The sequence below is a fragment of the Tenrec ecaudatus genome, chromosome 10, assembly GCF_050624435.1.
Source record: "Tenrec ecaudatus isolate mTenEca1 chromosome 10, mTenEca1.hap1, whole genome shotgun sequence".
Taxonomy (NCBI): domain Eukaryota; kingdom Metazoa; phylum Chordata; class Mammalia; order Afrosoricida; family Tenrecidae; genus Tenrec; species Tenrec ecaudatus.
The window spans coordinates 46,683,632-46,826,252 of record NC_134539.1 but is presented as its reverse complement, the minus strand read 5'-3'; the positions used below and the strand labels follow the sequence as shown (position 1 = coordinate 46,826,252).

Below are 142,621 nucleotides of genomic sequence, written 5' to 3'. Positions count from 1 at the left end.
TTAGCTTAAACATCTTCCGGCAGATAGCGATTGACTTTGGTTGAATTCTCGCGTTAGGATGAGTGCCCACAAATGGCATTAGATGAGCCAATGGATTTTTTTCTTCTTCAGCTTGACGATCATCGCTGCATACTCTTGCAGTGCCTTCCAAACAGGCTGCCCGTCTGCTGTGGCAGGAGAGGAGGGCACCTCTTGCACCAGAACCTCAGACTCTTTTTGAAATAGACATCAGGGTTGTAAGCAGTGATCTATTTTTATTATTATTATGTAGTCACTACCCTCTTGAGCTGTTCGGCATGAGGCGGTGTGCTACTCAGAGGTCTCCCTTAGTCAAGGCCCCGCTTCTCCTCAACTGAGCTCAGGAGAGGCTGAGCCAGGTTAGACTCGGGAATTCCCAGCTAACTGGAATTTGGGGAGTTGAGGGACTCTCCATCAATAGCACTCACTGAACGCCACAAAACATTTCAATTATGTTTGTGCATCCGCTTTGCCAAGCAGCTTCCTTGCGTGGATCAGAGTGACCTGCAAGCCTGCCTAGCTGCGCTCCTTGCCACCAAAACCAGTGCTTCGCAGACTTGGGTGGGACTGCAAAAAATACAGAGCACCGGGGAGTCATTTTCCAATGGAGATTCTGATTCGGTGGGGCTGGTGCCGAGGCTGGGCGTCTAACTGGTTCTCAGATGACGCTAAAGCTGCTGGTCCCCACTTTGGAAACCTAAAAACACCTTTAAAAAAATCCTTGTATTTGGGGCTCTTATAACAATCCATACATCAATTGTATCAAGCACATTGATACATATGTTGCCATCATCAATTTCAAAATATTTTCTTTCTGTTTAAGCTCTTGATATCAGCTCCTCTTTGTTTCCCTCCCTCTCCTACCTTCCCACTCCCATAGATAAATTATAAATTACTTATTATTTTCACATCTTACACTGCTTGCTGTCTCCCTTTGTCAATGTTACTGGTTTTCGCTATACATCATTGTAGTCGGGTCCACCTTTCCCTACCCTCATGGTATTGCTACTCCCATTGCTTGTCCTGGGGGGCTGGGCGGTATCTGTCCTGGATTCTGTATGTCAAGAGCTCTTATCTGTACCAGTGTATATGCTCTGGTCTAGCCAGATTTGTAAGGCAGAACTGGGGTCATGACAGTGGGGCGGAGAAGCATTAAAAACTAGAGGGATGCTATATATCCCGTCGGTGCTGCGCTGCACCCTGGCTATTTCATCTTCTGTGAAGGAATATCCAACTGTCTATAGATGGGCTTTGGGTCTCCCCTCCTAACCCCATCATTTGCATTGATATATTTATTTGTGTGGAGTCTTCTGATACCTTATCCCATCAACACCTCATGATCACACAGGCTAGTGTGCTTCTTCCATGTGGGGTTTGTTGCTTCCCTGGTAGATGGCCACTTGTTTACCTGCAAGCCTTTAAGACCTCAGATACTATATCTTTTAATAGCTGGGTACCATCAGCTTACTTTACTACATTTGCTTATGCACCCATTTTGACTTCAGTGATGGTGTCAGGAAGGTGAGCATCACAGAATGCCAGGCTATTAGAATAAAGTGTTCTTCCATTGAGGGAGTACTTGAGTTGAGACCCAATGCCCAACTGCTACCTTACTGTTTAAAATTTAAATATATGTACAAAGACATATCCCTATCATTTTATGTTAATGTATTTACATATATGCATGCCTAAGTTTATGCCTCATAAGTGTCTTTTGCCTCTTAATTCTTTCCTGTTTCTCTTTACTTTCCTCCTGTCCCACGATCATGTTTAACCTTCATTCAACTCTCAGTACTTTCTCTCAGCTACATTGCACTTGAACAACGCCCCACCCCTCCCAGGCATTCTACGGCCTCCTTGCCATCAACTTTAGGTCTCTTATTGTTCCCTTGTCCCTGTGTTTGTTGGCTCTCCCCTCCCTTTCTCCCACCTCCTGTTCTTTCAAGTCTCCCCAGAGCCAAAGACCCCGTTGTTTATTCCTCATGTTCCGTTATCCTACCTAGCCTGTATGGATAGACATGAGAAAAAGAAATAAGAAAAGGGAAAAAGAGAAATAAAACAACACACACAAAAACAACCCTATAAATAGTTCCGGGTCTTAATAAGAGATCATAAAAGTCTGCTGACCCTTCTGAATGTTTCCAGACTGGTCTGATGCAGTGCCACGCCCTGCCCACTGATTCCAAGGTCTATTTTCAGGATTCCTCGGCTGCATCATTGTTTTGCTCCCCTTGTCCTGCTGTGCTCCCTTGTGTTTGCTCTGGTGGGATGGGGACGGGAATGGGGAGGGGGACAGACAGGGCACCATTTCCATTCTGTGTCTTCAGTGCTGTGGGTCAGGGGGCGGGGCGGGCACGTAGTATCTTACGGTGGTACCAGCCCTGTGGTCCTCTCTGTACATTGGCTGCTCTGAGCAGGAATGATACCCTCCAGGCTTGTTGGACCAGGTTCCGGTTCTCTTTCTTCTCCTCGCTTCTCCTCTCCTCTCCTCTCCTCTCCTCTCCTCTCCTCTCCTCTCTTGTCCTCTTCTCTCCTCTCCTCTCCTCTCCTCTCCTGTCCTCTTTTCTCTTCTCCTCATAGTTTGCTCCGTCGTGGTCTGGGCAGACCCGCCCCTCTCCCTGGACTGTCTCTTCAATGCTGTCCTCTGCAGTGCAATCTCCTGGGGATGGAGTTGACCTAGCTGGGACTGGGGTCAACCCGTTAGTTCACTGCTTCATGCCGCTGGTATGTTGCCCTTGAGGCTGGCTGCCCCAGGTTGAGGTCTGGTCCCTTTCTCACTTTTAAAAACACCTTTATTCCTTAGACAAGGCAGATAGTTCATTAAGTCCAGACAATCCCTGTTAGGACTCTTTAATTCTAGCTCTATTTGGAGATAGGCTCCAGATGCTTGGTTTCATCAAGCTCCATCTGAGCCTTGGTTTCCCCATCTGTATAATCAGAATAGATGCTCTCTGAGTCCTTTCTGTGATTTCCACCCCCATCTTTAACTCTTCTGGCTCATTCATATTATGGCTACATAATACTCACCCCCAAATGCTTTCTGAGCTTAGCATATAAACATAAGCTCCTGTCTAGGTGTCGGGAATATAAGGAGGGATAAAATAGAGACTGTCCCTATGTTTGGGGAACCTCAAGTCTAATGGGAAATTAAAGCAGGTAAGAAAAGCTCAGGATGTTATGAGAACTGAGAGAAACGCCACTCCCCCAAACCAGTGGAGGCAGAGCCTTCCCAAAGGGAATCATTGTGAAGCTGATAGCTAAAGGATGAGCGGAGTTATCCAGGCGAACTTGGGCAGGAGTGGGGCTCTGTTCCAGGCACAGACCTGACAGACGCCAACAACAAGAATACGCATGGGGTTTTTCCAAGGAAACATTGTAGTTAGATGTAGCAGAACAAGGGGTGGGAGCTATTGAAAAGATGTATGAGGAGGGAGCCATCTAAGCAAGAGATGGTAAAAATTTGAAATAGGTCAACAGGCAATGTGATACTTGGTTGGAGCAAGACAGAGAGGGCGTAAGACTGGAAGTGCTGTGTAAGGAGAGAAGAAGATGGAAAAACACTCACAGAGAAGATGCAGTAGTTTACAATAACACTTATTTCCTGCTCATGGGTCTGTGGGTCCCCTGGGCTCAGACTAGCTCAGCTGGACTTGACTCCACACTAGGCTGTACATAGGTCACCTTCAGGTTTATCCCACCTTGTCTCCCTTTCAGGGATAAAAGGTAAAGGAGTGACAACAACCTGAGTCACGCTGGGAGCTAAGCCAAGGAGGAACAGAAACACAGATCCCGTCTCTCACGTGAACTTCAGAGCCTCCCTCCGGAACTGCAGCTAGATCATTTCCTCATCAACACAGGTCCCGTGGGCAAGCGCAGAAGCACATTCTACCCCAAGAGGGAAAGAGAGAGAGAGTCAATATTTGTTGAATGATAACACAGTCTGCCCCAGGAATTATGCCAACTCCCAGGTGCCGGTGAGGCCAGTCCCTGAAACAGGAACTGGGAAGGAGGAGTAAATGGAGTCCTTTCTGGGCTATGTTCAAGTAGAGATGGTGAAGAGGAGGCTGGAGAAATGGCCACAGCTCGGGAGAGAGGGGCGAGCTGGAGATACGCATGTACTTATGAGTCACCGGCACAGGGTTGGCCACTGGGGCCATAAGAGGGTGATATCATCCAAGGAGACATTGCAGTTAGAAATGGGGTAGGCCTAGCATGGAACACTCAGGAACTTGAAGGAATTGTTCTTGGAAGAGCCTTCAAAGAAGAATGGGTTGTAATCAAAGAACTAGAAACCAACAGAGCCAAGGGGTGGGCATTTCAGAAAGAGGGAGGGGCCAACATCATCCAACTCTGGCACAGCTCGTTGGACCTGGCCCCCAGGAGATGGAGTTTGGTAGAGCGGGAGACATCAAATATTCAATGATGAGACAGGAAATGGAGACTACTCTTTTAAAGGAAACATCACAGCCTGTCCTCTGCCTCCAACTCTGGAACCGATGCCCAGCTGCCGTGGGATTGATTCTGGCTCATGGCAAACCCATGTGTTTCCCACCAGGTTTGCCAGGGCTGATTTTTCAGAAGGAGCTCACCAGGCCTTTCTTCTGAGGCACTGCTGGGTAGGCTTGAACCTCCCACCTTTCTGTTAGGGGCTGAGGCCTGTTTGTACCATCCAGGGACTCCAGAGCACAAGAAGACTCCTAATAGCATCACCCCTCCCAAACTAGATTGGTTACGTAAACTTTATTGAAGTCCAACATGCATCCAGAAAGGCACACAGAGCATAAATGCACAACATGTACAGCCCATTGAATTTCATGACATGAAAGCCAGGCGTAACCCGTGCCCTGGGCATTGCTCCCAAGCCCTCCTTGTTTGTGCCCGCTCCCAACCCCTCGCCCCTCTCCCCCCAGATCCCAGTGTACCGTGAGCTCAGCAGGGAACGCTGCCGAGCCTTACATGCCATCATGCGAAAAGCTTCCTTTCCCCACTGGCTGCGCCTCCGCCCCCAACCTCTCTGCTTGTTCTCTCCTTTTGTCTCTCTCCACACACTCATCTACCCATTCACCCGCCATTCACTAAACTCCAGTTGAAGACTGCGTGTCATGCTTGCCGCCAGGGGGGACGGGAACTAGAAAAGTGCGTGAAGCCAGGCTCTGCGATTCCAAAGACAAGAGGAGCCAACAGGCAATTACCATACAATGGGATGACTAAAATGATGGAGAGGAGACTGTGCGCGGGCGCGAGTGTGGCCGCTGGAAGAAGCACTTAGGAGGAGAATAATGGAAACCGTGTGGGCAGGACCAACACACGCCGGTCTTTAGTGGGTGGGCACAGGGCTGCCTTGTGCTTGATGTCACTGTGCACCTCCCACGTGGCCGCGCTGAGCTGCTTAGCGCGTGTTGCAGGCACGGGCGGCCCGCATCGTTCTTGGCACGTGTTCTACCCTACGGGCAATACTGCCGCTGAGCAGTAGAGGGCGCGAGTAGGCTGTGTCTTCATCCCAAGGGCTGGCTTTTAGCAATCCCAGAAGGAATCCTGGGGCGGCGGGCTGGGTGGGGGAGGCGTGGGGACTTGCTAGGGTGTGCTGTGTGCTGTGTTGGTTGCTTTTCTTAAATAAGAGCTCTAGAAGAAAGGAAGCGCCCTGGTGCCGCAGGAGCTAAGGACCCGGCTGCCACCCCGAAAGGTCAGCGGTTTGAACGCATCGTGTGGAGGTTTGCTCCTGGGAGAAAGCTAGGCCAGTGGGCTTATGTGAAGATTTACAGCCTGGAGATCCTCTTGCAGTTCCTCCAGGCCCTAGAGGGTGCCGATGAGTCAGGGTCAACGCTAGGGTAGTGGGTTGGGGTTGAGGGTCTTGGAAGGCAAAGGTGAGGACACAGTTCAAACACAGAGAGCGCAGCCATTGCTAGAGGCCCATCATAGTGCCCCGGGAACCAGGAGTCCGTCTGCTCCTGTAAAGATTCCAAGACCGGGAAACGTCCTCCTCTGTCCTTGAGGGTAGCTTTGAGTCAGAACCCACTCAAAGGCAGTGAGGACAGTGCTGCATGCTGTCCAAAAGTCGCCATTTGTACAGTATAAGGTCCTTCTAGAACGTTTCGTGTTACTCTGATGTCGAGATGTACGTATTTGTGTCTGTACACCGCTGACAAACACAATCTTGGGTGACGCGTTCTCTTTCCTCCTCCATCTGAAATGGGTAGGGTGCTCCCTAGGGAGAGGGCACTAGGTTGGAAGCTGGGTTCTGGAACAAATCCCCTCTTCTTGCTGTGACTGTGGACATACTTCAGAATTGCTTCAAGCCCCTGGATCCTAATCTGTGAAGTTGGGTGGGTCAGACCCCAACTCACAGGCCCGCAGCAGAAGTCAGTGAGGGGGTGCTCGGGGTCCAGTGATAGGAATGGCTCCTGGCGAGGAGTTGCCTGCTCCCTCTCCTGGCTGCAGAGCATGGGTGAGCCCCTGGCTGTGCCAGAGGTGCCCCCCCTGCACTTGGAATCGCGGGGTGTATTTGGTCTTGAGTCTTCAGCAGCGCTATGCCCGCCAATGCCCGGGGCCGTGGTGTGGTTCCTCGTTCCTCACATAGGGCTAACACCGCCTGCTGTTATTATTTACATCCCATGGTCGTGAGGATTCCTTTTGCTTCCGTTCAAGAAATATGTTGTGGGGCTCTCCTGTGCACTGGGCCCAGTGCTGCGTTCTGAGGTGAGAAAGACCAGTCGGTCCTTATCCTACTTGGGAGAACCTAGCAGGGAAGTGGGCCAGGTAGGCCGGTGTCGTACAAACGATCGCAAACCAGGAGAAATACAAGAGCAGAAGACTCGGTGAGACCTCCTGAAGAAGGAGAAACATCCGCTGGCTTTTAAAAGACGCATGGGAGTTGGCCAGACTCATCTTCCTGTAAAGTCCATGGAGATAGCTTACTACACAAGGGCCAAACACTAAACTGGCTGCCAGCAAGTTGATGCTGGTGCATAGAGACCCTATATGACAGGGTAGGACTGGTCCCTTGGGAGTCGCTGAGACTGTAGCTCTTGATGGGAATAGAAAGCCCCGTCTTTCTCCTGAGAAGCCACTAGTACAGTGGTTCTCAACCTTCCTCATGCCGCGACCCTTTCATAGAGTTCCTCATGTGGTGATGACCCCCCAACCATAACATTATTTTTGTCGCTACTTCATCACTGTCATTTTGCTATGGTTATGAATCAGGCGATCCCTGTGAAAGGGACATTCGATCCCCAAAGGGGTCACAACCCACAGGCTGAGAACTGCTCCTCTAAGGCTTTAAACTGCAGGCTCAGCAGTTTGCAGCCCAACGTGCAGCCGTCGGGCCACGAGAGAGCATCGCTCTAAACTCTGCCCACGGGAAGATTCCACAGCTCCAGCTGGTGCACCCCTCCACCTCCAAGCAGAGGCCACGTGACGCTTCCAGCCTCTCGTCCACTTCGAAGCCAACCCCCCCCCCTCCCTGACATTGTTGTTCACAACCTAATTTTAACTCTGCCTGCATTGCTCCCATTTTGTTCTTGGCCCACCTGGATTCTATTTGTCACTTCTTAAGGGAAGCCTAGATTGCCTGCGACTCCAGACAGAGCTAGGGTACTCTGGTACTTCTAGTGGCCTCCCCAGTGTCACCCTGTATGATGGGGAACACGCCTCCCACGAGGCTGTACATTTTCTCCTGGCAAGCCTGTGTCCTCGTCACCTTCAGTTTGCCCAGACCTGGCAGAGCCGGGCACAAAGGCTCTTTGGCTCAGTAAATGTTTGCTGAATGGAATTAAACTGAACCCAGGAGTTTTCACTCTTTCTGGTCAATGTTAGGTTTGAGGTTTTGGGGGGGGGGGGTTGGTTTTGTTTTCCTTCTTCCCCTGTCCTGGCAGGAAGCTGACAGATTCAAAAGGGATAAACAGGACAGGTAATGAAGGAACAATTTAGAGAGTGTGAGCAGGGCTCCCAGGGGGCTAACCGCAGTGGAGAGCCCACCCTACACCAGAAGGGATGAAGGAAGGGAGCTGCTAGAGCTGCCAAGCTGTAGGAGAGGACCGCCTGGCAGAGCCCTGAGACTGCATGGCAGGGAGGAGCCCAGACAGTCAGGATCACTATCCCCACCTCTCATCTGCTCTGCCCTCGCGTTTAGGGAGAGCAAGTGGAAGCCAGAGGCCAAGGAAGTCCTGAGTGTGTGGGCCATGGAAGGCCGCCTGGCCCCGTGAGGCCAAGTAGCGAGCCAAGCTGCAAGGGTCAGTAGAGGACATCCTGCCCAAGTGGCTTTTCCCAGAATATGATCCACAGCCTATTCGCTTTGGTACCACTTCTATTATTATTAATAATAATAATCCATCCTCTTCGGAAGCATGTTCTTTCTTTTCTACACCTTCGGGAGCTTTTCCCAAAGCAACCCAGCCCTACTAAGCCAGACCATTATTGGGACTGAATAGCTGCATCATCAGGACGCTCCCTGAGATGATTCTACTGCGACAATGTTTCCAGAATCACTAACTTGAATGGGTGCTCTGGGTGGTGCGGTAGGGAAGTCTCTAGGTCTTGGACTTGGGGGCATTCTCATTTCAGGTGTTTGCATATGCAGAATTGCCCTCAAGGAAAGGAGCCTGAAGGAGTCCTGGTGGCACAGCAGGCTGAGGTTGGGCGACTAAGTTCAAGGTTGCTGGTTCAAACCCCTCAGCTTCTCTGAGGGAAAAAGATGAGCCCGTCTGCTCTCAGAAACCTTAGGGAGACATTTTACTCTGCCCCAGACATCAATTCAGAATGATTGGATGGCAGTGAGTTTAATGGGAAATGACCATTCCCATTAAGCCTCTTAGATTGCCAGGTTCCGCATCTTAGATTGCCAGGGGACCAAGGGACCCGGTTCATTCATTCAGTTATCCAGTATTGCAGCATGTGCATTAATCTGGATCCTGTGGAGGGCTCTAGGAACACATGGTGAATAAGAATGGTCCCGTTTTAGGAATTTCTAAGAGAACCCCGTAGCTGGCCTCTGGTTCTTCTGTGATTCTGATGCATTGTGTCAACTGCTGTCTACAAAGTCATGACAGCCAAATACATAGCCCTCCCAAGTTCCGGGGCTACAGCTGCTTAGGAGACTTAGCCTGGGGACAATGACGCCTTAGTCCCTGCTCATCTGCTGGATCCTAATTGAATTCTCCTTCCTATCTCCCAAGTTTCCCAATATCAAGTCAATCACATCGCCATCCATTCTGTAGCTTAAGTCGAAGCCTAGGGCTTGTCACTACCCTGGCCTACCCTCAATTGCCAGATCTATCAGTTCTGCCTCCTGACTCTCCATTTCCTAATTTTCCACCTGCATTCCAGGGACTCCGACTGTTCCTCCTTACTACTACAGTGACACGACAAGCTTCCTAGTTCTCCATCAAGTCAATGTTGCCGGAGAAGTATCCTAAGTATGCCCAATCTGAGCATACCACTTCCCTGATTAAAATTTTCAATGTTTCCCCATTGCCCTTGGGAGGGCATAAGGAGTCTGGCCAAATCTAGACTCCTTACACACAAAATGGCCTTTTTTTAAAAAAAAAAATCATTTTATTGGGGGCTCATACAACTCATCACAATCCATACATACATCCATTATGTCAAGCACATTTGTACATTTGTTGCTATCACCATTCTCAAATCATTTGCTTCCTACTTGAGCCCTTGGTATCAGCTCCTCAGTTTTTCCCTTCCCTCCCCACTACCCCTCCCTCGTGAACTCTTGATGATTTATAAATTATTATTATTTTGTCATATCTTACACTGTCTGACATCTCCCTTCACCCACTTTTCTGTTGTCCATCCCCCAGGGTGGAGGTTATATGTAGATCCTTGTAATGGTTTCCCCTTTCTACCCCACCTTCCCTCCACCCTCATGGTATCACCACTCTCACCACTGGTCCTGAAGCAATCATGGATTCCCTGTGTTGCCAGTTCCTATCTGTACCAGTGTACATCCTCAGGTCTAGCCAGATTTGTAAGGTAGAATTGGGATCATGATCATGGGGGAGGGGGGAGGAAGCATTAAAGAACTAGAGGAAACCTTTATGTTTCATCGTTGCTACACTGCACCCTGACTGACTCGTGTCCTCCCTGTGACCCTTCTGTAAGGGGATGTCCAGTCGCCTACAGATGGGCTTTGGGTCCCCACTCTGCACTCCCCCTCATTCACAATATGATTTGTTTGTTCTTTGATGCCTAATGCCTGATCCCTTCAGCACCTTGTGATCACACAGGCTGGTGTGCTTCTCCCATGTGGACTTTGTTGCATCTGAGCTAGATGGCTGCTTGTTTACCTTCAAGTCTTTAAGACCCCAGACTCTATATCTTTTGATAGCCGGGCACCATCAGCTTTCTTCACCACCTTTGCTTATACACACATTTGTCTTCAGAAATCGTGTCAGGAAGGTGAACATCAGGGAATGCCATTTTAATAGAACAAACTGTTCTTGAATTGAGGGAGTACCTGAGTGGAGGCCCAATGTCCATCTGCTACCTTAATATTAAACCTATAAATATATGCACATAGATCTATTTCCCCATCATCATATAAAATATATTTACATGTATACATTCCTATATTTAGGCCTCTATAAATAGCCTTTGCCTCCTAGATCTTTCCTCTATTTCCTTTTACTTTCCTCTCGTCCCACTATCATGCTCAGCCTTCATTTGGGCTTCAGTAATCCTTCTCAGTTACATTGCACTTGAACAATCCCTACCAGGTCTTTTACACCCTCCTTGCCACTGATTTTGGATCGCTTGTCCCTGGGTTGGTTAATACCACTTAATATCTGGCTCTGCCTGCATTTTTCATTCACTTCCTGCCACTTGTTGTGATCTCCCTTATCCCTTTTTCAAACCAAACCACTGCCATCTAGTTGATTTGACTCATAGCAACCCCATAGGACACGGAGAACTGCTGTTTGCCAGCCACGGTGTAAGTCTCTACAGAAGCAGACTGCCATGGCTACCTTCTGTAGAGTGGCTGGTGGATTTGAACTGCTAACCATTCCATAGTGTCCAATTGCTTAGTCACAGCGCCACCAGGGCACCGTAGGGCTTAAATTCACGTCCCTGGCTTCACCATCTCTCTGGAATACCTCATCAACTTCCCCTTGCCTAAATGCATTCCAAGTGTCAAAGTACCATGAGCGAAGTCTCACTCACTAACCCATCACACTGGATTTGTCTGGGCTCTCTCAGTATCTTACTGCTAATTCTCTGACAGATCGTATCTCACCATCCTGTATTAGTCACCTAACCTGTCTCTTCTACTGCTCTGTGTTCTATCGAAGGGCATGACCAGTCATGTCTTCTTTGGCTTTATGTATCAGTGGCTCTCAGAGTGCCTTCTAGTCACCCTGAGTGCATGGTGGGTAGAAGTGCTAGTGACCCAGTGATTAAGGCTTAGTGCCTCACCCAAAAGTCAGTGGTTCAAACTCACCAGCCACTCTATGGGATAAAGCTGTGGCAGTCTGCTTCTGTAAAGATTTACTTCCTGAGAAATTCTGTGGGACAGTTCTATAGATTATGAGTCTTGGAGGTAGATGGATGGATGAACTGAATTAATAATATTCTCTTTCCTGGAAAGGGATCTTTGAGAGAGGTGCTAGGACAGATTGCTACTTAAATTAGCTAATTTTGACAGAAGCTTCATTTGGGATTCAGAACAGGTGGAGTGCACCGGGTCCAGGGACAGTATAATAATCAAGACTAACCCTTGGAAGGACTTGGTGACAGACAAGGGAACATCCTCTTAGACACATTCAGGTTGCAAGGAAAAGACATATTCAAGGTTCTTAGGTGCTGGGGTTTAGCATTAGAAAGTAAGGGCTTTTGAGACCCCCTTCCGAACAGCAACCCAGCCCCTCTAGAACAGCGTCTCCATTCGAGGCATCACCAGTGGATCTCACAGAGGATGGAATTTAAAGCTCCTTGTACCAGCCCTCGCCCCAGTCATGATGCACAATAGGAACAAACCGCACCTGAACTGGACGTCTTCAAGCCACCACCAGCTAGTTTGGTTTTGCTTCACATCTTTCTAGAACCCAAAGTCTCCCTGGGGCTTGTGGCAGACTCAAAAGTCCAAGAGGGGCAAGTCTAACCCCACACGCATATTTCAACCTCTGAGCATAACACATGGGTTCCCATTGCACTGGCCCAAACAAGTCACAAGGCCAAGTCCAAAGTCAAGTGGGGGAAGTATATTTCTATTTCTAGATGAGAGGAACTGCCGGGTCACATGACCAAGAGCAGCTCTATAGGGAGGCGGGAAGGGTGTGGGCTGAAAACACAGGCTATGGTTCTCATTATTCGGGACAGAGAAGTAGTGATCTGCTCACCTTAGAAGCAGCTTTCGGTGGCTTTCCGCTTCTCACACTCATGTTCCTCAGAGATATGGCATCCTTGTTTCCCCAGCACCTAGAATCGTGCATCATAGAGAAGTAGAGTTGGGATTAGTCAGTATTTGCTGAATGAACCAAGGCCCTTCACTGCCGCCTCCTCCCCTTCTGGCTGGCTACGAAACTGCCTCTCACTGGGTAAATGTGGTCATTGAAAGGAGGCGCAGATCAAGCCTGTGGCTGTATCCAGCAGGTGGGTCATGGGAGCCATTGCAAGCTGTCATGCAGAGTACCTTTTTCAGATCTGTGCAAGATTACCATGATACAGATATTCCAATTTTTTTTTAATGTGACAAGCTGGGAGGCACTTTTCAAGTGCCCTGGGAAGTCAGAGCAAGGTCCAGCAGGGGAGGAGCGAGCCTGGGTAGGAGGTGAGGGATGTTGTGGAGGCAGAATGGAGAGAACTTGTCCATTTTGATGACTACTAAGAAAGGGGGCCACCTGGGGGCTGGAGGAAGGGGCTTAGAGCCAGGGCAAGTGGATGAGGAGGTTTGTAGGATGAAACTCATCTGTTCGTATGAGACTGGTTGAGTTTAACTTCCTTGTGGAACATCCAGGTGGGCAGGGACCAGGAATTCAGAACTGGCCCTCCCTCAGTAGAATCTAGCTATTTACACAATCACTGCATTTCTACCACATGTGCACTGGTAGGGCTCAGATAAAGCCCCTGTGCTCAGCGAGAGCGGGCTCCATGGGAAAGAGGAGGGAACTGCAGTACTTAAGTAAGGGCACACAAGTGACACAGCGGCCTGGATAAACACCTAGTCTGGGGCAAAACAGGCGTGGTTAATTATTGATGACCTGTAGGTGGGAGACACCAAGCTCCTTAAAGGTCAGGTCGAGGAAGGATCCAGGTGGCTAGAATGGGCAAAACTAATGAACATTTCCAAAGAGCATGTGCCGCTCAAGCAAGAACTAGCGACCCACGGAGAGGAACCAGCACGCTGCACCAGCTCTAGAGCTGGAAGTGATTGGGCAGCGCTCACACTGCAGGGGGAGAGGAGAGTGCGGAGGAGAGGCCTGGGTCCAGGAGCGCAGGACCTGCTCATGCAGGCTTCTTTGCCAGGCAGAGCAGCAGGGGAAGATGCTGGCTTGCATCCCTGAGGCAGTTTGCATAGAGAACCTCAAATACCTAAACCACCCTCCCTCAGAGAGCAAGAAAACGCTAAATAAATCCTGATTACCTAAAAATACAGAAAATATCTTCATCCCCGGCATGACTTAGGTATGAATCATCTGAATCCTCAAGAAGCCTGGGCACGGTGCTTTCCAAGTGCTCTCACCCACTTTGCCTCCTAGAGTTCTGGCAACATTAGGAAGGCAGGTGTCAGCAGCGACTCTGACAAGCGAGAAAATACCAACTTAAAAGCAGTCCCTAACGAATACAACTTGCCGTAATCATGAAAACCATTCTTCTAAAAGCCGGGCGGATTAGCATCCTCATGTTGAACGAAGGGGATGTGTGTGCTCTCTGTTCTGGGGAGTGAGAAGGTGTGTTTGCCTGTGAAATGACTTTCGGAGAATTGTGTTCATTGGGCCAGTGGTTTTCAAAGGCCCTCCAGTCTGTGGATCAGCCATGAGCTCATTTATAATACAGATTGCAAGGCTCCACACTTGGAGATTTTCAGATTCAGTTGAATAAGGGTGAGGATCAGGACTGCTAGGGTTAACAAGTTTCCCCAGGTGATTCTAATGCACAGCCCGCTAGAAAAATATTCCACCAAACTGCATTGAAAGGGTAATTTAAGACCCACTGGTGAAAATGTATCACAGAGATGGCTTAACACCCATGTCGTTTCCCGGACCCCACCCAGACTTATAAAAACAGCATCCCCAGTGATGGGGACCTGGCATCTGTATTTTAAATATGCCCCCAGGCGGTTTGCTCATTTATTCAGCTAATATTTATTAAAGTCATGCTGTGTGCCTTGGCATTATTCCAGATATAGGGGATGGGACCGTGAAAATGACCCATGATGTCCTCACCAAAGACAGTTGTGTTGTGCTTGCTCTCTGTCTGTCTGTCTGTTGTTCTTTGGCTGATGGCACAATTCTTTCAATCCTGGGGTTTGAAAACCATTGCCTTGAAATAATGTGAGGTCACTATCGGTCAATATAGAATTCCACAACACATACTCAGCTGGGCTCATGAGCTAGGAATAAAGAACTCAAGACAGGGACCTCAGCACCATGACTACCTGTTGTGACTACCTCAGTTGTATCTTGCTAGTCAAAAGTCGTGCCCAAAACATAATGCGCACAGACAATGACTTTTTTCTTTCCTCATGACTCAATGAGTGGATTAGGTTGTTCTTCTACGGGTCTTCTCTGGGTTCAGCCGAGACAAACCTGGCATGGTTTGACCCCTCTCCATGGAGTTGTTCATGCTAGGCTCCTTAGCAGGAGGGTGATCTCAGACTTCCACCAGGTGGGATTCAGCTGGTTTGCACCAGTTCAGCAGACCCAATATCTAATTTTTTTTTGTTGAGTTTGGTGAACCAGTTGTTAAAATGACACTAGTAACCAGGGTTCTCTCAAAGGTGGTGTGGCAGTTACATAATCTCCTGTCAACTTGAGCAAAGGGGTGGAGTCTAACCTATCAATCAGGTCACAGCTTGATGACCTCATTTGGAGGCATGATGGAGATAAATAACTCACTAGGGGACAGACCCAGTCTAACTTCCTTTTCCTGCTGTTGAGACACTGAGAGAGCTGGAGGATACATGTGGAGACACACACCAGTTCTGAGATGTTTCCACCGCCACTGGATCCCCAAGACCTTCTACCCACTGGCCTGTGATCTTCCTGCATTCAGTGTCATTGTATGTGCTGCTTAAGTCTGAAAGAGGAATTTATCGACTAGTATCGGACATATGGACTAATACTGGACTTATGGACTTGACCTGGACTGGTCTGGGATGCTTTCTCAATATACAATTGCTCTTTTATATAAAGCTTTCTTATACACATGAGTGTCCATGAATTTGTTTCTCTAGTCAACCTGAACCAACAACAGGTGGGAATATGGGAAATCACAAATTTACATTCCTTACTCTTAATTTTCATCTGGGCAACAGTGGTGTTCTGCTATCATGTTGAAATTATAAAGTACTCTCTGGTATCTATGTGTGTATTGATTGATTGATACATACTTAAAACAGTTGTTAAGGGCAGCAAACCAGTTGTTAAATTATTTGAATCCCACCACTGGCCAGCCCCAGTGTGTACATAGCGATCAATCCTCTGCCTGGAACGTTCACTGAGGTTCCACTGGTCAAATCAAGTCCCACGGTCAAGCTCAGTGTCAGTGTCGAAGAGGAATTCCCAAAAGGGGCAGATACCAGTACAGTACGGGCGATTCCTTGAAGGCTGTTACGGTTAACATTCTGCCGTAGTGACACTCGTTGACGCTTGATCTTGCTATCTCTTTGTATACATCTTCTCAATGATTCTCTCCCTGTCTCCCCCAGCTTACATTTCTGCATGAAAAACTCAATTGCTCTTACTAATCACCTCCACAGCTCGTGAGCCTCATGGCTCAGGAAGATGCTAGAACTACTTCATTCAGCTGGACCATGAGCAGGGGAGTCTTGCTGAGCGGTGACTGTGGCTAGCGTACACATCATGGTTGAAGGTCCCAGAGAAGAGTTACGGCCCCCGTGGTTAGTGGTGTCCTCACTCTGATGCACAGATATGCTCCAGTGCCCAAAGGGAAGATTTAATGTTGCTGCTGGTTACGTCGGTTTCTTTTTCTAGGTTCCTTTCTGGTTTTCAAAGTACTACATGGTTGTTATAGGAGTTTGGAATATTGTAAAGGAGAACATCCAAATCACCAGTCATAACAGGATGTAGAAATGGGAGAAGGCTTCCGTCATTTCAGGGAAAATTTCTATTATCATTTCATTCCTCCCCTCCGCCACAAAATTTTTGCGGTCCCCTCGTATCTGCTCTTCGTGTTGCATGCATCTGCCTCAGACTTGTGATGTGCAGAGGACACCGTGTTGTTCTTCACAGAGTTGTGCTGTGGCCGCAGCACTAGGTCTGACAGCCGTCTTCTCCGCTCTGTCATCAGCATTCTCCCAGGCCACCACAAGCGCTTTGTAGGATGAGTGGCAGGACTTACCATCCACCAGCTTGGGTCTTCACCAGCGCCTTCCTTCACATTTGTCATGGTCAACAGTCATAGGTGACCCATTTCCATTCAAAACTCAACTGCCTTGTGGGATTTTCTGTTGAATACCTTTGTTCCAAACACATATAGAGCTCTGCTTACACAGCGCAGTTTTGTTTCTATGTTTTACTTACTTTTAGATTGCACAGTTGCGGTCATTACTGTAGTGTGTCCTAATACACACTGAAAGGACCCGACACGTTGCTCTGCTCCATAGGCCAGGGGCCGCCTTGCAGAATGGGTCTCTTTGCTCCATTCCCTCTGGCCTGCCGACTCTGCCTACCCAGCTTTCCGTGTGGGCGCACAGGAAAGCCAGCCTGGGTTGGCTTTTCCATCAGCAAGTTCACCAGCGCTGGAGAGAGACCTGCACATGTTCCCACGGTCACTTCTGTCCTAATCATTTCCCCCCAGAACTGGCACGAGCTCTGTTTGGGTCAGGATCCCAACATACTACAAAGCTGACCTCCTGGTCTCTAACAGCCCAGAGCACTGGAGAAGAATCGAGATAACATGGGTGGGGAATCATTTCCTCATGTCAGTTGACATTTTGAAATATTTATTAGTATTATGTACATTGTATGTGTGTGTGTGTTTTTAATACCACTGAACCAAGTGTCATGGAAAATACACTGGCCTTACTTAGGTCAGAGAATTTAGCTTGGCATACAGAACGATAAGGCCATCTTATTTCACCGGAATCGCTCACTCATCACACCCTGGTTGCTGTTTTTAAACCAACACCAAACTCACTGCCCTCAAGTTGATGCCGACTCACAGAGACCCTGTAGGATAGGGCTAAACGGCCCTCGTGGGCTTCTGGGATTGAAACTTTGTGTGGGAGTAGAATGCATGGGCGTTGACACATAGCCATTCCATGGGATGCAGCTGAATTCCCCATAGCATTTTCTAGACAGTCATCCCTCAAAGAGCACAGCATCGGGCCTGCTTTCCTGGGTCTGAACCACCAACCTTCCAGTTAGTAACCAATGGAACACATAACTGTTGAACTACCCAGGTTCCTATCCCCCTCTCAAGAGATGCCAATTCACAGTTGGTGGGGGAGGGAGGAAGCCAACTTATTCAATTGCCTGTACCGTAAAAGCCAGAAACCATATAAGGCAGAAATCTGTCAGAGGAGGAAACCTAAAATGGTTTTCCCTAAAATGAGTCATAGGAAAGTGGCAAGATTGCAACCTGTCAAAGGTGGAAAATCCGTGCCACCCAGAAAAAACAAGGCGATTTCATGGCGTCCGGCTTCCGAAGGTGTCATGGCACTATGTTCAATGGGACTCTAGTGGCTCTCAATGGGAGGGCAGGAGCCCTGAGTCTGTGAGGATCAAGCAGTCATAGGGCTTGACAAAACGGGGCCATCTCCCCCTGGCTGAAACTGCTTATGACTCGAGATTACAATGAAACTGCAGCCATGAGACCCAAAGTGTGGGAGGTTGGTTGGAGGTGACAGCCTCCCTTTAGCCCACAGCAGTCACACCCTGTGTGCCCTTCCATGGCTGAAACGGGGCTCATTCCCGTTTGTTCCCCTGCTGAAATTCTGCATTCCCACCCCCAAGATTCTGAACCAGAACCTGCATTTTAACCAGGTGGTTCTGGGGACCTGATTGAAATGCAGAGCCTGATCAGGCATGTCTGGGGTGGAAATGCAAATTCTCAGCATGGGGGTGAACTGGAATGACCTGGTTCAAAGCCTTGTTCCTTATTCCATTTCTAGGATTGATTTTACTCACCCAAAGGTTCCCTGAATGTGGTGGTCACCTAATCCGGTGTCAGTTTAAGGATTAAGAGTGTAGGGGTGTAGTCTAGGCTGTCAATCTGGAGATAGCCAATGAGACTTCTGTGTGGACATGGCTTTCTCCTGAGAATTCTGGGAAATCTGGTACTACCTCCTCGGAGGCAGAAGACACTGCTCACTCTCTGCCACTTCCTGGGAAACATTGCAGAAGACAAACCACATGGATGCAGGCAGACCTCCGAAGCCGGAGAAGTCACAGAGAGACCCTGCCAGTGCTGAGATGCTTATAATGCCACTGGATCCAAAGACTTTCTATCCACTGGCTTGTGATCGTCCTGCATTTGGCTTCATTGCATGTGTTTTGTGAGTCTGAAGAGGACTTTATAGATTGGTGTTGGACATATGGGCTTATGTTGGACATATGGTGTTGGACTTATGGACTTGATCTGGACTGGGCTGGGCTGTTTTCTCAATGTTCAATTGCTCTTGTATATAAAACTCTTCCTTATACACATATGTGTGTCCATGGATTTGTTTCTCTAGTCTACCCAGACTAACCCACTGAAGAAAAAAACTGATGAGCTCTAGAGCTGGTTTGGAATCAGCTCCCTCAGCAAGGTGTGTAGACAACACAGAGGTGTGACCTATTAGAGGGCTTCTGCCAGCACTACGAGATGGATCTCAGGTGTGCAGAGTGATGAAGGAATGCCCTAACTCCTCTAATTGTTTCACCCAGGTGAGAATCGAGATTGCATAGTGACAGCCAATCATAGATGAATGACTGCCTTATTGGGGACACTGTTGGCCATGGTTATCCCTTCTCCACCTGTCGACATCTGTGTCTCTTTGTCTAGCTAGCATAAGTCCAGTAGGCCTGTTGACCAACCTCTGAATAGAACAGACTCTTCTTGCTCACAGCAGAGTGGCAAGGAATCTTGTGGAAGAGACTCATGGGTCTCTGTGTAGTTTGCTTCGAAATAATAGGCAGAGCTCATGCGGCATGAAGAGGACTTCAGGTCCCGCTCGGGCGACTTCCAAGAGCCTTCCAAAAGGAGCACATACATTAGTTATGTGAGTCACAAGGCAATGGTGCCATGAAAGGCCAGATTCAATACCGGAGGGGCAAGTATCAAAGACCTCATAACCATTGGGCTAATCAGAAAGGAGGCAAGCTTCTACGATGGACCTCAAAGGAGGAGCAAACAGCTAACTAGCTCAGCTGCTAAATGAAAAGTCAGAAGTTGGAGTTCACCCAGAAGCGCCTCAGAAGCAAAGCCTGGTGATCGGCTACTGACGATGAGCTACTGCAAACTCTACGGGGACACAGGGTGGCCAAGGCAGCATAGATGGGATGGATGGCAACTGGCAGGGTTTCAACAGGTAGAGATCACAGAGCGATTTGTTTCAGGGGCTCATCTGATTGGCTTCCATTCTGTAAGGGGAGCCAAGGAAGAGGCTTGGGCTTGGGCTTGGCCTTGGACTGGGCTGACCAAGGCTGAAGAAGGTGGTGCCATCAGGCCAAGAGAAGCCCAAGAAGGTTTCGTGTTTCCCATGAGCGAAGCAGTAACCCTGCTTTTACAACAACTGGAGAGTGGACCTGCAAGGGGAATGGCGCGGAAAGGAAGCGCAGTGTCGCTGGAGGATGAGTGATTGCTACACACGGTCAGGCATCTGAGCCAGAGACCATCTAGGTGTCAGCAGCCCACACCCACTGTGTGACTGTGTGAAGATGCTCTGCCTTAGGAACTCTGCAATCCCTGAGAAAACCTGGATCCCTTGAACTGCCCAAGTGCCTGTGTTCACAGAGGTGTCCCTGCACAGTCAGTTGGGCTGTGATGGAGTGGCTGTGTGTGCTGTGGAAAAAATGAGAGATCCCAGCAGGACGCCAAGGTCCAGCTGAGGAAATCCTGTGGTGTGTCATCCATGTGACACCAGAAGGTCACCAGAGCACTGGGCAGGCAGGACTGCATCCCCCACCTCCCATTCTTGAAATGTCCCCCGAGGTGGGGAGCAGTCTTCTCCTGGGTGCAGATCAGGTTCCCAGCTCCTCAGGGATGGAATGGTCAGCAGAACCAGAGCAAGCTTCCAGATGCGCATCGTTTCACGGATGTGAGGAAGCCCGGCAGAGGCGTGGCTCGCTGAAACCCTCATTCCCACTCCATCTCCGCGCATTGGCCGTGTCCACTGCTGATCCCGGGGTCACTGGAATTCTTTTGCCTTCTCTCTTATGCTCATCTAAAAGTTCTTTGTTTTGCCCTGCTCCCTTCTTCAGCCACATGAATTTCCAGCCCAGCATGAGTTTTTCATATGTGGCTGTTTCTTTTGAGCATATGAATATTGGGTGTCCTGGTCACAGCACTGTGATTGGACTCAAACAACCCGGGCTTTGATCGACAAACATTTAATGTAAAATAAGAGGCAGGTAAACAATAAGAAGCAAAATGTTTTCTTTTTCAATCAATAGTTTACCTACTTATTTTTTATTTCCGGAGAGACAAAAGTAGCAAAGGACTTATGGCCCAAGCACACTTCTGTCCCTCCCCTGTGTCCACCTGTCCAGTTCCTCTTCAGGAGGCCATGGCTGTTCCAGTTTCAGGTTCCTGGGTTTCCTACGTATGTTGCTGCGTGCCTTTTAACATCCACTGCCATTAGCAAACATCACGGCCACTACTATTCCACCTGGACCGTCTCTCTGCTAGCTCTTCTGGCTAGCTTGCTCTGAACCTAGGGTAGCAGGGAGAGGGGAGGGAGCCAAGGACCTGAAATCAATGGCAAGCCCAAGATCAACGGCAAGGTCTAGCCTGAGTAGGGGTGTCTCTTGTTTCCTGTAGAAAATAATCTCTTCTCTTTCCCCTCTCCCACTCACCCACTCATATATGCACCTTCTTTAAGAAGTTGATGCTCTAGTCCTCAGGCCCATTTATTCGAGAAGCCTACAGGATGGTAAGACTTGGTCTTCTTGGTTTATGACTCAGACTACATTCTTGGAGGCTTCAGTACAGAAGTTCCAAAACTTCCATGTGCAGAAGATCCTTAATTGTGAGTTATTAAACGTAGGTGCCTGAGCACTGTGCCCAGAAAGTCAGATGGTCTGGGTGGAGCCAAGGAGTACATTTTGTTTTGTTTTGTTTTGAAACAAAAACTCCATCCTCCAAGACAATCAGAATAGACATGACTTCGTCATACTTACAGAAAGACTGCCTCCGGTACGCGGCTTGCTCCTGCCCGAGGTCTCCTCTCCAGAGTCTTCTATTAGAAATTACTGCGTGCTCGCTTCAATGTTACTGACTCAGAAGTCACCGCCACCGTCTGATGAGTGTGTATTGCCATGCTATTTTTCTCTCTCCCGTTCTGTTTTCAGTATGTGAACGCTGTAGACATGGTTGGGAGACCCCTGACAGGCCCACTCTCCCCTGCTTTTATCAGACTACACCACTCCTTTCAGGAAACCCACTGTTTACCTGCAGTCAGTCCCAGTCCGGGACACCAATGGCCATTTTTTAAATTATTTTTTAAACAATTTATTGGGGTTCATACAATTCTTATCACAGTTCATACATATACATACATCAATTGTATAAAGCACATCCATACATTCCCTGCCCCAATCATTCTCAAGGCATTTGCTCTCCACTTAAGCCCCTTGCATCAGGTCCTCTTTTTTTTTCCCCTCCCTCCCCATTTCCCCCTCCCTCATGTGCTCTTGGTAATTTATACATCGTTATTTTGTCATATCTTGCCCTATCCGGAGTCTCCCTTCCCCCCTTCTCTGCTGTCCCTCTCCCAGGGAAGAGGTCACATGTGGATCCTTGTAATCAGTTCCCCCTTTCCAACCCACTCACCCTCCACTCTCCCAGCATCGTCCCTCACACCCTTGGTCCTGAAGGTATCATCCACCCTGGATTCCCTGTACCTCCAGCCCTCATATGTACCAGTGTACAGCCTCTGTCCTATCCAGGCCTGCAAGGTAGAATTCGGATCATGGTAGTTGGGGGGAGGAAGCATCCAGGATATGGGGGAAAGCTGTGTTCTTCCCAATGGCCATTCTTGTCAGTGTCCAGTTCATCATTTCTGCTTACACGGCCTTCAGTTGATAGAAGCGTCCCCGTTGTTTTGAGTTTCTGGAGCAGGATCTCACACTCTCCAGACTTACATTTCCCTCTTCTCCGGCAGCAGCAAAGGATGCAGTGGGCCACAGGCTTCTTGGCTCTGTTAGCTTTACAGTGGGCACGCATCAGAAGAGGATTGAGAGCCACATGTTCCCTCTCTAAGATAGTATTTCTAAGATAATATTTTAAAATATATGTAGACTCTGGATCATCTGGCTGACCCTCTTATAACAGGACGGCGACGAGATTTCAATTCTGTTATTTGTATCTGTGTTTATCGTCAGGTAGATCATCTGCAGGGGCAGTATTTACCTTTTGTCAGTCTTTTAGGTGGCATGGCTTTCTGTCCCACATGGTGTGAGGGGCTGAGTCCATGTAGGAGCCTATGAGGATGCTCAGGTTCTGGTCCCTTGACCTCCCTGGCTTCATCTCCTCTCTCCTTCCAGCTTGCTCCACCAGCCTTCTTCCCTCTTCCCTGAGGGCCACTGTCCTGGCTTGTCCCTCTGCCCGGAAGATTCTCCCTTTAGGAATAACTCCATCGTCTCCTTCTGGTCTTTGTTTAAAGTGTCACCTTCTCAATCCTATTACTCTCCCCAACAGCTGTACACTGATTGCTTAACATACAAGCACTGTCTGATTCACTTATTTAAATTGTTCATTGCTCACTATCTGGGTCTGCCCCGTTAGACTGCAGCTTCCCCCAAGGCATTGATTTTGTCTGTGTTTTGTTCATGGACACTTGTCAATCACCTGGAACAGTGCTTGCTTTGCTGAACCTCAGATCAAACCCATTGCCGTGACGATGGCAGTGCTGCCCAGTAGTTTCCAAGGCCGTCGATCTTTGCCGATGCAGACCGTTGTATCTTTCCCTAGTGGGGCAGTTGGTAGGTTCCAACCACAAAGATGTTGGTGAGCAGTTGAGCACTTAGTCACAACACCACAAGAGCTCCTTGCCTGGCACACAATAGGTACTTAAATGCTTGATGAATGAATTCCCTAATGCCTAACTGGAGGCTGTCACCTCATATCCACTCTTATATTCCTGCTGAATGAGTTTATTCACTTTAAAGGCAAAGCTCCTCTTGTTCAAAGATGACTTGCACTTTGGAAGAGTTTTGTCAGGACACAGAACTTTAGTCCTAGAAGTGTGTGTTTCTCAGAGAGCCATGAATCGCAGTCGTTCTGAGGACATAAGGCATGTGAGAGTCTGTAATTGGGTGAGCTTTTCCAGCAGGCTTCGGACTGGCCACTGGCCACTGAGCACTTCTTCCTCTCTGACCCTGCTCGCCAGCAACTGACCTTGCTCTGCCCTGGGAGTCATTGACTAAAGGTGAATTGAGCTGCATCTAACCATGTTTGTGTAATTCTAGAGCTGACTTCACCCCTGCTCACTTTATACCAGTGGTTCTCAACCTTCCTAATGCCGTGGCCCTTTAATATATTTTCTCATGTTGTGGTGACCTCCGAACCATAAAATTAGTTTTGTTGCTACTTCATAACTGTCAATTTGCTACTGTTATCGGGCGAACCCTGTGAAAGGGTCGTTTGACCCCCAAATGGGTCACGTCCCGCAGGTTGAGACCCACGGCTTTATAGCTTTTTCCTTGACTTGCCAGGTCTGATGTGGATTATGTTTATCCTCGTTACAAAAGAAACACATGCTGATTGTACAGGAAAACATAAAGAACCAGAAACACAAAAGAGTAGCTGTTCAAAGGCTTGACATCCTCCTGATCTGTACAAAATGCCTTCTGTCTTGCTCGTGTGTCCACAGAGCCAGTCATCAGATACAGCCTCCAGGAGCATTTTCTTCCTTGCGCTGTTCTTTCTTGCCTTTTCTCACGAGCGCACATTAAGTTGAAATCTAGGGAGCTGCTGAGAGCGAACCATTTTCATCTCCCACAATGGCGAGGTGATAGGTTGGCTTTAGTAAACTGCACAGATGAAGCCAATTTTTTTTTCATTTTTTTTCCTTCTTTTCTTCTTTTACATTTTATTAGGGACTCATACAACTCTTACCACAATCCATACATATACATACATCTATTGTATAAAGCACATCCATACATTCCCTGCCCCAATCATTCTCAAGGCATTTGCTCTCCACTTAAGCCCCTTGCATCAGGTCCTCTTTTTTTTCCCCCCTCCCTCCCCATTCCCCCCTCCCTCATATGCCCTTGGTAATTTATACATCGTTGTTTTGTCATATCTTGCCCTATCCGGAGTCTCCCTTCCCCCCTTCTCTGCTGTCCCTCTCCCAGGGAAGAGGTCACATGTGGATCCTTGTAATCAGTTCCCCCTTTCCAACCCACTCACCCTCCACTCTCCCAGCATCGTCCCTCACACCCTTGGTCCTGAAGGTATCATCCACCCTGGATTCTCTGTACCTCCAGCCCTCATATGTACCAGTGTACAGCCTCTGTCCTATCCAGGCCTGCAAGGTAGAATTCGGATCATGGTAGTTGGGGGGAGGAAGCATCCAGGATCCGGGGGAAAGCTGTGTTCTTCATCGATACTACCTCACACCCTAATTAACCCATCTCCTCTCCTACACCCCCAGATGAAGCCAAATTTTGCATATCCTCTCACTTGGCCTTCGTTTCACTTCCCATTCTCACAGCACTTCTTGCCCATGATGTTTTGGGGCCTAAGGCCCTTTGTCAAGCTTGCACTAACAGTACAAATCATTGATGAGGATCAGGGGAAGCGTATTAGGCTCTCAGCTGAGACACCTGCCCTGTAACTCACTGAAACCGTTCTCGTGGCGTCCAGACTGCCTGACTCTCGAGGTGAATGACAGTCCCGGGTGCTTCCTCCAGGAAGGAAACCCGTCCTATAAATGCTGCCAGCCAACTGCCTTCACGCAGCGCCTGGCACCCGGGTGCCGCCTGAGAGGCAGCTTCTGGGAATGCTCCTAATAACTGTGTTCACTTGCTCCTCTATTCTAAATGCGTCTAAATCTGGTTCATTACCAGTGATCTCGATTCAGTTTCTGTCCTATCTTCCTCCCCAACGGAACAAGCCTTGTCAGTTTTTATGTTGTTTCTGGAGGCCTGGCCCAGATTCCATCTACCGGCACTAGTAAAAGGAAAAATGACTATTTTTTGAGCTGACTCACAGTAGGTGAGCTGCTCTGAGTGCCCTGCCTTTCTCTGGGCAAACAGCATGGAAAAGATCCATGCGACGTCTTTTCATCATGAGGTCCCATTATGCTGTGACGCTACCAAACACCAAATGTACTGCCATTGAGTCGATTCCAGCACATGGGAACCTCAGAGGAGGGAATAGAATGGTCCCTTTGGGCTTCTGAGACTTTAAATTGTTATGGGCGCAGACAGACGTCTTGCTCCCAGGAAGCCACCCGTGGGTTCAGACTGTTGCCTTTGTGGCTAGCTGCTGAATGCACACCCCACCATGCCACCAGGGGCCCCTTCTGTTGTGACAAGGTCCCCCAACTCTGTGTGGGTCCTCTCTGCAGCAGCTCAAGGGGGGGCTCGACTCCTGGTTTGGCCAGGGACAAGCTAGGCTAAGAAGATTATGTGTCCTTCCAAAAGCCCCATTCGCATAAGATTTGGGAGCTTTATGAAAGAAGGGCAAGTGTCATTGTTGATAAAAAGATCAGGCCACTCCAGGTGCAGCAGCTTAAAAGGATGGACTTTAACATCTTGGCCTCAAAAATAAAACAGTAACAGGAGACGGGGACATTTATAGGTAATCTGTGGCCTACACACACATCAAAGGATAGAGGGAAGAAAGCCAAAAAAAAAAAAAAGGCAAAATGAAATGATACCTGGCTTCTCTTATCATCAATACATTGTAAGAGAATGCACAAAGAGGTCTGTCATAAAACGTAACCCTCCAGCCCTGAGGTCAGACCACTCTCATTCAGATCCTGACCCTGCCTTAGCAGCTGTGTGGACAGCTCCTAGATTGTCTCCGCAGACACCCCCATTGTGGAGTGGTTTTAGAGACTGGAGAGAAAATAGTTGTAAACCATGGATCCCACTGCCAGGAAGCCTGCTCATCAGTATCAGTCATTATCTTTAATAGATTTACAAAGAATTTCCGGAATGTTTCCTTAGATTTTTAAAATGTCATTGCTAAAACGGCACTGTGGCATTAACAGATAAAACAAATCTTAGGTGGTGGTGGGAGACCCACCTTCGATTTCACTAACAAAAATTAGACCTGTCTTCTAATCTAAATCAATGTATAGTCCTAACCTTACAGCAACTCATGGCACAGAAGTAGTCAGTTTTCCACCTACTGGATGGTACACGGTTCCTCTTAGAAACATGGTAAACTAGTTCATGATTATTTCAGTAAGTAGACCCTCATGGGATTAAGGAAGCCGAGTGGCACGGTGGATTAAGCATTGGGCGGTCAGTGGGTGTGAACAAGCAGCTGCTCTGGGAGAAGTGAGGCAGCCTGCCTCCAAAGATTTAGTCTTGTGGAAGCCCTAGGGAGAAGTGCTACTCTGTCCTACAGGGTCACTGTGGGTCAGAATTAACTCCAGGGCAGTGGGTTGGGTTTGTTTTGTTGTTGTTAACCTGATTAAATTTATCACTATTGTTGGGCCTTTAGCTTGTTTCTGATCTAAGCAGTACTCATTCATTTTGTTTCTGTTAAGTTCCTCTGAAAGGAACGCTTTAGAAAAGATTGCGGTTTGAGACTATTTCTAGCTGACTGGAAGCGAATGCTTGCGGCAGTGGTCTCAGTCCAGTTTGGGGTAGCTAGCTAATTGGGGCAATGTCAGTAACTCGCATGACACAGCCTGTTTCTTCCTCTCAGGCACCTGAGGATGAGGGGTAACTAACTGGTGCAGACACAGGAAACTTGGCTTTGGAGCGGGCCAAACAAGTTCGTGTTCTCGATTCATGTCATCTGCACACACAGCCCAGATGGAAGCGGAAGGTATTGGACAGTACATGAGGCACAGAGAGGGTGTCTGCTTGCCCCAGATCACACAGCATCCAGGAATGGATAGAGAATGACTTCCACAGACTGGAAAATCTCAGCTGTCCACAGTAGTTTAAGGGGCAAAAAGGCTCCCCGGTCTCCCTTAAAGGGGATGAAGAGCCTGATCAGGAGGCAGAGGGTCACTCAATGCTCTGCAGGGGCGTAGCCATCCCCACCCAGCAGGGGGCTCCTCCTACCAGGCCCTCAGCTCTGAGCATGCCCAGTGCGCTGCGCACCCGTTCAACTTGTGTAGGGCCCGCTCTTGGACTCCAGGCTTACAGATGAACCAATGCCAGGTCGGAGGCAGGCCGCGGGGCAGGGCCTGCCCGTGGGAGTCCTGAGCTCCCAAGGAACTCCCCTGACAGGAGGACCTGCCCTGGACTGCGGGTCAGCGGGCGCCGTTATGGTGGTGCTACTCAGGAAGGTGAGGTGGAGGCAAGGCACCAAGATTGTTCCAGCCATCACTCCGAGCCTTGCTTCACATATTCATTCGACAAATAGTTTATGAGCACGCCCCCCACACACACACACATACTGTATGTATGCCTGGCACTGTTGGGGCTGGGTTCTGAGGTCTCCCAGGCCTGGACCAGCCTGTAACGTCTTCCAGGTTATCATGGGGCAGTGAAGCCCGGAACGGTTCCCGCATAAAACACCATCATAAACAAATTCGGGGAAAACCAAAAAGTTATCGTCCTTACCTCCCTACTTTTTGCTTTCCTCCTGGCTGAAAGGATCCCTGGTGGTGTGGCGGGTTATACGTTGAACTGCTAACAGCCAAATCAGAAGTTCGAACCCAACAAAAGCTCTGGGGAGAAAGTTTGAGGCTGCCGCGGAAAGGCACAGGGGCAGCTCTACTCTGTCGCATAGGGTCCCTCTGAGTCAGAATTACCTCCTGGGCAGTGAGTTTGCTCTTTTTGGTTTTCTAACTTTATCTTCAGCCGTAGGTCTTTTGCACAGAGGATTCCTTCGGTCAGCAATGCCTTCCTCACAGAACTGGGAGTAAGGGTACCTTCACATCAGTGTCAGCGCTCAAGAACCATCTCTGAGCACCTCACAGGAAACGCTGCTCCCTCCTCTTCCAAGACCCTTCCTCTAATTTTTACCTGGGCCTTTGTCACAGGTTTAATTGTGTGCGCCCCCCCCCCAAAAAAAAATCAAAACATGCCAACTTGGCTAAGCCATGCGTCTCAGTGGTTTAGCAATTATATCATGGAGTCAGCATCCCCTCTGATGGGATCTACTGCAATCAGCCAATCAGTTGTAAGGACTAGGGTGGGATGCAATATTCGATTCAGGTAATAGCCCTCGGGGGCGTGGCCTGCATCTCCTTTTATCTTCTAAGCCAAACCAAACTCCTGCCGTTGGGTGGATTCCCACTCACAGCCCCTCAATAGGAAAGCCACGTGGCTTTCTGACACTGTACATCCTTAGGAAAGTAGAGAGCCTGTCGGTCCCCCCCGCAGAGCAGCTGGTGGTTTCACACTACTTACCTGTGGTTAGCAGCCCAAGTGGCAAGTCACTCGGAACAGATGCCATCAGGACCCTTGGGCAGAGGGACCTCAGTACAACCAAGAAAGCAGAAGAGGGACCTGCAACACACATCCTGTGGATCCGGGATCCGTACCCTGAGAATCTCCTAGAGCCCTAGGACAAAGCAGATGCAGAGACACATGGGGGCCACAGATGAAGGGCGGAAAAGGCCTTCCCCCAGAAAACTTTCTCCAAGACCTAACACTTGAATTTGTTAAAGACGTCCTCTGGTGGCATTTGTTATCACAGCCCTATGTGAGCAGGACCACCTCGGACAGGGAGACGTGGGTTTATTTGGTGTTATGTTATCTGCTGTTTGCCCCTTCCCCCAAACTCTACCAGGGGTAGGGTTGTTGTCTGTCCCCCAACGTGGCTCGTATGTGTAGAACCAAACTAGGTGCTCAATAATTACTTGTTGAATGAATGAATGAATGATGGTAAACGCTATGAGGAAATGAAGTCGGGTAAGGACATGGAGGACCATGGCCAGGCACAGAGGGCTAATTTAGGAAGGTGGTGGGTTTCTAAGGCTATAAATCTTTATGGAAGCAAATCCCCACATCGCGGCCAAGTGGTTGTTGGGTTCAGACCACCGAGTGCTTAACCCCTGTGCCAGCAGCGCTCCTGAGGAGCCAGCCAGGTAAAACGCTGTGTAAAGACGTCCCACGCAGCAGGACAGGCATGTGCAAACGCCCTAGGCTGACCAGGCGCTGTGGGTTGCTCGGAAATGCCTTCCTCAGGGGGGCGGGGCAGCGCGGCCTGCACTGGGGCAGGAGCCCAGGTGGAAGAGGCAGCGCGAGCACGGATCAGGTAGGGGGCCCCACAAGCCACGGAAAGAAAGTTTCACCTGGGCAGCTTCCCGGTACTAAGGAATGAGCACTGGGCTGGGAGACAGCAGCACCCCAGTTTAACCCCCGAGCCAGCCGCTGTGCAAAACTCGCTTTCCTGTCCAAGATTCGGCCGGCGCCAACTGCCTCCCCTACCTGGGCATGCATTCACCCAGGGCCTGGCACACAGTAGGTGTCCAAGAAGTGGCTGTGGATCGCATGCGTGCTTGCACGCGCGAGCTCGGCAGCGAGAGCCTCCGGTGGCTTTTAGGGGCGCGCCTTCCCCGGGCGAGGGCGGGGGCGCCCCACAGGACAGCCCGGGCGCCCGCCCCCCGCCCGGCGCGCGGGCCCGTCGCGGCCAGCCCGGCCGGCGGGAGCCGCCCGCGGGCGGCACTGGGCATGCTCAGACGGCGGCCAGGTCGCGCCGCGAGCGAGCTTCCGTGCCGCCCGCACGCGCGACCTACCTGGGCGCCCGGCGCCCCCCGGATGCTGCAGGTACGGGCCGGCGCGACCCCCGCGAGCCGGGGGACAGGACGCGGGACGGCCGGGGGGCCGGGGTGGCGTGCGGTGCGGCCCTGCCCCCACCCGTGCCCCGGGCGCTCGGCGGACGCGCGGGCGGCCCCGGGGTCCCCGCGCCACGTCGGGGAGGGGAGGAGGGGGCGCCCGGGCGGCGCTCACCTGGCGAGGCCTGGGCGGAAGGGCGCGGGCTCGACCGGGTGGGGCCAGGGCCGGGGCGGGCGGCCGGGACGCGGCGGCGGCGGCAGGGCGTGGGCGTGCGCGCTGGCTCCGGTGGTGGCGGGCGCGACCCGCCGAGCCCGCCGGTCCCGTGTCCCTAGAGGGCCCGGCGATGCCGCGACCCCGGCTCCGGGCGCCGAGGGGGCGCGCAGCCTGGGACGAGCGAGCCAACCCCGGTGTCAGACCTGGGCTCCCAGGGCGAATCCGCCTCTCCGCGTTCAAAGATGGCATTTCCTGGGCCTGGCACAAACTCCAGCGCCAACAAACCCTTCCCAGTTCCGCGGGTGATAGGGAATGATTTATCAGATACCTGCGGTGAGACAGCTGCAGTGGGGGAGTACGTGTGAGCTTTACCAGCCCCCCGGAAATTGCCATTTTCAGCAACCTAAACTTACTGAGAAGTTGCGGCCGCCTTAAAAATTCATGGGAAGTTAGGACAACTTGACACCTGGGTTTTCTGAGGTGGTAGAAATGTCACGTGACTCGGAAACAGGAGACCTCCATTGGAGAGTTGGGTTCCCTGCTGGCCACCTGGTGACCTTGGGCGAGTTGTTTAACCTCGCTGATCCCCAGTTTCCTCCTCTGCAAGCAGGCGGCAATAATGCCTCACCCCCTCCCCAGGCTGTTGGGTGGATTAAGTGGGATAAATTATGTGGAGGTGTTTGGCCCAGTGCCCGGCACAAAGCAAGCGAGCAGTTGGCGTGATGTGAATTTAATTCGTTTAGAGACCCTCGTGGCTCTCATTTCACCAGGAAATTAGAATTACGAAAGCATCTTCAGGATCTAGCGCTGGAGTGACAGACCCTGCCTTGCACCCAGGAGAACTCCTGAAGTCAGGGCTGTATAAAACCAACTAGCGGAGTTGTAATCAGGGAGCATCTTCTTTACAAACTAGTTTTATGTATTCAGAAACTCCCGAAGTTGGCAGGCAGCTTTACCTACAAAAGAGCTGTTTTGCAGGATGATCCATTTTGCAAATGTATGGTGAACGATATGAGAAAATAAAGCCTGATGAGGAAAAAATGTCTGTTCTAAAAAGCTTCCAAGCCCAACTTTAAGTATCATTTCGAGGATTTCTTATCCTGGCCATACTCGATACTTTGGGGGCAATCCATTATTGTCTGTGGGAGGTCGGTAGGGCTGGAGGGGGCTGTCCTGGGCATTATAAGATATTTAGTAGTGTCACTGCTCTGTACCCAGTAGTTATCAGTAGCCATCCCTCCTCCCTGTTTGTGCCTACCCAAAATGCCCCCAGATACTGGCCAGGAGGGGCGGGGGTGCAAAATTACCCCCTGCTTTCTGAAAGAGCAATTTGGGTGAGTCCTGCTTTCTGTCCCTGACCTGAGTTGTTTGAGAATTTCATCTTGTGGTTTTTATTATCATAACTGACAATCGTCTTGGTGGTGTGGAGTAAGTGTTGGACTGCTGATGACAGGCCAGTGGTCCAAACCTGCTAGCCATTCCGAGGGCGAGAGATGAGCCTCTTTGTGCCTGGAAGACTTCCCAAACCTCTGGAACTCTATTTAGGGTCACTCTGAGTCAGAACCGATTCCATGGCAGGAAGATGGAAGTCTCGGGGGCCCTGGTGGTGCAGTGGTTACATGCTTGACCACTAGCCAAAAAGTCAATAGTCTGAGCCTCCCAACCAGTCCATGGGAGAAAGATGAGGCAGTCGGTGCCTGTAAACATGACGGCCTTGTAAAACCCTATGGGCTCTGTCCTGTGGGGTCACTGTGAGCTGCAGTTGATTGGATGGGCCATGGGCTAGGTTTGGTTCAGTCTACAGATGTCTACAGAGGGCATCTATATGTAACATCTCACTTACTAGTTACAGCTGCCTCTGAGGCTGATGTTATTGCCATTGTGCAGTTAGGAGATTGGGACTTGGAGGATCCAATTAAGGCATGCGTGACATAGCTAGGATGCCACCCAAGTCTTGCAGTTCCACAGGCAGGTCTCTTTCTTTGGAATCAAGCTGCTGTCTTGTACAGATGCTTTCAAATAGATGACTTTCCTGGTGGTTGAGTCAAGATGTAAAGTAAAATTGAGCTAGAAACCATCCTGAGATTGATGAGTTGAAAATTAACAAGAGTGAGCTATGATCTGACTATAGCTATGATCTCTAACTAGATCCTTCTGGTTAAATATTCTAGTTTATAGCAAGCTCCCATAAATTCCATATACAGTTCATGGAATACCAATTTGCAAAGAATTAGAGTAGAATAAAACGGACCTAATACTCAAGCTGTATTGATTCTGAGTTGTCTCTGGTGATTTGCTGTCTTCTAAAAAGGACTTGTACATGCAAATTAGACATTAGCCCGGGAAAGGAGAAGGTCAAGTTGCTGAAGGCATTTGGGAATGGCTAAGGGATTCTATTCGGCCAGAGCTGCTTCTATATGGCAGATGCAGTACCGGGAAAGGATGGGGGTAGGGGGGTGGGGGAGGGTCCTCAGTGCCTGAGAAATCCCAGTCCTGATCAGGCCAGACACAAGGTTGGGTGATAGATAGAGCCCGAACCAAACCAAAAGCCAAACCTGTTGTCTTTGAGACATTCTCTACTCATCTTTAACATAGAGCCAAATTCATGATCCCTCCACGTTAACTTGTTATTCCAAGACCAGACGTGAGCACAGGTTGATCTTCCACCTGTGTCCTGTGACAAGCTACTGCCTTCCCCTGAATCTTTCCACATTTTACTGAAGAGATGGTATTCTGGTAGCTTTTAACATTCTCATTCAAGTCTTAGGGACCTAGTTAGGGAGGGGCGGTCAGAGACAAATCATATAACCAAGAGAAGTTGAGGTTTCAGCCGGATGATATAGGGCAGGGGCCTGCATACTGCGGATTGTGGGCTGTGATATCGAGCTCTTTCAGTATGTACATGTGGCTCTGACGTAAAATTTTAAAAAGTAGATATTATTCAGATAATGGTGATTTCATTTGCACAAGTATATTTATCGCTCTCAAATCATTTTTCAATCATGACGGGCAATCTTGGCTTTTCGAGCTCAGAAATGTGCTGATCCCTGGTCTAACGGATCAATACCAATTCCTTGACCCTGACCTTGGAGGTTTTGCTTGCATTTTTAATTGCTGTGTTGCCCCCTCTTCAGATGAGAAAGTGAGCTAGCCACGAAAGAGAGGGGCCAGGAGAAAGAACAACTAATTGCCACCCTAGGAACTGTGGGCCTGAGCACTCAAGGGACCTGGTTTTCTGGGTTGAGACATAAGCTCCATTGGGGTCAGCTTTGGGGATTGGATGGGAGCAAGAAGACATGGCATGTGTTCTTCTTACCTGCCAACCCAATGCCCCACCCCCACCCCCCCACCTCATCTCTCCCATGAGTTCCTAGAAGGCAGAGCCAGCCTGTCTCCATCTCCTCCCGGGATCTGTTTAAATGGCCAAGGCATTCAGCACATGCCATTGTCTCCGAAGGGTGGGGATGGGGCACTCTGTTGCTGTTGCTTCCCAAGCAATGACTCTTGGACCAGGTCATGTCCACACTAGTCTCCTCCTTGGGTCCAGGCACCCTCGGGTTCCGATCTAACAGGCATCTCTTTTTGGTCCAGCAGAGACACTCAAGGGAGTACTTGACAGGCCTGTGGCTGAAATCTGATCTGGTTGTGAGCCCCAAGACCCCAGAGATCTTGTATTGATAGAACTGCTGTTTGTACACGCCTCCTTCTGTCTCTAGATTAACCTGTTATTTCAAGACCATCTGCGAGCCAGATTTAATGGCAAATTCAAACATCTAGAGTCTGTATTATGTACCAGGCTCCAGAGCTATAGACATGGAAATGTGGAACCCCTGCCTTGGAAGCAAGTGATAGAGTAGGGAAGATGGTGTGCATGTGTTAGAGAGAAAGAAGGAGGAGGGAGGGAAAAGAGGAATGAGAGAGAGAGAGAGAGACGGGCATCAGGGAAGGCGGCCTCTGTGAGTCGCTGGCATTTGAATCAAGCCTTGAAGATGGAAAAAGGTGGTGTTGTTGCTGGCACACAGAATGGTAGGAGCAAGCGTGTGACGGCATGAAGGAACCATCTCTAAGTCCTACTTTCTGGCTTCTGCTAGAGCCCTGGGCCCACCTTCTTTGGTTAGAGCACTCCATTTGGGGGCAAGCCTGGCTCAGCCCAGAGGGTACACCCACTTCTGCTTTTCCTGAGCATGAGAATGATGGCGCAGAGTTGCCTTTGAGGTCTGAGCATCTTCTGCTAGGGATTCTTCAGGTTTCGTAGATTACTGGCTGCCTGCTGTGCACTGTTCTGATTTTTCCAAATGGTAACTCATTCATTTAATCCTCGCAGCATCCCACTGCCATGCTGCCTCCCCAAGTCCCAGCCTCGGTACCAGCAGGTAGGTGGGGGTAGCATCTCACTGGCCCAGCCTGTGTCCCTGGGTGAGTGAGGCTCTGGGTGCAGCATCCTCCTTCGACTTGGTCCAGCATCCCGGTTTGTGGTTTGCATCGATCCGCCGGGACGCAGCCCAGCCTGAGAGTGAGTTATAATGGAGTGCTGACCACCACAGATTTTTCTCCCTGACCCTATTTCCTTCAGGGGCCCATGGGGCTCTGCTGACTCCATTTTTTAAGATCTGTCAGCTGAAAAAGAATGTTTGCACTACTGCTGGATGCAGGAGGAGGCCTGGGAGGTGTTGTTTGGATACTGAGCGGGTGGAATTTTTGAGACATCCTGGTGGTTTCTGTGGAAAGTCAGGGCAGAAGATTTGAAATGAGGATAGCCTGGAAAATTCAGGTCCCATGGTTTACCGTCAGGATACACAAGCTTTTAGTAAATGTTTGGGTGATGTTTTATTTGGCATGACTTTGCTGCCGTGAGGCCGCTGGGGCTGTGAGAGGGAACAAATGGTGCCTTTGAATCCCGGGAGTATTGCTAATTCCAACCAGTCCCATTTTACAGATAGATGTGGGAAAAGCAGGCTCTGAGAGATGGCGTGACCATTCATAGGTAGGACAGCCAAGCTTTAAACCCAGCTGTCCCTCCAAACCTTTGTGTTTCTATGAGGCTGCTGAAAAGCTGAGCAGACCATTTATTTACAAATTATCTGTAAAACGAAGATAATAGAATCTCCTTTCTTTAAATACACCATTTAAAATGTGCAAATGACTTGGAACCCACTCAGGCAAAACTTGGCACTGAAAAGACCCTCTGCCTTTCCAGTTGAGCCCCTGACCCTTTAACACCAATGCTGTGTTCAGCATTGGGGCATCACTATGGGTAAGCCACAGCCCGCTCCCAGGAGAGGGTCAGATGTTCGGTCTCTCAGGGATAAAAAAAAAAAAAAAGTGTCCCCAGAGGATGCCGTATTGGTGAGAAGCTCACAGCCTTACTTTGGGAATGGACGGTGGAGACCTGCCCCCTGCATCCTGACCCCATCAAAGTCAGTCAACATCAAGATGTAGCTTCCCGGTTCGTTCCATCAACTGTCCCTTAACCACTAACTCATGGTAGGCCTGGAGAGTGAATGGTGGCATGCTGCGCTGGGGTCTTAAAATCACTCTTGGTTATTGGAGAAAAGTAAAGTGTCAGGGTGCAGAGGGAAATCATTCATGATCCACCCCATGGAGCCACCTACTGCCACCATCCCAATGCAGCCGGCTCTCTGCCCTTTCACTCCTTCCAAGCCTTTCTCTGTTGTGGAGACTTCCAGAACACGTCTTACTGCTCTTAGATAGAAACAAGAGGAATCTCCTTGGCATCTCCAGCAGGCCCAATGGCGGGCACCTCTTGCCTCAGTGTACCTCTTCCTGCTTTGGGAGCTCTGAGAGCCAGGAACAGTCAGTCTTCCATCGGTGACTTCTCCTCCTTTGGAGTGTAGCTCTTGTATCCCAAAGGTCCTCCTCTCCTGATTTGGGTGGACAGCCTTCCATTCATGCTCGCGGCACCACGGTTGGTGTCATCATTTGTACTGCTCCCTGTTACAATTGGGTCTTGTGTTCAGCTTGGCTGAGTCAGGGTTCTCAGTGGTTTGGTAGCTAGCACTGAGTAATCCTCTGTGATAGGACCTCGCACAACGTAAGCAACTCTGTAATGGGATGAGCTGTGTGCTGGGGACACGTTTTAAGAAGATTAGGGTGAGATGGAACCCCTTTACTTGGAGTCACAGCTCCGATGCAATCGAAAGGAAGTTTCTGCCAGGGTGTTGCCTGCTTCCTATATAAGTGGACACCGTGGAGATGCTTGATTCCCTTTTGCTCTGGCCGGATCTGATTCACCGACTTCCGGTTCTTTGGACCCAAGTCAATAGCCTGCCATATTGTCCGCCAATCCTGGGAGTCATCAGTGACCTACCATCTGCAACCACAAGCCTGACCTTAGATTTATTTTGCCTCAGCAGCTGGCACCTGTGGCCTTCTTGTCAATCTTGGGTCTATTAATGTAGCTGTGTGAGTCAGAGGAAGCCTCCAGCCTAATACCTGACCCCCAGGCTTAGAACCCTCCTAGGCTTGGACTTGTCTGATTGTACAACTGTGTGAGCCATTTTCTTTATATAAATTTATATACATGCACATATATGCATATATGTGGTAGTGTGATTACTTGTTGGGCTACTAACCAAAAGGGCAGCAGTCCAAAGCCACCAGCATCTCTGCAGCAGAAAGATGGGGTTTTCTGCCCCCTGTATTGAGTTGCAGCCTCAAAAGCTCACAGGGTCAGTTCTGTCTTGTCCTGTAGGGTCACTGTGAGTTAATATCGACTAGATGGTGAGATTTTTAAAATATATGTATACTGTAAGTGTCACTGGATTTACTTCTCTAGACAACCCAGCCTAAGACAATACCAGTCTCCTCCACTAGACCCTAAAATCTGAAAGAGTAAGGCTTGTCTGAGGTTTTTTTGTGTGTTTTTGACTCTTAACTTTTAGCTTTATTTTTCTCTCTTAATTTTCACCTTTTTTTAAAACTTGCTGGTTAGTTGAAGTATAGAACAAAGAACTTCCTTATAACCCTTATTCTTATTCCCCAAGAGCTACCTACCACAATGATTCTCTCACTTCCCTACTCTCTCCCCGCCCACTGTTGTACCAGGACATTATGTGAAATCACATTATGCAAAAGATGTTTTTCCTTTGTGTGTAATGTTTTCAGACCACTTGTCTAATTTCTTTAATTTAGAAAATGTGGTCATACCAATCAATTAAGAGTTACCGAATTGCTATTCCCTGCTATAAAAACCCAAACCACACCAGACACCCTCTCTTCAAGTTGGCTCCAGCTCGGGGTGACCCGATGAGCAGACCTGCGCCATCGGTTTCCAGGACGGTGAATCTTTCCGGGAACGGATGGCCTCAGCTTCTTTCCTGGGGAGTGCCTGGTGAATTTGAACCGCCGATCTTGTGGTGAGCAGCCCAGTGTGCTGCCAGGGTTCCTGCTAACAAGGCCAGTTCTGGATTATTCCTCTGTGGAGGGGGAGGCTTGGAGGAAGCAACGCTGCATAAAGCCCACTTTGCTTAACCTTGTCACCTTCTGCCTAGGCTGGGTCAGGCTTCCCTCGGGGTGCCCCCCAGGGCTCCTTGCCTGACACTGAAAACCCAGAGGGCACAGTACTAGCCTGGCTTCCTGGTAGGCGGAGACTTCGGGCCCAGTTGAATGGCTTTGGAACTTCAGTCAACTCTTCCCAGTACTTCTACACACCCACTCTGACACCTCTTTTTTGCTCCTTCCTCCTTTCACTCCCCACAGCAATTTTGAGCTGAAGGGGGGAGCTCCTAGGACTTGGGAACCCAGACAGGCACCTCGTGGCTCAGTGCTGCCCACAGCTCTGCCCACACACCGTGGCGGCAGAGGTGGCAGTGCGCTGGACTGAGCGTCCTCATGGATAGGGTTCTGGAGACCCCGCCTTGAGGGAAGAGTGCTCTGTCCTGAGCAGATGTCCTTGAGGGCCTCTCTTCAGGTCTCAGGTCCCAGTGTCACCCTCTCGCTGCCATTGAGTTGCTGCTGACTACTGTGGTCCTGGAGGACAGGGCTGAGCTCCCCCGCGAGTTTCCAAGATGGTAACTCTTTACGGGAGTAGAAAGCATCGTCTTTCTCTAAAATAAGGCCACTGACCCAAACTAGAATGTTTTGAGGATTAAATTAATGAGGTGCTACTAATAAGGTGACCACCTTTTTCACAAGTAGCATGCCAGTTCACATAACATGCCCGTATGGCAATGATGAAGTGATATTCAAAATGCTGGCAGAGGGCACCCATGCTTAACACCACGCAGGCCACGTGGCATTTCCAGACATGAACTTCGGCCTCATTTGCCTTCACTCACCAGTCCAAAATTGTTACTCTTGATCATATTCGTACAGTAAAGCTATAGAGTACAGGTTGTGAGTCGAGTTTGCTCGTAACCTGGTAGTGGGACTCAGCAACTGTGGAAACGTACCCTTGAGCCAGGCCTGAGAGCAGCGAAGTCCCTTAGAGCCGTTTTCTGACATCAGGAGACGGGCAGAGGATTGCACTTGGCCTGACAGCGCCTAAGCAGAGGGCCGTTGCTGTAAGCACAACTGGGTCCCTCAGTGTCACCCTCATGTAAAGCTAGGTGTACATGTGGTGTACACTGCCCTGTCCCTACAGGGCCCTGATGACCAGCTGGACCCATCCAATCCAAGTGAGGGTCGCACCCATGGCTCCCCTGTCCCCTACTCCCCAGGGATCCGTGAGGGCAGGAGATGTAAACAGCTCCAACTTAGCGGCCAGATGGCAGGGGTGGCTGAATATGAACAGCTGCAGCATGCTGGCCCTGCTCACCCGAGCAGCCTCTCTCTCCACTCTGGACAGGGTCACCCACCCAGTCAGGGCCGTTTCCAGGGTTACGAAGGTGATTTGCAGAGGGTTTGCACTAGGAATCCAACAGGCTCCTTCTCAACAGGTACCAAATGAAACTTAGCATTAAATCCATTGGAAAGCACAGGGAAACTAAAGTCAGCAACATGTAAAAATATTTACATAATACGCTTATGATATCTTACAGGGGTTATGCCATATGAAAGAAAACAACCGTGTAAGGGGCATTATTTGAAGCACAGCTAAGTAATCCTATAACAAAGCGCTACACTGGCCTATAGGGTCACTATGAGCTGGAATCACGTTGTGGCATAAACCACCACCATTATAATGATACCTTACCAACCGCCCTCAGCTGGCACTGCCCCCAGCAAATCAGGAGGTTTGGTCAGCTACCCAGTGCGGCTCTCAAGTTGTGGACCAGGGCCAGAATGGGTAGCCTGAAGACCCCGCCCCCACTAGACATGCTCTCGCTGGAGAAAGAGAAACCATCTCTTGGCATCACCTGCAGGCCTTGACGATCCTGCTCTGGTCCCCGCCCTCCCCTGTGTGTGCAGCCTGCCCGGTGCAGCCCTGATGCAGTGGTTTTGAGTGAGGTGGCAGCAGGCTGGCATCTCCTAGACTTTCCTTTCCCTGTTCCCCTTGTGCTTGCCCGAACACACACTGTCCTCTTCCAGCCCTCCTTCTGAGGATGGAGATCAAGTCACCAGCTTTGGGCAGCTGCAGGGAGGCAGGTGGTGTCTGTCGGGGACCCAGGCACATGAGGATGGGCACTGGATGACCAGTCGGTGGAGACAGGGACTTGGATGCAGAGAAACCCGACTGGAAACCAGAGTCCAGGGATCCCACCAAGGAGTCTAATACAGGGCCCCTTGTCAGGAAGTGCAGGCTGGTAAAATCCAGTGCCCAGATGCTCCTATCCACAGGGGCGGGCACAGGGATCCGCTCCGTCTGGATTCTAACTCCCACCAGCCCCACCTCCTGGGACTAAGAAGTGTTGCGGGATGAAGATGTGAATGTGTGCAGATCATTTCCGCCGCCGCCATGAGGACTTCGGGGATGTGACTTTGTTACCCCAGCCCCAGCCGTCTCCATGGGGAAACCCAGTGAAAGGGTGCCCTCTTTCTCAGAATGCAGGTTGCTTACTGTCGGCACTCGGACCAGGCACAGGGAGTTCTAGTCACCTGTCCTGTTAGGTTGTTGTTGTTGTTTTGATAATAGCCTCAACTCGGTTCCCAGTCAGAGAGACCGTATGTTCAACAGGACGAAACGCCGCCGGCACCAGCCTCCCGATCGCGGCAGACCAGCTGGTCAAGGGGCTTCCTGTTGGGGGCCTCGCCCGTGCACTCTGCTGGTTACGTATCTGCTGACTCGTGAGAGCACGCACATCGGGAGTCACTGGTGACAGGCCCCACACAGGCACAGGGTGTAAGCGTTGGGAGGAGCCTTAGAACTTTTCCAGCTCCATCTTTGACCGATGGAGAAATGGAGGCCGGAAGGGGTGCAGAGTGCCCACAAGCACAACAATAGCCACTGTACAGGGACTGCTCCCAGGTCTTAGAATGTCTCAGCCTCCAGATATGGACGCGTGGGACATGTCTCACTCAGGGCCTCCGCCCATAGCCTATGCGTTTCTTCTGTTCACATCATCTGGCATTGCTCTGGGGGTAGAAATGGACCAGCAGGGTAGCAGGTGTGCATGTCTTGTCCTTTTATGTGGAAATTCCTGGGCTGGCTTCTTCCCCATCATATTCATGCTTTAAAAGGGATGCACACCTTCCGTTGAATTTCTGTCTCTCTAGACTAGTGTTATTCAAGCCTGTGGGCATCAGGATCTCTTGTAGAACTTATTTAAAACACAGACACTGGGCCCCGCCCGCCCCCAGAGTTGCTGATTCAGGTTCGGTAGGTCTGAGTTGAACAGCCCCCCACTCCCACCCCCGACCTAAGGAGGAGCTGAGCTTTTGTTTGCCTTTCTAACACGCTCCCTGGTGATGGTCCTTCCCCTTGGCAGATCACTGCTCTAGGCTTCCGGAGCTCAGGTGGCAGTGTGACCCACTGTGGCCACACAAACCCAACCCACTGAGCCCGTCTGCCCCTGCAAACGTGTGCAGACTCGGAAACCCTGTGGAGTCGTTCTAGTCTGTGCTACAGGGCGACAGGACCTGTCAGCCAGCGTGCTCCCCTCAGTGGCACTGGGGTTTGCTCTCGGTGTACAAGCACTGTGGTTGCCTCCAAGTCAATTCTGACTCACGATGACCTCACGCAGGTAGAGTAACTGCTCACCTGCTAGTACGGTTTTCAGATGGGCCTCTTAGAAACACATCACCGCGTCTTACTTCCAAGGTGCCTCTGGTTGGGTTTGAACCACAAACCTTTGGGGCGTAGCCCTTTGCTTAGTTACTTGCATCCTTCAGGCACTCTTGAGGGCTCTGCTTGCTTTGCCGCCTCCCAGGTACTCTCTCTTCCCTTGTAGGTCTGCAACCGGCTAACCGGGCTTTCTGCTCTCCTCCTGCCTCAGTTACAGTATCAGAAACCCACAGGGCCAGGTCCACTCCTACCTCACTTCTCTCTGGGACCCTGCCCCCCTGTTGGCTGAGGCTTCAGGTGGAGCCTCCTCACTGTCACCCCTCCTCTTAGTTCCTTTACTCCGCTGAAGAAGAGTGGGTACTCTGACTCAGCCTCACTTCTCTACTTACAGGTTAACTGCTCTCCCTTCACCTAGGGGGACAAACTCCCCCCCACCTCCCTGCCTCCCTCCCCCCCCTCCGTCTCTGAGCCTTGCTTCACCTGTAGGCCCTCACCACACCCGTCTCCTACCCACCCACACACTGCCAGTTCTCCTGGACTAATAGTCCACATACAACCAAAGAGGATTCATTCTCATCTCTCCACACAGACAGTCCATGTCAGCCAGGAATGTGGGGTTCCTGCACTTGCGATGAATGCTTCCCAGGAAGCCAGGGCTCCCCAGCCTTCCACAAGCCCCAGATGACAGGGAACTTGGCTACCGTGCAGAGGCTGATTCCGCAGGTCTCCGATGGGCAGTGCTGACATGTTCCTATCAGCACCTACTAGGATAAGCACGTCTCACAAAGGAGTTTCTGGTAGAATTTCCGCCTGTGAGTAATGCAAGGATTTTTAGGTTTTGTGCTGTTGTTTTAATACTTTGATTGTTAGTTCCCCATTTTGGTGATTATTTACCATTGAAGGAGATCTTCCATGATTAAGAAAGGCTTAAGGAGCCCTGCTGGGCTTGTCAGGTAAGCATTGCCCTGCTAAATGGAGAGTGGGTGCTTCAAACTCACCGGCTGCTCCACGGAAGACAGATGAGTCTGTTGGTTCCCTGCCTCTCCCCCCAATAAAGGTTGACAGCCCCCACAACCCTGTGTGCGGTCTTGGAGTTGGAATCAACTCGGTGGCATTGGGTCTGGGTTGAGGAAAGCCTTCAGTTTATCAAGACTTCCTAAATAGGTCCGGGGCACAGTGTGTGCCTGAGGAGTTGGACACGTGGGCACCCCAGGAGATTATCTTCCCTTTCATGGGGTACAAACTGAGCCAGGGCCCCCTCTTGTGAGCATCTCAAAGGCAGAAGCTGGCTCATAGTCAGTTTCCTGACCCCAGGGCCCCTGCTGGGCTTCACAGAGTGCCAGGGAAGGACCAGAGACACCTTCTTCCTTCAGTGGGAAGCCAGCATGGGCCCTGATGTTGCTAGGTTGGAAGACTGACCTTGAAAGAGGAGCCCAAAGGGGAGGGAGGGGGAAAAAAAAAGAGGACTTGATTTAAGGGGCTTAAGTGGAGAGCAAATGCCTTGAGAATGATTGGGGCAGGGAATGTATGGATGTGCTTTATACAATTGATGTATGTATATGTATGGATGGTGATAGGAGTTGTATGAGTCCCTAATAAAATGTAAAAAAAGAAAAGAGGAGAAAAAATGATTAGGGCAAAGACTGTACAGATGTGCTTTATACAATTGATGTATGTATATGTATGAACTGTGATAAGAATTGTATGAGCCCCTAATAAATTGTTAAAATTAAAAAAAAAAAGAAAGAGGAGCCCATGTCTCATGCCCCTCCAGAAGTCACAGGAGAGGGAGGTAGGGTTCCCCCACCATTGGACCCTGCTGAGGGCCCAGCAGATATTTTTTAAGGAGGGAAACCACCGGTGGGGGGTGCCTGGGGTTTTCCATGCAGAGAAGGGAGGAAGCAGATTGAGGAGGACTGTGAGGGGGGGGGGGGGGGGGAGGATGTTGCCATTTTCCATCAGCCTCCTCCAGACAGGGCCTTCCTGTCTCAGAATGTCCAAGGTGCTGCCGTGGATGGTTTTACACTCTGGCCTCCGACTTCTGACGCTATTCCTCCCCACTAGACGTCCCAACCAAGTGACTGTCCTCACAAGAGGCACACTCCTCCTTCCCCGAGAGCCTCCTCTGCATGGGCTTCCCCAGCCCTCCCTCGCTGACCCACCCAGCTCAGCTTAATTTCCTGGTCGCCACAGAGGCAGCAGCAGCAGTGCCTCCACCTCCTCCCGGGGGGTGACGAAGACTCCACAGTGACCCAAGCAGGGGGCTCAGCTGGTGGCACACGATGGTCAGCTCGTCAGCCCCGGTCTCCCGGTTCTCTTCTGCAGCTTGAAAGGGCGACTGGGGTCCCTATCCCCTGTCCATATGCTACCAGTCCTAGTTAGTTCTTGGGAGAGAGTTGTGGTTTGCACGTGGCCTCCCCAGCAGGTGGGACTTGACTGGCTGCAGCTGCAGGAGGGAAGGAGAAGGGAGGGGTGAAGGTGAGGGATGGTGAGGATGTGGCCCCTCTGGGGACCTACGCCATCAGAGTGGACGTTGAAGACACTGACAGACGTCAGCTGGCAGAGGAGAAAGAGGGAGCCAGGACTGCGGTGCAGAGCACAGCGTCGGAATGTTTGTTCACGCACAGGAGAGGATCCCAGTGCAGTAGGTCTGGCCTGAGACCTCGGCTATATTTCTCTGTATTTCTTAGCAGCCCCCAGTGATTACACTCAGGGCTGCTAATTTCAAGGACGGCAGTTCGAAACCACGTGCCACTCTGTGGACGGAAGATGAGACTTTGTTCCTGTCAAGAGTTAGTCTCAGAAGCCCCCAGGGGCAGTTCTACCCGGAGCTATAGAGTTGCCAGGAGTTGGCATCAAGTTGTGAGTTTGGTTTGGTTTACCTGATGCTGAGGCTCATGGCACTAACACGGGGCCATACTTGGAGCGGCCTTGGCCCAGAATGTGACGTATGGTAAGAAGTCTTGCAAAAAGATGTTTTCGTTTTAAAATGGAGATGGGGTGTGGGGAGGGACAAAATCAGCAGTATACTTCCTAGATTCTTTGGGGAGACTGCAGCCTGACAGGTGTGCCCAGGTGTCTTGAGTGTGGCAGTTCGCTTAGAATCAGCTTGTGGATGATGGTGGAGCAGGTGCAGGGAGAGTGAGGGGGACAGCCCCTGAAGGCATTTGGAACACATGGTTTGATCCTTCAGGACCCCCTGCACAGCGAGGTTCCCGTAGGACATCTTCCTTTGACCCAAGCCAAGCTGGGCAGTGCCGTTGCAGCCAGTGGCACACACCGCTGTGCACACAGAACAAAAAAATGACGGCCTCTGCATCTCTCTCCAGGCCTACAGCAGCCTTGCACTCCGTGCCCACACTGGGCTCACTGAATGCCGCAGGGCTCACAGGAGGAGGACCACAGGAAGCCTGCCCCGGAAAGCCAGGAGCATCCTGCACCCAGCCCAGGGGCTGTGTGAGGGGCAGGAGGGGAAGCTGGGCAACGGGCTCAGTGGGAGCCTGTGGGGTGTGTGTGTGCGGGGAGGGGAGGGGTTGTCCATTGGCTCACCGAGCCCGCAGGACGCAGTGAGGGAGCACCAGCATCATTGTCCTGAGGAGGAAGTGGAGTGTCATAAAGAGGTTTAATAACGAGTCCAAAGCCAAGGAGCCAGGAAGTCGGGGGTGGGGCCGGGCCGGGCACAGGTGTGTGGGTCAGGAGTGCTGGAGTGGAGCCACCCAGCTGGTGTGGGGTTTCCCAGGGAGGATGGTTGGGATTGGGTGTGGATTACAGGTTGGGGGGGAGTGGGGGCGGGTGCTGGGAACAATCCTGGGGAGAAGGAAGCACAAAGGGAAAGGGGGGGGGTTAAGTAGTTAATCACTCAGGGCCCCAGTTAGGCACCAGGTGATAGCTGTTCTTGTTCATTTCTGTCAGTGAGTGCGCCCTACAGAAACATTTAAAGAGCCCTGGTGGTGGTATGCTTATGAGTTGGGCTGCTAACCTCAAGGTCAGCAGTTTGAAACCACCAGCCAGCCCATGTTTTGGGAGAAAGACGAGGTTGTCTACACCCATAAAGTGCTACAGCCTTTGGAACTCTGAGGAGCAATTTTACTCTGCCCCGTAGGGTTGCTGTAGGTCCATATCTACCTGATGGCCGTGCGTTTGGGGTGAGGTGGTTTGGTTTTGTTTGGTTTTGGGATGGCCGAGTTGGGCAAGCACTGGACTGCTGCTCACCCTGGTGGTGGTGTGGTTACGAGTGAGGCTGCGAACTTCAAGGTCAGAAGTGGAACCTACCAGCTGCTCCGCGGGAGGAAGCCTGTCAACACATACAGGCCCAGGAAGCAGGAGGAACAGCGCTCCTCTGCCCTCCAAGCTTGCTGAGTCAGAATAGACTTCATGGCAGTGAGTACAGAAAGTTGAGAAAGTACAAAGAGTGGAAAGGATAGAAGCATCTATCCTTATATATTTTCATTGTCTTTTGGATTCTTTGATGTTCGTTTTAATAGTAGAGGCCATACAATAGAATAGATCGAACGTCACATTCCATCTTGGTTTTGGTTTTGGTTTACTTAATATGACATCCCAATCGCCTTCCTTATGTCTTTCCAAGATCTCTGTGGTCATGCTGTGGGTACTTGGTGGCTTACTTCACCGGCCCACCCAGGTTGGAAACTGGCCTTCTTACTTGTCGTTTCCACGGTCGTCTCACTGGGAGGAAACTGCGAACAAAACATCTTTCATGGCTTAAGAAGAGACGAGAATTCTGACAGCCAGGTTCCTGGAAGTGGGGTTCCTCAGTGAGACTGTCTCAGCATCATTTGAAAGATAAGCTGCGCCTGGGGACCTCTGACGAGAGCCTTTGGACCGGGCAGGTATATGCCCTCCATCTGTCCTTCCTTCCTGCATTTTCACAAGCACTTATTTAGGACCAGTGGAGAGACTGCCTTTTCTGCGGCCAGGGCAGCGGAGAAGCAGCTGATTGCACTTGAACTTGACCCATAGGTGTAAGAAAGTTTGATTACACATGATGTCCCTGGGCTGCTGAGCCTAGAGCAGCCCATAGGTCCAGAAATGAACTGTGTGCCCACATCATGCAGGGTGCCACCAGTGCCCGCCTGTGGTATTGGAGCCACGTGTCTTACCCTCTGTGTGGTCAAGACTTTATGCATCAAGTTTAGCGGCGATGTGGTGGCTACTGGACCTGGCTCTCTGTGTTTTAGCCATTCACTCATTCACTTCCCATAGGACAGTGGGAGCATAACCCACTCCACCACCAGGGTGGGGACCTTCTAATTACTTTGTCACTGTTCAGGTGTGCTACTTTGCTCTTGAGCCACTTTAGCAAGACCCCCCCCCCCAAAAAAAAAAAGTCAATGCTGAAATGCTGACTCATAGCGACCGCCTGTGGGTTTCCAAGACTGTAACTGATTATAGGGAGTAGAAAGCCCAGCATTCTCTTGAGGAGCTGCTAGTGGTTTTGATCTGTCGACATAGCGGATCACAGCCTAATTCAAAAGCAGGCCCCCTACTGCTGTTTAGTAATAGGAGCACATAAATACAGTTTTGTAGATAGCTACAATGGACTGCTAACTGCAAGGTCAATCCCACTAGCCATTCCATTGGAGAATGATGAGGCTTTGTGCTTCCATAAAAATGCCCAGCCTTGGAAATCCTGCATGGGGTCTCCATGATTTGAATCAAATTAATGCCTAGGGTGTTTGTTCGTTTTTTTAGTTTTCTTAAGACACTAGCCTGCCAGATTTGCTTTTCCTTTGCTAGGAAAGTCAGCCAGCTGTGGGTGGTGTTGCAGCACCTGCCGTGGTTTTGTAGGTGATGAGAAGCAGGTGGGGGAATGAGGTGTGCCTCAGTTGCTTTCACACTCCCCAATGTGTCTTACACATTCCCCAAGAGCTACCCTACCCACCCTGGTATACCCAACCCCAATGATTTACCCACCCCAATTAGTGGACCTATTACACAGTAATTTACTCAGCCAGCCCTCCCTCCCCCCATTCATCCCACAGTTAATGACAGTTATGTGCTATTGAATGCCCATGATATTGTAGGACTTTATGTGACTGTGAACAGCATATTACATATGGGCAGTCCCCAGTTTACAAAGAAGTTCATTCCCAAATCTATCTTTAAGTCAGATTGGCACATGAAGGCAGAACCATTAGGCGTGTCACTTAGCAGCCTAGCACTGAGCCCCAGCTCCTTGGAACCATTCCGTATGGTTGGTATCTAACATGAGCCAGGTGTTTGTCTCATGTATGTGTACCTTTCTATGCAGGAAAGGCACTTCTAAAATTCACTTGGGTAACTTTGAAACCAGTGTTTCACATGGTAATACAGTAGTGATCGTGTTTTGGTGTGCACTGTAACGTGGTACCTATTTGTGATTACAAAACCAATGTATGTACCTCAAATGTTCAGAACGGAGAGTCGGTGGGGAGCACTTCAGACAGCTCCTGGAGAATTTCCTCATTGCATTTTTCCACGAACTCCTCATGGGGTCAGACGTTGCCTGAAGGGACGTTGTGCACGTATGACTATGTTTGACACCTCCTGGGTGCTGGGCTCTGAGCCGGCTGCCGAGGTCACGGTGGTGCATCTGGAAAGGCCAGGCCCTGTGCGTGATCTAGTGCAGTGGTGTTCACTTGGCAGGGGTCACAGTGGCTTGGATTCCACGCTGCCCCTGGATACACACCACATCACCTCAGGCCTGTTCTTTGCCGTATGTGTAGGGCTGGGCTCCTTGCTGCCTGTGAACTGCTGTGGAATGACAGGTGTAGGATGTCTCAGCTGGGCCACGTGGGCAGCCTCCCTTCCCCTTCAGTACCATGCTTCTCATTGAGAGAGATTCCTTTGCCTGGTGGAGAAAGCAGACACAGTATATTCAATGGTTTTGTCCAAATAGTTTATTACCTGGTCATGTTTTGTGCCTTTTCCCTCTTAATAGGTGGGCCAGCCCCTTCTGGCCTTTTGCCCCCACAGCTTTGCTGATTCTGCCCTAAGGCTTGGCTCATCTGAACACCCCCCACCCCCGACCCACCCACAGCATTTGTGCCCGCTCTGGGAGTCATGATCCTCCTATCCTCCCTGGGTTTCCTGTGGATTCTTTATGAAAACAGAGATCTGCAAAATTAACCAGAAGTCATCCAACACCAGCCCTACTTACACATTGCCCTCTAAGTAATGCTTATCTGTTGCACTGGGTGGAGTCTCATAAAACCATAATGCACGATGTCTGTGCTGTGGATGGAGATACTTGGACAGTGTGAGAGTGTAGAACACATGCGTGTATAGGCATTAAGGAGCACACAGCTGGATTTAAAAGTGCACCCCAAAGACATAACACTGCTGACTGTTGTGCTGGATAGGCGAGGGCCCTTCATAGCCCCTGGCCCCTTGAGCTATTCCTTGTTCCCCACCAGGATTGGCCACCTTTGGGTGATCAGAGTCTCATCTTTCCCCACTCATCCACCCCCCAACACACAGCTGTAGGTTCTGAGCACCTCCCATGCTTGTCAAGAACTCCAGGGTGAGAAGCAGTGAGTCTGTCCCCAGTCCTCCTGGAGACCCCGGTCTCTGCTACCTCCTTATAGAGGCCAGTCTGGCCCCTGCTCCAGGCCTTCTTAGAGCTGGGCTGAATGCCCCTGGTGGACAGCGGACCAGGGTCTGGTGGAGCTCTTCCCTGGGAAGCTGGCCAGCGATCATCGGGAGGCCTCCCAGTCTGAGACGGGCACCACAGGAGGCAGGTGCACACAGCGGGAGACTCTCCCAGCCACCACACAGGAGTAAGCCAGGCCCAAGGCCAAACCCAGGGCCAGGCTGCAGGAAGTGAGGTGGCCCGCCCCCACTCCCAGCGGCTAATAATTAACCCAGGCCTGGCGGGCTGGCAGGGCCTTTAGACATAGGGCATATGCGCCGTCCAGCCCACGGGCTCTTGTAAAAGCGAAGAAAGTGACTGTGTTTCCTCCATTCTGAGTGAAGGCGAGTTTTCCACATCTTAACCTTTCTGAAATTCACATGACTCTTCCCCTCCCAGGGTACTTTGGATGTACTGTTCCTTTAAAATCTTTCTTCTGCAAGTCCGAGTAAATCAATTATGTCATCTTTGAATGGAGGGAATACTACTGAGTCATTCCTGAGGTTTCTGGCGTTGCAGAATTAATGAGGGGGGAAAGGTTTTCAGGGTCATTTGGGTGAGTTCCTCCTTAAGAGGAAATTTACCAAAATGTGAGCAGTGGGGAGTTTCTCTGAAGATTATCTGCAAGGGCAAGAGCAAAGCTTACTAAGTAAATTACAAAGGCAATGGTAATTAAGTGCAACCTCCCCCTCCGCAGTGATTCAGCTGTAGTTCACCTTCCGCCCAGTCACATGGATCGGTGGACTCACAGTGAGGTGTGTGACACCCAAGCTGAGCTGGGGACCATCAGCCAGTGTGGAACCTGCCTGTGTGACATGAGCATGGTTCTTTACCAGCATGGTTCTGTGACATGGGCACAGCAGTGCTTCCGGCCAGGCTGCGCCCGGAAGAACGGATGGGAAAGCACCTTTGGAAGCCCTGTGGAATTCGGAGTGCATCCGCAGGCCCAGTCTGGTGGTGGGTGAGGATCCAGGTGGTGGATGGGAAGGGCAGTAACTTGGAGATAATACTTGCAGTGATTATCATTGAGCATAAATCTGTGGGGGATTGGGGGCCCCAGTGGGGTAGGTCTAAGCTCAGCAGTTTGAAACCACCAGCCGCTCTATGGGAGACAGTCAAGACTCCTGCAGAGTTCTAATTTTGGAAACCCACGCGGGCAGTTCTACCCTGCCCTGTAGGGTCACTATGAGTTAGCATCTATTCGGTGGCAGTGAGTTTGGTGTGTGTGTGGGGGGGGGGTGTTGTTTAGGAGTGGGCGGGACAGACTTGTTCTCAGAATTGCCCACCAATGGGAAAAATCAAGACTGACCATGTAATTTGACCACGGTCTACCAGGTTGGCAGTGGCAGAGCCATGACCTGAACCACAACAGGTGTGAAGGGCGCAGAACCACCGAGCAGAAATGGTTCTGGTCCAAGGTGCCTGCAGGGCATGGGCTGCGGTTCCACGCTCCAAGCGGTGTAGGTGTGCCCAGGCCCGCAGCAAAATCTATTCGTTTCCTTCCACTGCCCCTAAATACTGTTATTCTGATCAGCATTTTGGCGCGCATGTGTGCCTTTGAAGAGTGAGTCCGGATTTGGCGTTCCATCATTTCCTGACTCCGTCCCACCATGTCAACAAAGCCCCAGAAATCTGAATAGGTTGCATGAAACTACGTTTACCTTGGTGCCTCGAGGCTCCGGCCAGCAGTAAGGACGCTGTCCCTAATATAACCCGAGCCGGCCCGAGGATTAAAACCTTAGGCATAGGATTTGAGAGCTGGACGGGGCTTTAGAGGGCTCCGAACTAGGGAGCTGAGCCAGAGGGAGATGGAAGAACAACTTGGGCAAGATTCTCCATGGCACATGATAGCCAGGGATAAAAATGGGGTGTCGCTTCCTTCTCCGTCTCCCTTTTAAAAGTATTTGGGGCTTCTTCCCCCTGCATTTCCTTGAGGTAAAATTAAGGCGGGGCACCTGGTGGCGAGGGTTGTGTTTCTCCGGCTGGGGTGCCATCGGCCTCGCACTGCTGGCTGGACCCAGGACTGGAGATGGTCCGGTTGTGAGATTCCAGCGTCTTGGCTGGGATGCGCTCTGATTAACACATCTCCAAGCTTTCAAAGTGACTTTTGCTGTTTTCTTTTCCACAGGCTTCTGCTGCTTTGGGCTGTAAAGGGGCAGGGGTGGAGAGAGAAATATGGCAGGGTGACCCCCAAATGAGTGTGCTTGCACCCCCAGGGCAAATATCAGCACAGTAGTTTTTGTAACGTTTATGCAAGTTGATTCATGTCCCCAGAGAGTAAATCTCTGTCATCCTGTTTTCCAGCCTGCTTGGACGCCAGTGGAGCTCTTCAGAGGGAGCGTTTTATTTTGATTTTATTTTGTTTAAGAGGTAGACTTGAGGTAGAAATGGATTAAATGTAAGTTTTTACTCCATTGTCTATTTATTTGTATAAATTGGCTTCTTGTCTCATATTCTTTCTCCTCCTGTTTTGTAGTACCATGGTCCATTTTCCTCCCCACCCCCTTGCCCCCAAAGGCGAGGATTTATTGGAATTATTTTCTGCGAGAAATCCTGATTTGAATGATGCCACTCCAGTGGGCCTTGCCATTTCAGAAATGTAACCCGAGCACTGTTGAAACAGAACCTCAAAGGTCCTGTGTCAGGCTCCTGCAGCGCTGGCCTGCCCTCTGGCAACTTCATGTTTGATCACCACCAGGGTTGGGAAGCCCACTCCTTTCCAGGGCGGTTCCCGTAAGGTGTGTACAGCCATGAAGATGGCAAAGCCCTACCTGCAGTTGACTGACAATGCCTCTTTCATCTCCTCGCCCCCCCTGTTGAAAACTTGGGACCTGAAAAAAAATTAGTCTCACGATACATTATCTCCACTGCTTTAAACAAAATTTGGAAAACTGAAATGCCCACCCCTCTGGTGGATGAGGAAACGGGATCTCAGAGAAGTTAAACAACGTCTTTCAAGTCACACAGCCGTTCCAGCCCACACTTGCCTGATTCTAGAGCTGCTGACCCTCCCGAGGCCCCTTACAAAGCCTCCTCCCTTTTATGTGGGAAGGGCCCCTTAGATCCTTGAAGGATGTAATCTTACCTTTGGGAAGATCTCTCTTTGTAAAATTTCAGTTATTCCCATAGGACACCCCTGCTCACTATTTCCGTGGGGTCCCTAAAACGTGCCTGCGTTTTCCTCTCCTTGCCCCGGTACACAGGGCAGTGGTGGTTCCGTGGCAGAAATCCTGTCTTCCGTGTGAGAAACCTGGGTTCAATTCCCGGTCAGTGCACCTCACTTGTCTCAGTGGAGGCCTGCATGTTGCTCTGATGTGGGACTGAACTCAACAGAGTCTAATTTCAGAGGGACTCGGAAGGAAGGCCTGGCAATCTGCAGACAACCCTGTGGATCACCACTGTCCAGTCTACCACTGATCCTGGGGATGGTGCAGGACTGGCCAGTGTCCTGCTTCACAGGCCTTGTGGTCACCATGAATCAAGCGTGCAGGATGGCATTTCCAACAGACTTTGCTTAAGCAGACCTCAGGGCCTAGAGGCCACTGCCTAACCCAGCCAGTTTCCCTGTGTCCATGGCTGCCCGTAAAGCCTTTGGGAAGGGCCCCGCCATGCGGCCCTCCCATGTTCTTCTAGCACCTGGCCTTGCTTCGCCTCTAAAAAGCACTGGTGGCAGTGGGTAGTGGGTTACCAGTTGGACTGTTAACCACAAGGTCAACAATTTGGGGTGAGGGGGGTGTTGGGAGTGGGGTGGGGGGGATGAGGCTTTCTGCACCTGTGAGGAATTACAGCCCTAGAAACCTGCCGGAGCCTCCTGCTCTGTCTTACAGTCGCAGGAGCCTCCTGCTCTGTCTTACAATCTCAGAAACCTGCAGGAACCTCCTGCTCTGTCTTACAGTCTCAGAAACCTGCCGGAGCCTCCTGCTCTGTCTTACAGTCTCAGAAACCTGCCGGAGCCTCCTGCTCTGTCTTACAGTCTCAGAAACCTGCCGGAGCCTCCTGCTCTGTCTTACAGTCTCAGAAACCTGCCGGAGCCTCCTGCTCTGTCTTACAGTCTCAGAAACCTGCCGGAGCCTCCTGCTCTGTCTTACAGTCTCAGAAACCTGCCGGAGCCTCCTGCTCTGTCTTACAGGGTTGCTATGAGTCAGAATCTGCTCCCTGAGATTGGTTTGGCTTTTGAGAACTCCCAACTCTAGGCCCGTCTGCTTCTCCCCACCCCCATCCCACTCCCGGGGTTTGTGCTTAGCAAATGGACATTGGATAAGGAAATGGTCTTGCACTAACTGAGGAGGCTGGGGGTAATTATAAACAAGAAAGACCGGTCTGTAAAACTGTAGTCTGAGGTTGGAAGTTGGCTGGTTGCTTGCTTCGAAGCTGATGGGGCAGCTTGTTTAGTGGTGAAGCCCTGGAAGTCATTTTCCTCCGGACCATTTGAGTTAAACCCCTCTTGGCTTGGCATTTGTCCCCTTGTCCCCCCAGGAGGCAGCCTTGCTGGCCTCTGATGTTTCTGGGTTCCAGGAACTAGCATGAAGTGATGAAAGCCCATCTGAAGTGCACAGGGGGAGGGTCATATCCCACCCTCCTCATTTCTGTGTGGCCCCACCATGCAAACCACCCAAAGCTCCCATGTATGCAGTGAGAAATGCCCACAAGAGGTGAGTCTGGCGGGAATGCCCATTCTAGCATTGGGGTGGGGAATAGGGAGGGTGGCACAGAATTCCCATCTTCCCTGAGGTTGATCCAGGTTTGGCTCCTGGTCAGTGAACCGCATGCACAGCCCCAGCCCTCTGTCAGTAGGGGCACGGATGGTAGGTTTCAGCGGAGCTTCTAGAAGAGCTCAGACTGGGAAGTTAGGCCTGGCGACCTCCCAACAATTCGCCCCCGTGAAAACTTTCTGGATCACTATAATCCACCTCCATTGTGTAGGGGGTCCCCGCAAGTCAGGAGCCAATCAAAAAGCAGCAACTACAGCACCAAAGCACATCTTAAACACACCTACGCATACCTGTGAATACAGTGTGTAAACACATTCTTTTTTTTTTTTTTTGCCAATTTAAATGTGTAAACACATTCTTAAAGTGTAAAGTTTTAAAAACTGGTTCCCTCGGGAGGGGAGACCTGATGGAATAGAGCATAAGGCTGGAAATAATTATCTTTATTTTTTAATAAATCATTTTATTGGGTGCTCTTATGGCTCATAACAATCTGTACATCAATTATATCAAGCATGTTTGCATATATGTTGCCATCATCATTTTCAAAACATTTTCTTTCTACTTGAGCCCTGGGTATCAGCTCTTCGTTTTCTCTCTTCCCTCCCCCACCCTCATGAACCCTTGATAAATTATTATTTTCATGTCATAAACCAAATACTGTCTCTCTTCACCCATATTTCTGTTGTTCATCCCATGGGGGGAGGGTGGTGTTTAATACATCAATCAGGTCATCACAACATGAGGAACTGTATTGAAGGATCCTGGCATTAGGAAGGTTGAGAACCACTGGACTAGAGGAATGCTGTGTGTTTCGTTGGTGCTACACTGCACCCTGCCTGGCTTGTCCCTTCCTTGTGACCCTTCTGTGAGGGGATGTCCTATTGGCTACAGATGGGCTCTGGGTCTCCACTTTGACTTCCCTCGTTTGCATCAATATGGTTGTTTGCTTTGGGTCTTCTGATACCTGATCCTTTCAACACCTCGTGATCGCACAGGCTGGTGTGCTTCTTCCATGTGGGCTTTGTTGCTTCTGAGCTAGATGGGCCTTTGCGTAACTTCAAGCCTTTAATACTCCAGACGCTATATCTTGATAGTCGGGCACCATCAGCTTTCTTCACCACATTTGCTTATGCATCCATTTGTCTTCAGCAATCATGTCGGGAAGGTGAGCATCACAGCATGCCAGGTTATTCGAACATGTTCTTGCAATGAGGGAGGACTTGAGTACAGGCCCAGAATCTGTCTGCTACCTTGATACTAACATATAAATATGTACATAGACCTATATCCCTATCATTATATATTAACATATTTACATATGTACTTCATTAGGCTCTCAGTAATTCCTCTTGGCTACATTGCATTTATCAAACCCCACCAAGCGCTCTACACCCTCCTCACCATCACTTTTATATCGCTTGTTGTTTGATAATTACATTTCTTGAGGATTGATCTACCATCGCTGCCTTTTTTGTTTGTGCTGCTAAATAAAAACATGTTTATATAAGAGAAAACATGGCTGACAGAATTCCACGGCTTGATTTAATATGCCCACCACTGTAGTACGCGCTGCCAGTTGGTTTAGGAGCAAGTTTATGTGTTTGCCTAAGTTAGCTTGCTTCCCTCTCCAGCCCAGAAAGCCCGGCTCATGGAACATCCGAGGCTTGTTTCTCTTTATAGCAACATTACAGCCTCTTCCCCGAGACTGGCCCTCGCTCCCCAAGCATTCTTTATCTTGCCCTTCAGGGGAGCTTAAAACGACTTCTCCTGACCCTCCCAGTATCAAGTATAACTTGTTTTATTTTGTTAGTTTTGCAAGTGTCATGGTGTCGAACCTATAAATAAACCCCAGACACCATAATAAGAAAACTATTTGACATTTTGAAGTTCTTTGAGAACAAGGGTGCTAATGACGGGGCTCCCCTGGAGCACCACTAACCCCACGAGTGACTCCACTCCCAGTGGCTGCAGGCCGGAATCCACGCCCTGAACAGGTCACAGGCTTTGTGTGTGAGGTGGGGCGGGGAGGGTTTGCCCCCACCCGCAATGGTGTTTTTTCTGGATTAGGGATGATAACTGCAGGGTGGCGGGACTGAGTGCCACGGTGCGCCTGGCAGGGTGGCGTGTGTGAGGCCACTGTGACATCCAAGTGTTAGAGATCTCTTTGTTGCTGTGTCCAGGGCAATATTTTTCCTAAGTAAAAGGTACGCAATATTTTAAGATACCCAAATTAAAAATAAAATTAAGATTTTCTGTATTATGCTCACGAACAGGCGTTATGCTTTAACGATGTAATTTAGAGATTAATTTTGTCGACATGTGGGCCCTGGACAGAGTAATTGACAGGCTCTAACGTTGCATTGGCAATATGAAGACGCCTCCTTTCAGGAATAGATTCCCCACCCCACCCCCAGGTTTAGCAAATAGTAGTAATTATGTTCTCATTAAGAGCCAGGGTTGTTTTTTTAAATAAGCCAGCATATTCATCTTTCCATTGCAATGCACTGTTGTGCTTGGAAATTAAAAATCCAAGAAAGCGGAAAACGTGGCAGGAGGCGCGCTGATAGAATTAGGGAAATTATAACGTCCCGAGGGCAAGGAGTGCATTTCGTGTGCCAGTTGTCTGGTGATTCTGTGACCAGTTAACCTGGATAAAGCGAAATAATATGCACGGAGGTGCTTTCTCAGCGAGGAGGACCTTTCGCCGATGAAAAGGAAAGTCGCCAGTTTTCATTATTTGGGTTGAATTTCATGAGTCGCAGTCGCAAGACCTAATCCACCCCATGGATGCCCTGCTGTTTCCTCGCCTCTCTTTGCCTCCAGACAGCGGCCGCTGGCCTTCTCAGTCTTTGCTGACCGAGAGGTGGCATAACAGAAGGCCCTGTGATCTTTTCTAGAACTCGAGCATCACGAGCTACTAAGCCCTGGTGGCCGTGGAAGATGGGAACGGATTTCTCCTAACGAGCCAAGCCATGTGGCTGTGTGATAGCCAGTGACAGGATCCTTTTTGCGCGAACTTAATTCCACGCTGCTTTCTTCTTCTTTACTTTGACGACATTGCTAATCCCGGTGTGGACACCCCGGCGGGGGAGCCTGTGACTGTCCACGGTGACTTAGGAAGCGTGTCTCCCAGCTAAGCAGTGGGACAGCTGTTAAGCTACAGAAGTTTACTGTTAGCTCGCACGTGGGGCTTGCGGCGTGGACAGGAAAACTGGCACATGAGCGCACCCGCCTAGCCTGGCTTGGGGCGCAGACCTTCAGGAACCAACACGCAGCTGTCAAGTCGATTCTGACCTGCCATGACTCTACAGGACAGGGCCGAATTGGCCGTGTGAATTTCTGAGGCTGTAACTCTTTACAAGAGTCAGAAGCCGTAGCTTTCTTCCGAGGACTGGCTGCTGGTTTTGAACCGCTGACCTATGGTGGGCAGCTCCGTCATGACCCAGCATGCCATGAGAGCTCCTTCCAAAACCCAAACCGAAATATAAAAAGTACTGCCATCAAGCCAGTGTGGGTTTCGGAGACTCTGTTTCCAGGAGTAGAAAGCCCAGTCTGTCTCCTGACGTCACGGTGAGAGCATGCGTGATCCTGGAGTGGGCTCTCCCGGGAGGGGAAGTGTGGGAAAGGACTCTGGGGAACACACACAGTGAAACGTTCAGATGAGCCATCTGCTCGGTCAGAAGGCTCTATGCCGTCGATGTTCAATGGCCTCCGTGTAGTGACGGAGGACTTGGTGGGTTCAGAAGGCAGCCAGGCTTCTGTGCATTTTCAGTGAAAGAAGTGAGCAGTATCATTGTTCTGCAGTGGCTGCTGCCGCCGCCGATGGAGACCCGTGTGGCAGAGCAGTGCTGCCCCGGGGTGGGGTGGGCGGTTTCTAGGGTATAATGTTTAGGGGAACAGACTGCTCCCCAGGATCCATGGGATGGGTTCAAACCTTCGCCCTTTCGGTTACCAGTGGGGTGCCTAACCACTGTGCACCCAGCCCCAACGGTTCATATCTTACTGAAGAACAAAACCTAATATTTAATAAGTATGCAGAGAGCTAAACCTAAATACAGTAAATAATAGCGTTTCGTGATACGCTGGCTTAATTTGACATGTCATCCGCCCAGCAGGGCTGACTGAACATGATGAGCATATATTACTTTTCCTGCCCAGAAATGACCAGCAGACCCAGGCATCTGTGTGGTCTCATCAACAGCTGCAACAACAACAACAACGAGAGAGGGAGAGGAGAAAGAATTTCCCCAATTCCATCAGGGGAAAGAGTGAGAGAAATGAAATGGAGCTACAGAAAAGGCTTTATACACTCTGGAGAAAAATAAGTGCTCTGAACTCTAATAAAAAAGATGAGGTGTTTTCCTCTGGTAGCCACTAGGTGGTAGCATTGGCCTAGGCCCACTGCATGATTACTCAAGTGGATTTCTGTAGTGACCCCTCCCACCCCCCACCCCATGGCTAACTTACATAACCCAGAGCTGCTGAGCCCATGCTTTGGTGGTGTAGTGATTACAAATTCGGCTGCTAACCCCAAGATCAGCCATCTGAAGCCACCAACCTCTCCACAGGAGAAAGAGTAGCCTTCTACTCCCGTAAAGAGTTACCATTTCAGAAACCCAGTTGTACCCTTCTTTGTAGGGACCCTGCGTCCGCATTGACTCGATAGCAGGAGAGAGGGCTGTTGAGTTAATTCAACTGATAGGGACCCAAAAGAACAGGCTAGAACTGGCTGGCCTGCCGGGTTTCCAAGACTAAATCTGTCCCGAAGCAACACTGCCCCATCCTTCGCCCAGAAGTAGCCAGCCTTTTGGTTAGGAGCCGGCATCCATGTAGAACTGGCCACAGACACTGCTTCATGGGGGCTTCCAGGCTGTGACCTTTCAGAAGCAAGTAGATCACCAAGCCTGTCTTCAAAGGCCCTTCTAGGTGGATTCTGATCCACCGACCTTCCACTGGGGGCTAAACCATCTGTGGCCCCGGGAACCCCTACTCAGGGGTTGGTACATCAAAACTATACCTTAAAAATTCTTTAAGTAAAAAATTGCATTCTTGTATCGCAGATTTAAGTTGCTTTCTTATTTTTAAAAATAGGTCTATGAGGGGTTCAATTCAAAGTTCCAGATCGAATGGGAGAAAAATGTGTGTGTGGGGGGGGGGGATCTTTAAAATTCCTAAAATGACAGACCTACTGAGACTAGTGGCTTCCAGATACCGCTTGAACTTGGGATTGGAGCTGTATCCGCATGTCACCTGTCATCCAAATAATGGATTGGTTATAAGAGAAGTAATGTCACAATTAATTTTCTGGGATGAAGGCAGTCAGCAGTTACCTAAAAGCAAGAATGAGACCAGCAGGAGGGAAGGCGGGAAGGGGCTGGACGTGAAATGGACACTGACACAGTGTAAGCAGAGTGTAACCAACAGCACAGACCAATTTGTCTAAAAGCAGATAAAAGGGAGCCAAGTTTGCCATGCACGCTTTCACTAAGTAACAATGAAAATAGCATTTAAAGGATACATATGAAATCTCTACACCTTCTTCCCCTCACCCTCCACCCCCCAAGACAAAATTGAGTTCAGGTACTTTATGACCTGGGCGTGCTCCTCTCTCTTCGGTCTGCAGTTCATTGGCTTGGAAAAGGGTCAGCACATAGACCCATAGGGAACGAAGCAGCTGCATTACTCCCCCCCCCCCCGCCCCACTTGCTCTTGGGCCCCGAGACAGTCAAGGGATGCAGCACAGGGCCAGGCATGTCACCCACACTTGACCGCCAAGGCTCCAGGACCTGCAGGCCCGAGGCTTGACGATTCGTAGCACTTGCTGTTGATTCTGTGGGGTTTGTAGAGCAGGGCAGGGGTGTGTGGCACGCCTCTAAGTCACCCTTTGAGCTTTAGCGGGCTGCCTGCCTGAGACTGAAGCAGGTTTGCAGAAGAAAGGGAACACATGCATCCGCCTGCACTGCATTAAAATCGGAATTGCAGGACGAACTCCTGGGCCAGCAGTCCCCTTTGGTGGTTTTAGAAGCTTTGCCTTGTTCGTGACCTTTATTGGCATAGAGTCCCGGGGCCATCGTGGATGGCATATTGGGCTGGTCACCACCAGTGTGGAACACTTCCCTGCCCCCAGTCAGAGTGAGGAAAATGAAGCTCTCTATTCCCAGAAAGAATTAGCTTTGGAAAATCACAAGGCGTTCTACTCTGTCCTGCGCGGTTGCTAAGAGTTGGACTCACCCTTAAGGCAAAGATATAGTCCCAGGACCTCTGTCGCTACTGTGCAGAACAGATTTCAAAGTCAGTGGCCGAGGGGGCCTTTTCTTCTCCATCCCCCCACCCCACGTCAGGTGTGCAGAGAGCAAGCTTGGCTTCCGTACTGTAACACACATCCGCTGCTGTGGTGGTTGGAGAGGCCAGTTGTCCCCAGTGGGTTGTGGCTCTGTGGAGAGTTAAGAGGGCTATAAAGGAAGCCGTAGAAACCCAGAGTTCCCCCATCGCTGCAGGACAGGAAGCAAGGCAGTTAGTCAGCATCCATTGTCCTGGACAATGGCTTAAGATGTAATCTCAAGGTGGTCTAAAAACACCACATGGCACAATTATGTGGCTATTCAACTTCAGGCGTGCTCTCATTAAGGTTTACATTTAGGAGTAATTGTAGGAGGAACATTTTGGCAACTTGCATGAAATTACTACTTACTCTGTTGTCCTTAGGTCCCAAGTGCTTTCTGTAGCAGTCAGAGATTGACTGAGAAGGAGACAGTGTCAGATCTGGGCTGTCAGTCTGTCTTGTCAGCTGATGGGTGACTCTGCAGTGAGCGTCATTAACTGAGATTAAGCTAATAAGCCCCCACCACTACCCACACAGGAGTCCTGGGTGGACTGCTGACCACAAAGCCAGCAGTTTGAACCCCCATCCATTCCACCAGAAGACAAAGCGTGCTGCTCCCATAAACACCTACAGCTTCAGAATCCCCGTATGGAAGGCTCTCCGGGAGAAGAGCCAGTCAGGATGCAGTGGAGACCCCCTCCCAGAGGGGCCTAGGGGAGGAGATGAGTCAGTCAGGATGCAGTGGAGACCCCTCCCAGAGGGGCCTAGGGGAGGAGAAGAGCCAGTCAGGATGCAGTGGAGACCCCCTCCCAGAGGGGCCTAGGGGAGGAGATGAGTCAGTCAGGATGCAGTGGAGACCCCTCCCAGAGGGGCCTAGGGGAGGAGAAGAGCCAGTCAGGATGCAGTGGAGACCCCCTCCCAGAGGGGCCTAGGGGAGGAGATGAGTCAGTCAGGATGCAGTGGAGACCCCCTCCCAGAGGGGCCTAGGGGAGGAGAAGAGCCAGTCAGGATGCAGTGGAGACCCCCTCCCAGAGGGGCCTAGGGGAGGAGAAGAGCCAGTCAGGATGCAGTGTAGACCCCCTCCCAGAGGGGCCTAGGGGAGGAGAAGAGCCAGTCAGGATGCAGTGGGGACCCCTCCCAGAGGGGCCTAGGGGAGGAGATGAGCCAGTCAGGATGCAGTGTAGACCCCCTCCCAGAGGGGCCTAGGGGAGGAGAAGAGCCAGTCAGGATGCAGTGTAGACCCCCTCCCAGAGGGGCCTAGGGGAGGAGAAGAGCCAGTCAGGATGCAGTGGAGACCCCCTCCCAGAGGGGCCTAGGGGAGGAGAAGAGCCAGTCAGGATGCAGTGGAGACCCCCTCCCAGAGGGGCCTAGGGGAGGAGAAGAGCCAGTCAGGATGCAGTGGAGACCCCCTCCCAGAGGGGCCTAGGGGAGGAGATGAGTCAGTCAGGATGCAGTGTAGACCCCCTCCCAGAGGGGCCTAGGGGAGGAGAAGAGCCAGTCAGGATGCAGTGGAGACCCCCTCACAGAGGGGCCTAGGGGAGGAGATAAGTCAGTCAGGGTGCAGTGTAGACCCCCTCACAGAGGGGCCTAGGGGAGGAGATAAGTCAGTCAGGGTGCAGTGTAGACCCCCTCACAGAGGGGCCTAGGGGAGGAGAAGAGCCAGTCAGGATGCAGTGGAGACCCCCTCCCAGAGGGGCCTAGGGGAGGAGAAGAGCCAGTCAGGATGCAGTGGAGACCCCCTCCCAGAGGGGCCTAGGGGAGGAGAAGAGCCAGTCAGGATGCAGTGTAGACCCCCTCCCAGAGGGGCCTAGGGGAGGAGAAGAGCCAGTCAGGATGCAGTGGAGACCCCCTCCCAGAGGGGTCTAGGGGAGGAGATAAGTCAGTCAGGATGCAGTGGAGACCCCCTCACAGAGGGGCCTAGGGGAGGAGATAAGTCAGTCAGGATGCAGTGTAGACCCCCTCCCAGAGGGGCCTAGGGGAGGAGAAGAGCCAGTCAGGATGCAGTGTAGACCCCCTCACAGAGGGGCCTAGGGGAGGAGATAAGTCAGTCAGGGTGCGATATAGCACCGATGAAGAGCACAGCTTTCCTCCTAAATACTCCCCCCCCCCCACCATGATCCGAATTCTACCTTGCAAGTCTGGATAGAGCAGAGGTTGTACACTGGTGCATATAGGAGCTGGAGGCACAGGGAATCCAGGGCAGATGATATCTTCAGGACCAGGGGTGTGAGTGGCGATACTGGAAGAGTAGAGGGTGAGTGGGTTGGAAAGGGAGAACCGATTACAAGGATCTACATGCGACTTCCTCCCTGGGGGACAGACAACAGAAAAGGGGGTGAAGGGAGACGCCGGAGAGGGCAAGATATGATAAAACAATAATTTATAAATTATAAAGTTTTCATGAGGGAGGGGAAGTGGAGAGGGAAGGGGGGAAAGTGACAAGCTGATGCCAGGGGCTTAAGTGAAGAGCAAATGTTTTGAGAATGATGAGGGCAATGAATGTACAAATGTTCTTTACACAATTGATGTATGTTTGGATTGTCATAAGAGTTGTATGAGCCCCCAATAAAATGATTTTTTTTAAATAGTTAAAAAGCAAGCAAAAAAAAAAAAAAAAACCCTTTGCGGGCAGTTTTACTCTGTCGCCAGCAATCAGAATGTCCTCAATGACTGTGAGTTTGGAAGAGGGATGGGGTGGGGTGGTGGTGGTGGTGGTGGTGGTGGTGGTGGTGGTGGTGGGTGGTGTGTGTGTGTGTGTGTGTGTGTGTGTGTGTGTGTGTGTGTGAGTGACAATAGCCGCACAGGTGCTAGTTACTTCGAAATCAGAGTATGCAGTTGGGATTACCAGCCTGCCTCTTTTTCCTCCAGAGGCTCTGGTTAGAATTCACTGTCTAGATCAGTGGTTCTCAACTTCCTAATGCCTCAACCCTTCCATACAGCTCATGTTGTGGTGACCCCCCCCCAACCATAAAATTATTTTCGTTGCTACTTCATCTCTGTCATTTTGCTTCTGTGAAGAATCGGGCAGCCCCTGTGAAAGGGTCGTTTGACCCCCAAAAGGGTCGCAACCCACAGGTTGAGAACCGCTGTGCTAGGCCTGTGGTGAGTTGGGCAGTGCCCAGTTTCAGTTGCACTGGGAAATGACAGTGTCCCCACAGTGAATGAGCTGGCACCTCCAGGGGGGTCCTAATGGAACTGTATGCAGGGGATGAATTCATAGAAAAAATACTCACTGCCATCGAGTGAGCCCATCAGAGACACAGTGACCAAAGGAGACCATCCCAAATACAGGCTAGCAACGGGCTGCCTACCTTTTGAGGGCTCCTGGAAGGGAGTGTCGCTCTGGGGTGACACCCAGCTGCAGTCTCACAGTCTGGGGGTGGGGCCAGGCCATATTTTTAAAAAGCTACCCAGGTAATTCTGAAGTGTACCTCCCACAAAGAACCACACGTGTAATGATTCTGTCATAAGTAGGCCACCTCAGAGTCTTTGGCAAGGACTGAACAGTAAATCTGACACTTAAATTAGAGCGGCGGAAGCATCACTGAATGCACTTGTTGTCTTCGGCTAACTTTCGTATTGCTCAGAAAGGCAGCCCAGTTTTGAATGTCGTTTTCTTTCAAAAGGGCAGGATGGGGGTGGTGGGTGGGTGGAATTTTATAAAAGGACTGAACACATTTCCTTCCAATGCCGATGTCTTTATTAGTAATTGATACTTCTGCCCTGCCTATGAAGGAGCCCTGGTGGCACCATGGCTAAGTGTTGGGCTGCTCACCATAAGGTCGATGGTTCGAACCCAGCACCTACTCCAAAGCAGAGAGATGAGGCAATCTGCATCCGTCAAGGTACAGCTTTGAAAATCCTACCCGGTGATCCCGCTCTGTCCCGAAGGGCCTTGGAGTCATGCTGGACTCCTTGACTTGGTTTGGATCCTTATGTACAAAAGAATGGAGGCTTACCTGCAGCTCTGTACATATAAGCGAGGACTATAAAGGTAAGAGGCCAGGGACAGAAAGTACATTGATGTGAAAGCACCGTCTTCCTCCCGGTCTACACAGCCTTCACCATCTCCGGGTTTCCTCCTTTTACACCTTGGCCTCTGCGGTTCCCTGGGACATGGGTCTTGGGGCTCCATCCAATCTGCCTTCCGTGCCCTCGTCTTTCCCAGAGCTGCCAGGCTCCACGTGCCCCAACCTGTGACAACCCCTTATGTGTCAGCGTAGAACTGTGCTCTGCCGGCCTGGAAGGACTGAGTTTTGCAAGTAGCTCACCACATCGTTCTTTCAACCCTCCATTCGTTCAGCAGCCAAGAATATTAGTCATTTGCAGGTTTTTTTTGTTTGTTTTTCTTTCTCCTCTGGGCTTGGCCCCTAACCTGACACCTGATCTCCATTCCACTCACCTGTGGTTTGCTACTCGGTGTGGACTGCCTACAACACGTGGGATCAGTGAGGACCAGAGACCCCTGAGCTCATCCCAGGTCTGTGAATCAGAGTCTGCATTTTACTGGCATGCCCACGTGAATCCGGCTGCAGTGGAGAAGCACTGTCTACCCCGTTCTCCATGAGAGCCCTCACTCGACCCTCCTCTCTTGCCTTCTCTCTTGTGTCTGCCAGCTGGACTGTTCTTTTTCCACACTGTGAATCTTCATTTTGTATCTCCTTCTTCCTCTCATCGCCGGTCCCTTCAGATAGATGATGCCCAGACCTGGGTGCTCCAGCTGTGGGATCTCCATGCTCTGTGGGAAAAGCAGATGGCAATCACATCACCAACTGTAGTTATGATGCCCTTAGAGAGCCGTCTGTACAAATAAATGACTAGTTAGGAAGGCCAGGGAGGAGCCCCTGGGTAGCACTAATGACCTCGTGCTGAACCACGAGCCCAAAGGGTGAGGTTCAAACAGAAGACGGACTGGCACTCTGCTCCGGATCTGTCCCGGCCTTGCAAACCCTCTGCAGCAGCTCTGCACCGCGCCCCTGGGCGCCAGAAACAGCCTAGCCTCCAGGGCCATCAGTGACTTTGTTGGGGCTTGCTAGCATTCCAAAGGGAAGCCTGGAGGGTGTCCTTGAGGGAGCTGTGTTGGGGCTGAGGGTGACTAGGAGTTAGCCAGGGGAGAGGCACTGGGAGAGCTTGCCAGACGGAAGGGAAGGCCCAGCTCTTCTTGGGAACCCCCATCCCCAGTGTCAGCTCTCCCACCCAGCCCTCCAGGCTCCGGCTCCTCCCTGCCCTGACCGAGGGGCTGCTCTAGCACCTGAGCTCCTTCCACTTGCCCACAGTTGGGTGCTCACCACCGAACCAAATCAGTGCCCTTTGAGTCCGTGCGGACTTAGAACAATCCTGTAGCACTGACGAGTTTCCAAGACTGGTTTTTCGACTCTAGTAGAAAGCCCGTCTTTCTCTGCCGAGTGGCTGGTGGCTTCGAACTGCTGTCCTTGCATTTAGCAATCCAACACATAACCACTATGCCACCAGGGCTCTGGTATTCACGACTCAACCTTGTCGATCATTCCGTCCATTTTCCCACAATTGAATTCACTAGGAAAACCGATTTCTTTATACTCTTCTGTGGGGAACAGACCAGGGGCAGATTTTAAACTACCCTCTAATTCCCTTTTTGAAATGTAATCTTCATTTTTTTTTCAAGTAAGCTTGATATTGAAATAGAACATACAGACCAAAAAGTGCACAACGCATCCGTGTAGCCCTTGGTGAATCTCCCCAGTGAATTCACCTGGGGCTATTGCAGCCCAATGAAGAAATAGGATATTAGGTGAACTTCAAGAAGTTCATGGGAAAATTCCATTAGCATTGAACTACGGAAGTCCCCGGGTCCTCTAGGGCCTAGTCACTGCACCCACAGGTAACCACTGTCCTTTCGTTCGAGTTGGCTAGCTTTGCCTGGGGTTTGAACTCGGCATAAATGAGTGGATTTGTGCCGTAGATAATGTCTTGCATCGGGCTCCTTCTGCTCAACATTACGTTAGAGTAGAATCCATTCATGCTATTGCCTGTCTCTGTAGTTCATTTATGTCCTCTACTGTGTAACTAAACCACTCTGTGACATGCTGCAGGGTATTTGCTCTGTTGAGAGACATTTGAGTCTTTGCCAATTTGGTACGATCTTGAATTTTCTTTTGTATGTCTTCTAGTGAAAAACTGTACATTTTTCTCTTTTGAGTATTCCTAGGAGCAGAATAGTTATGTCACAGACACCCACACATTCAGGTATTCAGGTGAGTGTGTGTGGCTTTAGTCACACTACGCAAGTTTTCCAAAGTAGTTGTACTCATTTCCATTCTCACCCGCAGTACCGGAGCCTGCGTTTGCCTCATAGCCGGGTCAGCCCTGGGTTTCTCAGTCTGCCACTCCTGCTGGGGTGTTCATTTGCCTTGCTTAGCCAACCAATGTGGCTGAGTGTCTTTGAGCTGTTGCCCCTTTTCTGCCAGGGTGTTTGTTTTTTCAGTTGTTTGTAGGAGTTCTTTAGATGAGGGGAGCTTCAAGAAGTTCATGGGAACATGTAATGAAATATTTTCCCCCCAGTGGCATCCACTTTATGAAAGATACTTTTCACAATCATGGTATTCCGACAGGACATGGGCAGATGATCGCTAACAGTGTACAACAACTTTCGAGCTCCCTTCCGCAGGGGACTACCAAATCAGAAAGCCACTGTAAAACCCACTGAAGTCTTCAGCGGACTCTCTGAACGGGGAAGGTCGAGAGTGAGAGTTGACGTTTCCCATTTAGCATGTTATTTTAACAACTTTTCACAAGCCGACCCTGACTTGGAGAAAATGAACACGGTAGAATTACCCATCTGAAGATCCACCATCTCCACATAGGGACCGCTGCTCTCTCAAGGGATGCTGTGAGGATGGTGTCCCTGGAAAGTCCAGGTCGCCCTGTAGACTCACAACCAGTGATCGGAGGTCAGCTCCCAACAGGCCTCTGGGTTTGGGGGAGTCAGGTATATGCTGAAGGCAGAGGGAGAAAAGGGTATGAGGCTGGAAAAACAACTCGTACCTTTTCCCTCTCACAGGGTGTTTGTGCCAAGGGGACTAATGTGTGTCAGCATCAGGAATCCCACCTCCTGGGAACCCAGAGGGGTCTCCCCAACTGTCAGGGCAAGGAGTTGCCTTCCACATCAATACAGCTTCGGAGAGAGCCTATCAGTGGGATTTGCCTCTTCACCACAATACAGCAATAAAGCGTTTCACATGCTAACTACATAGCTCAAAAAAGTAAATCAAAATTCCGCAGTTTTATGATACTTGATAACACATTGCATTTCAAACTGTATGGTCACCAGAAGTACGGTTAATAAAAATGTGCATGCTTCCCTTGGCATCTCCAGCACCTTCAGCTTTCTGTGCCTGGTCTGTGTTGGCATCTCCATTTCTGAAGGGCTGTTCCCATCCTTGCCAGCATCCCCTTGCCTGTTTCCCTTCGGGCACCTTCTCTCCCTTCTTGGCAGGAGCCTTTCCCGGCTTCAGCTCTGATTTTGGAGGAGAGGGCTTAGCAGATAACCTTGCTGATCTCTTCTGAGGTTCTTTCACCTTGACCTCATCGCCCTTCGCCTTCAGCCCTCAGTCTTTGGGCGTGGTAGTGCAGGCACTGGACACGGGGATTTGGTGGCGCACAGACTTTAGTCGATCCAGGGGTCATTCTGGCCTCTTCTTCACACTGCTTTAAAATAGTAAGATTGTTTTTTCTTTTTTTTTTTTTTTAACAATTTATTAGGGGCTCACACAACTCTTATCACAGTCCATACATATACATACATCAATTGTATAAAGCACATCTGTACATTCTTTGCCCTAATCATTTTCTTTTCTTTCTTTCTTTTCCCTTTTCTTTTTTTACATTTTATTAGGGACTCATACAACTCTTATCACAATCCATACATATACATACATCAATTGTATAAAGCACATCCATACATTCCCCGCCCCAATCATTCTCAAAGCATTTGCTCTCCACTTAAGCCCTTTGCATCAGGTCCTCTTTTTTTCCCCCCTCCCTCCCCGCTCCCCCCTCCCTCATGTGCCCTTTGTAATTTATACATCATTATTTTGTCATATCTTGCTCTATCCGGAGTCTCCCTCCCCCCCCCTCTTCTCTGTCGTCCCTCTCCCAGGGAGGAGATCACAAGTGGATCCCTGTAATCAGTTCCCCCTTTCCAACCCACTCACCCTACGCTCTCCCAGCATCGCCCCTCACACCCTTGGTCCCGAAGGTATCGTCCACCCTGGATTCCCTGTGTCTCCAGCCCTCATATGTACCAGTGTACAACCTCTGCCCTATCCAGCCCTGCAAGGTAGAATTCAGATCATGGTAGTTGGGGGGAGGAAGCATCCAGGATCTGGGGGAAAGCTGTGCTCTTCGTCGGTACTACCTTGCACCCTGACTGACTCATCTCCTCTCCTGAGCCCCTCTATGAGGGGATTTCCAGTGGCCGACACTTGGGCCTTGGGTCTCCACTCTGCACCTCCCCCTTCATTCAATGTGGTATATATATAAATATATATATACATATATATATATATACACATACACATTCTTTTTTTTTTTTTTTTTTGCATGATGCCTTATACCTGGTCCCTTTGACACCTCGTGATCGCACTGGCTGGTGAAGATTGTTTTTTCATGAACATTTTGAAGCCCTATCATATACTCTTTGTGGAATGGGCATGGCAAACATGGTCCTCCTCTATGGATGCTATTTGTTGCTTTTCTTATGGTTTCTCTTATGGGTCAGAAAGGAGCCCTGGTGGCATCATGGTGATGCGCTAGGCTGCTAACTACAAGGTCAGCGGTTCGAACCACCAACCGCTGCAAGGAAGAAAGCCGAGACTCTCTAATCCCATGAAGAGTTACAATCTCAGAAACCCACAGGGGCAGTTGTACCCTGTCCTGTAAGCTGCTGAGGACTTGATGGTTTTAATGTCTTTTCATCACCAGAAGGTCTTAGCTTTTCCTTCCACGCAATTTTCTAGGACCTCTTTTCATGCGGGTATCGCGTTTAGGTCTGTAAAGCCTTAAAGACAAAAACCAGTTACTGTTGAGCCAATTCCACCTCACAGCAATGGGACGGACAGACTTTGCAGTCATCTGAAGGGATCGGAGGCCCAGGACACCCTCTGGGGGCAGTTCTCCTCTGTCAGATGGCGTTGCTGGCTATCAGACATGACGACAGGTGCTAGCGTGGTGGCATGGCATTTATTGCGTCAGATGACTGTCACTGGAGCTGGTGGCCACATCTGTGTCTCCTGAAACTGCTGGGGGCTCGAAACACCTGCCTTTCAGCTAGTGGCCACACCCTTTGGACCACTGTGTGCTTAGGGACAGAATAAAGAAATCTGTAAAATACAAAACAGAAGTAAGAGCCTAGACTAGAAGAGGAGCTTTAAAAAGCTAGTGGGAGAAAGGAATGGAATTCAAAAACAGTGGAATTTTTCCATTCGGTCTTTGAAAATTCCGCTCAATAAATTAGAAGAGATTTTGACCCGCATCTATGTAATTCTCTGTTATATTTCAGCAGTACCTTTTGTCTAGCGATTGTTACAGGTTCTAGGCAAAAGATGAGGCTTTCTGCTCCTGTAGAGATTTCCCACCACCTGCGGTCACTGTGGGGCAAAACTGACTCCATGACAGCAGATTCTTTGGGTGGGTGGTTGCCTTACGAGTCAAAGTCCAAATGGAAACACGGTCTGTGACTGTTAGCTGTGATGTTCCCCAGACAGGCTTGGGCAGATCAAATCAGACATGTGGGAAGGGTGTTCGTTGGCTGTGCGGTCCATTCACGTGTTCATGGTAATTTGCACCGAAAAGGACTAACATGTATATCTATCTTCCATTGCAGGTTATTCACCGATCGTTATGACCTCCCGGTTACGTGCGTTGGGTGGAAGAATTAATAACATACGCGCCTCTGAACTTCCCAAAGAAAAGGCTCGAGCCGAAGTCGTCTGCAGCATCTGCTTTTTAGATGGCTTGGTACAGACCTTTAAAGTTAACGTAAGTGTCTCCGTGTTCAGTTCGTTTTAACCCAATGAATACTCCGAAGAAAGAGCTTTGGGTTGTTTTCTGGTTTTGTGTTTTAAAAGTCCTTACATGGCTTACAAAATGAGGAAAAGAGTATTTCAAAACAAGCTAGGTCATCTCAGTTACCTCTTAGAGCTTGGATGTTGAGATTAGACTGGAAATGACTAAAACGTGGCTCATTTTCTGGACGCACCTGGAGTGTCTCTCTCTCTCCCCCCTCTTCTCTTTGAGTGACCTGGATAATCCTCAGACGCTCACCTCCTCCTGTGAAGTCCAAGTTGACTTCCAGAAGCAGAGCTTTGGCTCTAGTAATGGCCTTCTGCATATGTCCATGTCACAGTGGCATGATACTTAGGTGACAGGCCTCTCAGTAGATAGTGAGCTCTTTGAGCGCAATAGTGGTATCCTGTCCCCTGGTGGCCCAAGGAAGGACTGATTCACACCAGGTACTCATCAGTCCTGGGTGAGTCTGGTCTGGAGGGTCCTGGAGTCAACTTCCCAGATGACAGAGAGCCAGCAGTGCTGCACTGTTTCCCACCTCAAGCCCAGGCCTAGAGAGCAGGCCTCCAGGCTCCCAGGCAGCAGTCAGATTCTCCAGCGGTAACAGTGGTTTGTCAGGATGGGAGCTAAAAGAAAGCAGGTCTGGAACGATTTTAAAGTTGGAGCTGGTGGGGTTTGCTGATCAAGAGGATTCGGATTGCGAAAGAGAATCCTCAAGGGGCCTGCAAGATTTGTGACCACACAACTGGGGTTACCGTCTCTATGGGGTGCGAAGGGGTGCAGGAGGAATAGGTTTGGGGCAGAGGCAGCCAGTCCTTGGGGGCATGTGATGTGTGAGCTGCTTCTTCCCCTGGTAGCCCTGGCTGGTGCAAACATTCATGAGCTCGGGTACTAACCACAGGGCTGACGGGTGGGGGCCACCCACAGGCCACTGGACAGAGAAACCTGGCAACCTTCTTGCCAAAAAGTAGCCATGAGAACCCCGCTAGAGCCCAGGTCCCCTCAGATACATGCGAGTTGGCATGAACTTGACCGTAACCAGTTTCTGGATGTATCCATCTTGGCGGCAATGCAGAAACGATACCCAAGTCAGAAATTCCAGGCCTGAATGGAAGCTGGAGATACAAGTGTGGATGGTACCAGGCTGGAGAGGCTGTTTCAATCCCTGAAACTGGGCCAGATCACCTGGTTTGTTAGTGTGGGTATACCAGAGAAACAAAGTCAGACACTCATGTGTGTGTGTATAAGAAAGAGTTTTAGGGAGACGTCGGACAGGGCAAGATATGTCAAAGTAATAATTTATAAATTATCAAGGGTTCATGAGGGAAGGGGGAGCAGAGAGGGAGGGGAAAAATGAGGAGCTGATGCCAGGGGCTTAGGTGGAGAGCAAAAGTTTTGAGAATGATGAGGGCAGTGAATGTACAAATGTGCTTTACACAATTGATGTATGTATGGATTGTGATAAGAGTTGTATGAGCCACTAATAAAACAATTAAAAAGAAATAGTTTTATATACAAAAGCAACTGAATATTGAGAAAACATCCTAGCCCAGTCCTGATCAAGTCCATCAGACCAATATTAGCCCATATGTCCGACACCAATCTATAAATTCCTCTTCAGACTCATGCAGAACATGCAATGATGCCGAATGCTGAAAAATCACAGGCCAGTGGGTGGAAAGTCTTGTGGATCGAGTGGCGGTGGAAGCATCTCAGCATTGGCAGGGGTCTCCACATTGTTCCTCCAGTTCCAGGCCGCACCAGCGTAGCTCCATGTGGCTTGTCAGCAGGAAGACGAAGCAGAGAATATCTCCCGCCATAGGGAGGAAGACAGGAGTTCCCAGAATCCTCAGGAGAAGGCCATGCCCACACAGAGGCCTCATTGGCTGTGGCCTGATGGACAGGCTAGACTCCACCCCTTTGCAAGTTGACAGGAGATGATGTAACTGCCATACCTGGGAAATGCACATAGACAGGAGTTGTGGGGTTGCTTAGCTGTAGCTTATGGCTGGGGAGACAAGGAACAGAGCTTGGCCCCGACCAGCCCTGCGGAGCTTGCTGGCTGAGCAGTCATTCTTGGTGGCCCAGCCCAAGGAGCAGGCTGGCACTGGTGTTGGCACAGTGGCTTCTTGTGCACTGGAGGCAAGGCTGAGAAGCCAGCTCCGACTAGAAACGTGCCCTTTATTGTTTTGTGTTTCTTTAACAAAGTGTATTTTGTTGCCGCGGTTGAAAAATGCACACAGCACATCGCTGATGATGGTTTCACATCGTGCAGACGTCTCACCCGCTCTTGGTGGGTTGGCCTTCCACCCGCCCTGTGAACTCACTGCCCCGAGTTTCTCCTCTAAAGCGTCCAAGTTGCTCTTGTCGGCTTGAGCCCACAGAGGCGGTCCTGGAGCACAGTGCTTACGGCAGACTTGCTGTACGAGTTAAACCCAGCTGCCCTTTCTAGAAGACGTCAGGGGATATTTGGGGGCTTTAAGGATTATTTCCCAGGGGTCAGCCAGCCTCTCTGAGATTTGGATTCCATGAGAATATGTATTTCACTTGCTTTTGAGAACTGGCTCAGTCCGGCAGAGTCAATACCCAAGTGAACAAATGTGTGGGCACTTTGGAGAAGAGAGGTATAGCATAATGGTGTCAAGAAGACCTGGGTCAGACAGGCGGTCCGCCCATCAGCTGAGCGCAAGGCAGGGGGCTTGAAGGTGACTCTGGTTGTACATCTGCAAAACTGGGAAGGCAATCGTCCCCTTTAAATAAAAGATCAGAAGTCATCTGCAAAAAAAAAAAGGCACTTATTTTATGTCTGGCTCCTTGCAGAGAGTGGATGAATTATCATTTTTTATGAAGATGTAGTAAATGCTCTATAAAATGATAGACTCATAATGGGAGCTTGGCCATGGATATCCGATAGTGCGCATGATTAATGTAGTGCCTGTCGCTCAGTGAGGCTCCTGAAAACATTGGATCAGCACATGCTGTGTTATGTGTCTGTTTTACAGCAGTTAGTAAGAAAGGAGAAAGCCCTGGACACTTCCACACAGCCGTGTGTCGAGTGAATCAACCTACAGCAGAGTTGATCGTTGAGATGTCATCGAAATCATGTTATTTCAGCAAGGGAGCAGATCGCTCTTTGAGGCCTCAAGAGAACATCCATCATGGTCATTAGGGACGGGGACAGGGGCTGGGATCTGTGATCCTGGCCATTGCACCTGCATCACGGTTGCCTGCGCAGGAGATGTACTGGGCAGAAGCACCAGGTGCAAGACCCTCAGGTAGGAAGAAGAGGGTGTTCAGGAAGTGAGTTATTTCCCGTTTCCACACTTCACATGTTAGTGAGACTGCCCCAGAGAAGTCGCCATGCAGGAAGGGGGCTGAGAGTTATCCAACTGTCCTCATTCCCATCTCTGTGACCTACTTTCCAGGTACATGATCAGTTTGCAGACTCTCAGAGAAAACGCTGCCTGTGCAGCGTTCTAGACAGGATTTATTTCTGACTCACAGTGCCCTTCAGTTAAATGGCTAGGGTCAAAGGGTTCCTGAGAAGGCTGCTTGTGAAAGTAGATCTTGCAATTTCCCAAATTAGCCCTGGCCATTCCTACCCCTGTGCCTTTGCGTGTCCTGTCTGCTCACCGTGCCTTTCCTGTGCTGGCCCACCTGCAGGGGCAGAGCCAGGGTGCTTTCCTTCTCCAGAGGTGGAGTTGGCTGTGCTGCCATCCTGGCTGGTGATAGTTGCCAGGCTCTTGAGGGGGACAGGAGAGGGGGTGTATTATATCTCCAAGAAAGACAGGAGAGAGGGGAGGTATTACAGGTTGGTCCCTGGTGCTTCCTGCATAACTCCTTCACCTCTTGTCAGAAGCCTGCATCCCGGTCTGGAAGTGATGTGTGGTTGAAGCGGCTTCTCACTTCAGATGTGAGTGAGGCACATATCTGAACCCCACAGAGGTAACCCCACAGAGTGGGGCATACGCGGGGTGTTTGGTATTTTTAACCATCTGCAGATAGGCTGTTAACAGAGTTCTCCTGCCCCGAGCACTCTGCCGTGGCTCCTTGGGTGGAGGAGACAGCAGAACGTGGGCTGGGCTTAGCATTTTGCTGTGGATAATCCATGGGTAATCCTCTAAGAGCTTGCTGTGGGCATGATCCGAGTGTCCCCATGTGGACAGCAGCCCTGGGGAATCCAGCTAAGAGGGAGGAAGACATCGTGGGATCTTAAGCTAATGGCCCTTGATCCTCATGAGGCAGTTTGTCTGAGCCTTAGCTCCTGTGTATCGTGCGGCCTCTCCAGATTCATTCAAGATGTTCTGATTGTGGAAAAGGGGTGTGCAGAAAATCTCCCTGTGGGCAACGAATGCTTTACACAATTGATGTATGTGTGGATTGTGAAAGAGTTGTATGAGCCCCTAATAAAAGGATTTAAATAAATAAATAGAAATCAAACAAACATTTTGAGGTAAATTAAAAACACATTACATTTTCCAACATTATCTTTTTAAATAAATATTTAAAAGTTCAAGAGATTGTTAAAAAAAAATCTCCCTGTATATTTTCATTCCTTTTTGCCTACAGCAAAGATTTCTTTGCGACCAGTTCTTAATTCATTCTGGGAAATGTGTGACCCCTCTTTGTTCTTCCCTAGAAGCAGGAGAGCGGCCAGGTTCTTCTGGACATGGCGTACAGCCACCTGGGGGTAACAGAAAAGGAATATTTCGGCCTGCAGCATGGCGACGTGTCCCTGGACTCTGCTGTAAGTGCCATCCATTATGGACCCCAGGGCTCCCTGGAGGCTGGTCGGTTTTATACTTTCTTGTTTTCTTACTCCACAGAGATGGCTGGAATCAAGCAAACCCATCAGGAAACAATTAAAAGGTTGGTGTGTTCTTTGCATTCCCGTTTCCCTTCCGTTGTTACTGTAGCGGGGCCTGGTGTTCTCTTCTGAACACCAGCTTGTGTGGGAATGGGTACCTGTACCCCACATGGTCCAGGACTCCTGTGTGAGCAGCTTTGCCAGGCTCTGACTTTTCAGGTAGCTTAGCTGTCTCCAGCACGCCCCTCAAGGATCCTTCGTAGCTGAAAGGAAAGGGAGAGGTGAGGCAGCTAAGAATGAGGGCTCCCAAAGTTACACGGGAGCTGCAAAAAGTCTGTGGGGGAAATTCCATTACCTCTGAATTCAGTTTTTCCATGAGCTTTTTGAAGCACCCCACATCTTTACATTGAAGTGATGGAAGAAGTTGTGGTACAGCATTGGGGTGTTTTTAGCCATCTTTAGCCTGGCCAGAGTGGCAAATGCCCAACACACACCCAACCCCCTCTCCTAAGTACTCGCCAACAGCATAATTACATTCACTGGAAGCTAAGCCATAGTTATACAATGTTGCGAGTATTCTCCTTATTGAATCTGTGGTGTTTACTCTGTATTACAATGTTGCCACACATACTGCATTAGCACCTAGGGAACCTCGCTCCTAGAGGCAATACAGCGGTGTGGATTCCTGCAAGCCTTACGCTCACAACGTTTTCCTCCGCCCACCCACACATGATCTCCTGCTCTTTGTGTCTCTGTTTATAGAGACCTCACTTCGCAGGTTTTGTTGGTCCTTTGACATTGGTCAGCGGCATCGTGACTCGCATGGTGACTCATGCCTAAGGGAAGCTCACCTCGCACACTGGTATTTCCCCTGGAAGGCCCGTCACAACCTTCTGCCACTTAGCGCACGGGATAGCGCTGTGCCAATTCAAACAGAAAAATCACCAACAGGAAACCTGATGTGCAGAAGACCGTAGAGAGCCCACGTGTTTGTAGGCTGAGCCCGCACAGCAGAAGGCAGGGAGCGTCCCCAGTTCAGTGGGGAATGCGGAGGTCAAGCAACTCAGAAGTCTTTCTACATTGCATATGTCCACAGACGACCTCAAACATGCCAATAAGATTTCCATTCATTAGTAGTGACAAATAAATACTTGCTAATGGGGCACATTCTCAAAACAACCCGCACTGCTGCAGGCTTCTTCCCCAGTTTGGTTCACATTCAGGCCGCACCTCACCCACCATCCACCATCCACCATCCACCATGACCTGATCTTAGCCTGCTTCTCCTACCTGGCTTTCACGCTCCCCTTCTTCCTCTTGGGCCCCAGATGAGTCAGGTTCAGCTGCAGGGCCACACACACTCAGCCCTGCCCCGACGCCGGCTGTCTCTCAGCTTCCCCTCCTTTCTCTCCATCTGGAGGAGCTCTGGGAGCAGAGTGGGTAAGTACGTGAGGCTAAGCAGAAGGTCAGCTGTTGGAGCCCTCCAGCAGCTCCGGGGGAGAACGTGGTGGCAGTCTATTCTGCACAGATTTCCAGCCTCGGGAACCCGAGGGAGCGCGTCCACTCCATCCTGCAGGTTGCTGCACACCGGAATCTGCCTCCTTCCATGGCTTCTGTTATTGCCCCACGACTCTTCTGCCCCTGCACCCCAGCACACTCATCAGTGTCTGCTTGATGGCCCTGAGTACTCTCACTCATTTCATACTTGTTGCCTTTGACTCTTTCACGGTCCTTGCTGGTAAAGCCTTGGTGTCATTCTTCTCCCTGTCTGTCACCATGCCTGACACATGAGCGAGTGGTAGGTGGATTTTCACACGCAAATTTACATTTGCATAATACCACATTCTCTCACCGGCTCAGCCCCTAAGTGGAAAGAAACAGGATAGAAACAGGCAGCCCAGCCCTTGCTTTGATCCTGGGGGTGATGCTTTGGTCCTGGGAGTAACATCTGACTCTCCTGCCACTGTCCTTACTTGCCTCAGGACCTCAGAGTTCTTGCCTCCTATCCGAAGGTGTGTCATTCACAGTCAGAAATAGTCCCAGGAGTGTTTGAGCTGTGTGGAGATCCATACCTGCATGTACTCGAATGACAGAGGATGAATGAATGCAGGCAGGCAAGACAGGCACCATCATTCCTTCATTTAACTCACTCATTCAACACATGCACAGACTTTGGAAAGGTCCAGGCCTCAGCGTGGGAATCCAGGAGCTCACAGGCAAGGGAGGAGACACAGACAAGGAGAGAGGCAGTTCTCTGATAGGACTAGGCATGTGACGGAATGTTCTGGGTCAGCGGTTCTCAATCTGGGCGTCACATCCCCTTTGGGGATTGAACGACCCTTTCACAGGGGTCGCCCGATTCATAACAGTGGCAAAATGACAGTGATGGAGTAGCAACGAAAATACTGGTATGGTTGGGGGGTCAGCACAACATGAGGAACTGTATGAAAGGGCCGCGGCATTCGAAAGGTTGAGAACCCCTGCTCTGGGTGCACAGAGAAGAGCGCCTCCTTGGAAAAGGCCAGGCCCTGGACCCAGAGATGAGGCCTCCCCGGGGGAGGCCACTGGAAGATGGAGGCCAGTCCAAGGTGGAGGAGGGGGAGCTGTCCCCGGGTGTGCAGGTGGTCTTCCTACTCACCCGGTGGTAGTGCCCCCTCCAGCCTCCAGCCTCGTGCCTGGAGGCCCGTTCCTAGGTGCATCAGTGCCTGAAGTGGCTCTCCGAGCACAGGCCGAGAGGAAGGCTCTCAAGAGATGAGGGTGATGCCCAGGTGAACAGGGCAGAGGAGGAGTGACATCACAAGCCAGGCCCGTGGAGGGGCGTCTGGCGATGAAGGACAGCTTTCGAGAGCACCAGCCATACACACCGACTGCCTGTGAGCGTCGGCTTAGTGGGCCAGGGCCTGAGAGTAACATGAAGAGCCTGGCATGTTAGCAACACAATCCGATGTTCCCCTGTTGCCATGTCGAGCGAGAGAAACAGCCTAATTTTATCTCCACCAGCGAAGCGGCTCCTGGTATTGATGCCGTAGTATGACTATGTCAACCTTGTGTTACTCCCTAGTTTATTAATCATTGGAGGGGCTTGCATGAATCACTTGCTAGTATAAAAAAATAAAGGAGTCTTCAGGATGTCTTAGCAGAATCAGAAGCCTTGGGGTCATGTACTTCAGATGTGGTCATTAGCCACGTGGCCTATAGAAGGCAAGTCACTTGCATCTCTAACCAAGCCCTGTGTTTGCTCATGGGTCAGGCCATGTGATCAGTGACTGCTTAGCCTACTCACAGAGTCACGGTGGTGTTCAAATTCAAGAATGTACACAAAGCTATTTGGAAAGTATAAATCAGTATATAATAAACACAAGCTATTCTTTTTTGGTCGACTTTGTGCAATATGCTCACTTAAAGGGTTTTTTTCTATCTCAGTTTCTGATGCAGATCACGATGTGCACTGTGTGAACGCCAGCCCCAAGCTGGACACGTGATCGTTGATGTTGCATGAACATGTTACTTTCTGTAGACTTGGCGATGCCCAGAACGGTCATCGCACGCATGCGCGCCTGCTCTGAAAGGAGCCTGTTGGTGATGGGGTGGGGGAGCTCTGTGGGAGAGTGGCAACTTACATACCTTTATTTTTTTTAAGGGAAATTTTCATTTGTTTTTGAAAAATGTTGTAGGTGGTTTCCCCTGTACCCTGCATTTCCGAGTAAGATTTTTTATACCTGATCCCAACACACTGCAGCAAGAACAAACCAGGTAATAACATTCATTGTTTTCTTTTAAACCTTTCTGTTTGATATATACAAACGAGTAGCCACTGAATGCCCTCTTCATTGGCTAGCTGGGGCCGAATACATTTGGGTGCAATTGCCCACTAGTTAGGACCCAAGTCAAAGTTGTGGTCGCACTGACATTTTGAAGGGCCAATTCCTTTGCACCATCAGGCCTACTTCCCGCCTCCTGGTTTGGTACAGTTCCCAGCACACCTGCTACCCTCCCCAGCCCCGCCCGCTTCCACCCATCTCCCTGCAATTACTGCAAAAGGTGCTTTTGCCCAGTGCAGCCATTTCTTAGGACTGCAAACAGGTTGGAAGGCGAGTCATGTAAGACAGGCACCCACGGGTCACCAGAGACAGTCGCTGGGCTCAAGTTGAGGTTGTTTGGGAAAACACAAGTCCCCGCTAACCGTGTCCCCACCACACGCCCACCTTGTTAGAGCTAGGGAGGAAAGTAGGCTCTCTTGGCCCAGCTCCTCTCCCAGGTGACTCAGCAGGTGGCAGGAAACCAGGTGAACCAGATAAGGGCAGAAGGCTTTGATAAGAGCTGTTATCCCGAGGGCCAGGAGTCCGCCCGGCCGGTGTGGTACTGGCACGTGGGTTTGGGAGGTGGGGAACAGATGGGTTGGAGTGGACGGACCGGGGAGGACCCAACGCCATTGCTGTTTAAGTACAGACGGTGCCAACTCAGCGGCAACTCCTTTCTCTCCCCACCCACAGCAGGAAGCCCTCTTATGTGCATGCCTTTCGTTTTCTTAGAGGAAAACCATCTCACAGCAAAATCTGGAGAAGGGAAAAAAGCCAGGCTGGTGAGGGCGGTTGGCCCCTCTGCTGTGCTTCCTTCCGCCATAAGCCTGGCTCCGAGCAAGCCCTCACTTCGTCCTTCCTCCTCCGTTTCTTAGAACACGCTCCGCACACAATCACAGCATCATGTGTTCAGGAGCCAAATATGAATCCCTGACTCTGTTTTGGCCTCGGCGTACACCTCTCCCCTCTAAAATAGCGGACACTGGAGACGCGCTGTGTTTACTATCAAGTGACATGTTAAGCCAGCAGAAGGAATGTCTCTGATGACTCAGTGGGCAGCCACATGGAAATGCACGCGGTGCCTTTGTTTTCTCCAGCGGCAGCTTGTGTACATCCCATGGGACATGGGGGTGGCATAGGAATGTCCAGCTCCGTAGGTCAGTTGAGAGACACAAAGCTGGTGGCTTACTTTTTAAAGAAGACATGTTTTGTACACCCCTGGAAGGGTTTTCCCCCAGGGCATTACTAAAGATTGAGTTCTCTTTAAAAGATCCTTAAGCAATGGCCTGGTGGGATATCTCTATCGGGGGGCTGGTATGTGTGTGTGTGTACGAGTACGTGTGTGTACTAAACCCAAACCCATGGCTGTCAAGTTGGTTCCAACACATAGGGCCTAAAGGGCAGAGTAGAACCGTCCCATAGGGTTTCCAAGGCTATAAATCTTCACTGCGACAGACTGCCACATCATTCCTCCTGGTGGGTTCAAACCACTTACCTCTTCACCACTGTGCCGCCAGGGAAAGTCAGCAGTTGGGCCAGCCAGCGGTTGCACCTCTGTCCTATGGGATCACTATAGAATTGCTGAGTTGAAATAGACTTGACAACCATGGGTTAGATTTTGGTTACATACATCTCTGTATACATGTGCACACACCTACACATTGCTCTTTCACAGAAATGCGTGGTATTATCTGTATCCCAGGCCCAGAGAATTTTATTAAGCCCCAGCTGTCTGGCCCAGCCCACGGTGAGTTCCTTTCTCATGGAATTGAGCTCTGAGGAGTCAAAGAGGAAGTAGAAAGGAAGTCATTGCCATGGCTGCTTTTTGGCTGCTTTTTTAGGATCTAGGCAGGGAGACACAGAGCTTTTTTTCCCTGGAATTGAGATCATGGATGGGGGGCGGGGGGGGCTCACTCTAAGGTGATTGTTACATTTCCAAAGGAAGGCTTGCCAACGGGTGGTTGAATGCATGTCTCAGTGTCAATATCCAAGCCAGCCCCCCAGTGGCTGCTGTTGGGAAGTCTGTCCAGACTCTGCTGAGTCGGCGCTTCGCGTACCTGGCAACCTCAGGTTGAAACCTTAGAGATGGCCAGGATGTCTCCTAAGTTTGGGTGACACCCACTCCTCTGGTTTCTCTTTTATGACCTTGTGGGGTTGCCACAGAAACTAGTGGCTAGACTGGCAAGGTAGGTGGCATTTGGTAGAAGGTGATGTCCAGGTTCACTTGCTCAGGTCTATCTCTGGGAAGATACAGGCTCGACAGTTTTCTGTCAGATGAACTGTAACTCCCACATTCATTCTGGCTGAGGGCGAGCTGGGGGCACATAAAAACAAGCCGAGGGAGAGTGAATAGATTCTGAGTAGGTGCGACTCAGCCAGCAGGAGGGGCTTCAGGAAGTTGGTGGGATCATGGAAGGAAAGATCATGGAGCTTCCCCTTGGGCTCTGTGAGGCCCCTTTGTGTGTGTCACATGGTGTCTCAATACTGAGTGGGTCCCTCGAGGGGGTTCCCCCTCCTAGCGACCCTGCAGGTCAGGGTACGACTGGTATTGTGGGTGTCCAGAATGAGTCTTTACAGGAGTTGAAAACGTCATCAGCCCCTCCCACATTGGGAGTAGCCGAAGATAATTCTAACCAAAGTCGTGCTCTCAGGGATGCTAAATCAGTCCTAAGCGTTTCAGTCGCAGAGGAGCCTGAGAAATCTGTGACTTAAGACTTTTGCTGAGCACCAGTGTCCAGCTGTTCCCATGTCACCTGCCTGAGCTTGACCAGCCACAGGGGCACCTACCCAGTCAGAGGGATGGGCGGGAGGGGGGGATGGGGGGTTCTGAGATGAAAGAGGTGATATGTTAGAAACTGCCCAGACGTGGGCACACAGGAAGAGGAGCTACCATGAGAAGCAGTCCTATTTCCAAGGCCAGCACCTTGGCCTTTACATGTGTAAATAAGAGGGATAATGAGACTGGCTTGCCCAAATTGCCAACCTGGCCGCTTCCTTGCCCCTGCAGCCCTTCTGCCATGTCTGTCTGATGTGTCAGCAGCCAGACAGGGAAGTATTTGCCCTATGGGAATGTGGGCTTTTAAAAAGAGTGGGTGCTCATGGCCAAGTGTCACATGTGTGCCGCCGCCCTAAATATAACCGTCTCCGGGGGGGCCCTGGCCAGTACTGCCGTGCTGTGAGCCTGCGGGTCCTCGCTGCCCACACACCAGGGGACTGTGCCGATCCGCCCCCCATAACTCAAGTCCCAGCATTGAAGCTGCATCTGCTGGCACCCAGAGAGGACCTGGCCACATTCCTGGCTCAATGAGCCTGTTTCGTTGTGTTTAACACACATGGTTCCTGGGACGGCTGCGGGTGGGTGAAGCCCAGCTGCATGTTGCACCCGAGCCAAGGAGATGTCTTGGCAGACCCTCCTCCTCAGCAGCTTCACACAGAGGGCCCGTGGGTGTGTGAATGCTGGCATTTTGTTCCCAACAGCGCCTGGGCAGTGGAGGTGGGCTGTCTGTGGAGAAGGCATGTGGGGCCGGCTGCTCACAGTTCCCAAGTTCGATGAGGATGGCCCAGGCTGAGGGGGGGCAGCTTCCCTGCCAAAGCAGCAGCCCATCCACCGTGGGTTGCTCCCTTCACCCCCTCTCCCCCACTCCCGACACACATACACACACACCTGCCCAGCACCTATGCACATAGATTTCAGCAGTCCCACAGAGCACGTGCTAGGCTGAGGCTGGCTAGAAGTGATTCCTGCCCTTCAATGGAGGTAGGCATCGCTACCCAGAGGGGACTCTAGTTCCAAAGAGAGCCTGAGGCCTCACACAGGCATGCGCTTCTTGGCGTGTGTATTTCCCAGGTGCAGGGCCTAGCTCCTCTTAGCAAACTGTGTCTAGTTGTCTCCGTTTGAATGCAAAATAATGGAAACCATTTTTTTGTAGGCATTTGTATTTCTTGCAACTGAAGATGGACATTTGTGACGGAAGGTAATGAGAAATTTGAACTTTTCTTTTCCTGTTGGTTGCCAGATGGGCAAAATTTCCGGTTTAGTCAAGTGAACATGCATTTCCGGTGGCGATGTTAAATGTGCCCGGAATGGGTGCTGGATGCGCAGCGTGAGGCTGCGGGCAGCTGCTTTTCCCTCGGACTGGGTTTGGAGAGGCTCGGGGCTGATGAAGTTCATTTCTAGTTATTTCGGTTTCAAGGCAGAAGGTGTCTTCATCTTTCTGTAAAGACCCGAGAAGCTTAAAGGGAAGGAGGGAGGGGCCCAGAATATGAAACGGACTTCATTTGCAGGAAGGCAGTTCAGGTCATGTTTAGATTCACTCAGACCCTGGGGATGATTTCTTTTCTCTCCGGGAAGCTTTTTGCTGGAAGATACAAGCATCTGCTCATGATTCAGCACTTCTGTAGATCAGGACCATCTCAATGGTGGAACGAATGCCAGGGGAGCCCAGAGAGCACTAGGGAATTCCAAGCCAGGGGGCCTTGGTTTTGCTTGACCTGTGGGAAAAAAAGTCAGCTAGTCACCTGGTGGGATTTGGCCACGACATACTGCCACTGCACGGACCCCCCTCTGCTCCTGCCACATCAGTTCTTCAGAGGACCACACCTCCAAAGTTAGCATCAGAGGGCAGAAGCGGGTCCTGGAGGTGCGGTGGTCCTTGCCTAAGCTCCGTGGACAGCCGAGCTAGCGACAGAGGCATGACAGCGAGCGTGGCGGTGTGAGGAACAGGAGACGTCCCGAAGAGAAGGTCATCAGAACCTGATTGTTTAGCAGCTCCGAAGGGAGGCATTTTGTTGTTGTTACTTGGCTGATCCTGCATTAGGGAGATATTATTTCCTCCTACGGTGTAATGTGCTAGCCTCTGCACCGCTGCCAGGCCACTCCCGGTGATGGGGAGCTTTCTGTTCAGAAGCAGCCTTGCTACATTTTTGGATCCCTCTAGGGTGACGTGACTGGCCCTCGCTTTGGTCCAGGCCACTCACTGAAGCAGTTGAAACATTCATTTGCTTTCCCCACAAGTATTCTTCAGGCATCTGTTATGTGACAGGTACTGAGCGAGCCGAAGAAGGCCTGACTCCTGCCCTCTGGGAGCTTTCTCTCTAGCCCCCCAAATATTAGAAATGGCTTCCTTTCATGCTTATCTTCCCCAGGGGAAATATCCACGGTTCTTTCTGTGTGAATCAATAGAAACCTACTGAGGCCATGCCCTAGCTTAGATCCCTGGCCTCTCCTGTTAAGTCTGTGGGTGGTTTGGTACTTTTTCAGGACGGCCACCTTCTAACGACAGTCTCCACACCGTTCATCGGAAGTGTTTCTTCCTCCCTCTTCCTCATAGGATCGCTCCTCCCGGCTGGTCTCACCTCTCCTGGGCTCTCTCCCTAGTTCCCCTGCTCGCCTCGAGAAGACACACTGGCTTGAGTTTCACTAGTGTCCATGTGGTAGGAGAACAAATGGCCGCTCCTCTTCAAGTCTCTGCCTGCTGTCCCCAAGCACGCTGGGTTTCCTCATGCACTCACCGGTGGTGAGGACCCCAGGGACAAACCTGTAGACTTGAATAGATCAGGTAGAAGTTGGAGCTGGCACATACAGTTACACAGGGAATGACAGGGTCCCCTAACTTAGGAAAAGCTGCCTGTGTATGTCACTTCAGGACCTGCAGACAGGAAAGGTAGAACCCCTGGCCAGCTGTGGACTAGTCACAGAGGTGGGGAGGTGACTCGCATCTTAGGAACTTAATGGACTGTCGTGGAAACAGCACATGGTCCCCTCTTGCCCCTGGGTTGTTAGGAAGAATGCTTTAAAAGTCTCCAGGTGTGGAGAGGAGGGCGCTCCCCCCTCCCCCTAAGAATCTGCTTTCAGCCTCCCCCACACACACACCCCACCCCTGCAGGTCCTCCCCTCCTGCTGCTTCCGATCTGATTTCCCCTTGGCATTCCTCCATGGAGCAGTGGGCTTTGCTTCAGGTCTACTGGCAGAGCCCCTGGGGAGACCAGGTGACAGATAGCTGAATGGAGGCGGGGGGGGGGGGTATTGGAAGGATTTGAACCCTAACAAGACTGAGGGCACCACTGGCAGAGAGGGGTTTGGAAGGAGCTGAAGAGGAAAGGAGAATGTATCTGGCCTGGAGCTGTCTGTTGCTGAGGAATGGGTGCTGGGAAGGAAGACAGAGAGCAGACAGACCATTGGACTCAATGGTGCCAATAGAGCCCAGGCGTTTACTGAGAGATCCGACACCATCTCGCGTCTTTACTAGAAAGAGAAGGTGCCGCCGGTTGATCTCAGAGGACAATTACCTCATTTTCCTTGGGGGTGGAAGGTAAAGACCTTTCCTGACCGGGCAGAGCTAGCCAAATGGACCTTCACCCCGTGGCTATCTATACTAAACCATGTATTTTAAACACGAAGAGCTATCATGTTAAAACAAACCTTGGTGAGGTTATTTACACTGCTCTCTGCTAGACTGAGAACGGTCATGAAACGGACCTGGTCGTGTGCAGTCTGTGTTGCTGGTGTCCTTTCGATGGCTAAGCCAGGGGGGAGGCACCTGCCTTACCTGTGATCTGGGGGTGTTCCGGGTTCTTGCTATTTGTTATGACGTCCCTAAGGTGTTTTTCTCCTCACAGGTTAGCCTGCCCTCTGAACTCGGCCGTGGTCCTAGCCTCCTATGCTGTGCAATGTAAGTCACCGTGGGGAAGCTGCTCTGACGCAGGTGGTAAGGTCACTGGCCCTCTCCTGTTTGTCCGAGTCTTGGCACCTCTTTCCCAAGAGTCCTGCTGGGCAGAAGTGTTGCTCTTACCTTGACTTACACGCTCCTAGGGCAAAGGAGGGCCATGCTGGAGGTGGTTTCTCCCTGCAGAACCCACGACACAGCAGGCGCATCCGCACAGGGCATCCGTTGTCCATAGCCTCTGCCAGCCTCATCGGATTCCGTTGCCTTAAGAACCCCAGGGCGGCAGACGTCTCTGCCAGTCACTGCTGAGAGGCATGGCGAGGCAGCAGCCTCAGAGGACCAGCTGGAGCGGGGTGAACATCAGGCAAAAGAGGCTTTCTCAAAGCTTACAAGGTCAGGCCTTTGGAGACTTGGACATTCTCTGGCTTTGCTGCAAAACGAAGCCGATTATTAGCTAGAGGAATGTGTAGAATTTAAAAGGCGCACTATTCCCTCCTCCCCTTAAGACACACTTGCTGCCATCTAAACCAGTGGTTCTCAACCTGTGGGTCGCGACCCCTTTGGGGGTTGAACGACCCTTTCACAGGGGCTGCCCGATTCTTCACAGTAACAAAATGACAGTGACGAAGTAGCAATGAAAATAATGTTATGGTTTGGGGTCACCACAACATGAACTGTATGAAAGGGTCGCGACATGAGGAAGGTTGAGAACCTTCTAGACAGTTCTGACTCAGCAACCCTTTATCGGGTGCCAGGGCTGTGAATCTTTACAGGAGCATAGGCAGACAGCCTCGTCTTTGTCCCTATGAGCAGCTGGTAGGTTTGAACCTGCCGACCTTATAACTAGCAGTGCTTACTTGACAGCACCACCAGGCCTCCTCGTCCCTCATGGAAGCACGAGGGTTTCCGCCTGCCATGCTTGCCAGCCTCCCCACAAATAGGAACGCAGTGTAAGTGGAGGAGTTGGGGGCACAGCTCACAAGAATGTGGACTCTGGGATCAGAATCATGGCAGCAAATAACCATCCATGCAACATGGGCAAGCCCCTTCTTCGAGGCTCCATGTTCGTATCTGTCTAATGGGCTAAAAGGAATGCCCGCCGCTGGGTGACAAGCGTCAAATGGGATGACGTAATTGGATCACACGGAAGCCACCCCTGCTTTGAAAATGGTGGGTCTATTGTAACTTTGTTTCCCTCTAGTGGTTGGCACAGGGCACTGCACAGTAAATGGCTTAGGCAGCTTACAGGAAGTCCCCCCTGTGGGGAGGAAGATCTAAGCTGCTCTTCCTGTGTGCAGCATGGCATCGGCAGCTGTGGACTCTTCATTACCCCGGTAGCCATGGCGGTCCACGTCAAGTCTCTGTGAGCACATAACTCCAGCAGAGTGAAATTTAACGGCACTGCCCGGGAACTCAGGAAAGCCACTTGCCATGTTGGGTTGCCCTTTGGGGGCCATGGCCACTGTCACCATCAACTGGCCGGTGCAGCTTGAGGGCCCCTTCCCTGCAAGGAGTCTGGTGGGGGGTGGGGAGGAATACCACTGGGCCTCTGAACTCTGATGAGAAATGCTTGTGCAGTAAGCCACATCTCTCTGAAACACCCCCGAAAATGAGGGGTTTGGACAAGGTGATGCTAAAACGTTCTCAGGCTTCCCTTGCTTAGGGCCCTGTTGTCAAGCACCCAGAGTGTTTTCTGCAAACGCCCTACTAGCAGCCCTAATGGCAGAGTGCTTAAGCATTCAGCTCCCAGCCATCAGGTCAGCAGTCGGAAACCACCCAGCAGCTCTGTCGGAGACAAGACTTGTCTGTCCATCCAATAAGGACATCCAATTATAACCTAGGAAACCCATTGGGACAGTTTTACGCAGCCAAATGGAGTCACCAATGAGCTGCATTCGACTCGACATCCAACAATAATAACGGACACAGTATTGTCACGTCGTGTGACACATATAGACTCATCTGCCACACTGTGTTTCATCACACAGCTGTTTACTTCTGTGGCGTGACCAGGCCACCTTGGACTCGCCCTCAGGGTCTTCCCTTGACCGGGGCTACCTAGATCACTTGGCTTTCTGCTCTTCCCCAAACTTCTCTCCCGAACTGACCCTTGACCTCCTCCATCCAGAGAATACCATTTCCCCAAGGGCCCTCTGATTGCCTTTTGAGGTTTTGCTTTGTTTTGTTTTTGCATGTAGTTCACATATCATAAAATTAATTAATCGGGTGCAATCATCACAATCATCTTCAGAACCTTTTCTTCCCTCCTGTAGGCATCGTTAGCTTCCCATTTCCTCCTAACTCCCCTGCCATGTCCCCGTGTATCAGCCCACCAGTTACTGTCTCTCAAGATTCACCTAGCGCGCATTTCATAGACAGAACAAAGCCAAAAACAAACAAGCACAGCAAACAACCACAGCAAAATGAGACCGAAAAACCTCAGTTTAAAAGAACACAGAAATACTGAAAATGGGGACAAACTTAAAATGGGTCGTAAGGAAAAATCAGGTGGTGTTACATTTCATCCCAACGGCATCTCCCATCACCGACTTTGCCAAGGTGTCTGATAACGAGGCTATTCACGCCCTTGGAAGGTGGTTAGAAGGGATTCGCGGAGGCTTAATCCTCGTGGGGACCTGCACGTGCACGTTGGGCTTTCACTGTCATCCTGGAGCATGAGCACAAACTGTCAGCTAACCAGAGTACGGAAGAGGAGTTGGCTTGGAATATGGCCTCGGTTGAAACCCTGTTTGCCCCTTCCTGCCCTGTGTGGCCTTGCGCAAGGTGAGAATTAGGTTGGTTCTGGGGCCGCCAGAGCCTATCCTGCAGCGAGGGTGCCCACAGTAAGTGTGGAATCTGGAGTTCATGCGAAGCTGAGATGCAGAAGGATTTTTCAATTAATGTTGTAAATTGATTTCAGTCCGTGTACAGAGGGCAGGTTCAATGAATGTTTCTCTTGTGGTGCTGTGGCTGCTCATCAATGCAGATCATGCTGAAAAGGCAAACCTAATTATGATTGCCCCTCCTCGTGTCTTAACAGCTCATTTGGGGGACTACAATTCTTCCATCCATCATTCAGGATATCTCTCTGATAGCCAGTTTATTCCAGACCAGAGTGATGAGTTTCTAGCCAAGGTGGAATCCCTCCATGAGCAGCACAGGTAAGGTCGGCTCTGGGAACTGCGGCCAGCTACCTACAGACCTTTTACCAGCAGGCGTTGGATGCGACCTCCTCTTCTGTTTGCTCACGAATCCTCTTTCAAGGTGACAGAGCCTCGGGTTCCCTGAGAGTGTAGGGTGATGGTGGCCGCATGCTACTTAAGAGTGCCGTGCCCCTCAAGTCCGTGAATTCCCAGAGGACACGCCCATGTTAAACCCAGTCGCTGCACTGCCCCTTGGCCCTCCTGTGCAGGACCCGTGAGCAGTTTGCTTTGCTTCATAGAACGGGCTGTTCTTTCAGCACTGCTGGAGAGATAACAAAACCTAATAGCAGTGGTTCTCAACCTGTGGGTCTTGACCCTTTTTGGGTCGCCGGTTCATAACAGTAGCAAAATGACAGTGATGAAGTAGCAATGAAAATAACAGTGACTGTATAAGCAAATGTTGTGAAGAAAGCTGATGGTGTCTGGCTTTCAAAAGATGCAGTGTCTGAGGTCTTAAAAGCTTGAAGGTAAACAAGCGGCCATCTAGCTCAGAAGCAACAAAGCCCACATGGAAGAAGCATGCCAGCCTGTACGATCATGAGGTGTCGAAGGGATCAGGTGTCAGGCATCATGAGAACAAAAAAATTTTACAATAGTGAATGGGGGGGATGTGCAGAATGGAGACCCAAAGCCCATTTGTAGGCCACTGGATATCCCCTTAAAGAAGGGTCTTGGGGAGGAGATGAGCCAGTCATGGTGCGATGTATCAACAATGAAAGATACAACTTTCCTCTAGTTCCTAAATGCTTCCTCCCCGCCCCCCCACTATCATGATCCCAATTCTACTTTGTAATTCTGGCTAGATCAGAGAATGTACACTGGTACAGATTGGAACTGGAAACACAGGGAATCCAGGGCAGATGATCCCTTCGGACCAGTGGTGCGAGTGGCGATACTGGGAGGGTAAAGGGAGGGTGGGTTGGAAAGGGGGAACCGATTACAGGGATCTACATGTGACCTCCTCCCTGGGGGACGGACAACAGAAAAGAGGGTGAAGGGAGATGTCGGACAGGGCAAGATATGACAAAATATTAATTTATAAATTATCAAGGCTTCATGAGGGAGGGGGAGCAGGGAGGGAGGGGAAAATGAGGACCTGATGCCAGGGGCTTAAGTGGAGAGCAAATGTTTTGAGAGTAATGAGGGCAATGAATGTACAAATGTGATTTACACAATTGGTGTAGTATGGATTGTGATAAGAGTTGTATGAGCCCCTAATAAAACGATTTTTTTAAAAGCATTTCCCCCCCCCCCAAAAAAAAAGAAGAAAATAACAGTAGCAAACTGACAGTGATGAAGTAGCAATGAAAGTAATGTTATGGTGCGGCAGAGTGGGGGGGGTGTCAGCACCACATGAGGAACTGAATGAAAGGGTTGTGGCTTCAGGAAGGTGGACAACCGCTGCCTAAAAGCACGTGGCCATCAGGTCAGTTCTGACTCGTGGCGACAAGGTAGAGATGCTCCACAGACGCACGGAATGGGGCGGGGGGGGGGGGGGGAGTGCCCAGCCTCCCTGGGCCTGTTTGTGAAAACTGCCACATTTGTGATCAGGTAGCGTCCCCCTGCAGCACATGCCTCCGGTAAGCCTCAACGACCATGGCCTCCTCTCTCTCCTCCTCATTTCGCTCAAAGCTCCAGGGGCTCCCGGGTTACATGAGGGCCAGTCAGCTGAGACACCCAGCTCTCAGGACCTGGCCCGGCTTGGGAAGGCCGTGAAAAACAAAAACCAGTCAAATAACGTACCTCCGTAGCTGCCTCACCCAATCAGCCCTCCTGCAGAAGTCTGTGTCCCGAATAGTCCCAGGCCAGTGACATTTGGAAATTGGAGGCCACCACTGAGAGGATGAACGCAGAAAGAAAATATTTCATTATTAGTTGAGCAACTTGGAATAAAAGGGTTGAGAACTTGGAAAGGGGGCAGCTTTCTCTAATTGGCTGTTGAAGCCCATTGAAGGGAGCAGGAGGTGGAGCAGGAGGGTCTGGGTGGGCAGCAGTGAAAGCCAGTTTGTTTACCCCCAATGACAGCATTTAATCAGCTGAGAGCAGGGCTGTGCACCTGGCACAGATGTTTATCCCCCTCCTCACTGGGGGAGCTCTGGTTTTCTCGTCTGCAGCGGCCTGAAGCAGTCTGAAGCCGAGTCGTGCTACATCAACATCGCTCGGACCCTGGACTTCTACGGGGTGGAGCTGCACAGCGGGCGGGTAGGTAATGCCTGTTGAGTCAGGGATCGAAATTTCCATCTGGACTTTCATTTCTGTAAGTTTGAAAACTTCCTGGTGACCATATTTCTTTACTGGGATAACCAACAAAAAGCCATTTTTAGCTATTTGAATGGTTTTGTGAAGTAATGCTGAATTTTGCTGGTTATTTATCTGATTGCTTTTATTTTTTAAAAAAAAAGTTTGTGTTTGTAGCTGAAGGCCACTTCCTTCTGTGGAGGATCCAGGGAGACTAAACACAACTGATTTCTCTGAGACTGTCTGTAGATCATGGCTGATGGGGCAAAATATGTTTGTAAATCTTTTCCCCCAAATGGCACCTTCATGAGCCCAGAGATTCTCCTACTTAATTTCGGTCTCTGCTCAACTGAACAGCTAGTTATCGAAATAAGGACTCAAAAATATATATATCGTGGTGTTGGTATGGTGAAGAAAAATACCCTCCAAACCAAACACGCTGCCATCAAGTCAATTCCGACTCCCAGTGACCCCCGAGGATGGAGCAGAACTGCTGCTGTGGGGTTCTGAGACTCACACTTCACAGAAGTCAGAATCCTTGTCGGAGGCGGGGGGTTCAAACCACCAACCTTGTGATTAGCAGTTCAACACGTCATCTCTACTCCCCCAGGACCAAATTGGTCGTCTCTGAAATAATAAATTGTGACTGGATTTACAATGAATGTAATGTAATGCAACTCATGAAATACAGCAAAACGATCCGCCATGTACTGCGGAGCTGGCATGCGCCAGGGGTAGTGGGTCATTCCCACCGTGATGCCCCAAAGTAGGCATTAGCATTCACCCCCATTTTATGGAGGGAGAAACTGAGACTCGGTCTGGAAGCCCATGGGGAGTGGCTGCAGCACACAACCCCAGGATCTGCTCTCCCAGCCACGACATTAACATTGTTACCTGTCATGGTCCACCTCTAAATACAATCAGTTGTGGGTTGAGCATCTCCTAGGTGCTGGCCGTTAGTTCTAAATGCTTTCATGTTCCGGATCTCACGTAAGGATGGTGGCACCCTGGTGAGGACAGTGCTCTAATCATCCCCTTTTGCAGAGGAGAAAGCTGGGCTTCAGAAATTGGCTGCTGGACCATCCTTTGTCCACTGGAGTAGCTGACAGTCTTCTTTTTCCATGTAGCTTCCCTGATGAGGGGAAGGCTCGCAGGATCCTCTTCATAGATGTTAAATGTTGTCCCCCTGACTAAAGCAAGAGCAAAACATATCCATCACCACCAGGTTGATTCCACTTCAGAGAGAGACCCTATAGGACAGAGTGGAACTTCCCCATAGGGCTTCTAAGATGGTGTGTTTTCCTCCCATGGAGTGGCTGGTGGGTCTGAACCATCAACCTTTAAGATGACTTATCAATTGCTTTAGCTACTAGCCACCAGGAACTCTAACTTGATTATGAATTCCCTGCTGTGTGGAGTTGATTTCAACTTGACAGAGTATGTAAGACACCTATAAGCCTTTACAGGGACAGATAGCCTGTCTTTCTCCCAATGAGTGTCTGGTTAATTTGAACCGCTGACTTTGCGGTTCGCAGCCCAGCACTTCACCCACTGCGCCATCGAAGCTCCTTAACTGGACTACCCAAATAGGCCAACCTCACTTGAATCGGCCCTGGATCAGCTAAATCTTGGTGGGGACAGACGGCCTCATCTTTCTCTCTCAGAGAAGCTGGGCAAGTAGTCCAGCGTGGAACCGATGATACCCCCAGGGCCCCCTTGTGTGGAGCCTCATGTCAGCAAACCTGTTTCTACTTCATGTAAATGCTTAACCTTCCCATGAGCCCAAAACGAATTTAATCAGTAGATTCTCCCAGGAATGGAGACGTAAGCTAGGCGTTCAAGACCTGGTTCAGCAATCCCCATTAAGCTCATCCATATTTGTTAAGAACTGGTTTGGGGTTTTATTTTCTCATTGACAATATTAAATGTGTGTATGGGCTCGTGTGTTCATGTGCACACTTAGGATTGCCAAATTTTCATTTTTAACAATACATTAAAAAATTTTAAATATATTAAATATTAACTAGCAATATTTCTTTCTCAACTGGGTTTACAGTCAGCAGGTCGATGTGGCTAAATTTTCATCCTCGCATGGTAAGCACCAACAGCCCTGGTGGAGTCGTGGTGATGCATTAGGCTGCTAACTCCAAGATCATCAGTTCAAAGCCACCTCCTGCTCCTTAGGAGAAAAGACATGCTTTCTACTCCTCTTCAGAGTTACCATCTTAGAAACTATCGGGCCGGTCCGCCGTGTCCTGTAGGGCCACTGTGTGTCAGTATTGGCTCCATGGCAGTGAGCTTTGTGGTAATAGCTCAAGGCCTTTCAGTGCTGGCTGTGCAGAGGTGTGTGAGGCTGAGTGGAGGGGAGGCCTGTGTGACTGCAATGCGGTCCTCTCACAGTAGGTCTTGAAATGCAGCACTCATGTCAGTGACTCTGAAATGAATGGGCTTCCGTGGGAAGTCTCGAAACCAGCTGTCAGGCTGCCTGTGTGGTCACTCGAGAAGAGTGTGGTGCTGAGTACTAGGACCTCAAGTATGGACAAAGCGGGGATTTTTGCCTGTTTTCAGTAATCGCCCCTCAAAGGCTTGGATGTACTGCTATGTATGCAAGCGTGGGCATGGGGAGCGACCACCTGACTGTTGTGGGGGTGCCTCCACACCCCTTTCTCTCGACAGGATCTGCACAACTTGGATCTGATGATCGGGGTTGCTTCGGCGGGCATCGCCGTGTACCGAAAATACATTTGCACGAGTTTCTACCCCTGGTAGGTGCGAACTAGCTCAAATGACTTTCTGAACCCTGCTTTAAAAGTATGCCCACCAAAAGTAATGTTTTGTTTTGGCTTGGTTTTTGCTTAAAGAAGTTGGGAGGGATTTTCCTCAAGGTTTTCTTCAGCATCCTCTACCCAAGAGCCATGTACAGTTCAAGGTGCTCGGTCGAGACGCGGTGGGTAGACTGGCACACGCACTTTTACCCTCTTGGAATTGCAGACTTTTCCCGGGCAGTGCCCAGGACAGAAATCAGAGAAGAGCTTCCTCCGCGCAGGGCCAGCATGGTCATTCCTGCGCCTCAGTCCTTCTTTGAACTTTTACCACGTCCGGCGCTGGGCGAACCTCACTCCCTCACCAACTGCCATCGAGTTGCTTGCGGCTCACAGGGAGCCTGTCGGAAAGAGTGGAACTGCCGCTGTGGGTTTCTGAGGCTGTAACTTTATGGGAGCAGAAAGCCTCCTCTTTCTCCCACAGAACGGCTGGTGGTTTAGAACTTCAGACCTAGAGGTTAACAGTCCAATATGTGAACTACCAGAGCGCTTTGTGCTAAACTCTAAGATGCCCCGAATGACACGTGCAGCAGGGTTTGCCCTGTAAGCTCCCGCGTCTGTGCCCTCGCAGTGACAGAAACAGCCCTGGTGTCACAGTAGGTTCAGCTCGGGCCTCCTAACCGCCGGCCTCCCTAAAGGAGAAAGTTGAGGCAGTCTGCTTCCAGTAACAAGTGATAGCCTTGGAAACCTTCTGGAGCAGATTCCCTCTGTCCGATGGGGTCACTAGACTCAGCACAGATTCAAGGGCAGTGGGCTTCTTTTTTAAAAGGCACGGCCATCAGGTGTGACTCAGTGAGTGGAGATAGCTCTTTAAGAGAGAAATTAGGGTTCAGTGTGCTAAGTGGTGGGGCCCTTGCTTCTGGGGGAGTCAGCGTGGGAGAAGCCCCATCCTTATGACTGACAGTGTGGTGGCTCACAACATGAGAGAGGGGCGGACTTGCCAGGCGAGCTGAGGCCAGCAGACAGCGCCATGATAGACACAGAGGCAAAGTGCGGAGTAGAAAGGGCCTGGGCTTTGGGTGAAATAGGGGCCGTAAGGATGGAATCGAGGGAAGTGGCATAGGAATATTTGGAGCCAGGGTGAGCCCAGGGCCACCCAGTTTGGTCCTTGAATCTAAATTGGCGCCGTCGTCTCATTAGCATAGCCTCCACCACCTGGGACACAAGGACGTCCGCCCAGCCTTAGTTCAAACAACAGCAATGAAAAGGAACACCGCGTCTAGAAGTTCCGTGATATCAGAGGCAGTAACAACAGTTGTCATATCTGTTGACGCCTTGTTGCTTATAGTAAGGTGGCGCCTTACTGGGTACTCAAGGTGAAGTACTGACCTAAGCCTGGGACCTCACTGCCGCTGTGCTCATTTTCCCAGCCGTAGAAATGGAGGCCCAGAGAAACAACGTGCTCGAGGCCCCACCGCCAGCAAGGGGTCTGCTTGGAATTCAAACCCAGATAGGTCTGGGCCCAAAGGCTGTACTTTGGTTGTGCTTCGTGCTGTTAAAAATTCTCTTCGTGAGAAAATGATGAGTAGGAATATATTGCATCTTCAATTCACCCTCTAATGTAAATTTTTCAAAAGCAAAACAAAAATTATTAATAGCTTTGCTCAGTTTAACCACACAACACGTGTAACTGGTAAACGGTCTCCTCACCACCCTTCTTTTCCCTCTGTTAAAAAATGCTCAGCTGTGAGCCAGGCAGCTCTCTGGCCTGCGCAGGACAGCGATTGGGCTAAGCAGAGGACCCAGTGGGGATGGGCAGCGGACTCCTTTCCTCTCACCTGGCCTCACCTATGCCCAGGGCTCCCCCAGATGCAGCAGGCCTGGAGCCTCTGGGCCCAGCTCTCTAGCTAAGCCTCCTATGGCCCTCCAGACAGGGTTTAGACTATCAAGTTTCGGGAGGATCTGAGTCCCCTCAAGACCCTGCAGGAGCATGTGTATGGCCCTATATCTATGTACTCTGCTCATTCTATAAGACACCACTTAAAAGTAATTAGGATTAAGACCTAATCCATGACCTCACTAGCACGAATCAAGGAATCTCTGTTCCCGAACAGCTGCGCATATAGGTTCAGGGGTTGTGACTCAGTGCATTGTAGAAGTGGCACAATCAATCCAGTATGAGGGAGGTGGGAAGAGCCCCCACCCAGGCTTACACATAGACCCAAAGTCACCCTCGCCCTTCAAAATCAAGATGCTCCTGTGGGGCCTGGCCCCTGCCTCAAGTGCAGCGCACAGCCTAGCAAGGAGGCAGGTCGCTCCAGACAGTGACCCCAAGGCCGTCAGCATGGTGCAGAGAGCCGCATCCCAGAGAAGGGCAGCACCCAGGCAAGGCCCCAAGCCCACCAAGGTGGAGGTGAACTCTTACCGTACAGGAAGACCCATGGACTTGAGCCCCAGGGAGTAAATTCTAGACAGAATGAGCAGCTTATGTGGAGGTCCTGGGACAAGTGAAAACACAGGAGAGTGGGTGAAGAGGAGGGGCAGGGTGCGGTGAGGGAGATGCAGGCCAGAGTCCGGGGGCGGGACAGGGAGAGGTCACATAGGTCTCCAGGGCAGTGGGAAGATAAACTCAATCTCTGGGACTCTAATGGTCTAATGATGTAGTCGTGTCCCTAATTACCTATTTGGTGCCTGCACCTCCCTACGTCATGAGCTTCGAGATGGCAGTGACTGAAGTCCTGTTCCATCTGTGTCCGCAGGCACATTCCTCGTACATTCTCAACACTCGTGCATTTTTTCCCTTGATGAGTCGATGGTAGGGATTAGACGTCCAGGAACAACACAGGTCTTCCCTGCACTTTGTCAGCTCTGCTCAAGGGGAGAACACTGCTGCCTAGTACAGAAACGGGGATCGGCGTGAGAAAGAGGGAGCGCTGAGCTAGAACACCCTCAGCCCCAGGAGGTGCAGCAGGGCCCCCCAGTGTGAAGAAAGCTAGCAGGGCCAGAGGTCCACAGATTCCCACCCATCCTACAAGGCAAGGGTGAGAACTCAAGAGCGACAGTGTTTCTTGGTTTCTTTTGCAGACAGGAGTCCCTGACAGGGAGACTGGTGTGGAGGCAATGCCTGACCCTGTCTAATTGTCCCAAGGTGGAGGAGAAGCAAAATCATAGCAACGGCCACCCCATGCCAACTCCCCAGGCGGCAGACTTTAGACTTGCCTCCACCCTTCAACCGGTTTACCAATTCTGACGTCCAGAGCACACTCCTCTTCTCTGCTGGGTTCACTGAGGTGTTGCAGTCATCACGCAGAATTGCAGAGAATACTCAGGCTTAGAGGGAAGTAACTGGTTACAATTCAGGATCAGGAAGGCTCAAGGTACAGTTCTTCAGTCAAGACAGCCTCTTCCCAGCCGTGTTCACAGGCACAGCTGGGTCCTGGACCTCATGACCTGCTTGGACAAATGTTACAAAGTTCTTTTAAATCTGCCGCTATATCCCAGAAGGGCACCCCACTCTGCCTAAGCCTCAGCCCCAAGGTGCTTAGCGGTAGCCTTGTGAGTTCGCAAACCTAGCTCCCCCGACAAAAGCCCATGCAGGCATCCACTGTGAAAGCAGGCCTGGGGCCACTGCTGGGTCGCCTAGCTCTGCTGTCCTCTCCCTCCACTTCTCATGTCTTGGCCCCTGCGGGTTGATGTGTCCTGGATGAAGGAAGAGGTTCAGAGCAGAGATCCTGGGTCTTCAAGACATGTCCAGCTCCTGGTTCTTCTTCCTTGTTTCTGAGATGGCTCATTTTAAACCTACGGGGGTGGCAAAACCAATCTTGGTTTCATATACCTTATTTATATGCTCCCACGCCAAGACTGCCGGGTACTTATTAGCCGGCTATCCAGTCACCTTGGTGGGCCACAAGCACCACATTGGCATAGCCATTTGGTGGGAATGGCAGACTATCGCTCCGAGGGCTAATCAGGTAATCCACTGAACCACAGGGACACCCCGACCTTCTCCCACAGTCAGTTTATGCCCACAGACCCCTTAACAGTCGCCCCAACAAGAACGGCCTGGCATATTCTTTATCTCCAGGCAGGGCAGAGAGGAAGAAGGGTCCCTACGGACCACACACTCACTCTGCCCTCAAAAGTGTAACTTCCCCTCTCCCGGAAGGGAAACGAAAAAGAGCAAGTCCCTCGACAAGACAGGTTAACACACTGGCTGCAGCAGTGGGCACAGACTTCACTTTGAGGCTGGCACCAGACCGGGCCCTGTTCCATCCGTATTCTCACGCAGGGCTGCTGTGAGTCAGAACCAACTCTCCATCAATCACCCATAGAATTCACTTGTCCAACAGGATGGCTGCCAGCGCATTTGTCAATCTAGACATCTTGGTAACTGCAGCTCCTCATCCAGTACCCAGTGTTCCTCTATTTCATCAGAAGTACAGGCTCTGGCTGTAGACGTGTGTCTTTCTTGTTAGATCAGTCCACAAGTTAGCCCTGTCACTGGTTTCAGCTGAGGAACTGAACCTGGAGGACCTACCGTCTACCGGGAACGCTCCATCCTCACCCCCCTGAGCCTTCTCTAGACAGAGTATGAGACTGGCAGTGATCACTCCGCTGTCCTGATGGTGCTATGACACTTATATGGCCACCATACAGGGCCAGAGCGTCACACCGTCTTAGTTAAATGGTCTTGGGCACTTAGTGGCTGTCTCTGAGTCTCAAAGTCCTTGTCTGAGAGCTGGCTATCATGGTGCTTTTCGGGATTGCTGCAAGGCTTCACAGGGGTGCTTGTAAAACTGGCAGTCGGGAGCCTGGCATATAAAAGATGTCCAGGACCGGGTAGCGGTCCAATTATTAACACAGCTGGGAAGTGACAGGGCCAGGATGGGAGCCCGGGGCTGTCAGCTGCAATGGCTGTCCTCAGCCACCTGCCCAGGTCCACACCAGCCCACACAGCATGCCAGCAACCCAGAAGCAGCTGACAGCAAGTGGAGGGTGGAGCTCCTGAGACGCTAGCTTCGAGTCCGCTGGCACCTAGCGGCAGCGAGCTTTATTGTGCTACTTGCTGTTGGGCTGAGGTGGTGAGGCCGCAATCATTCCGACATCCAAGGCTGGCAGCCCTGCCACCAGGACTGGACCCGAGGGTGCCGGTTGAGAAGCCACAGCTCCACCCTGGCTGGCCACTGATACGTTTTCTGCCTTTTGCCTTTTTACAGGGTGAACATTCTGAAGATTTCTTTCAAGAGGAAAAAGTTCTTTATACATCAGCGGCAAAAACAGGTGAGTGACAGCTGCTCCTCCTTTGTCCCTTGTGTTTTTGAGTCACTTTCTCTCCTCGTTCTTTAAAGGAACCTGGTGCCTAACTGCAAGGTCAGCAGCCGGACAAGGCTTTCTGCTCACTTAAGGACTTACAGCCTCAGAAACCCATAGGGCGGTCCTACCTGTCCTGACAGGTCCAAATTCTGTCTAGCCAGATCAGGAAATGCATCACCTAGAGAGCGCCAGGCACCAAAGTCCAGCTCTTTCTGCCGTAGCGTGCTCACTCTTCCCTGGCTTTGCGTCAGCTCCGACCCGTGGTGACCCCTGTGAATCAGGGCAGAACTGTGTCTGGTGGGCTTTTCAGCTGGGCTTCTTGCCTGATGTCCCCCGACTTCGAAGGATTATCTGATCCCTGCTGTCTGTAAACGAGCCCTGTGGTGTGGTGGAGTCGTCAGCAGTTCAAACCCACCAGCCACACCTGGGGAGAAAGATGAGGCTTTCTGCTCTCATGAAAATTTACAGCCATGGGAATCCCGTTCTGTTCTGTCGCTATGAGTCAGAATCAGCTTGGTGGCTGTGGATTTTTATTTGAGTTGACTGATGAGAAAAAGCTAAGTTCTTCAAGAGAGAGCTAAAACTTAAAAAAAAAGAAAAAGGATAGGCCTTTATCTGATGTTTTCAGATATAACCAACTTAGGAATTTAAGCAGACTTGAAATAAACTGGTTCACGAAGGACCACTGATGACATTAAAGAATTGATGTTGGCCATGTATCATCATGCCCATGCTGTGTGGGCTTCGAGGAGCCCTGGTGATGCAGTGGGTTAGCTGCAACCCAGAAGGTTGGTTGGTTGAGCCCACCCATTGTCTCCACGGGAAAAAGGGCCAGTGTCTCCTTCGGTGAAGGTTGTAACCAAGAGAACCCCATGGGGAAGTTCTGCTCCACCCCCTGGGGTGGCTAGGCGTGGGAATGTCGCCCAACAGCAGCCATGATGAACAGATGCCATGCTTGGCTTTGCTTAGAAAGTCAGTTTGGAGTCCACCGTCTTTGGGAGCCAGGGCCTTGTCTGCTGCATCTTCCCTCCATCCCCAGTGAGGGCACAAAGACTGGCAGGCAGGCAAGGCCTCGCCCCATACCCTCACAGATGATGTCGCGGTTGTGTTTCTCTCCCCAGATGGAATCCAGGGAGCACATCGTGTCCTTCAACATGTTAAATTACCGGTCTTGCAAAAACCTATGGAAATCCTGCGTGGAGCACCACACGTTCTTTCAGGCCAAGAAGCTACTACCTCAGGAAAAGAATATTCTGTCTCAGTACTGGACGCTGGGCTCTAGGAACTCCAAAAAGTGAGTATGTCGGAGGCATTGGCATGGCCAGTCTGAAGGGGCAGAGGCCGGCAGCTGGCCCGGCCCTGGTCACTGTCCAGACAGCCTGTGGCGACAGCTCACTGTCATCACAGGCAGGGCAACTTGGGCTTTCTGCACTGTGCCGCTGGGCCAGCCCCTCCCTATGTGTTTTACAGAAAATTATGTACTCAGCCACACACAAAAATGAAGCAGGCCAGGAATGGAAATAAAGATCTTGGTAGTCTAACGTACGACCCTGCTGGTGCAGTAGTTTAGTGCTCGGCTGCTAACCAAAGTTTAACTTCTCACACCTATTCAGTGGGCTTCGCCGGTGAAAACGTGACCATATGTCTCCATCGAAGCTGCAGCCAAGAACACCCAATGGGGCAATCCCCTCCGGTCACCTGGGGTGGCCATGACGCAAAATCAACCCAGTGACAGCTAACCACAGAGTCAGACGGCATTGGGGACAAACTCTCTTATCATCATGATGAAATAATTAGTGTGGGAGCCAGAGTGGCTGGTTTGAGCGTTTGCTTTGTGCCAGTCACATTCCTTATGTGATATTTCACTCATACAGTGATCCCGCAGAGATGGCATTCAAAGTAGGTAATGACCCGAACCGTGAGAGAAAGGGACAGAGAAGTGCTTGCATTTGATGGGAATGGAAATGTATTGAGGCTCTGCACCAGCTATGCGTGTGCTTTCTTTGTTGTTTTATTGACTGCAAGACAGCCTGCTAAGTTAGATAAGATGTAGCAGAAATTGTGTATCGAATTATTCTTCTAATGTCTAAATCATCCCTTACTTTTATTTTTTTTAATAAATGATTTTTGAAAAATGCAAGGGGAACTGTAGCGTGAACCCTTTGGCCATCCAGCTCGTTCCCCTTGCTCTGACCCTCTGCTCCCTGTGAGTGGTAGGTCGTCCCTGGGTGAGGCCATCGGTTTCTGCTGAACTGCTAATGCAAGGTGGGTGGGTGTGCCCCGGAGAAGAAAGCCGTGACAGTCTGTGTCGATAAACCACAGCCGAGCAAACCAACCGTATGAGGCATTCCTGCTCCGTGGTACGTGGGGCACCAGAAGTCAGAACCAATCCCGAAGCGTGTGGTGGTTTGGGGCTGGCTTCTGCGGTAGACCGGTCTCAGAGGACCCACTTGGTGATGCTGCCATGAGCATCCTCAGCATGAGGCGACAGTGTTTCGTCCTGCCAGTTAGTGCGCTGATCCCCCGGAGAGTGCGCTGTGCGATCCTGGGTGTCTTGCATTGTGTCTTTTTGTATGTTGGTTGGTTTGGGACCACAAGGCAACATGCCAACTGTTTTCCTAAGATCCTGAAACATAGTTTAAAAGGGAGGAAATCCAGAATGGAAAGCGTTAACCCTGATCTGGCTTCAAATGCCGTTCTCCGAGAGAAGGCTCATCCTCTGGGTTTTCTAGCTCACTAAGATTGGAGTTCTCTAATTAGAAGATTCCAGAATAACCCTCCAAGTAGTACATTCAAAGCATGTAGCCTGAATAGAAACTTCTCCAATATCCAAACATATTCTTGGCTCCTTTCTCAGAGTCATCATTGGTTTGTAGCATAGGTCTGTGACAATGTATACTGGCAGGCCCAGCACCTAGACAGACAGCTGATGTTTATCCACTCGTGCCAGAGGGAGCAAGGGAGATTTCCCCGAAGTTGCTTGAATTATTTTCTTATTATTCCAAATGTCTTCTAATGCAGCACGGTTTGACTGCTTGCACGAGTGAGGACAAAAAAGAGATGACACACATATCGTGAATAAAAGCCAGGACAGAGAGGCATCGCCGTTGGCCTGCTTCTCTTTCCTCCCCCCACCTTGGTTGGTGTCGCCCAGGGCTAACTGCACGCTGGCCCTGGAAGGCGCCCGTGTAGATGGGTTCACACGTGCCACAGGGCCTTTCTGGTGGAACACGTCAAGGTGCAGAAAGTGAACCTGCCCCTGGTCTTTCAGGTCCCTCAGCAACCAGTATTGCAAAAAGGTGATTGGCGGCATGGTGTGGAACCCAGCCACGTGGAGCTCGCTCTCGGTGGAGCATTTGGAAACCAAAAGCCTGCCTTCCCGGTCCCCGCCCATCACCCCCAACTGGTACGTCCCCCTCCTCCTGCCCCGCTCACTGGCCAGCACTGCCGCTCCTGAGGTTGGGAATGCCTGCAGGCGGTCCGCACGCTGCGCTTACCTTTGCACTGTGGGCTGCTGCAGACGGAGGTGTTTCCATTCCGTCCACCCAAGCCTTTTCTGAGGTGTCATGTTGGACTCGATTGGGAACTGCAGTGTGGGGAGAACTGCCCTCTCGGGGCAGCGAGCACAGGAGTTTTGGAAAGGCCCCAGAAGTCCTGTGATCAGGAAGCACATGGGCTGCATTTCGTTTTATTCTCCCATTGACATCAGACCGGGCGGTGGGGTGGGGGGGCGGCGGGGGAGCTTCGGGACAAACTCAAAACGGCATGATGAAGGCCCACGAAGAGGGCGTGGACGCTCAGCGGCAGTAGCAGATGGACACTGGGCGGCCACCTGCCGGCTCGCAGGGGAATGTGGCAGTTCGGCAGAGTAGGGAGGACACCGGACTGCAGCAGAAACACCAGATTCAGATTTGGGCTCTCGCGTGAACTCCCCAGTTTCTCTCCGACCACTCGGGTCTCAGCCTCCCGCCTGTCAAAGGATGATAGAAATGACATAGGAATGTGCTAGGGTTTTCGTAAGCTGTGAGAAAGCTTCAGGTGGAAGAACTTCAAGTCGTTCTTTGACTATCCTACTCCCCATCGGCATGAGCCCTTTTTCCTGAGTGCCTCTGGGCAAGGCCAGGCCTCAGGAGACGGGGAAGTCATGCAGGAAACCTGGTCCCAGCTCCACGCACGCTGCAGGAAGAGCGGGGCATTTGGGTTGTCATGCTGTAGAAAGGCTGGGCCTGCAGGTCCCCAGGCAGCAGCTCCCTGGGACAAAGGGACACTGAGAACAGGAGAAGAGAGGAGACAGGAGCTCCGGACAGCGGTGCCCTGCTGGGGAAGATGGTGGTATTTATAGTGCTGAAACATCACAAGGCTGAATTGGCATGTGTCTTGGTTCCCAAGATTTAGACACCTTATCCTGAAGAGGTGACGTCATACTCTCAGACAGCAGCTTTGATCTTCTGGAAGTATCTTACACAGCTATGCCAGGAGCCCAAAGCGTAAGCCCCAGGACAGGAACCAGGAGGGCGGCGGCTGAGCTGGTGCCACGCTCTCAGCCTGGCGTGTGGCACTAATCATAGCCCCCCCCCCCCCCGGAGAACCAGCAGAGCCTCTCTTCGGCTGCTTTAGGCCCGGCGGGATTGATTGCCTGAGCCCAGGGGGAGTGATCGCAATTACTCAGGCCCAGAAGACAGATAACAAACAAGGGAAGCTAGAAACGGACAGGGGAAGGAGAATGTGGAGGAGCCGGCCCAAGTACTGCCCCAGGTGACCCCAGAGTCTTGCTTAATTTTCAGGAGCAGGTAGGGACAGCTGAGGCCCAGAGGAGGGACATGCTGTGTCTGAGGTCACGTGGCTACTGCTGCCATTGGCTTGTTCAAACCCAGCAGTCCATCCAAGGGAGGAAGATTTCCGGCCTTGGAAACCCTTTGGGGCAGCTCTCCTCTGTGCTTGGAGAGGGGTGGGGAGGGGGCTAGGAATCAGTATCACTTTGATTAAAGAGGGTCGTTTTGAAACACACAAACATTTTCTCTTGAGGTAGGGGAGATGAGCATGAAGAAAGAGCGGTGGTTGAAACACAGATGGGGTTTTGCCAGTGGCACCTGAGCCCTGTGTTTACACAGCGAGTGACTCAGAAGCACTGTCTGATCAGCAGTCAACAGGGTCCATCTGAGTCTTGAGAGCATGAGTCTTCCTGGAAGAACTCACTCCAGACGCACACGCTTCCACTTCCCCGAGGGCGCACACCCGTCCGCCCGGCCTGCCTGTCTCGCTGACACTGCCGTTCAGGGGAGGGGCCACCTCACCTGGCTGATGCATCGCCTTTCCTGAGCTCTGCTCCACATGACCAGGGCTTCACCAGCTTCTGACAGTGGCAGTCAGAGGTCAGCTCATTCTCAGGACATTGAAGTTGCACAGTTAGATGACTGATGTCTTCCCCCAAAGCCAAACCCACTACTTGAGTCAATGCTGACTCATAGCGACCCCTCTGTGGGTTTTCCAAGACCGGAACTGTTCACGGGAGTAGAAAGCCCAGCCTTTCTCCTGCGGAGTGGCTGGTGGTTTCGAACTGCCCGCAGTTGGGCAGATCGCAGCCCAACGCGTAACCACGACGCCCCCAGCAGATGTCTGAAGACATTTTACAGTTTCCATTCCACCTCCACCCCCACCCCCAGGCGAAGTCCCCGGCTCCGGCACGAGATTCGAAAGCCACGCCACTCTTCGGCAGACAACCTCGCCAACGAGATGACGTACATTACGGAGACAGAAGACGTCTTCTACACATACAAGGGCTCCCTGTCCCCGAAGGACAGCGACTCCGAGGTCTCTCAGAACCGAAGCCCACACCGAGAGTAAGGAGCTTGTGCAGTTGTCTGTCCTTGTGTCTGCTGCTTCAGCTCTGGGGGACTTTTGCAGACCCAGGTTCTGTTGAAGAGGCATCCAGGGCCCAGGCTTGCCTCTGGCTGGCCCCGTAGCTCTGCCAGGGTCAGCGCCCAGCCGGGCCCCACGTCCCTCCTGGAGAGAGCCCGTGCGCCGGTGTCCAGCGCGTGTACTTTTGTTTTTGTCCATAGACAAGAGCAGCTTCTTGCTACTCTCTCGGCGGCTCGGCTCTTCAGTCCGGGTCTCGTATCCGAGCGCGCTAGACTCGAGGGCCATGCTGCCTGTGTTGTTTCTCCCGGGTCTCAGGCATTCCAGATCTCGGCCCATCTCACCTCTGTCTCCTCAGCAAAGCCTCTCGGAATCAGTGCACCCACGTGGCTTTTTCTTTCTTTCTTCTTTTATTTTTTAAGTGGGAAGGCATTTCTTTTGCCAAGGACAGTGTGCATCCCATTCTTTAATGTCCTCCTCTTCCCGTATGACTCATGGCTCTTCTCAAGGCCGGGGGAACCTGTCTCTGTGACATGAGTGTTTTTGCTCTTCTCCTGCGGTAAGACGTATCTCATCTGCTGCTACTTTCTTTGGCCAGCATCACCAGGGGACCCGGAACTGCATGTCACACTCTCTGCGTCGGCTTCTCGTAGCCCTGCTCCTGACAGTCGCATCTCGTCTCTTTGTTTGCCTTTATTTTTCCTTATGGTTCACCAAATTCAGTTCTCCCCTACCTCAGAGCCCTTGAGTACCTTTTAGGGTGAGGTATCTCGAATTTCATCCAGAGCAGACAAGGTAGATCTCGTGAATATGTTGACAGTGTCAGCCAAAACGTGTTTTTAAGGAAGGTTGCCTCTAGTAGAGCTCCTTGTGTACCCAGTCTGTCAAGCCTCACACCTGGCCTCACACCTCGACGCATAATGCCTCCTAAGAGCAGAGGGCTAGTAAGAAGGGTGGCACGGTATTGCACCTGTCAGCGTCCGTCACTCCAGCTCCTGGGCGCAAAGCATTACATGCAGCTGCTCATCCCGGTGGCATTTACAGGTGAACTGCAAAGCTCCCTTCCCTTGGGCTGTGAGCTTCCTAGCCCCACTGTGTCCCCGGCCACCGCAACTGTGGCTTCCCGTGCCTCTGTGTTCTGAACGCCCCTGCTTCCACAGAGCAAGCGTTGAGACTAAAGCCGCTGTGTGTCTACAATGACAGCTCTGTCCAGCGGGGGCCGAAAGACCTCCCTCGCCCGTCTCCGATGACTGGCCTTCCCACTCTGGTCAGCACACACAGAGCGCAGTGGTAGAGTCTCAGGGCCAGTCTCCTCTAGCCAGGCCTGGCGATTCAAACTTTGATTCATTAGAGCTAGATGTTAAAATTCTGTTTCTCAATGGTGCTGGCCTCTACCTGTGGCCCATGGCTCGCCCCGTTCACAAGCATGGAATCAGACATTGCCCTCGTTGCAGGAAGTTTCCTGGACCGCATGTGTCTGGACTCAGTGCCCGGGATGCCTGCAAGTGAAAGGACAGTTCTTAAAAGGAAACGGCGGGGGGCGGGGGAGCATAAGCTAGTTTGCAGTATGGGCAGTTCCAGCCCCCCACCTCACCCCACCCCACCCCCAGTCTGGGCTGGCTGGCTTCAGAGACTCCTAATGCCCAGTAGAGGATAGATGTGTCTTTCCAGTGATGCATGGACATCCAGGAGTCCCTTGAGGGGGAACGGGAGGGGGGCTGCAAGCAGTTAGGCTCCGAGCTGCCAGTCAAAGGCTTGGTGGCTGCAGTTCAGCCACCGAAAAGCCATGTAGGGTATACTTCTACACTGACTCGCGTGGGGTCACCATGGCGCAGTCAGTTGATGGCCACTGGTTTTATGGGCTTATTATAGGAGACCTGGTGGTGTGGTGGTGACACATTGGGCTGCTAAGCACAAGGTCACCAGTTCAAAACTACCATCCGCTCCGATAGAGACAGATGATGCTTTCTCCTCCTGTAAAGTATGATATTCTCAGAAAACCCCCAGGCGGTTCTACTCTGCCTGTAGGCGCGCCGGAAGTCAGAATAGACTCCTTACAGCGAGTCCGGAGTCAAGGAGAGCCCCCCTCTGTGCACCCAGCAGCACACCCTTTCTACCCACACTGCTGGCCCGAGAGGGAGCATTGAAGGGAGTTTGAAGCCCAAGCCTCGTTCAAGCCACTAGGTCAGCTGGGCACGCAGTACCTGAGCCGCCCTTAGAGTGGCGCTGTCACAGCGTGAGGCTCAGGCTCTTTTGGAAGAAAGGTTAGGATGGAGGGTCTGAGAAGCCTAGTTACTTGCCTGTCTCCTACCTCTGGGGAACTCCCCCACCCTATGCTCTGCAGCTGCAGCAGGGGCTGACGGTGTTCCCGGACTTCCGCGCCTGAGCTTCCAGCCACGTGAGACTGTTTACATTGAGACGGGGTAAAATTAGATCACATTGAAAATGGACTTCTTCCTCAGTTCTCTGTAAGGGAGGTCTGGCCCGGCCTGACCCACCCAGCCCCTCCGCAGCAGCAAACATTGATTTCCATTTGGAACGCCTCTATGAAACCTTGTCAGCTGTCTCTCCCTGGAGTGCATTAGACTCTGCAGCTGAAATAGTCCTTAATGGAGATCTCTAGGCAGGCCCTTCCTTGCTATGGTTTCGCCAGGTGCATTGACAATAGACATCTCACAGTGTGGCCCAGCCCAGCCGGGGGACCCACAGCTGTGCTTTGCAAGTGGGGCGCACCGCTAGGCGGCTGGCATCCTGACCACGCCAGCTGGTGAGGCCTCTTCCTGCCTGCAGAGAAGCCTCCTCCTGCTGGGCCTTCCTAGGCAGGCCAGCCGCTCCCTGAGAGCCTGGGTACCCGCCACTGCCCGAGGCAGGAAAGGAGGAAGCCTTGTCTGTGCTCGGCGGGGAAGCCTGTGCTGGGTACTCAAGCGCATATTTGCAAAATGTTTAAGAAATGTTTGCCCTGTTTTCTACAGCAGATTTGTGTGAAGAGGCAAAAAGAAGTCTCGTGTCAGAGAAATCAGATGCTTAATCTGGAGACGGCAAGGAGGGTCCCTTTTAGAAGCACGAAGTGTAATGTTCTGTACCCATCTCTGAAAGAAGAGAGGAAGGAGAGCACAGGCTGGCTCTCAACCAGAGTGGCATTCTGAATAGGCTCGCAGTGGATGAGTCACTCGCCGGCGCGGCTCATATTTATAGCAGCACAGACACGTTTATGATTATAGTTAGGAGGCCTTAGCAGCTTGCTTTGTGCCCAAAGTAGGCCGTATTCTTGGGTGACTTCCACAGCTCTGGCATCCACTTTGTTCCTTTGCTTCCTTCAGACCCAAGACCAAATCCTACGGACACATAAGCTTCCTCCTTGGCAAGGCAGCCCCCACCATCCCCAGCCTAGGGAAAGCTGGGGGGCGGGAGTGGGGGCAGGGAGCCCTTTTAAGAAACAATAAAAATAAATAACTTGCAGAGCCAAAACTAGAGGAAGCAAATCCGAGGACAGATAAGGATTGTATCTGGAAGTCGCTTTTTGTCACGGTGTTGGTGGGTCCCCTCCGGGGGTAGTGTTGGGGTTTCAGATCATCCCGCCTAACAGCTCCTTGGTTGCTAATTCGTTTGCCCCTTAATTCAGAGCCTGCCTTGTTCCGTGAGATTGGGAGCAGCTGTCACTCTTTATTTCAAAGCATCTGTCCCTCAGAGGGCGTCTGGGGAACCCCTTCTTCAACCATGATGATGGGGGGTTTCCTTGGCATCCCCCTTATGCAATTATTATGCTGATAACCCAGGGCCCAGGAACACTGCCGGCGACAAAGGGCTCCCTTCCAGTGTAGCAGCCGATTCTGTTGTATCGCTCTCGGCTGTCCAGTGTTCTTCCCTCGCTGTGCCAAAGTCTCCTTAGGATGCTGGGCCAGCGTGCGCATCACCCATCCAAAACTCCCGGCTGCTGCGAGACCTACAACCTGTTTGCAGCCCTACCTGCCAACCTGGTCGTGCTGAAACGACCCCAGTGCCTCAGCCATCCCCTTCTCTTCTCATACGTAGTCACCATTCTCTGACTGTGCTCCAGTGGCTTGCTGAGCTGACTGTGGGAGAGCACGCCTCCGCCATCTGGGTCTCTCCCGCCGAGGCCAGCAGCCAGGGGAATTGCAATAGGAGTTATATGTGTTGTGTCTTTTAAACCTGTCTATATTTCTACTTGGTTTGGGCCCACAGGCATGTGAGCACCGGACAGATACTTTTAAACCCAAACGCAACCCAAGCGTGACCCAGCATCCATGTCCCTTCTTCGTGTCCAGCCTCGGCTCCTCCTCCGTCTCGGGAAGTGGGACCATCATTTGAATGCTATCCAGCTTGCACCTGTTGGGACACGTCAGCCATCCTTGGCTGCGTCCACCTCAGCCATTCTTGACTGACCTCGCTCATCTCCCGTGTCATCTTGCTAATTCCCTCTCGAAAGCATCTCTTCCTTAGCTCTCAGGTTCACCACCTTTGTCTCTTGCCCGACCACTGACAGTGACTTTGAACATCCCCCCTTGTCTTTGCCGCCTTCTTATTGCTCCTCTTTATTTGATGTCTTCCTCATTGGCCTGCCCGTCCACCACACTGAGCAGCAAGTTCCTGCAGCTGAGTGGATCAGCCACCACACAATAAATGCTCATCCCAAAGTAAACTTTATGTAGCAGGGATGTGTGGGCATTAAAGGGCCTGGTGTATAGATTTCCTTTACTACTGTGTGGGGGCTGTCTCACCTAGACATTGAGTTCTTTATTGACAAATTAAAAGACTTTAAAGCCTGAGATGATGAAACCCACAAATCCGAGGTACTGTGCACGGTTTTTTATTTTTACAATTGTATAATCAATCTACCCAGATTCTTTAATATTACAATTATAGTGAAATTGTATTTCACTATAATATAGTGAAGTCTATTTCCGTCTACTTTGTTCGCTTGCTTCTTTGTTTAAATGCCACTCACCCTTCCCTACACTGACACCCTTTGCTGTCTTCCAAGCGTTCCAAGGGACTGAGACTCCTTGCCCACAGGTAGCACCCCTGTCAGAGCCTGTAGGTACTATTTGCAACCTATGAAAGGTGCGGCCCCTCTGCCACAAGGGGGTGCTCTTGTAAACAACAAACCTTGCTCAAGTTGTACTTGGAGGACGTTTTGTAAAGTGTCCTTTTAAGTAAATTAAAGTCTTATTTCCCATCTGAAAATGTCCCACTAGCTCCAGAATACCCTCTCACGGAAACATCCTAAACACCCTCTCTGTTATATTTGGGCAGTGCATCCCTAAGCAACTTTCAGACCTTAAAGCCAAACTCTTCTTGCTCGTACATATGTGTCTTTCTCTGTTTACCACTAAGGTGTGTCCTTCAAATAAATGGCTAGTGGGTTCAAACTGGCAACATTGTGCTTGGCAGCCGAGCACAGAACCCGGCACCCCTCCAGGGCTCCATGGCAGTGAGATTGTCAACTTAGGGGCAAGGGGTTGGGGAGCAGACTTAGTGGGGCCCAAATGGGGCAGAGGTGTTCTGGAGCTACGTCCTTCTAGTTCCTCAGGTGTAAGATGAGGGAACTCAGGAATGATGGGTGTGAAGTGATCCTGGTGCTCGAACACACCCAGAATGCTTCCAGAGGCAGCGGAGCCAATAGAAGGGCACTGTCCACCCCGACTGTGACTGGCTGCTCTCACTTATAAGAGCAGAGGCCAGCCATACACTGCCGCCGACACGTGGGCCATGCCTGCCCTGCTCGCTCCCTGAGGCTGGGTGTTCTGGGCCTCACCAGCATAGACACAGCCCATGCTCGGGAGCTCATGCTTGCTGTCTACCATTTGCTTGCTCCTACCCATTCGGTGAAGGGGTCTGGGAACTTGAACATGCCTCAGTTTCCTCAGCTGTGAAATGGAGCTGGACCAGATGGCCGCAGAACTCTGCAGGGGTCTGATCGCCATGATGGTCTAAGACGGCTCCATACAGTAGAACTTTCTGGACTGATGGGAACATCCTGCCCCAACTGTCCAGTACATGGGCCACAAGCCACATGAGGCAACGGAGCATCTGAAATGTGGCGGATGAAGTCAGGGAACGAGCTGTGTGATCTGATTATTTAAACTGACTGGTAGCTCCTGTGTTGGGCAGTGTAGCCCTATGCCATAGCACGGCTCAGATGTCCCAAAGACAGTGAGGATGGCCAGGGACCGGGCCACTGTCCGGGGGTCCTTGTGCTTTGGAACCCACCCGAAGGCACCTAACGTGAGAACACCGTAGAGTCGAGTGGGGCTCCCTTGGAGGAACAAACAATTCATACACTGAGCTGCTAACCAAAAGAGCCCCAATCCAAGTCCACACAGAGGTTCCTGGGAGGAAAGAACTGAAGATCTCTGGGGGACTTCCCACAGTTCACAGAATGACTCCTTTATCTCACTGTCCCATATTCCCACAAACATTTTTGTTGGGTTTTCATAATCCCCCACCCCTGGTCTTTTGAAATACTGACTGTTCAACCCCTCTGGATCCCAGTTCTACTCCAACGGGGGTTGCCATGAGTCGGGATCAAATCCCCAGCCCCTGGTTGATGGCTTAGATGAAGGCAAAGATGGCATGGTCTCAGTGTGAGCAAGTGCCCATGGGCAGGCAGGAAAACCCAGAGGAGGAAAGCTACAGACGGTTCTGAGCAGTTACAGTAGCCACGTGTCCTTTGCGTAGCTGAGAGCCTAGACTGCAGAGCTATCAGCAGGAATGTGGGGGGGGAAGGTTCCAGAAGGAACAGCAACATGGGCATCTGATGGAACGTCCCTGGTAGAGCCCAGGTCAGTAGTTAAACCACCTGTCGCTGGACACACGCCTCTGCTGCCCCTCTGACGCAGCAGGAAAGGGAGATGAGCTTACAGCTGTGCTTTCGCCCCCTCCCCCAACAACAGGTGATGATGTGAGGCTGGGTGAGGGAAAGGAGGCCAATGTAGAGCCCTCGGATGAACTTTGGACCCTCTAAGTTTTTTATTTTGGGGGGGAGCGGGGCACTGGACAGCCCTTGAGATGCCAAACCCCAGCAGTCCGTAATGTTTGCTCTGATGAAAACTTAAGCCCATCATTGAAACATGTCCTCCTTCCCCTTGATGAAGGAGTCTGTCCGAGAGCAACCCAGCACAAAGCTGCCTGACCCAGAAGTCATCCAGTTCTGTGTCTCCATCTTCAAATGCTCCAGGCTCCTGCTCACCAGATGGCGTCGACCAGCAGTTCTTGGAGGACTACAACAGGGTGACCAAAGGGGGCTCCACGGAGGACTCCAGCCAGTACTACTTCGACAAGGTGAGCCTGCACATTGTGAGCACGGGGCTGGGGGGTGGGGGCTGAGGGGCTCAAAGAGGAAAACGTGGCCATCCCCGGCGGGAGAGACCAGTGTCGTAACTGACCACTTCCCGTGTTTTCCAGTATGATGACGACAACGGCTACTTACTCTTGATCCGTATCACACCGGACGAAGAGGGGAGGTTTGGTTTCAACCTTAAGGTACATTGATCGGGAATCCCCGTGCTTGGAAGCCGTCTTTAGATGACTTGTCAGTTTCCATTGGAAGTGGGCCACACATGCAGGCTACATAAGGCGGTGGGTGGGCTCACCCTTCTTAACGGGGGTTCGTTCTGTGGCCAAGGCAGCTGCCCCATCGCAGCGGGGTGGCTCAGTGCCTGGTCCCCTGTAGAGGTACTTGCTTTCTGTCTCCTGCCAACACCTTCTAATACACTATGATGTCAGTATTTGTAGGCCCATTTTCCAGATGAATACGGAGGCTTAGGGAGGTTAGGTACACCGTTAGCCAGCGGCCCGACAGACTTGAGAGCCCGCAACACAGCTAAGGCTGCTGTCCCAGGCACCTCCCTCCTTGCCATGCTCAGGGGCTCAGCGCTCTCTGTAGAATTCAGCCAGGTGTTCTCGGGACACGGCTGCCCCATCCGTTGACAGGTACTCTCACCACGGCTGCTCTTGCACCACAGGGGCCAAAGTGCTTGGCTCACAAGGCCTCTGACCTACAATACAGACTGACAGATGAGCTGGCCCGCTGCAGAAAAAGCGACGGACACCCCTGCTCACGGGCTGTTGGTCTGGGGTTGCCCATCCCCCAGCTGCCACTGCTCACAGTGCCCAGAAATCCCAGCGAAAGACCTTCCCTCGGAGGGGTGGGTGGGGAAACTTTCCCCGAGGACCTGCCCTCCCCAGGAACGCTCCTTGTCTGGCAGCACTTAGAAGGCACATCACTTGGGGGCCTTCCCTGGAGTGTTGGCATTTTAGCCAGGGGGGCTGGTGCTCTTGACTCGCACCCCTAGCACGGGGCATCTGAGGGTCAAGGGACAAGGCTTCAGAGCCAACTCCACACCGCTGCAGCCTGCCTGGCCGTGCTTCTGGCAGGTGGATCGAGTGATGATGAGGCAGAGGGCCAGGGTCGCCTGCGTGCATGCAGGGAGGGGCTACTCAGCTGGTGTCGGTGCTTATGTGTCGTTGTGAACTGCAGTGTTGTTCATTGTGCTATGCGTTCCCCAGGGAGGAGTGGATCAGAAGATGCCTCTCGTGGTGTCCAGGATAAACCCAGAGTCCCCTGTAAGTAGTCATGGTCGTTGTCACTGCCATTGCCTCCGCTCTCTCCCTGGATCCTGCCTCTGCTGCCAGCGGCAGACCGGGTAGAAGGGGCAGGATGCTGTTTCCTGGGACCTGCCTGGTGCTGCACCTGGCCTTGAAGCTTGTGACAAATGCAGACTCTTGAGCCCATCCCAGACCCACCCCCTCAGCTTCTCAACAAGCCCCCACCCCTCACCCCTGGGGTGAGCTGATCAAGAGAAGAAAGTTGGGGCCTGGAGATTGTTCTGGCCCGCCCACTCTGCGTGGGACATGAACCCTGTCTGTGGGCACCCCCACCATCCCACTCCTCCACCCTCACCGCTCTGTGTACATCTAAAGCATTCGCACTTTGAAGAGGCGCTGTGCCGCCTCAGAAGAGCCAGGTGACGAGCTGACGAGGCTCTCGGCTGCTAACCTAGAGAGAGCCTGGTGGCTGGAACCCAGCAGCTGCTCTGCGGAGCGAGCGGAGACAGTCTACTTCTGTGCAGCTTGACAGCCTTGCACACCCTCCTGGGGCAGTTCTACTCTGTCCTGTAGGCTCCTGAATCAACCCAATGGTTTCACTTGGGTGCAAAGCCTAGGAAACACTGTGGGGCAACTCTGCTCCACCCGGTCCGGTAGCCCAGTGTCAGCATCGACTTCCGGGCAGTGGGCTTGGGTGCCTCCTTGGGGTCTTCAGTAGCTCAAAGCAGGTGGTTCATCTTTATTACTGCCGAGGGCCTCTGTGAGTTAAGTAGGTAGAGGCTCTCACGGGCAGCTCGTGTCCCAAGGATACCTCAGAAACAAGTGGGGGAAGCCGACAGGCGTGACTGCCATGAGAACGACTCTGCACTGAGACCTGCCTGCTTGCGGCCCGAGCGGCTTCTCTGTAGGATCCCGCGGCCAGCTGCCCCCTCCACCGCATGGCAGCAATAAAAATAGCGGCAGCGAGCCCAAGGGAGAGCAGGGCCTTCCAGCGCAGTCTCCAGTGTCTGGGACCGGAGCGCTGCAGCGGGCTCCCCACAGGGATGGCGCTATGGTAACCGAGGCCACCCGCCCTGCCCTCCACACAGGCGGACACCTGCATTCCGAAGCTGAACGAAGGGGATCAGATCGTGCTGATCAATGGCCGGGACATCTCGGAACACACCCACGACCAGGTGGTGATGTTCATCAAGGCCAGCAGGGAGTCCCACACGAGGGAGCTGGCGCTGGTCATCAGGAGGAAAGGTAACAGCGGTGTGTGTGTGTGTGTGTGTGTGTGTGTGTGTGTGTGTGTGTGTGTGTGTGTGTGTGTGTGTAAAAGCTGGCTTTATTTATCTGGCTCTCATACCATGTTTTCAGCATGTTGGATCTGTCGCAAATACTTAAGATCAACAATTTCTACATAAACAACTTGCATGTCTGACTACTCACGTGCAATTGTAGAACTCTCTGCCAACTCGACCCCCGGCCTCCTGTGGCCAGCCCTGGGCTTGTCAGTACCTGCCACCTCACGGAACCAGCCTGGCCCAGCCACAGGATCAGAGCTGCCTGGCCCTGCAGATCAGGAGCTGTTCCGTTCACTCATGTCTGCTTTTGCCGGGGAAGACAGCAGGGCGGCCCCACCCGTCACCGCCTCGCTGCCTCTTACAGGATAAGGGAGTTCTGGAAAGTTCCGGCCAGGCTTCTAGTTCCTCAGGTGTAAGATGAGGGAACTCAGGAATGATGGGTGTGAAGTGATCCTGGTGCTCAAACACACCCAGAATGCTTCCGGAGGCAGCGGAGCCAATAGAAGGGCACTGTCCACCCTGACTGTGACTGGCTGCTCTCACTTATAAGAGCAGAGGCCAGCCGTACACTGCCGCCGACACGTGGGCCATGCCTGCCCTGCTCGCTCCCTGAGGCTGGGTGTTCTGGGCCTCACCAGCATAGACACAGCCCATGCCGGGAGCTCATGCTTGCTGTCTGTTGCCAGCAGAGTCAGCTCCGGGAGGCTCTGCCTGACCTGTGTGCATCCTGCCCCACGGCAATCCACCTCCCCATCGCTGCGAAGCCTGAACTCCGGGCTCAGCATGCAGCAGATGTCTGGGGGTGTCAGTGGCCCATCTTCAGGGGTTGACAGCGTCACGCACATGCCCTCTTCTGTTCTTCCCTAAAGGAACCCTGGCTGTACAGTGGGGTAAGGTGCTCACCGCACAGTTGGCGGTTCAAACCCTCCAGTCGCTACTTAGGAAAGAGATGAGTCTGTGTTCCTGCAAAGAGTGACAGCCCTGAAAACTCTCTGGGGCAGCTGTACGCTGTCCTGCAGTCACTGAATTGACCTGGGAGAAAACCTAGTCACGGAGGGGTTGAGGTGCCCCGCTGCTGAGTGACTGGCAAGGCCTCCGGTTTGTAAGACTGGGGGATTCTAACGTCTGGGAGGTACCAACTTCTTTTTTATTTTATTTTTTATTGGAACAATACCCTTTATTGCTATGTTCTGGCAAATTATCAAAATAAATAAATACAACTCGACAATGTCTATGAAGTGACAGTGGCCCTTTAAATGTCGCACCCTTGTGCAGCAATATACAACCTGCACAACTGTATGTGACAGCCTTAATCTTCTCACTTCCTACTGTTGAATGTGTCTGAAATCTCAAAGACGTTCTCTGGTACACATCTCTCTACTTTTTCAAAATACAAGGGTGTTTCCAAAGGTTCATGGAAAACTAGAATTACAGGACAATGGAGTTTGTCCACAAACTCATTGAAGCCCCCTAGTCTGGTGGAGTCTTAATATATATATATATTTGGGGGAGAAGATGGCTTTTGTTCAGTTAGGCCACAGGACAGTATGACCAATCTCTCCCCCTTGGCTAAATTTCTTTTTTTTAATATATATATATTTTATTAGGGACTCACACAACTCTCATCACAATCCACACATATACATACATCAACTGTATAAAGCACATCCGCACATTCCTTGCCCCAATCATTCTCTTTTTTTTTTTAACATTTTATTAGGGGCTCATACAACTCTTATCACAATCCATACATATACATACATCAATTGTATAAAGCACATCCATACATTCTTTGCCCTAATCATTTTCAAAGCATTTGTTCTCCCCTTAAGCCCTCTGCATCAGGTCCTCTTTTTTTTTCCCCTCCCTCCCCGCTCTGCCCTCCCTCATGAGCCCCTGACAATCTACAGACCGTTATTCTGTCACATCCTGCCCTATCCAGAGTCTCCCTCCCACCCCCTCCGCCATCCACCCCCCAGGGAGGAGGTCACATGTGGATCCCTACAATCAGTTCCCCCTTTCCAACCCACTCACCCTCCACTCTCCCAACATCGTCCCTCACACCCCTGGTCCTGAATGATACCATCCACCCTGGATTCCCTGTGCCTCCAGCTCCCATATGCACCAGTGCACAACCTCTGCCCCATCCAGTCCTACAAGGTAGCATTAAGACCATGGCAGCCGGGGGGAGGAAGCATCCAGGATCTGGGGGAAAGCTGTGTTCTTCATCGGTTCTACATCACACCCTGACTGACCCATCTCCTCTCCTAAACCCCTCTGTGAGGGGATCTCCAGTGGCCGACAAATGGGCCCTGGGTCTCCACCCTGCACTTCCCTCTCATTCACTATGGTGTGTATATATATATACACACACACATATACATATATATATATATATATACACACATATATATACATAGGTACCAACTTCTTAGACATGAACACACCCTGTGGCCACTGGGAGCCTCGTGAGTCTTCAGGACAGCACTGGCTGGGCAGAGTGGCCGTGGTGTTCATAGCTAGTAGAGCTAAAAGGATAACGGCTAGGGCAGGAATCACAGAGGTAGCCGCAGAAGAGCCCACGCTCGTCTGAGAACCATGGTGCTCTGGGAGGAGTGAGGCCCCGAGCTCCGTCCGACACAAGGGAAATCCCATGCCCCACCGTGACCAGCAAAGGCGGTCACTTTGGGCACACTGCCAGCCCTGAGAGTCACTTTCCTGAGGAAATTGAGTCAGGGTATGACGTGGATGTGAGGACAACCGGTTGAGAATGGCCAGCAGAAGTCCGCTCAGCTAGGGGCTCGTTTTCCTCCTTCCGTGGTGTCGTGACGGCAGTAGGGAGCCACTGAAGGCATGTGAGCAAGGGAGGGCCATCATCCCAGAAGTTCCCCTTGGGGAAGTTGGAAAGGGAAGGGACAGCCGACAGGCAGGCTCATGACATTGGGTAAGCGCCCTGGAGGGCGTGGCCACAGGGTGTCTGTGTTGGTCCTTGTCCTCACTGAGTTGCATATGAAGTTGGGTGCCTGTCCTTTGCAGATGTCTACTCGCTGGCTGATCTCAAGTCCGAAGACGAACTGAGTCAGCTGTTCCCCGAGACCATCCTCCCCATGTGCCCGGAGGGTGGGGACACTCTGGAGGGAGCCATGGAACAGCTGAGGAAAGGCCTGCAAAGCGGGACGCTGCTGATCCAGTTTGAGGTAAGACTCTCCTCCTCCAGGTGCCCCGGGAAGCCCTCCTCTGCCTGGCTGGGCCACGTCCACAAGGCCAGCGGGCACCTGATCACAGCTGCGCCGAAGGGAACCACAGACAGAGGGCCCGGAGGGAGCCAGACGCCGCTTTCCCTGGGGTCAAAGGGGTTGTCTGAGTGACAGACCTAAGAGCAGGGTGAGTCTGTCCCCTGAGGCCCCCTCGGGACCTGGGAAGCTGCGCAGTGAGTGACCTAAGGAAGCAGGATGGGGCAGCCGCCCGTCACTACTCTGCTTCCCCCTTGATTGCAGTCACACAATGTAGCCATGGAGAGACAGGTCAGGAACAGAGGAGAAGGGACTTAGAGGGCAGACTGCTGCCGACACAAACGCTCCAAGCCTGCGGGTCCCAGAAGATCATGGTCAGATGGCATCTGAGCAGCCGAGGGGTGGCAGTGGGGCCCGGCCTCCCACCCCACCGGCCACACCTGAGGATCTGAAGCAGTGGAGGCATCCGAGCAGAGCGTCTTGTGCCTCTCCTTCCTCCATCCCCGCGAACCTCTGTGCACGTGAACAGGAACCAGAATCAGGCCCTTCCTCCCAGGAGCTCCTGTACCCCACGGGGTGGAGGCCCCAGACAGGCGCGCGCGTGCGCACACACACGCACACACACACAGTTCTTTAATAGGCAAGGAAGAGGTCCAGAGGGGCCGGGGACTTGGCTTCAGTTTTCCTGATCACTAAGAATTCAAAGAGGATGTGTTTCTCTTCCCAAGTACATTAAGGTAAAACAGTCTTTTCACGCAATGAAAGACAATACAAGGAAAAGCACAAAGAAGCATAAAAATAAGCGATAAAAAGAAAACCGATTCCGGTTAGCAATCACACACACCCTCTGCATTCGTCAGTTAAGAAACGGAACCTTGGATCTGGTTCAGAACAACAAAAACCAGGCCTGCGCGGTTTGTGAGAAAGGCACAGGAAGGAACAAGACACGGCCGCAACATTTGTTCCATGCACTGGACTGCAGATTGATGCAGAAAAGCAGGAGCCACGTGTAGTACAATGCTTGACATAGAGCCGTGAGAGAGCGAAGTTTCCTCCGTAGCCATCTAAGGAAGAGAATGTAGACCGGGCCTGCTATTCGAACAACACTGGAAATCAAAAACTCACAAATGGAAGGTGCAGGTAATGATTGACAGGGCGGGAAATCAGTAGGGACTCTGATGTTTTTCATTATCTTCCTTGACAGATAAGACAGATAAAAAGTAAATTGGGGGGAAATGAGTCTCAAGGGCTCAGTGCTTAGGCACTTGACGGCTAACCCAAAGGTCTGGGGTTCAAACCCTCCAGTTGCTCCCATTTGAGCACCAGCCCCCATGAAGATGACACCTGGAAAACTGGGATCCCCCCCACATGGCCCGGTAGGCTGGCTGTGAGTCCGAATCAACCCAAGGGTGCACGACAACAACTGTGACATTTTGTGGAAATGAAATGGGGAGCGGTTGATAGTTACCTACTGAGAATGATATCCTACAAACAGGAAGGTCCCGTGTGAGTAGTCTGCCGAAAGGCTAGGCAAGCTTAACGTTTAAAGACTATGCAGAGGTCATGTTCGCTGGCCCGGCACTGCAAAACAAGTTCAACATCGAAATATACACTGTAAACAGTATAGCTCACGAAGCTTTTACAGGACTCTTCAAATTCATCAGAACAGTCAGCGCTGACTCAGAGTGACACCTGTAGGTTTCCAAGACTGGAACCCTTTGTTTACGAGCATAGAAAGCCCAGTCTTTCTCCCTTTGAACTGGGTATGGTTTCGAACTGCTGACCATGTGGATCACAGCCCAGCATGTAACCACTACACCAGCAGAGCTCCTAATTGAAACAACAGGAACGTAAAAATCAGCCACGGAATCACCCAATGCGAGCTCTTTGTGGTGTTGGCGGGGACTTGAGAGGTGAGCGGCACCGGGAGAAGAGTCATTCTCTATGCAGCAGGCCGGCACTCAGTGTCCGGTGTGTGTCTGGTGCTGAGCCAGGAGCAGGAGTGTGAGCAGGAAAGGGAGGTGGGGGGTTCTGCCCAAAGGAGCTTGTGCCTTGACTTCGTACATTTGGAAAGACGTCATGAGTCCCAGAAACAAGTGACTACCAGAGTACTGTAGGATTTTATTATGTGGAACGTCAGTGCGTCACACTGTGGTAGCTCGCATGTCTCTATGTCGGCCTACAGTGATTCCGTCAGCATTTTAAAGACCAGCAGGGTCATCCATGGTGAGTAAGTTTCAACAGAGCTTCCAGACTGAGAGACTAGAAAGAAAGGCCTGGTGGTCTATTTCTGAAATAACCAGTGGCCCTCGTGAATGACAATAGAATACTGCCTAGGAGAGGCCTGGCACGGGGACCCCAGGGTTGGAAGTCCCTCGTGCACAGTGCCCACGCAGGGCTGGAGCTGAATGGCACAGGAGAGGGCAGTGCCGCCTTCTTTTACACAGGTGGTCGCCATGTACTGGCACTGGCACCGTGGCGACCACCAGCATGTTCTGTAGAACGAGTTGGGGGAGCGGGAGAGAGGTTCGGGGGATCCTCTCGGGTGACATGTCGGATGGATAAGGACCAGCCAACTCATTCCTATCAAGTCAGCACCAACTCATAGCAACCCAAAGGGGCAGTGTCGAGATGCCCCGTCAGTTTCCGAGACTGCGTTTCGTGTGTGTGCTTTGATGGCTTTATGGGTGTAGAAAGCCCTGTCTTTCACCGGTGGTTTCAAACTGAGGACGTTGTAGTTAGCGGTCCCACACGTGTCCCGCACATAACCACTACTCTACCAGGGCTCCTTGGTAAAGGACTCACGCTCACTAGCTCCCTGCCGTCGAGTTGATGCTGACTCATAGCAACCCTAAAGGACTCGGTCCAACTGCCCCTCTGGGTTTCTGAGACGGTAACTGTTTATGGGAAGAGAATGCCCCGTCTTTCTCCCTGATAAAGGACAGGTGGGAAGGCCTCAGCCTGAACCTAAACTCATAAACTGACAAGTTGCCAAGGAAAGGGGCCCACCTGGATTGGAAATTGTGGAGGAAGTGTGTCCAGGTGATGAAAGGCAACCAGTTCTGTTTGACCAGAGTCCACCAGGAGGCGCTGTAGACTGTCAATGAGGCTAAGACTGCCCAAAGCCGAGACTTGGCGTAAACTCCTCCGGGCGAAGACGGCAGTTTGTTTGAGCTCACGGTCAGAATAGAGCCTTCCATAAAGTGTCCCTTAAACGGTATTCACGGGCTTTTTGAAAAGGATATCATTCTTCAGGGAGAAGGACCCGCCCCATCCCCCAGTTCTATTTGGGAGTAGTGCTTCTTGAAGGGTGACCCTCTGACTCTGTGTGGAAATCAGCTGAGGAACCTTTTAAAATGGGGCCCAGCCCACAGTGACCCCATCGGCAGCTGTGATCTGGGTCCCAGCCAGATGGCCACACGCTGACCCAGAGCATGATGGTGGAGCTCCCCACAGATCCATTGTCCCACGGCCCCTGGTCTTTAGTCTCGTCTTTGGAGGTACACGAAATGAAGAACGTACCAATTTCAGGGTCATCGTTTGGCATGCTACACAATCCCTTCATTCTGTGTCTTTGCTAGAAACAGAGTAACAAAACCCTCTCTTTAATTCAAGTCTTTCCCCAGGATTCCGAAATGTAGACCAGGTGAGCACGGAGCTATTCCAGCGCTCGCAGCCCACTCTGCCCTCTGCCCAGGCTCACTCCCCTGCCGCTGTCATCTCAGGAACTTCTTTCAAACCAGACTTGGCATTTCTAACAAAAGACCAAATAACTGCAGCATTTTACCAATGGGGAGGGGGCAGACAACGATGAACCCAGCGCTGTTCGCTGATGGAGCTGGCGGGTGTGGAGTGCAGCCTCGCCAGTCTCCCCTGAATCATCCCCCAACCTCCTCCATCCTGGGGACAGAGGGAGTTGTCTTGCCCCGTTGCTAGAGGAGACGGAAATCAGATCAAGCAGGACCCAAAGCCAAAAGGTGGCCTCCATTGAGCACTTACTGTGCGTCCTCTGTTCATTCTTGCTACAGCCCCATGCAGACACTGTCATTCTCCCTGTCCCAAAGATCAGGCTTTCCCAAAGTGGGCACGCTGCGTCCCTGCAGTGGGGGCACGAGAATGATCCAGGGAGCTGCAAGCACAGAACCCGCGCCTTACCCTGGATTACGGGCTGGGGTACAAAAGCTTTCATTGCCGGGGGTGCAGATGATCTTTTATTTTTTCCTGAAAAGGGGACAGTAGGCCAGCCAAACTTGCCTGGGAAAATCTGATGTGGGTGGCTCAACAATCCTAACGAGGTTAAGTAGCCACTTCGAGGTATCGGTACAGGGCAGAGCCGGGCTTGAAGCCCAGACAGGTTAACTCAAAAACGCGTTCTCTTACGTTCTGAGCAGCAATGCGATGTTTGCCTGTGAGGGTCACGGTTAAACCGCACAGCCACAGAGCTGAGAAGGAACTATGAGCCTGTCTGGCCATCTGGGGCCAGACAGACACCCTTCAGCTCCTGGCCTCACCGCTGACTTCCTGTGTGACCTTGGGCGTGTTGCTTAACCTCTGTGGCCTCCATCGCCCATGCCCATCTTGAAATTGGGTCTCTCCAGGGTTGGTGGTAAGGATCAGATAAGATAAATACTAAAGGCATTGGCTGGCGCTGGGTAAGAGGACAATAAAAAGTCACAGCTGCTATTATTTATAAATAAACACGCTGGAGAATGTAGAGAATGTGCCCACGCTCCGCTCAAGAAGAGTTCCTCTCATGCGGGGTTTGGAAGCAGCGCTGACTCCGCGGCCTGGCAGCTCTGCCTTTCCATCTGCTGCGCCCAGTGCAGGGTTGGCTGGCGGGCACTGTGTTCCAGACTAGAGTGCCGCCCCATCGGGCACCCCATGGGTGCCCAGACCACCCACTCCAGAGCACACAGGTCCTACAGTAGAATCGCTGGGCCTTACCTACTTGTTTGGAAGCAATTTTGTCATTAAGGGAATTCCCCACCCCTCCTCTGGCTTTCAGTAGACAATTACAAATGTCAAGCAGTGGGTCCCCACTGTAATAAAAGTCACACTTGATAATCATTAGCATTTCTCCAGCATGTTGAGACCCACACATGTCGCCGTTGAGCCTCAGAGCAGAGCTGAGGGGTAGACAGGGCTGGGACTGGATGAGTCGCTCTTTTCTAGAGTGAGGAGATTCGTCTCCGAGAGGCCAAGAGGCCGGCTAATCAGATGGCGACCTGAAAGCCGAGTGGCTGTTAGCCACACAGATCTAGCAGTTCGCCAGGTGCACCCCGAATCCTCCCTCAGCCCCTGCGCAGCCACACCTTGCAGGAGAGTGGACAGCAGCGTGGACTCTGCTGCGAGGGCCCCCCGTGCTCCAGTCTGTCGGGGGAAGGTGGGCTTTTCCTCCTCAGGTGTAAAGGAGCAGACTTGGCATTTCTATTGGGATGCCCGCCTCCATGGCGCTGTTGGCCTTATGTGAGGAACGCGTACATTCAGCCACAGGTGGCTGAGAGCTGGCTGGGCCCCTGCTCTCATCGGTGTCTGGGAGGCAAGGAAGGGGCATGTGTGCCGTGTATACTCTGGCGACAGGGGGCTAAATGAACTCACTCATCCCGTGTGAGAGCACCGGCCTCCCCGCAGAGCAAGCTCCCTGTGTCCCCCTTGTGCGGCAGCCGGGTGACTCCCACTCTCCCTGCCTCCTCGCCCTCGGTGAGCCGATGTCCCTCTGGAGACTGGTGGGATGCGGCCACTCTACCACAAGGACCTGGACGGACGGGTCAGATCAGTGGTTCCACAGCATCACGAAGGCAAGGCCGCATGCGCCCCGGATCCCTGCCCCCACATGCCTGGCAGCGTCACCCGTCTGTCCCTGACCCGTTTGTCGTTGGACCCTCCCTGGTGTCTACCTCCTTATGGTCAGCATCCACTCGTGTCTGCACACGTGCCGCGGTGGCTCGCACGGTGGTTAGAAAAGTGGCATTTGGAAAGGCAAAGGGACCAGGTGCGCTCACAGCAGACTTAGGTTGGCAGATGTCGACCATCGGGAGGGTGAAGGTGCCTTCCAGATTACAGCCCGTCCCTAAAAAGGAGACATGAACAAGAATGATTTTCTGATTTCTTTTTTAAAGATGTGAAGCATTTTTAACATAGGATGTGGGCTGCAGGGGGGCGAGTGGTGGAGTGCTCACGTGTGTCCTCTTTACATGTCAAGAGCCAGGACCCCATTTGCATGGACCCACTGCCCAACCCACTGTCACAGACCTATTCCCAAGAGAGAATCTGGAAAAGCGCCTGTCTGCTGTGCGAGCTTCCAACCGCTGTCCAGTCACTTCTAAGCTGTAGTAACCCCACGCATGTTGCAGCAGAACTGGGCCCCCCAGGGCATGGGCAAGCGTGTCAGTAGACCTCTCTTTACAGGTGACGCTGGGTGGACTCACCCCACCAGCTTTTAGGTTGCCAGCCACACATGTCAATCCACCTTGGGACTCCAGGTACGCTGGCCACACCAAACCCAAACTCATTCCCATCACACCAAGTCTGGTTCCTGGTAGCCAATAGGACAGGTAGAACTGCCCCTGTCCGGCAGGTCCGCCATGAATTGGGATGCTGGCAAGAGGAGCTAAATCTGGACCTGCGTTTAAGCAGCCCCGCTTAGGATCCCCAAACAGCGAGCAACAACTTCCATTCACCTCTGCCGGCCGGTGCAGGGAAGTAGCCGGGTGCCCAGGCCCCTTGCTTTCTGGCTGGGTCAGATACAAAGGGAAAGGGGGTGTCCCCAACACAGATGAGCTACCCGTAAGCACGGAGTGGTCGTGGAAACTGTACTCGGAGCCTTTGGGAAGGGACCCCCATTCACTTTAATTGTATGCACACAGCGGCACCTCTCCTGCAAGCTGATTGTCACCTCTTGTGATTTCTTCCTGTGGGTAGCTCGCTTTTTCAAAGCAGATTCCAGTCATCCTTCACCCTACAGATTGTCGCTGAGAACCTCCTGTGGGCTGGGCACGATGCTGGCATGAAAGGCCTTTTGCTTCATTGCCCAGTCTCATTTCCTGCCCCCCCCCCACCACTTTGTTCCCTCTCTTTGGGGTTCTCCGAGTCCGTGGGTGATGTCAACAGATAATATGCCCGGGCAGTAACAGAGTGAGTGGAGGGCAGTGCCCATTGGAGGTGCCTCAGCAAGGAAGACCTGGCCATCGACTTCCAAAAAAATCACTCATCGGATCCCTGTGGAATGAGACAAGCTGTGCATGGACTATGAAGGCGAGGGGGGTGTCAATTTACTCCTCTAAACCTCACTAAAATCGCAGCAATAAGTTTTAAAAACAAACCTCAAGAAGCCCCCTGGGGTGCAGTTCTGCTCTGACTCAGCAGTAACTGGTACTGGTCTGGAGTTCTCAGCCCTCCAGAATTCCTTCGAGAATTCCGTTCTCCTCTATCCGCTGGGCTGGGCCTTGCCCACATCCACGGCTTGGAATCAGCTGGATGTCTGATGGCCTCATCCGAGGGGTGTTTTGAGATTCCACATCTGTGGCTGGTGCCCTGTGTTTATCAGATACCTTATTTTCATCATACACATGTAAGCTGGGAAGCCGTGTCTGCTTACCTATCGCACCAGACTGCTCCAGAGAAACCCAGCCCCTGCTGCTCCAGTATTTTGTCTGTGAAGGTCAGAGCTGGTGATACTGATGCTGTGATGTAAACACAACTGTTCCTGAGCAGCAACTCCTCCCAGCCAGCCTTTCTATCACTTCCCCTTCGTCCCAGAGCTGCTTAGGTAGGATGCTAACAAAGCATTTTAGGACGTGGGACTTGCTATTCAGCTGAGTGTCTTGTCCCATGAGCCTGCTTCACAGCCCCCTGATCACTCATTCTAGGGAGGCCCGTCTGCCTCACACACCTGCAGTCAGGGAACTAAGCCGAGCAAATCGTATCTTTCCAGAGAGTTCTATGGCTCACTGTCTGACCACTATAATAAAGCCTTCAACTCACTCTCCTCAGTCCCTTTGGCATTTCCAGAAAGACCTGTGTTCCCCCACCTCTCCTCTGAGCCCTCATTCTGAGTGGGATCCTCAGGCACAGCCTGCAGGCAGGCCCCCAGATTGCCAGCCAACTCTGAACCCTGATCCAGACGGGAAGGATGTGAGTAGGAAGCGAGCACTCCGCAGAAAGGGGCCCCGGGGCCAGACTTGGCAAGGCGTCCACAAATCCGAGGGGACTGTCAGACCTGCCAGAGGCCCAAAGGGAACACCTCTCTTTGATTTGTTCAACCAGCTTTTCATCACACCAATTTTTTCTCCTGATAATTTTCTAAACAGGCTGCCTGGGCTGTAGCTCTCCTTGTCTTTTCCGTTGTTGGGCTTTAAGAAATGGTGGTGATCATGATTCTGGTAATGAGGTCATTCAGAAATGACCCCGGTGGACATGTATCCTGACCTCCCAGCCCCTGCTGTTTCCTCCTTGTGATCGTTCACACATCTCCCGGGAGCGCGGGCCACCCCATACTTGCATGCACCTGTGCACGGATGCCCATGTGTGTATAAATGGGAACTCCCCTGTAGAGCCTATTTCTGTAACTTGCATTTTGCACTCGGAAATGGACGCATGAACATTCTTCCAGGCCTGTGCTTTCCGTCTGCTTGACCCCTTTGTTATTACTTGCACAGAGTTCTGTGGGACAACGGTGTCACCATGCAAGTCAACGCTTCTTTTTAGGAATGTGGACATGGCTTGCAGTTTGCTGCTAGCTTAAGCACAGTTTTCTGCAGGTCAACCTCGCGGACGTGGATCTTTAGACACACCTGTCTGTGAACATTGGGAAGGACATGTGTTCATTGCCATAGTACATTAGTTCAAAATGCATCTTAGTGCTGCCTAGTCCTGTCCCTGCTGACGTCACCGAGATACATTTTAAATCGTACCGGCATTAGAGAGTTAGATCTCCGCTTTTCTGCTCAATCATCTCACGTTGGTTGCATTTACATTTTTGTTGTTTAGAGAGAGAAATGTCTTTACTTCCAGATCAGCTTGACTGATGGGGTTCATGTCGTTGGATTCCATCTCTAGGCAGTTGATCAATTAGAACCGAGATGCCATTTAGGGAAGTTTGACTCGGACCCCCTCCTCCTGCTGGAGCCAAACCAAAACCCTCCAATAAATCATGAATTTGTTTCTAGAAGGAGTGTGGAGAGCCCATTAAAACCTGCAGCTGTTTACTTAAGCAGTTGTTTAGTGCTGCTCGATCATCGTAAAGTGAAATCCTAAAGACACTCAGCTGCTGAGCGCCTGTCGTTTGGACGTTCGCAGCGTTTGGTGAGTGACTGTAGGACTGTGTTGCCACGGGACTAGTCTCCAACTGAAGCTGACTTAGGAAACAAGACATCAGGTGGCCAGATTTTAACATTGGTAAAGTGGGACACCATTGATAAAACTCATATCCTGACAAAAGAGCCACATGGCAGCCGAAAACCGTGTACCCTAGCTTGTCGTGCATTCTTTCCAAAAATCGGGACTTTTTTAAAACGCCGCGGGATGCGGGAAAAGGTGTTAAAAATGGGGATGTCTGGTTACCTTATCAAGAGACAAGAATTGCAAAGATCCAGGGGGGCGGGCGGGTAATGTTCACATTTCAAAGACTCCTCAGTTGATTCTAACGGCCACGATTTGGTAAACAGATCACTCCTATCTACCCCCGTGAAGCATGTAATAAATGCCTTTCTGTAGACTCTGGTGGCCCAGTGGGCTGTCAGGCTGCTGATCGCAAGGTCAGAGGTTTAAACCCACCAGTTGCTCTGAAAGAGAAAAATGAGTTATTCTCCTGTAAAGGTTTACAGTCTTGGAAACCCTATGGAGCAGATCTACTCTGGTCTGTTCTGGAGGGTCCCTGCGAGTTGGCATCTACTCAGTGACAGTGAGTTTGGTTTTGATTTTGTAGGACAGCTTGGTTCTGTGTCACCGTCTTTTAAAATATGCTTTCATGTAGTCATGCCATGCCTAGGAATTTATAAAAGTAGAAAACTGAGGGGGGGGCCGATTGCAATAATCTACACATAACCCACCCCACCCCTAGGAGGGATGAGCAGCAGAAACGTGGGTGAAGGGAGACAGTAGTGAGTGTAAGATATGAAAACAATATTTATAACTTATCAAGGGGTCACGAGGGTGGGACGGTGGAGGCGGGGAGGGAGGTAAAAACGAGGAGCTGATACCAGGGCTCGAATAGGAAGTAAATGTTTAGAAAATGATGATGGCAACATGTACACATATACTTGATACATGTAATTAAATAATTTTTAACAAAAGTAAAAAACTGAAAGCAGCCTAACTTAAATGTAGGGTCAGAAGTCAAAATAAATCAGGGTAAACTGTAGATTATCATCAAACCTACAAAAATTGTGTGTCTAGAGACCGTTTAAAGACCTGAGGAAATATATATCATACAACACTGTTACAATAAGCAAGACAAAGTGGCTCCAAACGAGGGTGGTAGCTCACCGAGGACTTCTTCGAGATGCTAAGGGCCTCCAGGACCAGATTAACGTCAGACACTCAGCTACTCCGAACTGAACTGATCTGTGCGTCGAAGGACGTAATTTCTGTGGATCTCCCCAAAGTATAGCTTGTGATATTTCATGAAAAATAAGTCATGAAACTTTTTCTCTTTTCCAGGAAATATCTATTGGCTTTACTCAAGACACTGAGGTGCTTCTGAATATAATATGAGAACTGCTAACATATAAGTTAATGTAAAGTTGGCAGGAAACGGGATTGAAAGATAATGGAATTTGCTCACACCGGCAGGGCTCCATGTTTGGCCAACTGATGGGCAGCCCTTAGTGGGGATTGAGGGTGCTAAGGAGGGGATATGCCTGGGGCAATTGGCCACGTAGGATCAAGGGGGCATCATTTACCCAAGGACAAAGTTCAGAAGGATGAGGAAGAATGGAGGAATGAGGGACACGAGAGACCAGGAATAACTGGATTGGGGGGTGAGGGGTTGCTTGGAGGGCTGGCAATCAGTGACATGAAACAAGGTGTGTCTGGGTTATATGGAAGAGGGAATCGGGCTGCTCTGTAAATCTTTACTCAGTTCACAATAAGGTTTCTATAAAAGATGGTGGAATTCTTCCCACATACTTTTGGGAGTTCCCTCACATAGTTCAGTCTTGGTTTTTGTTTAAAACTGCATGTCTCTGTACAGTAAAACCTGCGAAAGCCAGACCCTGCATAAGCCAGAAACATGTCAGAGAAGGAAAACACAAATGTTTTCTACTAAAATAAGCAGGAGGAAAATGGCAAGGTGGCAACCCTGTCAAGGGTGAACCGCTCCAAGGCAGCCCCACGAAGTTACAGCTCTTACAGGTGTTGCTCACCATACGCGGGTCACCTGTGCTTTGCACATGCGCCTAGGCATATCAGTGCACACGTCTGCACAGAAAAAAAATAGACAAGAGAAAACATATGCAAAGTTCATAGGGTTATGAGATTACTGGTCTTTCCCTCATCTTTCTGCAGAAAACAGTAGATCACAGTTGATCACTTTCAACATTGGGGGGGCGGGAAAGGCGGGTAAAATAAAACCATGCATTCCTGTAGAGTTTACCAAAGGCCCGGGTGAATGCGCCCTAACTCTGTCATCCAAGTTGTGGGGCACAGTGTGTAGAAAGAAGTCCAACACTGGACCTCTTCCTCTCCGTTGCGATCTTCAGCGCTGGCCTTCGATTCTCCCAGTGGTCAACACTGCTCATGGGGCTCTCACATCAAGGGCTGTGCCCATGTGTCTGCCATGTGCCTGCAGACTCACAAGGAGTTTTTACAGGTTTCCATCGTGATGGCACATGCAGGGAAATGCCTCTTTCAGGGCCGCTCACGGCGTCTTGGGATGGATGTGTGTTCCCGTGGAATCACACTTCTGAAATCACAGCTGGGCTATTCCCGTTCTCCCACAAAGAGGATGGGTCTCCGTGGCGTCGGGGAAATCCGTGTGGGACTTAGAGTAGGCTATGTCCGTCGAATTTCGAGGCAGAATTCTTTGTGGTTGTTTTGATTTCTCTTTTTGCTTCTAGCGGTTGTCAAATAGCCCTCCATAAGACATGGCTGTACGTATCATGATCCATTATGTCAGTGACTCGTGCGCCCCTGTGACTCCCCGCCACCATCTTCATGTTAAAAATTAATCACTTTAGAATTTAGTCTGTTTCCCATAGAATTAAAAATTTTCTGTTGGGGAGGTTTCTTTTCGTATGCAACTAAAAATCAACTTTTAAATTTTAAGATTTGGTGGGGGTTGTGTTCTTGACTAGAGTCTGTACCACACCCCCTGCATAGTTGACTTTTTATTTTTAATCTTTCTCTGTTTATTATGTAGCAACTCTACAGAAAGAAGCCTGGCCTAGCCATCACGTTTGCAAAGCTGCCTCAAAACTTGGACAAAAACCGATACAAAGACGTGCTTCCTTGTGAGTATGCAGAGCAAATGCCTTATTCCCTCCCTACACTGTACACACACACACACCCAGAGAGAGAGAGAATGTTTCCCTCTTTAAAGCAGATTGTCTGGTGTTCTGGAAAGATCCTCAGTGTCTGTAAACACCAGTCTTTATTGCCGCCATTTCAGACCGGGAACAGTTGGGGAGCAGTGTTTATGCTAACGAGGCGGGCGCTGCAGATGGGGCTGGGAGAGAAACCCGTGTGCACTCCGTATGATAAAAATAACACTCCGAATAATTAGTAAAAATGCTCTCTCCCCCACAGATGATACCACCCGGGTATTGCTGCAGGGAAGCGAAGACTATATTAACGCCAGTTACGTGAACGTAAGTTGGGAACCGTATGCGATAGCCGCGTCTACAGGCGCGCACCGATTATGCACATGGAGAGAGTACCGTGATGGCCTGTGTTGTGTGTGATGGTGGCCACCGGCTGCCCTGGTGACAGACTCACTTCAGCCCTCACAGGAGGCCAGGCAGAGCGGATACTTTGGTTTTATCGAGGATAAAGCTAAGGTTCAGAGAGATGAAGTCATTTGCGAAAGCTCACAAGAGGTAGGATCCACACTGGGACTCTGGGCCGCATGCCCCTGGCTGATGGTCCTGTGCCACTCTCTCAGTGTGTTTTCCCGCCCCCTGCCGTGATAGACAGACACCCTGCCTTAAAAGAAGATTAAAGTCTCTCTTGCGTATGTTACCCAGACAGAGCAGGTAATCTTAGCCTGGAGTGAAGTGTCCCTTACCAAGTGGGAGTCTCAGATCCAGGTGATTCCTCATCCCGGGGCCTCTCTTACCTCGGTTTGTTCATCTAGCCCATTAGTGAACCGTGGTCTTTGCAGGCCGGGAAGCAAAGTGGAAGGTATTTGTGGTTACTTAAATGACCACTTCAATGTCCCTGGGCAATGCGAATGGTTAAGGAACTCAGCTGCTAACCACATAGGCTGGCCGTTCTAGCCCACCTGGAGGCACTCGGAGGAAAGACCTGGCCATTCCTTCCAAAAGCAACCATTTGACACCCGGTGGAGCCCAGGCTGACTGACTCACAGGACTCACCAAGAGTGCGGGTTAACTCAGTAGGCTGGTGTGGTTGTTTATAGTCGTTGAGAAAATGCAGGCATTTAAATATGTGCAGACCATCCTTAGCTCAGTAATTACTAAAGCAGCTTTGTCCCTCAAGCTGTAGCTTTTCCAGCTCCTGCTCTCAAAGGACAGGTGATATTTCTCGGTGTGAGGTCTCAAGGTGGCGCAGAGTATCATGGCCTGCCCTGGGAAATGTGGGTCTGATCAGCGGTCCAACTAACTCAGCAAGAATGGTAGTGTTCTCTGACCCTCGGCTGGATGCCCCCGCTGGTGTGAAAATGGTGTTGAGATGATGCAGGCAGCAAAACCAAACTGTCCCATCACCCATTGGGGCCTGAGACCAGGGCTGGGGACACCAGAGACCCAACCACTAACCAACCTTCAGTTTCCCAACCCCAGGGCAGGATAAGCGAACTGCACACCACTCCAGAGCTCAGCAAGTTCTGAGCTTTCCCTTGTAGAAAAGACTCCATTCAGAGAGCCAAAAGCACAAGCCGAGCAAGGCAGAACAGGGCCAGGAAGGTCCCTGTCAAGACTGGCCGCCGTAATGGTGGCAGCTCTGGAAGCCGTGCAGAAGGTAGCGTGCCCCCGTTGTTGACGGCACGTGCCTGCAAGCCTTATGCTTCAACGGGATGTAAGCAGATGTGGACAGAAGACCTGCATCGAGAAAGACCAGACATGGAGTTTGCTGTGCATTACTGAAAATACAGGAATGGCCTGTTAGATTTCAGAGCACTGGGAGGCATTTACAACCGCACCACCTGGGAGCTGCTTTCTGGCGACTGGCCGCTGCGGGGCATACGTACATTTTTGCTTCACAGGCTATTGCTGGAGCATTGTCCAGCTCTTTCAAGGGCGTTAAAATCCTGTTTGCCTTTATTTTTCTCATTTGCTGCCAACTGATACGGATCTTATTCTGGAGTGAATTGTCCCTTACCAAGTGGGAGTCTCAGATCCAGTTCCCTGCCCGCCTCGTGGTGGTAACAGATTTCTAATGCCTTGATCTCTTGCCAGATGGAAATTCCTGCTGCTAACCTTGTGAACAAGTACATTGCCACTCAGGGACCCCTGCCACATACCTGTGCACAATTTTGGCAAGTCGTTTGGGATCAGAAGTTATCACTCATCGTCATGTTGACAACACTCACCGAGCGAGGTCGGGTAAGTGGCTTGATTTCCAATTCAGATGTGTGTGGTGTCAGCTGGCATTTAGTGGAAGGTGAATCTCAGGGCTGGCAAGTGTCTTCAAGGTCTCCCAGTTCAACCCCTCCTCCGTAACCCATGGCCTCCTGCTCAGAGCCATTGATGGGCACCTCCAGGGGCTGGGAGCTCTGTGTCACCTCCCTCTTGCCCTCCTCCCAGCCTTCCCCACAAAGAATGATCAGACAGAACTCCCACTCCTGGCCCCAAGCCATTCCCCTTCCTCACCGTCCCTTCCTCAGAGGTGAGCTCTTTGCTTCTTTCCAAATTGGCATTTGAGACTCAGGAAATCTAAACTAGCCCTAAACCAGAGCAGTGTAGCTGCAGTGGCCTTGCTGACCCAGGCCAAGAACAAGACCTGGGAGGAACAGGATGAATGCCAGCTTACCTCTCCTTCAACCATAGAGAAGTTACCACCTCTGACAACGTCTGCATGTGTCCCAGCTAAGCCTGATGCACAAGAGGTCAGCGAGTGGCAGGTTCCACACGTGTGTAGCAGATGTGCGTTTGCCACAGGACCAAATCCCTGATCACACAAGGGAAGTCAGTGTGGTCACTGTGCCAGGGAGCCTTGTATCAGGAACCCCCTGACTTCTGGATACCACTAAATGCCGTCATCATTGCTGCTCCTGAAAGACATCCCAAAATGACATCTACATGACTCTTGAACCGCCTACTCTGAAGGGCTGAGAGCCGCTTTCCCTAGGCCCTCGCTGAGTCTCTAGTCTGGAATGTTGCAAGTCAGGATGCCTGGGATTGGCGTGGGCAGGGACTGAATTTGAGATCAACTGACCTTCTCACCCAAAGCCCCACAGTTAGAATCACCAGCTCTGCAGAGCCCCACAGATTACAAGGGCTGTGACATTACGGGGTCCCCCGAAGATGCCTCTCCCTCTGCTAGAGCACCTCCAGGGCCTCTTCTGGGGCTGCTCCCCTCAGAATCCCTAGTCGTTCCTCCAAAGCTGAAATCCATACCAAAGAAGCTCCCCTCTCCGCCTCACGATGCCCACAACTAGGTTACTTGGACACTGATGTGGAACTCGGGGAAACCTGGATCCTCTTTTCTCTGAAATCCTTGCTGCAGTCTCCTTCAATGGCACAGTAGCCAAGACGGCAGGGGGATGGGGGGGAGGGGCAGGCTACCAGGTTCAAAACCTGACTCTCTCACTTCCTAAATTCCTGACCGGTGCAAATGAAAACACCTCTCTGGGAAGCATGGGACTGTGATTGTCATGGGCTTGTGGGGGAGTTCGCCCAGGGAGCCAGGAGGAGTGCTTGGCACGAAACCAGCATTACAGAAGCAGCATCTAGGAGCAGTGGTAACACCAGCATCGGCAGCACTCACCCGAGTATGCACTGTGATTGCCGCGTCTGTACAAAGTGACTCAACCTTTCAGCTTTAATCACTTCTCTCTCAATAATACATCCTTACGTGGATATCTCATTCATATTACCTGCCATAGAGAAAAGCTAGATGTGAAGATTCAAAGGTGACCCAGAAAAAGGTGTTATTAAATTCTAAGCAAATGCTCTTGTCTATTAGAGTCAGCACATGACACCAGTTTATTCATAATGTCTCTCTCTCTCTCTCTCTCTCTCTCTCTCTCTCTCTCTCTCTCTCTCTCTCTCTCTCTCTCTCTCTCTCTCCCCTCTCCATCTCCCTCTCCCCCTCCCCCTCTCGCCCTCTCTCCCTCTCTCCCTCTCCATCCCTCCCTCCTCTGGATCTCTCTCTCTCTCTCTCTCTCCCTCCCCCTCTCCCCCTCCCTCTCCCCCTCCCCCTCTCCCTCTCGCCCTCTCTCCCTCCCCCCTCTCTCCCTCTCTCCCTCTCTCCCTCTCCATCCCTCCCTCCTCTGGATCTCTCTCTCTCTCTCTCTCTCTCTCTCTCTCTCCCCCTCTCCCTCTCCCTCTCCCCCTCCCCCTCCCCCTCTCCCCCTCTCTCCCTCCCCCCTCTCTCCCTCCCCCCTCTCTCCCTCCCCCCTCTCTCCCTCCCCCCTCTCTCCTTCTCCATCCCTCCCTCCTCTGGATCTCTCTCTCTCTCTCTCTCTCTCTCTCTCTCTCTCTCTCTCTCTCTCTCCCCCTCTCCCCCTCTCCCTCTCCCCCTCCCCCTCTCTCCCTCTCTCCCTCTCCCTCCCTCCCTCCCTCCCTCCCTCCCTCCCTCCCTCTCTCTCTCTCTCTCTCTCTCTCCCTCTCTCCCCCTCTCCATCCCTCCCTCCTCTGGATCTCTCTCTCTCTCTCTCTCTCTCTCTCTCTCTCTCTCTCTCTCTCTCTCCTGTGACTCCTTCCATGGCACCATCAGAAATATCGAAAGGAAAGCACCCTTTCCCCTTCTGAGGCTCAGCAGCATTCAGAGCTGGTGCACCCTCCTGACGTACCACCCACCGCCCCCGGGCTTTGCCGACCTTGATCTGGGCCACTCGGTATTGTCTCCCCAACAGACACCAAGTTCACTGCCTTGGTTTGCAGAAATCGACCCATCTCTTCCTCTGAAAGCCCTACTGCCCTTTTCTGCTTTGGGCCCTTGTTCTCCTGCTTCCGGGGTGCCCAGGTGTTTTCAGGAGTGGTTCCCGGGTGCCCACTCTCCGGTCTCAGAAGACCTTTACACGAAAAGGTAGTGCAGTGCCGCAGCGCTGACGCCCGGCTCCATTCAGGGCCGCTCAGGGCCGGCTCTGTAGTTCTCTTTCCCCTTTCCAGCTGGAAGGTGCTCCTTCCCCTCAGAGAAAAGGGCGCCTCAACAGGAGTGGATTGTTGTCCCAGGAGCAGGGACAGATGATCCCTTCTCGGTAGCAGCCCCTGCTCGGTACAGCTGGGCAGAAAAGGCCCTTTCTGTGCCTCCAGGCGCCTCACCTTCCTCTGGCTGCTCCCCGCCATCCTACCCCCATGACGTCCTCTCCTCCCTCTCCCTTACCTGAGCTCATCTGAGCTCTGCTTGGGAGTGACCCTGCGGGTGGCTTTGTCTCCCTGCCCTTCCATCCTAAGGGAGCCTGTCCTGGCTGGGCCCACCACCACCACCCGCTTCCTGCCCTGGAGATTTCCATCTCTGGGAGTCCGGCACTCCCCTTCCAATCTCTGACCCTGGAAACTTACCTCATCATTTGTGGGTGGTTAGGAGCCTGTGCTTGCACAACCAGGACCTGCTTCCTCTTTTCTACTACGAATCCTCAGGTGGCCTGGGGCCCTTGGTTGTTAGCTCCCCATCTCTTCCTCACCAGTACTGCCAGTCCTTCGGATGAGGACTCAGTCCAGGTGAGCAGCTCTGGCCTTTGCTGTTCCAAGCAGAGATTGCCTATCTCCCGAGTCCAGCCCCAGAGGTCCACAGCCACGTGGACCCTGCAAGGCACCTGCTGGGCTTGCCCTCCTTTATACTACCCCCCATGAACCACTCCCTCACCCCAAACTGTGGTTTGTCTCTCTTCTTACTTGACCGAGTCATACCCTCTCATCGTCCACTGAAGGCATTTGTTGGGATGGGGGAACGTGTTTGTTTGTTGTCCAACATGTATGGAGGAGCCCCGGGGTGCTGGGGGTGGTTAGTCCGCTCCCCAGAAGGAGGAAGCTGCAGTGCCTGTTAAGGTGCTGTTTCGGACGCTCACCGAGCCCTTCTGCTCCGTGCTGGGGGCTGCTCTGCGTGAGAACCGGCTCCGTAGCAGTGGCTTTGGGGCCTTTCCTCGCTGTCTGCCCATCATCAGGGGCACGGGCTTTGGGTTCACAGGAAACATTTGACTCTAGCACCTGCAAGTTGTACCTGCTTAACTCTGCAGGAGACGCCAAGGCGAGGTTTCCTCGTCCCTGGCCAGGGGGTGCTAATGCCCCACACCCCAAGGGTCAGGCATGAACACACACCCCACCCCCGCACACGAGGCCTGACACAGAGTAGGCATTCATTCAAGGCCCATCCTGCCGAGTCTCACGGGGCTCAGGGAACAGGCAGCTAAGGAATGGATGGATGGGTCATCAGAGCACCGAGAGGCCTGTCAGGTGTCTTCGTACCGGACGCTGTGCTTGGTCAGAAGGCCCCTGTGAGAGGTTAAGCAAGGGGCGCTAGGCTCGGACGCCTTCTCCCTCGACCCCACCCTCCGGCTCACCTACTTGAATGCCCTCACAGGCAGGCGCCCCAAGGGAGTCTTTTCCCCACCCGGCACGGCACACCCTCTCGCACACACACAGGGCCCCCTTCTCCTGGGCGTCCCCCTTTCGGTCCACACCATCTGCTTTCCAGTGCCCCAAGCCAGGACTCTGGAATCTGACTTTACAAGCCCCCTCCCTTTCTTCACCTTCCACATAGTCCTAGTTTTCCCCAAGTGGCTGCCTTCTTGGGCCGGGGGGCAGTAAGCCATGAGAGGACACTGTCTGATAAAACACCCGGCTCATCGGTTCCCTCACCCTCTGTGCGCACACCCCCACAGAGGGGGATCCTGAGGCGAGGGAGAACCCAGCTTCACCCAGTGGTTCCCTTACAGACCAAATGTCACCAGTACTGGCCTGACCCTCCGAGCGTCGTGGAGCACGGCGCCTTCCACATCCGGTGCCAGTCGGAGGACTGCACCATTGCCTACGTGTTCCGGGAAATGCTGGTCACCAACAGCGAGGTGAGCAGCACCCCGAGGGGAGGCTGGGGGTGGGATGAGGTGGAGGTGGGGGGGTGACACAGCTCAGTGACCCCTGCTTGTGCTCTGACGGTGGGTCTCTGCTCTGCATCCTCTCGGGCAAGCATTTCTGTAATACGACTGATCTCATCAAGGCCAGTACTGCAGGACCCAGCCAGCAGAGTTGCTGTGGGCAGACGTGGTCTGGGGTGCAGTCCTTTGGGGTGGGGAGTCGAGCAGGAGGCCCACAGCAGGGGCAGAGGCCACATCAGGACCGGGCACCGAGGGAAAAGAGGGTCAGGAGGCAGCCCGGGGGCCGCACACACTCCTGATTTGATTCACAAGTGTGTCTTCCCAGACAGGAGAAGAGCACACCGTCACTCATCTCCAGTACGTGGCCTGGCCGGACCACGGCGTTCCCGATGACTCCGCAGATTTTCTGGAATTTGTGAACTATATGCGGTCCCTGAGAGGAGACGGCGAACCTGTCTTGGTTCACTGCAGGTGCTGTGATCGGGTTTTGTTGTTTTTGCTTTTCAAATAGGTCTTCCTTAGGAAAGGCCTGGAGAAAGTGGGTGGGCACCAGACACACCCTCAACCCTGTAGGGCTGTGTGCCCTGTTTGGAATTTCATTGATCTCTTCAATGCGATGCAGAACAGAGGGCGAGACCCCCGTGCTCATCTTTGCCTTTGTCCTTGAGCTGGCTGAGCTGCACAGCAGATGGGACTAAGAAGGGGGAGGTGGGCTTTGCCCTTGGTGGTGGATCTCTTTCCATTGGTCTTTAAGGCCCTCGACCTCAGGACACATGAGGATAGGCTCGGGAGGACAGTTCTAGCAGAGTAATCGGGGGAACCTGTGGGGCTTCTGCTGGCCTGGGTGGAGGAGCTGTCTGGGCAAACGCTAAATCCCACCGTATCTCACCTCTCCAGTGCTGGGATAGGCCGAACTGGTGTGCTGGTCACAATGGAGACAGCCATGTGCTTAATAGAGAGGAAGCTGCCCGTGTGCCCCCTGGACATTGTCCGGAGAATGCGAGACCAGCGTGCCATGATGGTGCAGACATCAGTGAGTAGAACTTCAGTCCCAAATATAGTGGCCGTCACCTCTTGAGCGCTGACCCTGGACCAGCCTGTCCGGAGGGCTCTGCAGGGCAGAAACCTGGGGCTGGAGGGATTGAGCCCCTCGTCCAAAGTCACAGAGCTGGTGGCAGGCCGAGCCATTCCAGAGCCCACGCTGCAGTCTCCTCCTCGATCGGGGAGCAGCTCTGATTGTGTGCTGTGGAACTGAGCAACCTGAAGAAAGCAAAGGCCCACCAGGAGGATCGCACCTGCTTCCACACAGCCCTCTCCCTCCTGCTCTGGGCTCTCTCCCACTGCGAAGCACCTGAGATCTTGCTTCTGACAACGTCTATACGCTCCCCCCCCCAGATCTACTCGAGGGACAGTGTGGACAGATGGTAATTCAGGCCTCTCCCCATACTGGGCAGCCTTAGAATAGCCCCTTAACCTCTCTCCAAGCCTCAGACTCCTCATCTGAAAAATGGGGACCATGCCACGTCTTTCATCCGTCCATACATACATGCAGCCTTCCCCTGTCAGTCCGTCAGTGATGAGGGCCATCGTGGAGGTGTGAGGATTGGACCGAAGGTCACCTAGTGCAGACTTGAAGAGCTTAAGGAAGACTTCCTGAGGGTGTGATCTCGGGCACATCCCAGGGATGGACGAGAAGAAGTTAGTGTACCAGCCAGTTCTACGTCCTCCAGACTTCTGGGCAAAGGTTATCAGATTTCCCTAAGAGATTGTGAGTTCTCGTGGATTTCTGTGTATTTCTAAGTCTGATGAAAAGAAAAAAGGCTTGTTCTCTGCCCTGGTCTGTGATATGACAGAACCTATTGCTGGTTAGAAAAACCCAAAAAACTTAACAAAACACTACTCACTGCCATCAAGTCGATGCCTAACTCCTAGCAACCCTCTGAAGCAGGGTGGTCCTGCCCTGTTCTCATCTTTCTACCGCACAAGAGCTGGACCTTGGGAATAGTGGTCCAATAACCATGCTACCACCAGGCCTCCTCTGCTGACCTTGGTCAATTCTCAAGCTTATAAAGCTCAGTCGGAAACGCTTTCCTTTAGCCTGGACACATCCTTATCGTCGGTGTCTTGGATACCACGCCATGGTAAAGGCCTTATTTCGCATCACAGCTTTCATTGGCTGTGGTCCTCTGTAAGAGGCAACCCAAGCCCCTCGTCCAGCACAAGGGCCCTAGTGGCACAGAGGGTCAATCACTTGACTGCCGACCAGGTTGGCTGCCTCCTATAGGGGAAAGCTGAGGCCATCTCTGCTGGAAAGTTTACACTGGTGAAGCTTCCAAGGAGTAGTTCTACTCTGTCTGGGGCAGGGTTCCCCAGACCAGGTCTCCCACAACCAGGTGGCAGCCTACCTGTGCAGGCTCTGCCCCTCCCACACCAAGCCTTCAGGGCCAGGATGGCGAGCCCAGCCTGAGGGGCCTCGCACGGCAGTGGTTTTCACCACCGTGATCTATCCCGGCAGGAGACAGACAAGATCGGTCCAGGGAAGGGTGCCTGGGGTAAAGCCCAGAGGAAACTGGGTACAGGCTACTTAGAGCCCGCTCCCAGCAGAGTCACGGGGCGCCTCCATGCCAGCAGCAGTGAAACCAAGCCACCAGGGTGACCTGTCTACCCGGGAACCCCCGCAGAGCACCTCCACGTTCCTTACACAGCTCTCCCTGCCCAGCGTGGAATCCCCCTGCTGAGCAGCCTCCCCTGCGGCCCACAGGCAGCGAGTTTCCCCTCTCCTGCATTCCCCAGACCCATTACCCACCTTTCTCAGAGCACCCCAGTCTCAGCCGCTGGGACTTGCTTGTTCATGGGACTTGCTTGTACACTTCCCTGGCAGCCGTGTACCGCACCTCTGCCCCAGGCCGGCGCTGGCGCTGGGTGGGTTGGCGCGGTCCCGTGCATGGTTCGTGCCGCACTCTGGGGGCTGCCTGACCTGACAGCTTGCTGTATTTTCTTTCCAGAGCCAATACAAGTTTGTGTGTGAAGCGATTCTGCGTGTGTATGACGAAGGCTCCATCCAAATGCTGGATCCCAGCTAAGACACCCGTGAAAGCAATTCATTCCTCTTTCCCAAGGCCCCCTCCTCAAGGACGGACCTTCTCCCTGGCCGCAGCAAGAGGAAGCTACGTGGGCTGTGGGGAAGGAATGAGCGCGTTCGAACCCAGGCACTTTAGCTTGCTGTAGGAAAGTATCATGTGCATAGGAGCCGTGTAGATACTGCATGCTGTTCTCTATAGCATCACTTCGACCCCTGAGAGATAAGGGGTATCTCCGTTTGGGGCCTGTCCTACTGCCTTCTACCCAGACATGACCCTACCCCCAGAAGCCACCCTTGGGCGAAACAGAAAGCACACCAGGGGTGCTGCTGATCTGCCCGAAACACACTGTGTGGTTTAGGGTTGCACGGATGTGTGTGTGTGTGTGTGTGCGCGCGCGTGTGAGTGTGTGTGTGTGTGTGTGTGTGTGTGTGTGTGTGTGTACATGCAAGGGCCAGGCTTTGTGTGCTGCTTATTGGGGCTGGAAATTTGAGTGCGCAGCTCCGATGCTAAGGAGCCCTGATAAATGTCCTACAACAGCAGGGTGAGTTTCGGGCAGTGCTTTTTCCTGCCCCCTCCTCCCACCCACCCCCTTTGTCCCTCTTCTGGTGGTGGTTGTGCTTCTGAGAATCATCCTCAGACCCCCTTCTCCCCACCCCCTTGCCCGTTTCCCCTCTGCACTCGCCACCCTCTTCAGGTCCCTTCGCAGTGCCTGCACCGGAATAGCAACGCTACGTCCGGGCGACCTTCCAGCCGAGACTCCGAGAACTCGGCCTCCCGGCGTCTTGCCATTGTCCTGTTGGTCAGTTTGAGAACCAGGTGTCTCTGGCCTCTGCACCCGCTAACTGTCCACTCAGAACCCAGGACTGGAATCACTTACTACTGAATCTACTCCATGTATTGCTGCTGCTTCAAGCTATTACACTTGAAACATGATGATTCTTTGGGGGGGGGGGGACACACGGGGTGACATCATCTAAAAATTCAGAATCTGCGGCCCTTCCTGGAAAGAGCTCGTCGTTGATCCACGCTTCTGGAGGGCCTTGTGGGGGGGGGGGGTGTGCATGTGTGTGGGCGCTGCGCCCAGGGGTGAGTAGCTCTCAGGATTCCTCACGCGATTCACGCGGCAGTCGAGTTGAGGTAAAGAATGAGTCTCTGTATAGAAGAACAAACGTGTGCATTCACCCTGCGTTGCAATGGTCTCCATTTCATTTCAAAGGAGAAGATCAGGCTGTCTGAACATACACGCCATTTGATGTTAATTTATTCTAAGTACACCATGAGTTTGATTGTCCTTAAAGAAGTCTGCCTTTGTTAATACTGTGTTTAAATTTTTTTCTTTTTTTAATCTGTGACAGGATTGTAGCGCATTATTATTTAAGGAAAATAAATTACGTGAAAGTTTTAAGGTGGCATTTTTCAATAGCAGTTTCTGTGTACCCCGAGGAGGAAGCTAAGTCAGGCTGTGAACAATCTTTCTAGAAAAGGGGTGCTTTCATACCATGGAGCTCGGAAATGAAGCCAGTTTGCCATTCAGCAAATCTGGACCAATTGAGTAGCTTCCTGCTTGCAAGATGGATAGAGGCCCATCCAGCAGGGCCGGGTTTCTAAGGCCCCTTTATCTCCAGACCCTGCTTGCTTACTCGCAAACTCTCGGTCTTTTCCCCACCCAAACTGCAGTGCTCCATGGGAACAGTGACAGGGAGGTGTTTACTGGTGCTGCACCCCTGTACCGTGAAGGGGAAATGGCTAGCAGAGTGCAGCAGGAACACCAGGATGGAAGGAATAGATGTGGTCCTTGCCCCTACTCGGTCCCAGATAGTCACAGGAGGACTCTGCCTTGATCCCTCATCTGTAAGACAGGAGGGACAAGGCTCTCGCACTAGGTTGAGTCTGGGGATTGAAGAATATCATGTAATGAATGTAACTTTTCATCAGCAGGAACATAACCGGCATTATGATAGGTGGGTCCCTTGAAACAGCCAGCCCTCAAATATACCAAACTAACAGAATCGTCTGGGTTTTCTGTAGGAGATACTGCTCATCTAGGCCAAGCCAGAGCACAGCAGCCTGTTAAACCAGTGTCTTGCTTCCAATCAACCTTAGAGAAAATGTTATCA

The 142,621-nt window shown here is 51.4% G+C and overlaps 1 protein-coding gene across 1 annotated transcript; it reads left to right on the top strand.

Annotated features, from left to right (window-relative positions):
- The first annotated feature begins 30,167 nt into the window (after nucleotides 1–30,167).
- Nucleotides 30,168–141,448, top strand: PTPN3 (protein tyrosine phosphatase non-receptor type 3). Its single transcript, XM_075560290.1, has 26 exons — nucleotides 30,168–30,263; nucleotides 70,134–70,288; nucleotides 74,955–75,062; nucleotides 75,142–75,184; nucleotides 78,797–78,875; nucleotides 82,852–82,896; nucleotides 85,541–85,593; nucleotides 88,628–88,748; nucleotides 90,905–90,992; nucleotides 93,705–93,793; nucleotides 99,007–99,070; nucleotides 100,225–100,397; nucleotides 102,375–102,509; nucleotides 104,767–104,943; nucleotides 112,075–112,261; nucleotides 112,385–112,462; nucleotides 113,489–113,545; nucleotides 114,616–114,772; nucleotides 117,850–118,010; nucleotides 130,405–130,495; nucleotides 130,791–130,852; nucleotides 132,620–132,766; nucleotides 137,263–137,391; nucleotides 137,747–137,892; nucleotides 138,319–138,454; nucleotides 140,427–141,448. Exons 2-26 carry the CDS (start codon nucleotides 70,151–70,153, stop codon nucleotides 140,502–140,504), a joined length of 2,742 nt encoding a protein of 913 aa, XP_075416405.1. The 5' UTR covers nucleotides 30,168–30,263; nucleotides 70,134–70,150; the 3' UTR covers nucleotides 140,505–141,448.
- The last annotated feature ends 1,173 nt before the right edge of the window (nucleotides 141,449–142,621 follow it).

What these genes read in the sequence shown, in the direction of transcription:
- PTPN3 (XM_075560290.1), top strand. Translation starts at nt 70,151, where the DNA reads ATGACCTCCCGGTTACGTGCGTTGGGTGGAAGAATTAATAACATACGC. An exon ending in CCGCCCATCACCCCCAACTG is followed by an intron (nt 102,510 to 104,766) that starts GTACGTCCCCCT and finishes CCCCACCCCCAG; the next exon opens with GCGAAGTCCCCGGCTCCGGC. An exon ending in CCTGTCTTGGTTCACTGCAG is followed by an intron (nt 137,893 to 138,318) that starts GTGCTGTGATCG and finishes TCACCTCTCCAG; the next exon opens with TGCTGGGATAGGCCGAACTG.